This window comes from Phragmites australis, chromosome 7, assembly GCF_958298935.1.
Source record: "Phragmites australis chromosome 7, lpPhrAust1.1, whole genome shotgun sequence".
Taxonomy (NCBI): Eukaryota; Viridiplantae; Streptophyta; class Magnoliopsida; order Poales; family Poaceae; genus Phragmites; species Phragmites australis.
In genome coordinates this window covers 36,746,831-36,867,612 of record NC_084927.1, presented here as the reverse complement: position 1 = coordinate 36,867,612, position 120,782 = coordinate 36,746,831, and the positions used below count along the sequence as shown (strand labels likewise).

Genomic DNA, 120,782 nt, shown 5'->3' with positions numbered 1-120,782 from the left:
TCGGCGGGCCGACCGGGCACTAGTGGGGCCCAGGCTTCTCCGCGGGATGCCTCCAGGGGGGCCGAGCTCTCCGCCGGGCCTTGCGCCGTCATCCACCCCGGGCTCTGCCTCCCCGGGGTAGTCTCCGCCGGAGCCAAGGTCTCGGACGGCGGCCGCATTCCCGCATCGGCCGCCCTGTCCGCCGGCCCCGGCGGAACATCCACCTCCACCATTATCCGCCCCGGGCTCTCCGCGCCCGGGGTAGGTTCCGCCGGCGCCCTTCTCTCGGCCGCCGCCTCCGCCTCTCTCCCAGGGGCCGCCACGTCAATTGGTGCCTCCGCCGTTCCTATGCCGGCCTCCGTCGTCGCAGCGGGCGGGCTCGGCTCTGGCCCCGGTGCCTGCTCTCTCTCCGTCACAGCAGCGCCTGCAGCCGGCCTACGGGAGACAAGTGAAAGTTGTCAAAACTCAGTTCGGGCCGGAAATGCCCATGGAAAAGCAAGAAAGAAGACTCACCGATACCGCCATTTGGCCGCTAGGAGCCTGATGTCCGGATCCGGCGCTGCCGGTCCGGACTCCTCCCGCCGCCTCTTCTGTTGGGGGCTCGGCTGAGCCGCTGCGCGGGGTACGGGCGCCGTCGTGCGGGCCTCGGGTGCCGCCGCACGGGTCTCGGTCTCCGCCGTGCGGGTCGCGGGCGCCGATGCAGGCCCCATCCGCACCAGGCGCGGCTCCAGCACCGGAAATGTCGCCGCTGCCGTCGGCGACGGCGGAGAGTCCGGCACTAGGATCAAGGCCCGGGGACGCTTTCCCCGGTCTCCCGGCGCCAACTCCTCAACGACTTCAGTGGCGCCCTCCTCTCTGGCACGGCGGCTGCTGCTTGCGGCGGCCCCGTCGCCAGCCCGCGCCGAGCTGCCAGCGACCTCCTCGCCAAGTAGTTCCTCCAGCCCGGGGAGTTCGGAGGCCTCGGGACTCCGGCTTCGTGGCCGGTCCACGGGCCCCTGGGCATCGAACTCCGGCAGCCCCGCCATGATGGCCACCCGGTTGGGATTGGCGCAGAGCGCCATCTCCGGCCACGGGAGCTCCGCCCGGCTCATGTCCTCCGTCCCGGTGATCACTCGGGTCATCCCTCGCAGCTCCGCCTACCCCAGATCCCAGCTCGCGCCAATCTGGGTCCTGATGATGTCCTCCGGCCCGGTGTAGAACCAGCTTGGTCGGGCCCGCTCTCGCAAGGGAGCCAACCGACGGCGCAGAAAATCCACGACCACCATGACTGAGGTCAGCCCGCCCTCGCGCAGTTCCAGGATGCGCTCCAGCACCGGCTTCAGTCTCGCATCTTCTGGTGGTGGCGCCTCCCACGTCGATCGCCGAGGTTCCGCCGCCTTCTCTGGCAATTCGAGGCGCTCGTGGGGGTCGATGTCGACGAAGAACCAGTCCCGTCGCCATTCCTCCCACTTGCTGCGCAGCACCTGGGGAATGTAGTGGTCCCCCAGGCCTTCCCGGAGCCGAAGGTTGCAGCACCCCGCGACGTCCGCCGTGGAGTACCCCCTCTTCTTCCCCACCGGCCGAAGGACGAAGAAATGGCGAAGCAGCGTCGCCGACAGCATCACCCCCACGAACATTTCACAGAGATGCGCGAAGACCGCCAACGCCACGACAGAATTGGGGCTTAGGTGCACCAGTTGAATGCCGTACGTCTCCAGCACTTGCAGGAAGAAGGCGGAGAACGGCGGCACCAACCCCGCCGCCACGAAAGAAGTGAACAGGACGGTCCGCCCAGGGACGGTCGTTGCCGGCATCAGAGTCGCCGGCCTCACCACCGCAGCTCCTTCCTGACCCTCCGGTACCAGCAACTTCCTAATCTTATCCGCCGCCTCCTCATTCCTCAGACGAGACTCCGGCAAGATGCTGTCCGAAGTCTTGTCCCGGCGTCCTCCTCCAACCCTCGTCATCTCGGCAAGATGGGGGATGTTTTTTGGTGGTGGAGAGAGAGAGAAGGGAGAATGCTCCGGTCGCCTGGGAGTTTCCTGAGGGCTTCGGAGCACAAAGAAGGCAGGAGCGCAAGTGCGAGAGATCGTAAAAAAGGGGAACGGTCCGATCCATTCCACCTTTTTATAGCTCAAAATTCAAAAACTGCCACCCAAGACGGTTCGCTCGGCGAAGCGTCGCCTCGATCGACGCAACTGCCAGGCGAATCTCCCGCTGATCGCGCGATGTCAGCGGCTGCCAGGCGTATTTTCCTCGATCTGCGCGGCAACCGCGCGTGCCGCCCATATGGTCATCATACCCTTCGGAAGTTGTGAGGACACACGTCCACTCATTTTTTCCGCAAGGGCCATCTCTCAAGAGCTTGCCACATGGCGTCCGCACCAGCCTCGGCCTCGGTCGCGACGAAGGGCCCATTCGTAGTCTCCATCCCGTCGGCTACCAACGGGCCCGGGGGCTACTGTCGGTGTATTCAGAACCAGGGGTCCCTAAGTCCCGAGACCCGGCCGGCCATCCGCCACATGTCACCACCCTGCAAGGTAGGAAGAAGCTAAGTTCCGGGAGAAGGTGTTCAGGGCCGCCGCCTCTGGTTCCCGAGCACCCTAGTTCCCCGATGATCCGCAGATGCTCGGGAGAGAGTGCTCGGGGCTGCACGTGGCAGCCCTCGAGGACTCGGTTCCCCGAAGGTCCCACCGAAGTGCTCGGGAGAGAGTGCTCGGGGCTGTACGTGGCAGCCCCCGAGGACTCGGTTCCCCGAAGGTCCCACCGAAGTGCTCGGGAGAGAGTGCTCGGGGCTGTACGTGACAGCCCCCGAGGACTCGGTTCCCCGAAGGTTCCGCCGAAGTGCTCGGGAGAGAGTGCTCGGGGCTGCACGTGGCGGCCCCCGAGGACTCGGTGCCCCGAAGGTTCGCGCAAGATCATTCGACGACCCGAAGGGTCCCGTCGTCAGGGTGTCATCCAGTCAAAGGCCCAATGCCGCATCTAATAGACACGCGCGGCCTGACATCCTGACATTCTCAGCTGCCCACGCCCCAGTGTCAGACCCTGCCATGCACTGGCAGGGGGGCGTGGGTCCATTAAATGCACGGGTCCCGTCCCGTTTCATCCGGGTGCCTCGGGATAACGTTGCCAGGATCAAAGCGCTCCGTCGGCCACCCTGCCCTGTCAGAAGGACAAGACAGGGTGGGCGCACCGGGCACCTCTGAGGCTGCCCGGTGGGCCCCTTTTATGGCGCCCAAAGGCTTCCGCGGCGGCTGGTGATCGAATGCGCGCCGCATTTCTCCACCGCCCCTGTCACTTCGCCAAGATAAAATGATTACGCCTTTCTCCGTGGCACCTTGGCATTCGCGTCCCCTCTTTCCCATTCATGATATGTTGAGGTCGGCGCGCCTATAAAAGGAAAGGATGGAGAACACTAAAAAAGGGAGAACGACAGCCCCCGACCACAAGACGACCAAGAGACCAGACAACCAACAATCCCCGACGAACCGGACCAAAGATAGATCGACAGACACTCGAACCAGCTCAAGTTAAGCTAGAACATAAGAGCCTCAAGCTCTTTGTAAACAGTTCTCCCCTTAGAACCAGATACCTCCTTGAAGAATTCCCTTCAAGGATAAGTATAGCGCTCATACAGGAGTAGGGTGTTACGCCTCCGTGCGGCCCGAACCTGTCTAAAACCCGGCGTACCTACTTTTTCTTGCATTAGGGTGATCGTCTCCCACCAGCCATCGCATTTATTTCCGTTCCCGCTTATTTACCAAACAAGCTTTTCCAGGATCATCCCCCCGGCCGAATCTCTAAAAAGGGGTCTCTCGGGATCCCTGCGACAGGAGTTCACTCTCCGACAGGGGTGCCCGGGGCTGCGGGCAGTAGCCCCTCGGGCACCCGAGTACCCCGAGGGCCCACTGAAGGGAGTTCCGGGAGAGAGTGCTCAGGGCTGTGAGCCGCAGTCCCCGAGCACTCGGTTCCCCGAGAATCCGTACAAGCATGCCCTGGAGAGAGTGCTCGGGGAGGTGAACAGTAGCCCCTGAGCACTCGGTTCCCCGAGGACCGAGGAAGGGTGTTCTCGGGAGAGAATGCTCGGGGAGGTGAACAGTGACCCCCGAGCACTCGATTCCCCGACAACCCAGGAAGCCCCCTGACAGCGGCCCCCGCAGGGGCCCACTAATGAGGTGTCAGCCAGTCAAAGGCCCGAGGCCGCATTTAAGAGCCCGCGTGGCCTGTCACCTCCAACTGCTCCCGCCACGCTCGGTGTCAGTTCCTGCCATTCTGGCAGAAGGACGTGGGGACATTAAATGCACGGGTCTCATCCCGTGTCATCCGGCATGTCTCGGGATAACGTCGTGAAGGCCGAGGCATTCCGTCTGCCGCGCTGCTGTGGCAGGAGAACAAGACAGGGCGGGCACACTGGGCCGCTCTGTGGCTGCCCGGTGGGCCCTCTCCACGGCGCCTGTTGCCAGTGCATTTATGGTGACGGATGACCGAGCGCGGGGCGCATTTTCAACCACCGGTCACTTCGCACAGAGGCTATGATGACGCCCTTTCCATTTATAGTGCCTTGGGGCTCGTGCCCTCCCATTCGGGGCACGCTACTGCCAGCGAGTATTTAAAGCAGCCAGCAGCACGGACAAAGACAGTGGCTAAAAAAACCAAGCAAGGCTGAATATCAAGACAAGCGAAGCAGTTAAGGAAGTAGAGAAGAGAAGAGAAGCTCAAGAGCGCCCACAAAGCCATCCGATACGCACAGACCGAAGAACAAGGAGCCGCAGGCTCTAGGGTAGACAAACATTCTTGTAACCAGCAACATCCTTGAGGGACATTCTCAGGGCATTTATAGCGTTCATACAGGAGTAGTGTGTTACGCCTTCGTGCGGTCCGAACTTGTCTAAACTCCAGTGCATTTATTTCATTCCGCACTAGATCATTCATTCATTCCACCCCACCAGCCATCGCATTCATATCCATTTATTTCTCCGGCAAACATATTCAGAATTATCCCCCCGGCCAAATCTCTAAAAAGGGGTCCCTCGGGATCCCTGCGAAAGGAGTTAACCCTCCGACAGGCACAGTGGGAAAGATGGGACCGTTTCTCTCATGAAATACCTCTCATGCTATTTCACGTGGCCAGTTCAATTCGTTGAATTGTTTCGCATGTTTCTCTCCGTAATATTTCTCTAGATACACCGTTTGTTATGGATTCTCAAGAATCTTGTGGGAAACTGAAAATGCATCTACCCTCTAAGTATGGTTTGATAATTAATGATAATATCTATTGATTAATAATGTCATTGAGAATTACTAGTAGTTTGTTCCATAGATGATACATGGAGAAGATATATGTATCAAGATAAATGAGCTATATGTGATACTCGGATAAATTAATGACAATACCTATGGACTAACAATATTATTGAAAATTATTAGTAGATTACTACATAGGAGATGTATAAATGACAAGACATAGATTCATTGAGGAATGCCATAAAGATTTAAAATATGCATTAAGATAAATAAGCTCTAGGTGATGCTCATGAGAAGAAGAAGAAGAAGAAAAAGCTTAAGAAGATTGATAATAAGCATGAAGGGCAAGTTACTTATGAAGATCAAGTAACTTAAGGTATAAAGTTGTCAATAAAGTTTTATAGACTAACTAATGTATTTTATGTTTGAGAGTGAGTTAGGGTTAGGATCCATATGGAGACATGAGTTGAATTGAGATATCTAACATGCCAAAAATAAAGAACAAAGATTTGACTCCATATATAATAAAATGAATTTATTGAAGATGTTGGATACAAAGTAGTTTTCTATGGCAAGATGGTGAAGCGTAAGCAATATTCGGCTGCGATGGACCATCCGATGGTGAAGGGCAAGCAAAGAGCTTGACGTCGAATGACCAAGGCAGTGGTGCAGTGCGAGTGAAGTTTTTGCGCCAATGGATCATGCGAGACCATAGGAAACTACGGGTGATTCACATTAATCACATGAATAATCAGGAAAAGATGGAGTGAAGATTATATGAACGTTGATAACCCTTAATGTTAATGTTAGAAAGAAAGATGTGGTACTTAAATATATTCAAAGGCTTAAAGTGGTTCAAGCAAGTTTTTCATTTGAATTTGAGTATATGTATACCGCATTATTAAGATGGATGCAACGTAGAATATTTTGACATACGGCAGAACGGGGCTGGTGCTTCTCCTCCGTTGGTTGAACCTGCCCCAGATCAGATGCTAAGTCCGACTTTGTCGGGGGGGGGGGTCAATCCTAAAAATGATTCCCCTGGTGGATCCAATGCGATTGAAGCACATGTAGCACCCAGGAATGCACCAACAACTTCAACACATCCAAGAACTCGACTACAATATGACATAGTAAAACCAAAGGTATTCACTGATGGCAGGAATGCACCAACAACTTCAACACATCCAAGAACTCGACTACAATATGACATAGTAAAACCAAAGGTATTCACTGATGGCAGAATTTGCTATGGTAATTTTACGTCTACTGGTGAACCTCCGTATATTAGTGAATCCTTACATGATAAGAACCGTAAACATGCTATGGATTTAGAATATGATGCCTTAATGAAAAATAAAATGTGGCACCTAGTTCCACCACAGAAGGACAAGAATGTCATAGATTGCAAATGAGGTTCCACCACAGAAGGACAAGAATGTCATAGATTGCAAATGAGTCTATAAGATCAAACATAAAGTTGATGGGAGCTTAGACAGATATAAAACACGTTTAGTTGCTAAAGGCTTTAAATAGAGATATGATATAGATTATAAAGATACTTTCAGTCCTTTTGTTAAAGCAGCTACAATCAAAATTATTTTGTCTGTTGCTATCTCTAAAGGGTGGAACTTACGTCAATTAGATGTTCAAAATACCTTCTTATATGGTATTTTAGAGGAAGAAGTTTATATGAGGTAGCCTCTAGGGTATGAGGATAAAAACCATGCCAAATTATGTGTGCAAGTTAGATAAAGCTCTATATGGGTTAAAACAAGCACCTCGTGCATGTATTCCTGATTGAGTGCAAAATTGTATAACCTTGGTTTCAAATCGTTAAAGGCGGACACTTCATTATTTTATTTCAGCAACAATGATGTAACTATACTTGTGTTGATTTATGTGCATGATACAATTGTTGTGAGTTCAACTCAAGCTGCGACAGTAGGACTGTTGCGCAAGCTGAAATAAGAATTAGCACTGAAGGACTTAGGAGAACTACACTATTTCCTTGGTATAGAAGTCAATAAGGTACGTAATGGTATTATATTGACACAAGAGAAATATGCATCTGATTTACTGAAGAGTGTTGGTATGTCAGAATGTAAGTCAGTTAATACTCTCTTGTTAGTTAGCGAGAAACTGTCAGCTTTTGAAGGAGTGTCGTTGGGTCCTAATGATGCAAAACAATACAAAAGTATAGTTGGTGCATTACAATATTTGACTCTTACTAAACCTGATATCGTTTTTTCTGTGTATAAGGTGTGTCAGTTTCTTCATGCTCCTACTGAAACACACTGGGCTACTATGAATTTTTTTAAGATATTTGAAAGATTCTACTAAAGTTGGACTGAAGATCGGTAAATTCAATTCTTTGCGTGTCAGTAGATTTTTTGATGCAGATTGGGCAGGATCTCTAGATGACAGAAGGTCTACTGGAGGTTTTTCTGTGTTCTTGCGTTCTAATCTTGTCTCATGGAGTGCACACAAACAACCTACAGTGTCAAGGTCAATTTTGTTCCTTCAGGTGATCAAGGTTCTTGGGTTTACCAATGCGCTACCTGTCAAACAACTGGAGAACTTCAAGCACAATCTTAACCTAACACGTTTATGATTGAGGGGTGGCTATTAGAGATAAGGAATGTAATCACCAAATCTCTTGTAATCATGTGTAATTATTTGGTGATAGATATGACCAGCCTAGGTAAGATATAGTATAGATTAAATTTGGTAGTTTAGATTTGGTTGATCCGTTGTATAGCTATCTTGTAAATCAAGTCATACCTTATTAGTCATACTTATATATATACAAGCCACATGAGTGGCTTTTCCATACAAAAGGATAACATGAAACATCGTCACCGAGCGATTTCCACGCTTTTGCATCTCTGATTCTTCCACATCCGAATTTCGGGACAGGATTCTTTTAAGGGGCGAGGTTTGTCACGTCCAAATCCAGAAGCATGTCATTAAGCATAATTATGCATCATGAGCATCATATTTATTTGTTAATCAATGTTGAATGTTTGTCATTTCTAATGGTGCTTGATAATTGCTATGTATTTTAAAAATACCCGACGTAAAAGTTCTTTAGTTTAACCTCCGCTTATGCGTTGTGGGTGAATCCTTTTAGAAAGGTTTCCTCTCGTTTTGTAATCGCATCACAAAAATTCCTAAAATTTTTATAGCTTAAGTCACTTTGTTTGGACTAATAGAAAGAGGAGAGATGGAATAGAATTTCTGTAGAAGTACTTGCCTCTCTTGTATATAGGACCCACCTAGTTGGCTGGCCCCACCACCTTCACCTCCCTCTCTCAAGTGCTGCAGCAGCCATCCTCCCTCTCTCTCACTCTCACCCACACGCTCACCCTCCCTCTCCTCCCCAAACCGAGCAGCTCAAGAGTGTTGTTGCTCTGCACTCCTCTCCTCTCTCAAGTTATTTCAATCTTTCCACAAAATTCTACCCTAAGAAAGCTAAAGCAAGATATGCATGTATTACCACTACATTCCTCACATCTCTAGCTCTCCATCTATCCAAGAATTTATCGCATGCATGAGGATTTAAAGGATTTACAAAGCAATTTCATCACCACCTTTGTTCTGAAATTTCAGCAGCACTTTGGTTTCCTTTCTCCAAGTTCTTCCCTCTGATTCTTCCCCAAATTGATGGTCACAACCCTTAGCAAAGAACCTGGGGTAAGTCTCTAGTGTTCCTTACTAGCAATGCACGTTTTAGCTCGGTCTTGGATAGATTTGTGGGCTGCAACCGAGGAATGAAGAAGTAACATTGCGTTCTTGAGGTGATAGAGCTAGAATGAAGGTTTAGATGAGTTATAGCTAGTGATTCGGGTTTGTGAAGTGGATAAAATAGGTCTAGAACACTTGGTTTAGTAGCTATATATGTTTAAGTGGTTGGAAATTCGGCATGCAAGTTGAATCGGTTGAAAAAACATCACAAAACTTGTATTCTGTAAGAACCCGAAGATTTTGGGTCACAACTCGGAGCTTCCAGGTGATCCTAACCAAAAATACCCAAGGACCCCCACCCGGAGACTCCGGAACGCGAAGGGTCCAAGTTCAACCTGAAACATCCGGATTATACTGTTCATCAGACATTTTTCTTTTTCGTTTACTTTGCTAATAGCTTGTAAATTTCATAATTTATCCATATGAACTCTAAAAATCATAAAACCAGTTGTGTTAGCTTCGTATGATTATGAACTACATGTTAAAAATGTTAGAACTTAAGAAAATACTTTTTTATAATTAATTAACTAAATGTGTTTCAGCTTAGTTAAATCACAATTAATTAATATCATGTCCTGAAATTATAAAACCACTTGAACAATTCGTGTTTTGATCAGTGATATCTAGGAAAATATACTGTGGTATGAAAGTATTGTTTAAAATTTTGAAGTTTATTTAATCTTGATATCTAGTTTAGTTACGATCCTTTTTGATAGCCCTTAAATAAATCATTTATATCATGAGCTTTCAATTCGATTGTTTCTTGCTGCATTATGTTCATTACCTAGTACCACATCTATATTAAAATTTATAACATTTTCATAGTATCTCTTTTATGCTCATCATTGCATGTATTCTGCTTAGTGAACGATGGACCGGAGGGTAACGCGGGCGTGATCGAGGGTGATCCGGAAGTTGTACGAGCATTGGATAGTATAATCATTGCATGTCCCGTGATCAAGGGCATGATCGGACATCATTGCATGTGTTCTGCTTAGTGAACGAAGAACTGGGGGTAACGTGGGCTTGATCGAGGGCGGGATCAATTTTTTAAAATATTTAACTAACAATAATATTCAAATAGATTAAAAACCTCATGTAGCTGTGATCTTTTGATGTGCTAGTCCAGAGTGTTGTCGGTATAATAGGTTTGGAAGGGGTATTTAGTTTGCTCTGGGAGTAGTTCTAGATGACCTCTGCATACCGAGGCGCATGTTTAAACGATTGGGGCTTATTTGGAAAATGTTGACATGAGTGTCTCTTGTGTGGAACTATGTGGTCACGCAAGTCGTATGGTCCTCAAGTCGTGTGGGTAATTGAGTACCTCCTACAGAGTGTAAAACAATTCGAATTATCGCGCTCTTGGTTATGAGCACGCTTTTGTATATTTGCATCAATCGTAGAGTTACTATTGTGCTTGTGATAGTATGTTGGGAAATGTATGGTGATGTTATTGAAATTTTGATACGGTTCAAGTTATAATTATGTATGATAATGATATCAGAATAGAAGATTATTTATAGTTAGGTGTAGATACTTACACTTGAGTCAAAATTGCTCTTACATATGAAATTCACTTAACCTTATCTAAATTGCATTCTCTTTGGAGTCAGGCTATTTATAAGTGTCTATTATAGATTAAGCCTTATGAGTACCTTCGTACTCACGTGATTCGTTTGCTTTTCAGGTGAGGAAGGTTTAGTCTTTGGCTACTTTATGCCTGCTGATATTGGCGATGTGCAGGAATAGTGCCATTCTACTCAAGTATTGTTATTTTGGGGTGGCGTCTTAGGACAATGGCGCTATCTATTTTTTGTCGTTATGTAACTCTTTTTGCTGCGTAGCTACTTAGCAAATGTTCGAGTTATGTATTTTTTTTTAAAGTTTAATCAATTTAAAGACTTGTAACTTAATTTAATTACTCGCTCCTTATTATGTCTCGTGATGATGTGCTTACTGTAAAGACATGTGTTTCGATCCTGGAAGCAAACACATGACGGGACTACCGGAGTGATATCTAGTTAATCGTGTAGTCATGATTACACAAATAATCAACTTAATGATTATTTAGAATATTATCTGGATGGTTTCTCATATGTACTGCACTCTATGAGAAAGATGACACGAAATGACACACATTCACTCATCAAGTTTCTTTCTTTCTTTATTCATTTTTTTTCCGAATGAAACAAAGTTGTACTACTGTATTCTATTTAGCTCCGAAATAACACACGACAAGACGCGATGTGAGGGACAAAGTAGTGCTGACCTGTATACAGCATCTGAGGTGCCAAATACGGCACTGTTCATCGTATTCGGCATCTCAAGTGCCGAATATAGGGAGTTTTTAGCACCCGAGGTGCCGAATACGGTGAACAGTACCGTATTAGACACCTCAGGTATCGAATATAGGAATTTTCGATGCCTCAGGTACCGGAAATGATTTTTTGGTGTTTGAGGTGCCGAATACATGTGCTAGATTTATAAATACACCAATATATTGTCTATTTGGTAAATACGATGGCGTTTGCTGCCTATTTTTGGATTTTTGCTGACATTGTTCCGGTTAGTACAACCGAATGACGTAATCCATCGGTGCAAGCTTAGAAAGAAGCCTAGAACAAAATTAAAGGTGGCAACAGGGTGGGGCGGGTCAGGCCCCGCTGGTTTTAGATGCGATGGGCGCGAGCTTGGGTGCAGAATTCATCTCGCAGGGCTATTGGGTCGGAGCCCTAATTCGATCGAGATTGGGGGTGGGGCTGTATTTTCCCCTGCGGGTCCCCCACGGGTCTCTCCCGGCCCACTATCCACTCGCCCATCACTGCCGGCCCATGTTTGCTACCTTCTCGCATCCTCTCGTATCTCGCTTCTCCCGACGCCACTCCGCTTTGCCTCCACCTCCCTGTGCTGACGTTGACGTCGTACCTCCCCTTCGCTTGACCTCTCGACGCCATGACCATGCATCCGCTCTACCTCCTCGCGCTGGCGTGTCGCGCCTATGCTCCGCTCCACCTCCAAGCGCCGCGCCTTCGCACCGCCTCGACTCGATCTCGTGCACTCTCTTCGCCTCCAGCTGCCCGAGCCCATGGGCCCGCTCACCTACGGAGGCCGCCGCTTGAGCGTGTGACACTGTCGGGTCTCAGGCCCCCGCTGTGGCTGGGGCCGGGGCTAGACCAGGTTTAGTGTTTTGGGTTTCGAGTCAGGTGCATTCTCACTCTACCTGATCCTAACCCGCATCGTTGCCACTCCTAAACTGAACGAGGAAGACTGCTCGAAGAATGGGCCAAGAAAGAGTGAACAAACCAGAAGAGCTAATGTCCACGTCTCTGGGCCAAAGCGGGCCAAGCCTGTGTAAGTGTGTGTGGCATAAAGAACAGAACTCTGGTTCTAAACGTAACTCTAGGCCTATTTAATTTTGCTGTAGATTAATTATATATAGAAGCTTATTCTTATTGGATTGTGAGATTTTATAGTACAACTTGATCTGTGGATTGTGAGAATAAATTTATGGATCCTGACCATTTATTTTTACTTTTGTTTTTGGAGTTAAAGTCCATAATCAGAATTAAAAAATAAATATGACCTTAAATTCTATCTAATCTTTATTAGTTCTTGCTCGAATCCCCATACTCTACTCCAGTTGCTAACGGTTTGAAGACGAGGCAAAGCACGGTGGAGAGTGGATAGTAATAGGCATGGATAGATCTATAATATTCGCTGATCCACTCTAGTTCAAGTAATCAACTAACTAGATAATATAAATAAAAAATTATCTAGTTACTTAATTAAGTTGAACCAATAGATTCACGCCAATCTTAATTGTGGAAGCTTGATAATCCACGGATGTAGTTTCCCATGCCATCAGATGTGTTCTTTTCCCCGACCATGAAAAAGGATTCGAGATATACATGATGCAGGTGCTAGACAAAAACCTGGTGACATTTCCGTTTGAAAAAGGCATGACAATGGGCCCGGATGACGCACAAAAATCGCGGATGCTCAGTTGATGACAGCTAATTGACAGTCCCTCCCTCAGCCATCCTCGCTGGCTTCCGCCACCTTCAAAAGTGCACGTCCAGTATAAAATGCAGCCATCCCGTTAGTTTCCCACGCCCAGAAAAATATATATCAAAATAAGAACGAAAATAATTACAGAAAAGCCCCTTCTCTCTCTCTCCCCCCGCCTTCGTCTTCCTGCTTCCCCCAACCTCCAATTCCGTTCCAACCCAAACCCTAGAGCAAGCTAAATGGCCCTCGCCGCGAGCTCGAGGGAGCCGCTGCGCCGCTGCCGGTGACTGCTGATCGGCCCGCCCTCGCCCCCGTCGCGGCCCCCGGCGCCTGGGCCCCTGTCTCGGAGGAGGGGACGAAATGGCTTCGAGACAGCATAATGCGCAGTTCCACAAATCCAAGACGCTCGATAACAAATACGTGAGGATTCTCGAGCCCCCCCTGCCTCGGATCCGGGGGGAATTCGTGTTTGGTGCTGCGAATTTGGGGATGCTCATCTCACTCACTGTGCTTGTGTGCGCGTTTGTTCAGATGCTTGGAGATGAGATAGGGAAGGGGGCGTACGGCCGCGTGTACAAGGGGCTTGACCTGGAGAATGGCGATTTCGTGGCCATCAAGCAGGTCTCGCTGGAGAACATTCCGCAGGAGGATCTCAACATAATCATGGTGAGATTTCATTTTTCTGGCTTCTCTTGTGATGCACAGCAAGTGCCGAATAGCAAATGTTTTCAATTGTATGAAATGTGGTTTTTGGGGAGCTGGTAACATAAAGCAGCAGCAGCCTCAACAGCTATAATATGAGACTAGAAGTTTGAGCTATGCAGCTCGCTGTTTGGTAGTATACCAATTTGTTCGGTAGCATGCACTGGAATTAAATCCTAAGGCTAAGTTCTGCTAGCTTACTTATGTGACTCCATAGCAAGCTCCTAGTCTGCTCAGACTTGGAAAAATAGCGGAAGTCAAAGACACATGATATTTGTTTAGGCATGTTGATTGATTATGTAGCAAACTGGTTATAGGTTTGTTGAGTACGATCATATGGAGCTTCTGAGCTATTTATTGTTGCATGTGTGGAAAGATATGATACATATTTCCACAAAACATATATGACGTGATATAGTGAACTGTATGGGACTTCTCGTAAGAAGCATGACTGATAACAGAAACGAACGTTACTCTAAGCTGTTACTGCATTTATTTTGATGCAGTTGGCTCTGTTATCGCGAGCAATGCATGCCATAGGTGCCAAGTTTTTTCCAAATTTGCTACCTACACATGACAAGTATAGACGTTTTGTTTCGTTACATGTTTCATGAGGAGATGATTTTCTGCAATTTCCGTACCATGAAAAATAGTGACCGCCCAGACCATATATGTCCTTGCAAGCAGTAATGAACTTGAACCTTTACAATCTTCCAGCAACGGATGAATTTATCACTTGACTACATAACTGCTTTTAGATGGAATTGGCTGCAATTAACGGCTATGCAGGCTGACATGTAGTCCATCTAATCCAAGCCTGTGTAGGTGTTGGGTTAATCTAAAGTTCTAAACGAAGTTTAATCTTTTGAGTTAATTTTGTGGAATTGGACAGTAACTGAGTGCTCTTTTTCTTCTTTTTTATATTTGGTACTGTGATGCATGTATAATAATTGTTTGAAGTCAAGGTTTCTTTTTGAAATATCAAATATTGATGTATGCACTGTTTAAATTTTGTGAAAGGTTATAGGGATTCAAACTACATCTGTATGTCTTTATTTGTGTTCTGGAACAAATCTGGTGCATCTGTGCTCAAGTTGTGAAATATGAACTTTAATTGTTTGTTTATTTAGCATACCGACATATTTATTGTACAATAATTTCTGTCATCACTTGATTTGTTAAACCCCATAAAGGCTGCTTACTTGGCCGCATACTTCATCAAGTGCCTCAGTGTGGGTTGGTGGGGTGACTGCTTGCTTCTGTTTCGAACACCAAGTTTCAGGAACCTATACCTTCTGCATTCTTCATGTTTGCAGCATGATGCCATATTCATTTACCAGATTATAAGACTTCTACCATGTTCATATAATTCCTCGTTGCTAGAGCTTTTTTCTTTTTGGTGAATATCACCTTTTTCTACAGTTGCTCTTGTATTCCAGAAACCTCGGGTTCTAATTAAATTGTCTTTGTGCATGTTTAACAATTCTGCACAATGTTCTCCATGGTTTGCTGGCGTGATGGATTCAGCAAGAAATTGATCTACTGAAAGTAAGTCTTGATGTTTTGTTTTTTTTCATTATTCAAAGATTATCACATTTAGACTTGATTGGACTGTTAGCTCCATAATTTCCTCGTTAACTCATCAGAGATCCGCTCATCTTTCTAGTTTGTGTCACATCCTTCGTTCAACTATTTTTTGGATTTTTTTACCAGAACTTGAATCTTTCTTGCATGCTCTAATGGTTTTTAGGTAGAAATTCCTGTAGCCGCTGAAAATTACACACAGATGATAATAGATCCTTGCCTTTTCTCTAATATAAGTTGTTCTAAAATTTGGGGTACATTTATCTCATTTCTTTGATTGTTGCTATTATACCCTTAGTCCCTTATTGAGTCAGCCTCATATTCTGGTCAACAAATGGGAGTATGGGACATCTTTCCCAGGCTCTCCTTACACATGTTTAAGAAGAAAGGCAACAAAATCTGGGAATAAATGAGGTGCAAAAGCTAAAATTATTTATATTTGCAATTAGTTTTAATAGCTTCTATTGTATCTAAACTGAAAGCAGGACCTTGATTGTTCTATGTACTTTTGCGGGACTCTTGTGGTTCTTTATGCAGAATCTTAATCACAAAAATATTGTTAAGTATCTTGGATCACTGAAGACAAAGAGCCATCTCCATATTATTCTAGAGTAAGCAATCCTCATTGACAATGTCTTGATATGAGGTAGTGGTATACCATCTAGTGAATTTTAACTTGGAAGTTCTAATACCATTGGGTTGATTGCAGGTACGTGGAGAATGGCTCACTTGCCAATATTATCAAGCCAAACAAATTTGGACCTTTTCCTGAATCGTTGGTGGCCGTCTACATTGCTCAGGTGAGTATGGTGATTACTGCAATACTACTACTTTCCTTTTATGTTGTGTTTGTTTCTGTCTGATTTTAGTTTTTATCTGACCAGGTGTTGGAAGGCCTTGTTTATCTGCATGAGCAAGGTGTCATACATAGAGATATCAAGGGTGCAAATATATTGACTACGAAAGAGGTTAATGGCTGTATAATACAAGTTTTTTCTTTGTTTTGATCATTGATGTTGGTAAAAAAAAATAAAATTTTGGAACACCTAACAATCAAATGTTGTTGAAAGAATATGAAGGTGCAAGGACACTAATATAAAAAAGAAGTTTTGAATAGCATATATGGAAACAATCTATTGCATAAAGCCATGAACAATCTAGAAAGGGCACCCAAGTCTTGAGATGAACTTATTGCTCCTTCCACCTCAAGATAGCTCAAAGCACAAAGTATCATCTATAATTCTATATTTGTCAGAGAACGTGCTGATAGCACAGTGGTAAGTCACCCAGTTGTGGTGCTATCAACCAGAGCTCAAACCGTGGTTCTCACAAAAAAGACGCCTCGTTCTGTGTCGCTTTCAATGTGATCATGAGCGGTCGTGAAGTCGCTTTCAGCGACGCCCCTAGGTGGCTAGCCTTCGGTGCCTTTTCTCGACCTTTAAAAGTAATGCCATGGGCTGTCTTCCCTCATAGGTCGAGGTTTCTTTTTTTAATTCTATATTTGTCTTACCGTTTTATCCAGGAATTATGCGTACAATACCGGGCAGCATTGCATTTTGAAATTCCCTATCACTTGTTTTTGGAAATACAAAAAATGTTATATTCCAACATGACTTAGAATGATTGCAACAGAATCATAGCATTAACACTTTTTCTACATATATTCACTTGTCTACGCCGCTTGTTTAGGGCCTCGTTAAACTTGCTGATTTCGGAGTTGCCACTAAATTAACTGAAGCTGATATCAACACACATTCTGTGGTCGGCACACCATACTGGATGGCCCCCGAGGTTTGCTATTGATTATCTGTGTTTATTGTTGAATATGATGTTCCTGCCGAATTATTGGTGCACTATGCCACTAGCATACAGGTTTAGTTTCTTAACTTATTTTTGTTTTTGTTTACTATTAAATGCCTTAAAGGTTGTCTTATTCCACTGCTGTAAACATAAAATTTGTAGCCTTACAAAAACCATTAATTCATCAAGTTGAACATCTATTTCTTTAGAGAAAATAATAAAATTGCACTGTTTGCCTCTTCGGAGGAAAAGTTGGTTGGGAGGGTGATTATGAGGTCGGTGGAACTTAATTTGTGGATTTGCGAAGAATGTGTGGAAGCATGGTTGGCTAAACAAATCCACTCCAGGCCAAAGTGTTTAACAATATTCAGCCAGGACATTTCAATCGAGTTAAATTGCAAAATTGTACATGGTACTGCTATCATTGACAATGTATCTTACTCCAATAGATAATAAATACTACTAATAGGATAAATTGATTGTCATCGAGGTTCCTATGGACTTTAATCTCTCGCCATCCAAAATTGTATTTGAATAATATGTCAGTGACCTTTTGAGTTTCATTCATCATTTTCTTATCAACACATGACTGCATTAGGTCATCGAAATGTCTGGTGTTTGTGCTGCTTCTGATATATGGAGTGTTGGTTGCACCGTTATTGAGTTGCTCACATGTGTCCCTCCATACTACGACCTCCAGCCCATGCCTGCACTATATCGCATTGTTCAGGTAACTTGCATACAGCTGTTTCGCTTGTCCTTACATTTTTGCAAGTCACTCTTTATTCAGCTATGTGACAATACTATTTGTACTGTATAGGATGTGCAACCACCGATACCAGAAGGATTGTCTCCTGAGATTACTGATTTTCTCCGGCAATGTTTCCAAAAGGTTCTCTGTTGTTTTTCTTGGTATTGTTTGAGGGCTCAATTAGTTTCTCTATTTACTTGTTCTGACTTTGAAAGCAATTGTAGGATGCGATGCAAAGGCCGGATGCAAAGACATTATTGACGCATCCATGGTTGCAAACCTCAAGGAAAGCTTTGCCATCTTCCCTTCTGCAACCTGCTCGATCATTGAGGTATAAGTGAGAGTTAAAAATCTGAGAAACCAATTTATAAGCTCATCCTTTCAACTGGGATTGGTGACATTGAATAGTTTGATGAACCGATGTACAGGACTGCAGGCTAGAAAAGTACATACAGCAATGGACTGCATGATAACTCTATAATTTTACCTTTTCCACCAATTTACACTGCAGTATAGAGTGAACCTGCTCTAGGCAGTTCTTGAAGTATTGTGATTTATGAGAATCTGTATGATGATAGCTTAGAATCTTATTTAACTCTTGCTACATCCTTTGTTCTTTGCTATTGTTTACAATTGGTGATTGGTTAAGCAACATATGACACTTACAACTGTTATTTTGTTTCTATAAACCTGTGTTGCAGAGATTGAACATATGTCTTTTTCCTGTTCATTTAATTGTTATAACTCATGGACTTTTGCTTGTGCTTTATAACATAGCAATATCAGCAAGCGTAGTCATACATATGTATGTTTTTTATATTGTCAAGATTGTTTGTTCACAGATTATTTGAACGTCTTTCCAAAGTGACCTTGATAAGCCACTTAAAAGCTCTTTCTGTTGGTACAATCAGGAATATTGACGGGGACGATGAAGGCTCAAGTGGCGATAATAACTCTGGTTTTTGCGGCCTACCAGAAGATACTCAAAAGCCTATTGCTTCTAGTATTGAACAGGTAACCCTTTCAGGGTTTTTTACACATCATTTTCAACTCATAGTATGATCCTTCCAAATCTTTTGCAGTGGACCCACAAGATCCTTAGGCTTGCAGATTATAAACTATTTTTTTGTTTATATTGCTCTAGGAGAATGGAAGAAAAGAACTGATTCCGGACTCTTGTGCACAAGATAAAGCTGACCAGCTTCATGATGAAAAGTTAAAACCTACTGAGAGAAGTGGTTCAAACAATGTGGAACTGATGAAAGATAGCATGGTTCTTAACAAAGACCCTGCATTAGTTTTTCATGAGAATCTAGCGCTGGAATCTTCATCTGGAGATGCTGATTTAGATGGCAAAGTAATGACACATGAACTATTGCAAGGTGGTCTGCCAAGTAAGATAGAGCTTGAAAGTAAAGAAAGTTCAAGTCTTGAGGATGGTGATGTGTTCTCCTTTCAGGCTGGAAGACAGAATATCGACTTCCAAAAGGTGAGAGAGCTTTCTGCACAGTATTTTGACCTTGCACAAAGAAACAGTCAGTACTTCCTTGGTCAAGAATTTAATGAGTCACTATGATACACGTGTTTGTTTTTTATGCACTTTACATAAACTTTCTTAATCAACTATTTGTTGTACAAGTGGGAGTGGGGAAAGTTGAAAGAAAATATAGGAAGAGACTTGAACTTTCTTGACTTATCTGTGTGAAGGACTGATTGGGATTTTCTGAACCTTCAATCCAATCTGATTCTGATGCATGATCCAGTCAATTTTGATTTAGGTTACAGGTAGGTTGCCACTTTGGTATATAATGATTTTCAAATATGCCATATGCAACAAGTAATCATTCTAACACAAATCTTCCACCCCCCATTCCTTGATCTGCAGGTAAATTCTGATTTACAACTGTGTAGCCGTTTAAATGCAACTAGTAAATCATTGTATCCCACATCTTCAACCTCTCATTCCTCGATCAATCTTGTTGGTTCCTCTTGTTTGTTCTATATTACTTTTCAGTAGTTGTATAGTTCTCAATGTTGCTTCACTATCAAGGTCTTGAACTGTTCACACTATTCTGGTTTTCTTATTAATACGTCTGTTAGAAGTTCTTTAAATGTGAATTGCCCTTAAATGTATCCTCTCTTGATAGGTGGCCGAACCTTCAGTTGTTGAGGGGCCGAATGAGCTAAGTAGATTTAGTGACAAACCTGGTGATGCCTCGTTGGAAGACTTATTTCCACCAATTGACAAACAAGGAGATTATGGGGCTGGGAAGCTTATTCGATTGGCCATGCAATTCAGGGAAGAAGATATCGATGGATCGGTATTGCACTAGTCACTACCATTATCTTTTCTGTACATGTTCCTTTGATAATATAAAAATGGATGAAATTCTGTTTATCGTAGCTCTGATTCAATGTATTACCAACCATTTTACAGGGTTTTAGTGACAATATTGCTGGAGAGAGTCTTTTCCCTATACAGGTAACAGGTGTGCCATTGTTCTAGTTCTACTACTGTGATGCATTCTGCAACTGCTGTTAATGCCAATACTTTGGCGATGCTCTTGGTCAACCCTTACAATCCCTTAAATCTATATTTATATATATGACACCTATTTAAATGTCCATCCACAGTAACATGGCATTATTATGGACCTTGGTACTTGGTAGCGGTTATCTGCTCTGTTGCAGAATGTGTCATTTTTTAAACCTGGAAATGTTGTTGAAGGCATTTTTGAAATTAAAATGTCACATGACCGCTAGTTTGCTTGGTGATTCTTGTGTAAAAGCATGCCCCTGTTTGTTCATGACATGGTTAGTACTATATAGAGCAGTTTATTCTGTTTGAAATATATGATACTTGCTTTTAAGATGACTTATTCACAAATAAGCTCCCCTTGCCAAAAAGGCAAAAACAAACACCCCCCAAAAATTTAATAATTCCTTCTCAGTGTAGTGGCACTTCTGTTGATATTTAGACTGTCCTGTGAAGTGTGCATTGCTTTCATACACTTCTAATTGCCATGGCTTGACCTTGGGTTGCGTTTTTGTTCTATATTTTTGCAGTCTGTGGAATACAACAAAATAGTAGCACAACTGAAACCCACTGAAAGTGAAGAAGTAATATTGTCAGCGTGCCAAAAGCTTTTGTTGTTCTTCAGTCACCGGCCTGAGCAAAAACAGAATTACGTGACACAGAATGGTTTCCTCCCGCTGATGGAACTTCTTGAACTTCCCAGAAACCGTGTATGAAGTTTTACTTTTGGTATCACCAACTTTTGCTGGCTCCTTACACTGAAAAGTTGACTGTTTGTTGTCTGCAGATTATATGCGCTGTTCTGCAGCTCATCAACTGTATTGTAAAAGATAATCCAGGCTTCCTAGAAAATGCTTGCCTTGTTGGCTTTGTGAGACTATTGTTCCAGAGCAATTCATGACCTCTATATTCTGTTGACAATGTGGAATAGATAATTGATATTTAAAATTTATTGCAGATTCCTCTGGTGATGAATTTCTCGGAACCAAATCATCCAAAGGATGTTCGAGTGCAAGCATCCTTGTTTCTCCAGCAGCTTTGTCAGGCCAGGTTTTTTTTCCCTATATAGTTGATGGTGTCCAACATATTTTAGTAACAAGTGGAAGGATAAATACTTTGGTGTACTAATTTTCAGTTTCCATCTCCAGCAACTTGACATTGCAAATGTTCATTGCATGCCAAGGGATCCCTGTTTTGGTGGGTTTTTTGGAGCCTGATTATGCAAAATACAGGTAACTCTACTGGTTGTTGTCATAAATATTCTCTTCAGGTTTTTCCTATGTACTGTTTGGTCTTATTAAATGCTTGTATCTAACTAATAATTCGGAACATATTTGAATTAGCAGGGATATGGTCCATCTTGCAATTGATGGCATATGGCAGGTCTTCAAGCTCCAGCATTCAACTCTGAGAAATGACTTCTGCCGTATAGCGGCAAAAAAGGGGATACTTCTTAGGCTGGTTAATATTCTCCATAGCTTGAACGAAGCAACAAGATTTGCCCCCATCTCAGGGTCAGGTGCTTCGGTAACACAGAATGGCTCAACCCCCCGACGAAGATCTGGCCAACTAGATCCGTCAATACTAGAAATTTCCAAGGCGAGGCTGGATCATCACCATTCATCTGGTTCTATGCAATCACTACAAGCAGATGCAGATAAGCACCATATATTAATGGATCCTTCATCATCTCCTAGGTTCAGCGATAGAACTGGTGCTGGTACCATGGAGAGGCATGAGAATGACTTGGTTAGGCCACAGAGGCTTAGTGTTTCTGCAGGAAGGACATCTACAGACAGATCGCCGAAGCACATAGAACTAGCATCAAATGGTCATAATAGCAGTCAAAATGACCAAATCCGCCCCCTACTGAGTTTGTTGGAGAAAGAACCAGCTTCTCGGCATGTATCTGGACAACTTGATTATGTCCGCCACTTATCTGGATTGGAAAGGCATGAAACAATATTGCCATTATTACATGCTTCGACAAAGAGGAAAACAAATGGCGAACTTGACTTACTAATGACGGAATTTGCTGGTACTTTATTCTGTACCCATTATTTTCAGACTTCAGTTCTTAGCATATTAGTTTATCCACCCACTGTGCACTCTGCATATGTTCGTATCACTTAAGTAGTTTGCTTTATGTTCAACTCATATCTTTTTGAAGAGTTTACTTTTAATCCATTTGTAAAGTTTTTGGTTTCGTTACACATGGGGAAAAAAAAGCTTGAATATTATCATTCTGCACCTCCCCCTTTTTTACATCCCATCATATTCTTAATGTCTCATTTCTTGGTTCTTTCCATTTAGGGGTATGTTAAATACCAGTCGGTTATTGGAGTCCTAAAAATGTATTATTGAGATTTCTTTATGTTATATATCTTGCCACGTTTGCCTCTTTTGATTTACTTCATGGTTCCACTAATCCCAATTTTTCTTCCGAACAAGGAATAGCGCCCCCCCCCCCCCCCAAAAAAAAAAGGAATAGTTCCCTGTTTCCAGTGTTAGGATCAAGCAAACGAGAGTTCATAGTATGACTATCCAACCTATGTTCATGTAATGTGGCACAAGTTCATTTGAAAGCACCTATACTCCAGAGTAACAGACCAAGTAAAAAGGAAAGACTAAAGAGAAAGAACCCTCCTGGGTTATACAGTAGATCTATAGCATTTCAGTCCAAGATGAGAACAGGGGAACAGTCCCGGGCTGTCCTGTTCACATATCCTGTATCACTTGAGAGTATCTTGCTTCAATTATTTGCCTGCAGCTGACTTTTGTAAGCCTACTCAGTATAAATCACCAGTGACATTATCTACAAATAACCGCACTATACTGCAGCACACTAACAGTTTTGTATGCACCATAGGTACATTTTGAGTACAAACGAATAATCCACTTTCTTTTTATGAAGATGTGTAGGAAACGTTTGATGCTATGGTACAACCCCTCTATGTGTTGATACATTGGTCTTTGAATTTCATGCAGAGGTTTCTAGACAAGGAATGGAGAATGGTCATCCTGACTCTAGTATAAAAGCTTCAAATAGAGTTCAAAGTATGAAATATGGACCATCGGCGGGTGCAACAGCTTCTAATGAAGGAGCATCAACATCTGGAGCTGCATCGCAGACAGTATCTGGTGTGTTATCTGGATCAGGAGTGCTCAATTTAAGACCAGGAAGTACAACATCATCTGGTCCATTAGCTCAGATGTTCTCTTCCATGAGCGCAGATGTGGCACGTGCATATCTTGAGAAAGTGTCAGATCTTCTTTTGGAGTTTGCACAGGCAGACACCGTGGTAAAATCTCTTATGTCTAGTCAAAGCCTTCTTGCACGGCTTTTCCAGATGTTCAACAAGATAGAACCTCCTATTCTTCTTAAGGTAAAGCCTAAAGCATTTTAATTATTGTTTCTGCTATCTACTTGGTCAGGTGATTGATTTGTTTTTGTTTTCTGTTTTTTGTTCTGGTACCTTCTATCCTTGTGCAGATTCTTAGGTGCATTAATCATTTGTCAGGTGATCCTAATTGTCTAGAGACACTCCAACGCACAGATGCAATCAAGCATCTGATACCAATTATTGAACTTCATGATGGGCCTCTAATTTATCAAATACATAGCGAGGTGTGCACTTTTTTTTTAAAGATTTGTACTCAAACATGCTTAATAGGGGGAAAAACATGCCTTTTTGAAAGAGTTTCTGAGCACATCATCACTGCCTCTTCCTTCCTGTCTCTAGGTCCTCAATGCTTTGTTCAACCTTTGCAAGATAAATAAAAGAAGGCAGGAACAAGCAGCTGAAAATGGGATCATCCCTCACTTGATGAATTTTGTCATGTCAGACTCACCGCTAAGGCAGTATGCCTTGCCTTTGCTGTGCGATATGGCCCATGCTTCTCGCAACTCGAGAGAGCAGTTGAGGGCTCATGGAGGGCTAGATGTGTACTTAAATCTGTTGGAGGATGATGCATGGGCATGCACTGCATTAGATTCTATTGCTGTTTGCCTGGCTCACGATAATGATCACAGAAAAGTAGAACAAGCATTGTTGAAGAAAGAGGCAATTCAAAAATTAGTGAAATTTTTCCAAGACTGTCCAGAACAATATTTTGTCCATATATTGGATGCTTTCTTGAAGATAATCACGTAAGAATATAGGGCCACATTTCCTCATTATCAACTATCATGCTAAGAGTACTGATTCATACATTGCATGCAATGTCTACTGCAGAAAATCTTCTCGGATAAATACAGCAATGGCCACCAATGGTTTGACAACATTGCTTATTGCCCGGCTTGACCATCGAGAAGCTATTGCCCGCTTAACTCTGCTGAAACTCATAAAGGTTTTCCTTTGTCTTTGGTTTATCTGTTCGTGGTTAATGGTTATATAAATCAAGTGCTAACTGACAATGATCAAATATACATTTTTATAGGTCACTCAATGCCAATGAATGTTTCTTTTTGTTATGTAGAATATGAACTTATGTGATGTTATATCAATCCTATGGAACTTTTCCAGGTTGTCTATGAGCACCATCCTCGACCGAAGCAGCTCATAGTAGAGAACGACCTTCCCCAAAAGCTACAAAACCTCATTGAGGAACGCAGGGATGGGCAACGTGGCGGTCAACAAGTGTTGGTCAAACAAATGGCCACCTCATTGTTGAAAGCATTGCACATCAACACGGTCTTGTGATTTTGGTCGGTCATGTATTTTCCTCTCTTGAGTTGTATATGTTTGCCCTAGAGGAGAAGGTGTCCTTTTCTTTTTGTCTCCTTTTCTGCTTCTGTTGTACCGTGATTTCTTATGAGCACCAGACTTCATGTTGTACCTGATCCCTCTTTTATCGGGAGAAAGGTTCAACGTTCCGGTGCAGGATACAAAGGGGGTTTGTCCCTTCATGGTTGCTTATATTTAGTGTTAGTGAAGTTGTAAATTAGACGTCTCCCAATTACAAAACAAAACTCATGTAAACTCATGTAGACCTACTTTGTTTGCAACGTCTTTCTTCTAGGTGTGGTGATTACAATCGCCTACGGTTTGTTTTTAGGAAATGAGTAAATTTGGTATGTTGCGCATGTTTCAGTCTTAGGATAACTAGGACTGATCGTTTATTGAGGTTTAAGCCCAAATGATATGGGCTCAGAAAAATTGGCTGATATTACTGTGATTAGCATGAAAGAGTATATTTAAATAGAGGCTGCTAAGGGCAGGTACTCCATCACATTCCGCAACAGAAAAGATACGGATGAAATAACCTCTAGAAAAAAGAATGGGTGCAACACAATACTCCTTGCAGATCATAAGTGTTTTACATCGTTGCACGGTTCTTGTGCTGCTGAGCGTGCACAATTGATTGTTTAATTACTCCAAGCCAAATTCCTAGCATACAGGAATGTTGTCTTATTCAGCTTCATACGTTCCACAAGGAAATTTTAAAACTGAAAACAAGTATTCCAAACAATTATAGATACTTTATCAGAAACACCAGAACTCCAAACTAAGCATTCTGAGCGCCATGAGATTCCCAGAGGTTGATCCATTCCACCATGGCGTCGGCTGCTTTGGTGAAGATTGCATTCTGCGGTCCTAATTTCTCCCGGACAATGGTTGCTAGCTCCTTGACACAGTCTTCAACGGTAACAGCAGTGCTCGATAGCTTGAGCGACTGGAAAAATGGAAGAACATCGTCCATGACTTTCACCCCTTCCCATTCTTTCAAGCTCTCCAGAGCTTTACCTGCTTCGGCATCACTTCGCATCACATAAGGCAGTCCAGTCTTCATACCATACCCCAAGCGGTCGCAGACCACTTTAGCACACAAGCCATTCCATACATCCTCAAGGGTATCCCATCTGTGCTTCCCTTCCTTGCGTAGCTGCAGACCTGGGAACATAACAGGCCCCAGCACCTCACGGTTGAATGCAACATTTATACCGCTCACAGGCATCATCGCACCAAGTGGAACTGTCATCACAGCATCCACATAGGTTGTGTTCCGTTGGTTTCTCTTCACAACATGAGTCATTGGGTCGTAGTCTGCGTTATGCAGCCACAGCCCACATGAGAGCATGCATTCAACCCCTTCACGCAAGCTAAATGGGTAACCACGGACAAAATCAGCGCCTTTTCGGAATGGATCATAGAGTGTGTTGAAAAAGAAAGGTGTAGCAGGTGTCTTCAAATTGACCATGTGCTGTGCAACAGCATCGACAGTCATCCCACCAGTGTCCTTCGCTGGGAGGCAATTGTCATCAATTGAAATCACATACTTCTTGCGTGAGACAAGATACCCAAAGTAACGGCACGAGTGGCCGGAGAAGTTGATGGACGTGGCACCAAGCACTCTGTCGATGTCTGACTTCATGTAGACCTTGAGATCGAAACCTGGAGGGATTTGAAGATCCTCTGCCATGTCTGGATCTTTGATAACAATGATGTGGAAACCGGAGAAAAATGGCCGCCATGCCTCAAAGAAGGTGGTCAGGTTGGGCTGGAGTGCTGCGATCACAATGTCAACCTCATTGTCTTGAATTTCCAAAGACATCTTCTCAGGTAATCAAAATGATCTAAGCCCTGCAGGTCTAGAACCTCTCAGAGCACCCTGCAAACAAGCAGGTCTGTCAAAAACAAAAGCTACTGTGGCATAATAATTGAACGTGCAAAGAGTGAAAGGATGACACACTTGTGGGAAGGACTGGGACGAGTGGCTGCTTAATGTTTAGCAATTGAACAGCCAAGATGACTTCCTCGCAGCCGGTTGCCAGAAACAACTTCAGAACTTTTTCTGTCAGCTTACCAGCACTCAGGGTTCTCTGCCGTCAAAATGCAAGAAAAGATTACCAACACATTAATAAAGTGTGCAAATATTGTCATTGCTTCAGCCACAAGGCAGATAGAAGAGAACATCTCACAGCATAAGAAGTCATCGCTCCAACCCCTTTTGGGACATGTTAAATGATGGAAGTCTTAAATGATCCTTAACATAGAAATCATCTCATCTCCCTCATAACGACATAATAAAAACTCCTACCCCCAGTGTGCTGTTTCAAAGAACCGAACTGTGACACTACTGCTTGTGAAGTGCCTCATCATGACCAACATAAGGAATCCACTACTCTTTCCCCCATCTCCACAGTTCATAATTATCAATTCTTTCATGACCAATTGGCTATGAATTCATTTTTTTTGTAACATTAACAAGATAAATGTAGCATCAAACAAGAGAAAAACCATGAAAATGAATTACAAATCACCGCATTTGACAACTTTTAGCACCGTGTGTGATCTCAGAACAACCGATGTGAACATTTCCCCACAATTCGAGAAGTTCTATCAACCGCGCCCACGGCGTAACATGTATCCCGAACAGATCAGGCAGCATAACGGCGAAACGAGGGAACAAACAAGCCCAACCCAACATGATCAAACAAAAACTAGTTTGACACGGTCAAAACGAAACCGTGCACGCAGCAGTAGCAACAGATTTGAGGGGGCGGAGGGCGACGCGGAGTACCTACACGGAAGAGGTCGATGACGAGGTGGTCGGGGAGGTGGGAGAGGTCGGCGATGTGGGCGATGCGGAGGACCGCGGAGTCGAGGGTGAGGGAGAGCAGCGAGGGCGGTCGCATCTGTCCAGATCTGGATCTCGCGCTCCTTTTATAGCCGCCTCCGCGGGAAGCAAAGGCGCCTCCCCTCGCGGGCGTACCACGCCACGTTGCCCTCGATCCTCGCCTCCCGCACCGCACCCCACGCCCGCAGCCCGCTTCGGTGTTGCGTTTGCCGGCAGGGCACGGCAGGCAGGCAAAGCCGAAGCCGAGCGAGCAGGAGCGCGATCCAGCACACCATTCGGCGACTTTTCTCCGGTTTTTTCCGGCTCCACCCCTGCTTTTCCGCGTTTTGTGCATCCCCCCTCCTCTTTTTTATTTTATATTTTTAAATCCGAAAATTATAAATATATACGGTCGTTCTGAAATTTTCTAACTTTATACTCTACCGCCCGTTGAAAGTTTGCAACAAGCGAGAAGCTTAAAAAATAAATAAATAAACAACGTTCTAATGCTCTCAAAATTAAAAAAACTATTGAAATAGCTATGAATAATTTAAATAAAACTTTAGTGTAGAGGATGCTATATCATCTAATCCTTCAAAAAAATTTAAACAAAAATATGACCTGTCAAATGAAAAAAAAGACAAATTTCAAGAATTATTATACAAGTAATTGTTTGCGTTGAAATTTTTTGGAGCGCTAGATTATAGCATCATTCACCCCATAATTCTTTAAAATAAATTATGACTATTTCGATAGTATTTTGAATTTTATAAATTATGACCATTTCGATAGTATTTTGAATTTTAATAGCATTGAAATACTGTATTTTATTTTTTTAAATCTGTCGCTAGTTGGAAGGCATCAATTAGAATTTTCAAATGGGAGGCACATTTTACAATTTTTGGATTTAAGAAATATAAAAAAAAAAATCCTTCCGAACAGCGCGCGTGGTCGGCTCGCTCGCTTTGCCGTCGCGGTGTTGTGGTAGGGTGGGCCGGGCCGGTGTAGGCGTCAACTTCGCGCGCTACCGCCGTTCTGCCGCGCGGCCGGTTTCTGCCCACTCGATCCACGTCCGGCCACCGTCAAGAGCAGTGTCTCGCCGTGATCAGCCCAGAGATAGGCCCGGCCCGCGCAAGACCTCGAGGCACCGCTTACGGCACCTGCACTTCGCCACCGCCCGTTCCGCGCGCCGCCGAACTCGCCTCTTCCGTCCACACCGGAGCACGCCAGCCAGCCACCCCGACTCGGCGGCACCTAAGGAACCCTTCATTGGTGGTCGTCGCCGTCGTGCTCCCCTCCCCGCCTTCCCTTCGGATGTTGGACTGGGGGTGGAGTAGAGATCCGGATTGATTTCAATTGTTGGTAAGGAACCCTAACTTTGCTTGGATGGATTTTTCTGAGAGTGACTTTGATTCTGGGATATCTTCTGACTGTTGTGAGCAATCAAATCAGAATATTTCTTTATCCCCATCAGGTAGCAGCGGATTTTGCTGCTGCATAGTGAGCGCGTATCTAATCCGTACATCATTTGCTTTGGCTCGGTTCGATTAGGCCCTTACTCTTGCGCATGATCGATCTCAGTTGACGCCATAGGACTTGGGACCCCAAGGTACGGTGCAGTTTTATGTTCCAAGAAGTTTAACCTCCATGCCCCTCGCTAAGTCCGTCCCTGCAATCCTGCCGTGACGTGCCAACCGTAGGAGAGCATCATGATGTCGAGGTCAGCTCTGCACCTCTTATTCTCCTATGGAGTTTTACATGCTCTGTTTTTTTGGGTGTGTTTACATGCTTGTTATTGTGTTACCTTCATGCAATTCGTCCAATGCTGAAGTGTGAATTGCTTTCCTGTGATTCCCAGGCTTACCCACATTGGAAAGAGCAGGAAACTTTCTCAAGCCCTGTTGGTTACCTCAAAACCTAACAATGCTGGAGCTCAAAACATTGGTTCGAGCTTCACATTAGGTTTGGCCAGCAGGGCCTTTCTGCATGGGAGGGTTCATAATGGACCCAGCACTTCATACATGCTTGGAAGACCAAGTGAGAGATTACACCGGGGCATTGGGGTGACAAAGTTCTCAGTTCTTTCGTCCTGTAGTCAGAATGCATTTCAGAGCCAACTTGCATGGAAACAACTTGTGGCCCTGGGTTCTCATGTACCGAAAGCATCTCCATTTTTTAGTAGGGTTGCTTGTGCCATCAGCTTGGCTGTGACTAGATCTAATTTAGCTCCTTACCTCTTCGCTTTCATAGCCGGAGAGGTAATGCTAGCTCAGAGGACATCTGCAGATGGCGAGTACTACCCAATACACGAGCGAGCTCAGGATGGCCGCATTTACATTACCTCGTTAATATTTTCGGCTGTGGAGATGGTTGTTATAATCTTCAGATCAATATATTTGGCACTGCTGTTCACCCCGAGTATACTGATGGCACCATTTGCAGATACTTTTGGCAGTAAGTATAGGAAAGCATGGCTTCGACTTGTCCATCGTACTTTGGAGCTGGCAGGTCCTGCGTTTATTAAATGGGGCCAATGGGCTGCAACACGCCCTGATCTCTTTGCAAGTGACTTATGTACTGAATTGTCAAAGCTGCACACAAAAGCACCAGCTCACAGCTTTAAGTATACCAAGAAAACTGTTGAGAAAGCTTTTGGTCGAAAGCTATCAGACATATTTGAGAATTTTGAAGAGAATCCTGTAGCATCTGGAAGTGTTGCTCAAGTGCACCGTGCTGTTTTGAGATTCCGGTATCCCAGTAAGCAGACAAGGCATGTAACAGTTGCAGTAAAAGTAAGACATCCTGGTGTAGGAGAATCAATACGGAGGGATTTCAGTATCATTAATGCAGTAGCAAAAATTTCTAGATATATCCCCACATTAAATTGGTTGCGGTTGGATGAGAGTGTGCAACAGTTTGCTGTCTTCATGATGTCTCAAGTTGACCTTGCAAGGGAAGCTGCTCATTTGAGCCGCTTTATCTACAACTTCCGAAGGTGGAAGGATGTATCATTCCCAAGACCTCTTTATCCACTTGTTCATCCTGCTGTTTTGGTTGAGACTTATGAGCATGGAGAAAGCGTTTCACACTATGTCGATGACCTTGATGGGTATGATCGAATTAAAAGTGCTCTCGCCCATATTGGCACTCATGCACTCTTGAAAATGCTACTGGTAATTTATTTCAGCCATCTCAGTATCCTCATTCTCACCCTATTTCTTTTCCTTGTAACTCGATATGTATGATTTCCTAATTTGAACAACTGAAGGAATTAAAATTATGCAAAACCTGAATGATATATTTTGAAAAGATCAAGGGGACTTCAATATTTTATTTATGTATCAAGGGGACTTCAACTTTTTGCTGCTTTATTCAAGGAAAATAACTGCTATAAGAGGTTACTTCTCCTGGAGTCTAGATTGTGAGCCTTCCAATAAGATTTTCTGTCCTTAGCACAACCTATTGTATTACAGTTATTCATCAGCACTTAACTTTGAGAACTTGTATATACAGCTAACATTCTTCGTCACTTTTTGTCCTCCTTTTCCAGGTTGATAATTTCGTTCACGCAGATATGCACCCTGGAAATATTTTGGTCCGTGTTGGACAACCAAAGAATTCAAATAACGCCCTTTTAAAGTCAAGGCCACATGTAGTCTTCCTTGATGTAGGAATGACTGCTGAACTTTCGAGCAATGACCGCATGAATTTACTTGAATTTTTCAAGGCTGTTGCTCGCCGAGATGGTCGTACAGCTGCAGAAAGCACTCTAAAGTTGTCAAAACAGCAGAATTGCCCAAATCCAAAAGCTTTTATTGAGGTAACTCTTCACTACCTAACAACCAGTCTTTTCATTGGCAATAGAAACTTAGTTTTTTCTTTTTTGTTGAGGATTGGATCACTATCTTTTATTTGATCAAGCAGGCTGTGCTGCTGTAATAGATGGTCTGTAGCAATTGTCTTCATAAGTTGGTTTTGGAAAAATGTATCTGTATAGTATACATTGGCAGCAGACACCGGTGTTTTTTTTGGGGGGGGGGGGGGGGATTCTGTTTAGTTTCTGGCACTCGGTTGTTACCATTTTTTTGCTCTGTTTTGCAATGTATGTTCATTTTCTTGTAAAGTGTCGTTTTTCCTAATGCAAGTCTATTTAGAAGTGTGTAGTAGTTGCATTCTGCTCACTCTCTACTCCTGATTTAATGCTGTGAAATAGGTTCAGTACTTCAGTGGTTACAGTATGCCTTTCAATGGGCATATGTTTGGTGCAATCTTATTATCTATATCATAGATTTGTTGTCTCCTTGATCTGTCCCCATTATGGTATTGGGCTCATTGTGATACAAAGGGAGTATTATATTGAAACTCCCTTGTGTTACAAAACCTGAGGATTGAGGAACAACAGCAACAACAAAGCCTTTGTCCCAAGCAAGTTGGGGTTGGATAGGGATGAAACCCACAAGATCCAACTAAAAAGATGATGGAAAATGGATCGAGGAAGATGGAAAAAAATGATTCATTGATTTCTGATGCTGTGTGGGCATATGGTAATATTTTATGTGAGCACATTTGGTTTGGTTAATGGCCATATGCTGCCACGAAACAATTTTTTCCTTGGAAAGTTTGGCAGTAAAGTTCATATTTAGATGCATACATTTGGTGGTAAAAAGTGCTAGATCCTAGGTCCACTATAATATGTGTCACAACTCAACGTTGGATACTCTTTTGCTGCAATATCATAAAAAAACAAGTTTCCTTTTTCTATTGCTAAAATGGGAATTGCAAATGATAGTTTTTTAATGTATTTTCGTTATTGCAATTGTTGAGAAATCTTAAATTAATTTGCAACAGGAAGTTGAGCGAGCATTCTCTTTTTGGGGCACCCCTGAAGGTGATGCTGTCCACCCAGCTGAGTGTATACACCAGTTGCTCGAGCAAGTTCGACGTCACAAAGTGAACGTTGATGGAAATGTTTGCACTGTCATGGTGACTACATTAGTTCTTGAGGTAACTTTCACTCTCTGATCACTGTTTTTGATTCAGAGAAGTTTAAGCCAACTTAACCAATGTTTGTGTTATGAACTCTGGATTGTTTTTGGCCTTTTGTCTCTAGATGTCTTTCTCCTCCTATAATTCTTTTGTTTGTGCAATATCGAAGTAAGATGAAGTATTCATTTGTAAGCAGATAGGACCCCCTGGTATGCTTATGTAAACAGCTTTCCGTTCATATCTATTTGTGTATTAGTTCCTTTTTAGATGAGATCATAAAATAAGTACAGTATCATGAGCATTAAAGCTTTGTTCCTTTAATCACAAGAGTACCTTCTATAGGCACTCTTTTTTCCATTTGTGATCCTTGAATTCTTGTTCCCCTTTTTTCAGGGCTGGCAGCGCAAGTTGGATCCAGACTACAATGTTATGAAGACACTACAAACTTTACTTTTTAAAGAAGACTGGGCAAAGTCTCTTCAGTACACGATCCAAGGGCTTATGGCACCTTAGGATCAACGCTGCAATCCTCTGAAAAGTTTTTTATCTGGTTTGTTTGCGGTTGATGGAGGATGCTCTGCTTTCACCATCACATTTTATTTTCTTTTCTCTTTATTTGACCTTTAGATTATACAGTTCTTTACCCGTTCTGGCTAGTGCTGCTAAAGCAGCTGTGATAAAGTAATAATTGCAGCACGATTTTGAAGCTACCAGAGTACTATGCTCTGGAGTACATTGCCGCGGTCCTCCTGGATTATCAAACGAAAGGAGTAAAAGACTGGGTCCGTTTTTGCTCCTCCAACACTTTTTTTCAATAGCTCTTAGTTGATGTAGGAAAAGACGTTTATTCTGATGATATTTTTTTTGTAACTGGAGAGAGTATCAGTGAACGAGGTTTTCTTATGTATACACACACAGAGATACAGCTGATTGTTTCGAAAGGAACCTACGTCTTGTATGACGCCTGAACTACTGTCCGTAACAAAGTGCCGGATTTTCTTTCACATGCTAGGAATGCAGAATGCTTGAGACGTGAATGAGTTAGCTGATATGTAGGGTCTTCGAGTTTATTTTCAGACATCTTCACATGTGCATTTTGTCTGCACATGTGCATTTTTTCAGATCATGATTGCTTTGTATTGTATTTGCTAGTTTCAGCTCGCACAGTTGTCCCTTCTGCTTTGCCATACCTCCAAAAATTGAGGAAGCAATGCTTATTGGTTTCGCACGCTCCTTGTTCAGTATTTGATTATATGTCTGTTCGATGTTTCTGCTGTACGGTAACTAAAGATATAGAGGTAAAAAGAAAAATCCAATTATCGTTATCTTCCCTGTGCAGAACTGCACATTCGATTAGGCCATTGCCGTAGAGGCGCTGCTTCATGGCGTTTCAAGCTGCATAAGCCGAGTTATTGGCTTCATATTTTCCAAGAAATGACTCCATATCAAGTAATTCATCAAATGATCATAGGGATAAAAAGGCTGTTCCTAGCCCGCCCCAATTGGTACAAGCATAAAAATGGCACCATGTATACCTTGCTAACTACTAATGCTGCTCTTTTTTTGTTCCTTTTAAAATATCTACTATTGCTATTACTAACATCATTGTAGAAGGTAATTGTTGCATGGTCCAATGGTATGGCACGTCGTCTCTCTATGCCATAGTTCAGTTTCCACCGACCAGCTGAATTTGAATATGTTACCCGAGTGACCGAGTCTACGAATGAGCTGGGGAGGCAGGTGAGAGCACGCAACTCCTCAAACCAGGATTCTGAACCCTGATACGACTGGACAATGTGATGGGAAATAGCCATCTTCGTGGTACACCGAGCGACCGTCCATCCTTCCAAGACTCCTCCGTTGGCCAATTCAGTCCTCCTTCGAAAGCAGGAGCACGTCAAGCCTATCCTCGTCTAAATCATAGTGAGGTAACGGCAGACCACATCATCGTGTGATCCCTACGACTATGAGCATGCCAGAACTTCCAGGTAGCTTTCTAGTTGCCATCAAAGAATTCATGGGATCAGCTTGACCAAGTATATCGGACTACAGACGAGCAATGCCTTTGATTTCCGCTTCTCAAGCTAGAGAATTCAAGAAAATAGCATACGCTTGCGTTGTATTAAGCCGACGCCGCTGTGTCGTGTACGCGTTTGGTGGCTGGGCAGGAAACCAGGGATCGGATGGCTGGCGCTGCAACTGGACTGGAGACTGGGGAGTCAAAAGAAATCAACCGGCGAGGGGGACAGAAATTGGGGCCGTAGGTGGCATGTCACCATATGCACGAGCGAGCCGGGGCCCCACACGCAACGATCAGTTGCCTCGCCTCGCCTCGCCGGCCTCCCGCTTCAGCCGTCGCTCGCCCGCGCACGCACCCGCTCTCGTTATCCGTCGGCAGGTCAGGTCTCGCGCGGCTGCCCCACCACGTGCAGAGTCGGCACCACCCGCGTCGCCAGCTGCCGAGCTGCATGCCCGCGCCGCACGACCGCGCGCGCGGGCGCGGCCACCCATCCATCCCCAGCAGAATATACGTCGCGCGACGCCACCGACTGCGACCGCACGACTTGCATGCTACGAGCCTACGACCATCGTCTTGCGCTGCACCTCAATCTACGTTTGCTGGAGAGAACAGAGCTTGTTTTGAGGCATGAGAGAACAGAGTTTGTTGTTCGGGACAGAACGACGCACGGTTTGCAGTGGTTGCGCTGCAGGCATCTCGATGGGTACGGCATGGAACGACATCCTCTAACTTTGCTTGAGAACGCCAGAAGGCAAAAGTACTTTAATTTTGAGGCATTCCTGGCGTATGCATCTAAATGTACTTTGGTGTACAACAGTTCTCGGCACAGTATTTGCTACAGTGTTCTACAGCATTTTTTCGGCTGAAAATTCCTGTTCATGTACTGTTCCTGTAGAGGATCCAGTTCCGTAAGCATATCGTGCGTGGTTTAAAATGGGGGTTGCAGCCATCAATCACGCGTCATCTCGACCTTGTACTTTTAAAGTCTTGGTTGAAAAGAGGCTTGGCTAGAACGAGGGCACGGCCGACGTCACCAAATCTGCTGGAAAATGTATCACCCGTCCAACCGCTCGCTTCTTGGTTCTCGCGATTGGAGACGGAGGGAGGAGTGCTCCAACAATCACGACGTTTCAACCACCATGAAATGGAGCCCCTGGCCAGGATGATGCATGGTGCCGCCATCAGTAATATCGGATTATTATGACCTATATATGTCTAAGCTCTTTTTAGCCGGAAAGGTTGTTAGATGAGAAGTAAAATTTATAGAATAATTCTACGAAATATCTCTGTGAGATTTCGATCCTATTACATATTCTTGGATCTAATTGTTAGGTAAAAAACCACGTATTATCAAAAAATAGATTTTTTATAAGACTCGATCCTATATAATTTACCTCTAACAAGGTTAAGACGATTTGCTATACAACGTCTTATTATTTGCCCTAGCCTATGTGTGTGTTTGGCTGAGCAAAATATCAGTATCATACGTGTTGCACGCGCAGCCGTATAGTATCTCTTGCACGGCTCCACCACAGGAAGCGAAAGAAACCACACTCGTGGTGCACACAGTGGAGACAGCGAGAAAATATAGGTCGGGGCCGGGCGTGGCCGCATGGGGAGGCACGTACGTATACGACCGGCCGGGGAAAGAGACACAGCAAGGCCGCACCGCACCCACTAATTATTCTGCCTGCGTGAGCCGCGCCGCGCGTATACGTACGCTTTTCGGCGCCTGCACCCGCGCGACACGGAAAGGTATCGTACCAGCACCATCAGTGCAGTGGGAGTAGGCCGGCGTGAGCGGAATGATGATGCTCGCCGTGTAGCGCCGCGCTCGCTCGAGCCGGCGGATGCGGTGGGGTGGTGGTGGTTGGTGCCGTGTCGCGCGGGAGTTGTGTCAGCCACATGCCCCGCGGGGGACGCGCAGCTCCCCGGGCCCGCGCCGGGACGGCCTGCGGTGCCTTGTCGTGCCGTTAGCCGCGTCGCCGTCCGGATAATGACCGCGCGCCTCTCTTGCTCTATCCCGCGCGCCTCGGCGCGTGAGCGTGGGCGTGGAAGCCTCGCCCACCAACAGCGTGTGGCCGCTACGGTAGTACTGATGGGTCACGCGGAACTGCTAGTTAACATTCCGACGAGTTCCTTTCCCAGAATCATGCGAATTTCTTACCGTCAGATGGCCTTCAAGATTCGTGATTCGGGCCACGTCATCATCCTCTCCGGCGAGCTCTGCTCATCTTTGGTGTATCCCCGGCTACAGAGGGATGGCCGGGAGGTGGATAGGCTCGGTGGCGGTGGCAGGAGTTGGGCGGGACGGCAACACTGTAGGGTTGACATCCCGAGAGGTCAGTGAGGGAGTGGGTTGTGAGTGCAAATCTGATGACGAGATCCGCCAGAGATAAGGGAGGAGAGCATGGCAGGGGTGTCTTGCTGAAGACGAAAAAGGCACGGGAAAATGGGTCCATGGTAGAGGGGGAAGGCCGGTGGTGGGGTAGGGAAGTTCGGCAGGCATCGTTGGTGCTGGAGGTGACGCAGACAAGGCGGTGAGCGGAGGTGCGTGGGGTGGGGTGAGGTGAGGAAGGAGACGTTGATGACAGTGCAGTCGGGAAGACGAGATATAATAGAAAAGTGATGACATGGTACAAGAGAGAGATATTAGATCTAATTGTTGGATTGAAACTGCAACGATGAGAAAATCGAATGATTTTAGGAAAAAAAATTATTCGCAAGATAAATTTACCCGACCTAAGCAGGGAAATATAAAGTGAGATGTGGATCACGGAACAGTGTTTCTTCTTTATTTTTTAAACTCTACATATATATAGAGCTGAAACTGTAAATATTAATGTACCAGCAAATTATTAGTCTTGAAGCATAAAACCAAGAAGAGCTAAAGCTCCCTCAATAGAGTGTAGATAAGTCTGATCGATCTCGTAGTTGCACCATGATCTCAAACCTTAACGTCGCGTTTCATGAGTCATGCCGCAGTTGCCCGCTGGCCTCTGCATCAATGTCGCTCTGCCGCTTGTTACTCCGCGCACGCGCCAACGTCCATATCCACGCCCGTGCCGGCCGCTTCTCTCTCATCCCAGGCTCCCAGCCCCAAATGCTCCAGATCAAGGAACCCGTGCTTGCCGCTCCTCCGGTTTAGGTGTGCGCGGGTATCAAAACACCGTAATATTCAGCTGCGCCTCTATACGCCCGCCGCAAGCAAATCTTATCATGTTGACAACTACAGTTAAAAGAAAAATCTATAGAACTTGTTCTTGAAAAATCTTCTCCTCCAACAAACACATGTTATTTTCCTTTTCTCCTATAAACCTAAGACCAAACACATGTTATTTTTTTGGTCTTTCAGCGGAGGATCCCAACCAAAATCCTTCCGCCCCATTGCCCCAACCAAAACCTTGCCTGTCACGACACGTACGCCCTCGCTCGGCCACGCAAGGAAACGGCCGCGGGCGCCTGCTACCGCCTGCACGTGGTCTGCGGCGCTCGCGACCACACCACGCTGCCGCCCTTCAAGTGCTGCTCTCCAATCTCCATACCCGCCTTCTACTATCTTCTCAAGCTAGCCGAATCGGGGACAACGCTCTATCACCGTTTTCATCTAATATTTTCAGGCTAAATTCACGTGATCGACACCAGTAGCAGCGTACTGTCCGTGAACCGGCCGGGAAAGACGTATGGCAACAATTAGGCATTAGCGTGTGTAGCAAAGCTCATGCATGAATCTCGATCATCGATCAATTCGTTTCATTATGTTTATGCCAACTTAATTATTAACAAGTCATAATGACAAGCACTATTGACCTAATTAGAGGACCCTGGGTAGATTGATTTGCACACTATAGCCAAGCTAGTGGATGCAACAGTGGGCACATACTTCAGATCATATCTCTGCACTGCAGCAGAGGCAGTAGCAGACATCATAGGCGGACCGATCAACAGGACAAGGTAGGGTGATCGTACTACCTTCCCAGCGGTTAGACCTTCACGTCGATCACTCTACACTATATTTTTCATTTTTGACGACACTAATTCATAACTAAATAGCTGATTTTACCCTACCTATATTTTTAGATTGAGTCTGATACTAACAGACATCCGGTCCCAGTACTACTGCTAAGACGACGGCCGGCTGGCCGGGTTCGTTCCTCGCTGGCTACAGCTCCATGACCACGACACTCGATGATCCTTTCAAATGCCTAGCTAGCTAATGAGTCCGGAACACAAGAAACAGTTACTTGTTGGTCCCCCCTGATCGATTGATGATTGCTAGCTAGCTAACAGCAGCTAATGAGCCGGCACACAGGGGCCGGGCTACTGCTAACCATGGATGTCAATTAATAAAAACTAAGATGGATGCTGCAAGATTATCCATGACGCTAGCTCGATCCTTTCGTGAAAGAGAGATGAAGTGTCTTGTAAGGCATGCTACATGCATGGAAGCATCGCATGCAGTTTTAATACACGTTGTCAACAAAGTTATTGCTCGGGTGTATGTAATATCCCATGCTTGCTGGGTTGCTTTGCTTAGCTATGGATCAAGGTATATAGCGAACATAGGATCACTTGACTACCCTTATATGTGTATGCATGTGTGGCCTGGAGCCGGGGTCCCTTTTAATTGGGCAAAGAAGTATCAACATATCACATGGTAATGCCTCTCACTACGCAAGAAATCGTAAAGGAGACATCGTATTAGTGATGGATGTTTAGTACGTATCACTATGATTCATTAGTGACGGCTCTAATGATGACGTATCACTAATGTTATTCTAGGCTGGGACCCATATTAGACCCATCACTAATGATAATCATTAGTGATGGGTGAGAAAATCATCTGTCACTAATGACAACCGTGACGGGTCATTTCACAACTCGTCATTAAGGATATAGTCATTAGTGATGGGTTACAGAGGGATCACTCATTAGTGATGTGTGATAACAACATACATCATTAATATAATAGTTATTAGTGACGGGTCTTACAAACACCCATCACTAGTGTGAAGAGGTGGGTGCTACAGACCCGAACTTTCTATCCAATTGATCGAAGAGCAGACTCACATCCGTCCTATCTCTCTTGTGCGCCAACCTTATCTCTTCCGCGCCAGCCTTACCTCTCCTCCTCCTCCCTGTCTCTCATGAGCGCTCCCCCCCCCCCCTCTCAATCTCCTCACTCGTTGGTCCGCGCGTGCGCAGTGGTGGTGGTCAGGCATCCATGGCGAGCCAGTTCGGCCCGACCGAGGCCGACAGGGAAGCGCAACCGCGACGGGCTATCGCGGAGGGGGCAGCGGTGGGCTCTCGCAGCGGCACGTGGTGGCGGTGCCGGCTGGATCTGGAGATCACAGTCTGGATCTGCTCCAGAATGGTGCGGATCACGACGCGGTGCCCACCTTCCACCTCGCTCCCGACCTGTCGCCCGTCTCTCGCCTCTGCTTCAGTCCAGCCTCACCACCCTCTCTCTTGGCTCCTAATGGTGCTCCCTCTGATACGTGCTTCCCAGGGCCATCCTTCACACTGCTTCACGTCAGCTTTTAGGCACTTGAGCAGCCATTGGTGCTTGTGGTGATGGAGGATTGGGAACCTTGAGGTGGGTTTGCAATGGCTTTCGATTGGGGTTTGCTTGGGCAGTGTTAGATCTGGGTAGCTATTAATGGATTTTTTGTTGTTTGGTCGTGATTTTATAGCCTCCTTCTTCCCTTGCTTGCTTCCCCTACCTTGGTGGTGGTTTTGTGCCTAGGATGGTCATTCAGATGAGTGATAACCAGCACAGCTCCACTTACATCAGGGTGTTGTGCAGCAAGAGATGTTAGGGATGGGTTCCAATGATCGAGCAAAGGCGAATCTGACCCCTCTTTATGCTACTTCACCTTCAATGGTTTAACTTTATACACGGATGATCAGTTTTTGATGTGGGAAAACTAGCTGCATGCTGCATCCAGATCGCCACTTAGGGGCTGCCTTGACCATGCACTTGCTACTGGCTGGATGTTCTTCCCAGGCAGAGGTTGTAGTGCCGGCCGTAGGGTGGTGTTGTCTGGTGCATCTCTTGAATTGAGGGTTTGTTCATCTGAGGTGATATGTGAGCTTTTCGCTTTTGTATTAATGGATGGCTGTTTTGGTTGCAATGTTTTGATTGGTTTATTTTGCCATGGGCACTACTTGTCCTCTGGCTACTAATGTTGTGCTGAACTTGTCCCAAACAGGTTCGAAGTGCCAATGTGGGGCAATGATGATCAGCCTTTTCTGATAGCATGCCTTTGATTTTGAGCAATTGAGGTAGGTGTGGGGTATCAAATTTGAGCTGGCATTTTCCACTCTTGGAGCCTATACTACTATTCTTTGTTGGTGGTTCTATGCCTGGGATGGTCACTCATACGAGTGAAAACCAGCGAGCTCTAGTTACATTGGGATGAGTAGTTTGTGGTGCTAGAGATGTTAGGGTTGGGTTTATATGATTGAGTAAAGGCGAAGCTAAGCTCTCTTGATGCTATTTCACTTTTGATGGTGCTGTCATGCATGACGGTATGTTTCACATTGTTTTTTTTTCTTCATTCATCTTTGAAGCCATTGTCAGCTTCATATACAGATGATCAATTTTTGATGTGGGAGAATTAGCTACATGTTGCATCCAGATGACCAGATCTCCACCTTAGGGGCTACCTCAACCACACACTTGCATCTAGCTAGAGGCTCTTCGCAGACAGAGGTTGTAGACATTAGTGATGTGCATGTAAATATCATGATGTGCATCTGCCTGAAATGAGTTTACTTAAATCTCATGATGTACATGTAAATATGTATTTTGTGTTACATGGCACTATCTGTCATGATGTATTTTGATGTTTTTAAACTTAATGTGCATGCAAATATAAATTTACATTTTGGATCTGAACCCGATCTGAATTTTATATATATATTTTTATTTTTTTAAACATATATTAGTAATGGGTTTGGATCGGATCTGTCACTAATGATATATTAGTAACGGATCTAGACCCGATCCATCACTAATGTGCAGTCATTAGTGACGGATCTTATCCAAACCCATCTGATAAATTCACATTAGTGATTGATAAAATAACCATTATTAATAAGGGTCGCTAATATGAATTTCTGAGATAGTGTTTTGCCGTAGTCATCCATGACTTTTGCATGTTTCCCGTCGACTGATCAATCAATCGTCTGTACTAGTTGCATGGTGCGTGCATGTGGGTTAAGGCTTCTTTAGGGGGACCAAATCATTGAGAATATATATAAGATGTGTACAAAGGAGTCCTGTTGTAATCCCGCAAAGCGGGTTCCCATTCCTATTCCTGCTTCTTGGAACCTTCTAATCTACTGCTAATGGCTTCATAAACAAGCTAGGCAATCTGTCCATCAGTGTCCATCGTGCTCAGATAAGGTTGAGACATATCAACACCCCAAGCATATCTGTTTGAACATATCTGTTGCATCTATTGAGTTGGCTAGCAATATTATCCCGTACTGGTTGTAGTTTCTACATTGAGACATTTAGGTTCATGAATCATTTATGTAACAAATAGGGATTAAAATTTTATTGAAATTTTGCAAATTTTAAGTATTTCAAAGGAAAACGAAATATCTAATTTTAAAACTTTTAGTGACATGTGGAACTCACAAGGCAAAGGATAGAAAATGACCGAAATTTAGCGAATTTTGGTCTTTTCACCGGTGTAAAAAAAATTATAAAATGAAATTAAAATCGCTGAGTATATATTCACATTTATTATTTCCCTTTTTCCATTGGTCCTGTCAATCGTAGCTAGCTTGATGTTTTCTGAAGTATATAATTCAAATTCTTTAATAATTGGATTAACTTTGAGATGCATATATGTGTCGATCTGATTCTGAATTTGATCTAGTAGTTGAAAAATTAATGTGACTTTAATACAACCCCTTGAGGCTTCAATTAATTAAACATATTTTGCACTATAGCTATATAGTGTCTATTAGTTTCTTGCATATACAGTGCGATGGGCTGATGGGGTGAAGTTAGCATGTGTGTCTAGCATGCCTATCTTTCTTCTTACAGTTAGCTTAAGTAGCCATATTTTCCTCTTCAGTCACAGTGAAATCAAACAATCCGTGTGTTTCATATCCGCAGCTATATGTAGTGAATTATCAGGTTTATTTTAATGTCAAAGAAAGGCAAAAATGCTACTAGTATTTGTGACTCGCTAACATAATTCTAGCCCCAAATGAAGCTAGACATATATTTCTTAATTTGACTATACATGTGTGCACGTATGCTTCCATGTGAGAAAAGATAAAGGACGCTAACTTTACGGATCCATGCATGAAGATTGTAGCCAACAAGAAGCGGGCTATCAAACAAGTAGCAGTGCGCCAGTACGTGCTTTTAACTCTAATTATTCCAAGCATTCTCTACTTTGTTCAGCAAGAACATTTTCTGCAATTGGAAATATTTTGAGCAGCTATAGAGTAGATAGGTTATCCTGTAGCTACTGGCTAGGCCCACTGTTGCTTGTGAAAAGCCTTGCCCTGACAGATTTGTTCATTAGTCTTTACACACAACTCTAAAGCTGGTGTTGAAACTTATTTGTAACGTAGCTACCATATACTCTGTTATTTTTTCTATTGATATAGCTATCCTATATAGGTGATATAAAAACACACACACATTTTCCGTAGGATTTACGAAATTTCGTTGGGTTCGGATGAACCCGATGTTCCCACCTGGATCTGCCATGTTACCTGGCTCCGATACCTGCAGCAACCAACCAAGCTCCTATACCTGCAGCATTCGCACAGATCGCGCGCACCGGACCGAGCAACCAACCAAGCTCTGACACGTGCGCTGGCTTACTTGATCATTAGCCATTGAGAGGTCAAAGATATATCTTCCGTCAACAGAAAAAGAATAAGTATTCAAATGTCGGCAATTTTTCTATATTCTCTTCCTCCTCGTCCATTAGTTCAGTTCCTTTCCTTAGTGAAATCAGCCCCCCCCCCTCCATCTTTCGAGAACAACAAGTAACCCAACGCGCTCTCACTTACTTATCCCGTGGGCTCACTGGATGACCAAGCATGTTCCCACCTCCTGAGTAGCTATTACAACCAGTTGCAACTATGTGCATAGAGAGGTTACAACTATAAGCATAAAATTATTACAACTATTTATTGCAACTATAGGCATAGAATGGTTACAACTATATGTATAGCGATGATGCAACTTACCTGTACAGGCTGACTGATTGTAACTAATTATGACCATATTACAATCAGCAATGTTGTAACTAGAATGTCTACTATGTTACAACTAGTCCACACTCGACTGCCATGTTTCAACTAGAGTATTTACCAAGTTGTATCTAGAATGTCTACCGTGTTGTAACTAGTACTTACTCGACAATGTGTTGTCGTAACTAGAGTATCTAATATATTGTAACTATATTGTCGTAATCAGAGTGTCTATCATATTATAATTATGTTGTTCAATATGTTGTAACTCGACTATCTCTGAATCACAACTAGAACCCAAGTTGTAATTGCAGTATAACACAAAGCACAACTGGATGCCTACTATATTGTAACTGTATAATGATCCTAAACTTCATCAAAATATAGTTTTCGTGGATCTTATTTTGTTAAGCATATTTTTCCAACAATATGCTTCAAACGGATTGAAAATCGGATCTGTTGTTCTAGAGATATTGTATTTTAACGATTCGAATCAATAAAAGAATCTTGAAAAGAATATGATGTCGGCTAGAGAGGGTGAATAGGCAGAACTTGAAAATTTTACAAACTAAAATGCAGCGGATCAGCAAAATGCGAACTCTCACCAGATTTTTGCGGACTCTCTGCAAATATGCGGAGGTTCCGCAGAAATATGCGGATACTCTAGATATTTCTAGGAGAACTCAAAAATGTGCCTATGCAACAACAACATGAATAAAGTCCATGAGTTACCAAGCACCAGAGGATATGTTCTAACCTTTTTCTCCAAATATCTGCAGCTTAAACCTTACAAAGAGATAGATCGGGTCGAAACCCTAAGAATCAACGGATACAAGTTTATGTAACAAATCACAAGAGATTGATAAGTGAGACATAAGGATTTGTTCACCAAAGTTTGATCACTCCATAAAGAAGTGTCTACGTCTCCGTTGAGAAGCTTACAAAGAGCCGGATTTATTCCAACCCTTTTCTCACCCAGACGATCACAAAGATCAAACTAGGGTTACTTATATCCAACTCCTAAAAGCCGTAGCTAGCCAAAGGGGGGAGTGATGAGTTATTTATATCCAACTCCTAAAAGCCATTACAACTACTAGAATGCGTACTCTCCGTAAAAATGCAGAGACTCCGCAAAAGTGCGGACCTTCCGGACAACCTTAGTAAACCGAAACTCCGCAAAAGTGCGAATTGTTCGTAAAAATGCGGACACTCTGCATTTGCACATCTTTACAACATAAGGGTTAACCTAGATACAAGTGTAGTGTTCGAGATTTCTCGAATAGGTTGTTACATCTTTTGAGCACTGTTTCTATGCAAATACGTAAATTTCATATCCCCTTAATAATACACCATCCTAAACTCAATTTCAAAAAATAAATGAATTTAAAACTATACGATCTATGAGCCGCTTTTCTTTTTTCCTTTTTGAGGATCATCATACGTCAAATTCTCACTTGATTGAATTATACATGTCCATACTTCATAAAACTCATTAGTTTTTTAATTATTTTGTTATTATCATCAAAACTCACTTAGTGTTTAGATGCACTTTCAAATCTCCGCATGCATGCTCTGGTGAATGGGTTAGATATTTACATGGCATCAGCGAATTGGCTATGTTGTTTTGTTGACTCACGGAATGCTCGGCTGGGCACGCGCGAAAAGAAGCTAGCTTGGTCGGTTGTAGTGCTCAGCGCAGGTCTGTTTTATATATATATATAAGTAGTATCTAATACTATGTGACCCATGCATGCATGATCGATGCAATAGCTTGCAACCGGTGTTTAATGTGATCGATCGTACCATCGTCTCCTTGCATGCAAGCTAGCTATATATAGCTTATCCCGTTGATGGGAACAAGTCAACCGTCACAGGGGGGCAAGCGAGAGGCCACGATCCATCCATGGAGTTGCCGGCCGGGATAGTACGTACGCGCGTGCACCACCGATCGATCCGTTTTCCTCCATATACATCAGCCCAAGTTTTCTCTTCTCTGTCTAATAATTCGTGTTGATCACTGATTAGCATGTCTTAACCGTCGCAGGATCGCGAGCTCGTGTGAGGCTGATGGATTTGCTTTAGACATCAGACCAAACCATTAGATCGATTCATTAGCAGCTATTAGCTTACTGCTAGCTGATAATCTCTCTCTCTCTCTCTCTCTCTCGATCGTGACATGTAAAGCTTGAGGTCTAGATAATATTACTCTGTATACGTCGATGCTAATACATTTGAGAATGGTGGTCAGTACATACTGCCTTTCGAAATTATCGATCGTTTTCAAATCGATTGGAACTAACATATATATAAACGGACCGATCGTTTTCTTTTGACCGGCTTACCGTCACCAAATTAAAAATATATAATGCCCAGAGTTTATTAGAGTATGTCCAATGGGATAGATAATTATTATTTATAAGAGTTATACATGTTACTAATAGATAAAATCATAGGCAAATTTTCTAATAGCTTACTTATAGCATTGTCTATTAAATTAACGTAGTGTCATAAGCAAAATATTATTGTATTTAATGGATAGACTATCTACTAATTAGTAGTTAGTATTTCTTTTTTTATTATTCATTCCCTCCTCCGTATAGAAAAAAAAAATCTAAAATGACATCTTTTATAGCTATAGCTCATATAGATTGTTGCAGACGTACACTTACGAGGCACGACTACGAGCCGCAGTAGCATTATCTGCTGTTATAAGTACAAATATTGCTGCCAGCATTCTCTGAGAGAGAAGAAAAAGGGGAGAAATTAAGAGAGAGAAAATGCACGGTATGCGAAGGCGCGTACATATCGGCTGGTGTGGCCGCGTTGGAACCTTTTTTCTCTCTCCTATCTCCCTCTCGGGTCTCGGCTACTACCACCAATCCATCCGTTCCATCCATCGGTGGAGGAGGTGGGCCACCTCGCCCCATGTGCGCTCATGCGGTGGTTTGCAACGCCCGGCCCCACCACCCACCACTTCCCCTCTCCCTCTCTCCCTCTAGTCTCTTTCTCTCTCCTCTCCAATCCGATACGTCCACCGCCATCGCCCTCCTCAACAATTTGATTCCCACGTTTCTCTCTCCTCCCCTCTCTCTCATGACGTCTGTCTGGTTGTCAGGCTGAGCTGCCGCACCCGGCCGCGGCGGCCTAACGGAAACGGAACGAATCGGCGTGCGCGCATGTTGCTCGATCGATCCGCGGGCAAAAGTGCACGCGTCGACATGTGTTCCGCAAGGCAAGGCGCTCGTGGCCGGGTTCCTTCTTCTGCTCGTCGAGCAAAGCGGGTACCCGCCATGTGTAGGAGCTAAGTTTGAGCTGAAATGAGCCACTTCACAATTTTTTTTTATTTTTTTAACAAAGGAGGCGTCACACCCTTTACAGAGGGTGCCTCCGGAGCAAGCGTGGAGGATCCAACGCGGATTGGTTGTCTGGGCTGGCTTCAGGAACCACTCGGGTTTATCGGCTTCTTAGCCATTTCACTATATGTATCACAAGATATACGGATTTATATAATCGATACGAGTAGGTTATTAACAAAAAAATTCTTCACCTTGATAACAGTGCACCACCTATCTACATTAACTTCGTTCCTGCCCGTCCTGCATCATGCCTGCACCATTAGCCCATTACTGATGAACACTATGACTAATCCAGTCACCACTGGATTACTTTGCTCACGCGCAGCTGCTTTACGAGATACTGTTAACGTTCTTGAAGATAAAAGGCAGACGCAGCAACGGCATGCGCGAGGAAATTAACTAATATAAGCTGCAGCGGTGACTGCGATTTGTACAACTATAACCATGCAAAATAAAAAGGCAGTTTTTTGCATGCATCATGCACGGTGAATTTTCTGACTTTTGATCACCAGATCGAGATCGATCTTGATTATTACGAGGTGTGCTTAGAAATCGGGAGGTGCTTGCCTATTTTATTTGGGTTGAGATTTGCACTCGAAAGGTTAGGTGAAAAAATAATGTAAATGAAGGAATCAATCGATAGATAAGAGAAATAAAGAGTTTAGGATGGATACATATTATATTACGGAATTGTATTTCCTATATATATATAATTGTTCATCCGACCAAGGTGCTTTTATATCTTGGCCATCTCTTCTCTAACATGCACGATCCAGTATCCCACATGCAAGAGGAGCTGTTCACCTGTTTTATGTTCTCTCTGCTCTTTCTCTCTCTAGCTATTTAATCTTGCACCAGAAGAAAAACTAACAATCCCACACACAGAGACTTCTCTCTCTCCTCCATTTCTCTGCCTGCCTTGTTTTTTGTCTCTCGTTGTCAACGAGGTATTATAGGACACCGGATCTTGCTCGGGAAATTTGTGTCAGAGCCGTGTTTCTGCTTCCTCTCTTTCTCTCTCTAAGATCACAGTACAAAGGCAGGGCAGTACCCTCTCCTGATGCCTTTGTGTCAGAGCCCAGATCTCGCTTCGCCTTCCCTCTCCTCCCCCACCCTATCTTCCCACCCTTTACTACTACTACTACTCGTCCTCCTCTCTCTATCTATCTCTCTAACCTCCCTCTCTTCTCCCACAACTTCTGCCTTTTAAGCAACGCGCCCGTCTCCCCACTTCTCTTCCTTGATCCTCGCCTTCTCTCTTTGTCTGTGCCGGCCGTTTCATGGCCGCGAAGAGAACGGCGCCCCCACCTCCACCTCCGACGCCAAACCCTATCCCTAACCGCCGCGCCCTCGCCAGCGGCGCCGGCTCGGCCTCGCCGTCGAAGCGCATGCTGGCGTTCCACTTCCTCCGCGCGCTGTCCCGGATCAGCAGCGCCACCCCCGTGGCGTGCCGCACGCGCACCATCCGCCGCGCGGCCTACTTCTCCATGGCGCGCGCCGCGAGCCCGCGCCGCTCGTGGAGCCGGGCGCTGCTCCGCCAGGTGCGCGTTCGCAGGGCGGTGAGGTCGAGGCGCGCGGTGCTAATGCGGAGGCGCGTTGTCTCCGCTGCGCCAGCGCCACCGCTCGGCGTGAGGAGCATCTCTGCCGGACAGATCACGTCTGCGCCTCTGGCCGGGGCGCCGCCTCCGCGGCAGGCGGGGGAGCCGGCGAGGGCCGACGCGCTCCGGCGGCTGGTCCCCGGTGGCGGCGAGATGGAGTACTGCAGCCTTCTTGAGGAGACCGCCGACTACGTGCGCTGCCTCCGCGCGCAGGTGCAGCTCATGCAGGGCCTTGTCGACCTCTTCTCCGGCCAATGATTGAACCAGTAATTAATTAATACCGCATGGTTAATTAATTCTTGCCCTTGCAAAATCGATCATATGCCACCGCCGCTGTTTGTACCTAGATCATCGCATATCTCTTGCTTATGTCACATGAGATGCATGATTGAGATAGGAGATAATTGAGGAGGAGATTGTTGGTACATATGTTTAGTTGGTAAGATTATTAGTAGGTGTATAGGTTCGGAACACATGCAAGGAAGATGGAACCACACCAAGAGATGGAGGGAGATTATTGAGGTAGTTAATTGTAACATATATAGAGAGAGAAGCATGGAGTTACATATAAGCTAGTGCAGTGTTGTTGGATCAGATGATTGATCTGCGTATATGTTTGTGAATTGTGGAACCATGTCATGTATCTTGTAGCTAGCTACACAAGTAGGCAGCTTTTATACACACACACACACTTTTCTGTCTGTCAATTTTTCTCTTGTAGCTAGGTCTATCTGAAAGGCTGAATGGGGAATAAGAAGGCAATTAATCATAATCATGGCATGCATGAACCTTTACCGCGAGTGGTTGCATGAACGCATGATGCATATGACGGATTATATATTTTTTTCTCCCCTTGCCGGATGTCTGATTGAGTTAGCCATACTAGTTCTTATTTTTTGGTGTACTATATAGTTCCTGCACATGTATCTCTCTCTCTATCTTCCGGCCGGCCACTACTCGGAGAGACAACTAGATGATGCTATAAGCTGTAGCTAGTTGTTGCCTTTTGTAATTGGAGTGCTAAGATGGTGGTTATGTTCAATTGGTTTGGTAGAGTGTTTCTTTTCTCCTCTCAAATTTGGGAAAGTGGGATCCACAGTCTATGAGGGATATAGCTGCTGAACTTTGAGCCTGAGAAGACATGCATATGACTTATAGCCAAAGGAACCAAAAGACATTCTCTCCACAAGCAGTTAGCATCTTTTGATTAAAGGGCCTCCCTTTTGTTTGTTTTTTTTTCCTTTGGAAACAATTTTTTTTCCTCCTCGCCTCCCATCAACTACACCAACTAATTATCCCATGTTTCTTTTTAGGTGCCACCGTCTCTAAAAGGGTATTCTGTGTACTAATTATCCCCTGTTTTTTGTTGTTGCCTTTGACACATGCGTTTGTTACTTTCTTTATGGGGTAAGCATCTAAAAGGCTTAATACTGGCTTCTTCTACTTGTTTCAATTCATGAAAAGATCACTAAGTTATGCAAATAGCATGCCGCCATAGGGTAGTTCGTCAAGCATATCCATGCAAATCTTATCAAAACTGTACATAATTCAGGCATTGCATTCATAATTAAGGTTCCTTATAGATTTCCAATTTGTTTGCTTTAACTTTCTCGTTTGATAATTTGTGAAGCGATAATGGATTTATTTGTCTCTTCCTCTTTTTGATATATAGTCTGGTTTGCTGTTTTGCTTTGGCTTAGTTTTAATTAAGTCTGCTCACTGCTCTCAATCAAATGCATGCATGTTCTCCATAGGACAAGAAGACACGAAGCGCCTATATATAGACATGGTATGCTGTATGCATTACACTTAATTAGGAGGATTAATTAGTTGAGATGGCCGTCCAATTCGAACAGCTACAAATCAGTACCAATCACTGAAATGGTACTCAAATCAACAGCTAATGAGCATTTTGCAGTCGGCCAATTCATAATTGGCCCACAAGGTAGCTGTACTAATAATTTGCTAGCTATACATCTTCCATATACATAACACCCCTATATATTGCCCACTAATAATGTTGGCAGATCTACATTGTGCACCGATTACTTAATTTGGAGGAGTTTTTGTACCAATGACATGTATACTTGTTTTTTTTTTCCTCATCGATCTTCTGTCAACATATGCGTTCATGCATGTTCTAGTTATGTTATTTTGATCTCTTGCTTTACAGAGACGCGGCCAGTACTCTATTATAACAGAACGTCTGAAAGCATTATTCCAGCATGGTGTCAATTAGATGAATTTTCCCTAGCTAGGTGCACAGTTTAGTTTTCCTGAGCACACTGTGTTTCTTTTTAGCGAAATGCGAATTGAGTTGAGAAAGAACAAAAGAATACATTAATATAATTAAGTAAACTTTGCTGAAAATTTTATAATACGTTGATTTCTTAACTACATGGAATAAATATCGTCACACATGATTAATTTTGCAACTGCCAGCTTTTGACAAAACCTGGAGGCCGGGACAGGAAGATTAAATTGTGTTGATCCTCGCAAAGAAAAAAAATGAGACCCGCTTGTTTGCGTTGAAAAAAACGCCGTGTACGTATACAGTCAATTCTGTTTTTTTGCGGAGTTTCTCCACAGTTCGACCCATTTTTTTTCTCCATGTCACGGGACTATAAGAACACATCGTGATTGTGAAACAAATCTGTTGTGATATCATATATATGCCTAAACACACAGGCCGGTTTGCTTATTGTTTATCCAATTGAATAGTTGTACTACTTGAAGACTCCTGTGTATATTATCCTTGTTGCTAATTGCAGCTTTAATGTTTTAGTTATATTTTGATATATGCAACCATAAAAAACTGCATATTTAGTTTAGAGATTTTTCACAAGATCCGTTTCTTTATTTATGCACGAGAGCGTGTAGCATACCAATTAATATCGAGTTAGCATTACTATATTTCTAGCATTTTCTGTGGTTATTAGTGTATTACCAGCGGTAGTATCCCATTTATAAAAAATGTTTTGCTGTTAGGTCATCATCATAGTTCTCGGCAATATTTTCTTGCTGATCAATGTATTCTAATTGGTGCGATTTTTTTTTTTTACACCAGAAACATCGTCAGCTATATGATAAAAGTGCTAGAGTATAAACAGACGCTTATTCACAAGATTTTTTTTTTTACAACTGATAGTGTATATAGATAGTGAATTAATTTGACATTGTTTCCTATGTCCACATTAGCTTCATATGGTATTACTGGCTGTTTTGTCGAGTCTAGAAAAATAATATGATCACGATTTCTACATAGATGTAATCTTGAGAAGGAGAATAAAGAGCTTTCGAACCCATGAAGCAACCTTTACTGTCACTAATTAAGCTGTACATGGGTCTCAAAAAAACTAGCTGCCCCCAGTTGAGCTAGAGTCTGGATGTTCCTACACTGACAACGCACCTCTATATAACCAGTAGACTACTCGTAAAACATTTTCCACAATGTGCAAAATCTATATGTAGATCATTATAATCCTTTCTAATTAGTTCAAGAAAAACTAGATTCCCCCTTAGGCCAGCCCCAACGGATTCCCTTCGAGAAACAAAATCCCGTCGTGAAGAGATTTTTTTCCCTTCAGCACTCCAACGGTTTCCCTTCACGGTCCCCTTCACGATGGGATTATCAAAATCATTCCCTTCAGAAGGTATTCTCTCTCCTTTCTCTTCGTCATTCTCCTCGAAAGGAAGCTGTTAGAAATAAGAGAAAATAAAGGAATGAGAACGGGGAAAGGAATCGAGAAAAGAAAAAAATAAAGGGAATACGGTGGTTGTAGAAATCTGCAGTACGCTCGTCCCGGTTGTCGCCAGCTACAAGGACAGACAAGTTCCATCAATTGTAGATCATTAACATCACAAACTAATTTATTTAATTTGGACCGTGATATACATTGCCCTATCGTAAATTAATTTGCAAGGGCCTTTGCATGTTCCAAATGAGGTCCAAAAGTTTCAGAAGAACAAATGAATATCTAAAACCTTCAGTATATATAGTATGTACTGTTATACTCCTATGTAACTTAAAATACTAGTAAAGTATGGGTACAACTTTATCTGTATCGTATTGTATAGTCTATAAAAACGTGATCAAGTATATAGATTATCCGACAAAAGCATGTAACCACTACTACAGAAAAAGTAATCACTGTCGATTCAAAATTAACATCACCGTTGATTTAGGAACTGACAGTAAATAAGCAGCAGTGATACAATCTATCACTGTCAATTCTTGATCTCATTCCACTCGATTTGCATATTTATTACTGCCGGTTCCAACTATGAATTGACAATGATACTCAATCGAGTAAAAAAAATAAATATTCATGCATTAATTCAAACAAGATTAGCATTACTAATGATCATATTATTATAGTTTATACTAATTACACTAAAAGCTACCGTCATGCAGACAACAGCGTAAAAACCCTAACGCGCGCGTCGACTAACATAGCTAACTAGTCGTGCATGAGTTGAAACTAGACCCACGAACGGAAGTATGCGGTCTCGTCATCGTCATCGTCGCCACCGCCGTTGCCATTGTCATCGTTATTGTTGTTGTCCTCGACATCGTCTTCCTCTAGTCCTAGTCCTCCTCTTCCGACGAGCTCATTCGTGCCTTCTTGGCCCTTGACATCTCATCGATGAACACGTCCCAAACTTCATCGTCCGATGAGGAGGATCTCGACGAAATGCTGGAATCGATGGTGGGGGCGCCTCGTCCGGTAGGGCCTCCTCCTCCCTGGATGAGGATGCGGGTGTGGGAGGTGTCCTCGGAGGTAGGAAAGGATCCATGTGCATCGCGCGTGAGCTAGGTGGAGGTGAGCGGCGGTGGGCGGGAGAGAAAGAGAGAAAACGAGAGTGCGAGAGAGAGAAAGCGAGCAAAATGATTGACCAAGCGAAAGTGAGGAAATATTTAAAGTTGCTGGGAAGACAATCAAGCAGCTGGGCGTGTCAAGTCTGGTAGTCATGCGTGTGCGAAGACGTCCGAAATTTTGAGTATTACTACCGGTTCATAAACACAGTCAGTAGTGATAGCTATTATCATTAGCACGTCTTTTAATAAACTAATATCACTGCCGATTCGTATTACTAACCGGCCAAGTTAATCACTATCATTGTCGGTTCTTACTGGCTCGATTTTTTTATATACGACTGAAGCTTACAATTGGCAGTGATATGTTATTATTATCGGTTATTTTTAAATTGATAGTGAAAAGAGGGTACGAATAATTTTTTCTATGGTAGTGAACTGTGTCTGTATATAGTATCATATGTATGATGTTTAAGAATACATATATTAATTAAGATGTCTCTCTTCGTAAGTAGAAAAATTAACTAAAAAGCTTCCCATGCTAATTAATATACCTTTCGATTAAATCATGAGCCCTTGATTGCAGATGTTTACTAGGTTCTCAATTTTGTCCTTGAATTAGTGTTCATGCATGCAATTTCAATGTTTGCCATGCTAGTGGGAAATTCTTATCACCATCACAAGTACTAGCTAGCTATATGTCTATCATGCTCATGCACGGATTACGGACACATCCGACCTACAGCGTACTACTTAACTGGTCAGATCGATCCTGTCCTTGACCTTGTGCAGTCTTTCTTCCTGTTGGACTTGAATTGTTTCTAGTGGAATTCCTACAAATTCTCGGGAAATTTCTGCATTCCCATCCGAACGGGCCCTAAGTATTAACCTACTCTTAATTAATTAATGTGTAAAGTAATTCTTCAATATTTGTCGGTAGCTGTTCGGCTTTTAAGTCATACAAATTTTTTTTAATAGTGTTATTAGTCATTAATAATTCAGTATTCAATAGTTCTAATTTATAGTAAAATTGTTCAGCAGTTTTTCAATAGTGTCAGTAGTTTTTGTCAGTAATGTTAGTAGCTGTTCAAGAGTTACATGTTATAGTAAAATTATTTAGTAGTTGCCAGCAGTATAAGTATTTTATTTAATAGTATCAGTAGTTTTTGTCAGTAGTGTTCAGTAGTGTTCAGTAGTTTGTTCAGTAGTTATCAGTAGTTTCAAATTATTCAATAGCTTCGATAGCTTTTTAGTAGCTGATGCGAGCAGAGGAGGGGCTGGGCGCGGCGTTGGTGCACGAGCGCTGAGGCTAGGGCGACATGTGGCGGGCGGTGCTAGCGGGCGCAGAGGCACGCGTGGGGTGGGGCCCACACGTCGCGGGGGTGCGTGGCGCGGGAGGGAGTGTGGGGTGGGGCCCAAGCGGCGCGGGTGCACAGGGCAAGGACGCGGGGCGAGGCCTACAAGACATATGTCCGGCGCAAAGGGGTAGTGTGGGGGCATCTATAGAATAGTGTCTACGTATATGTCTTTGTATACCTATCTATTTATATCTATATACGTATCTGTGTAGATAGATGGATAGATATATTAACATTACATGAAGAAAAGAAAGTCAGCTGTTAACTTGATCGACCCTCTGACGTCGGCACCGCGTAGATCACAGATTAGTTAGTGGTAGACTGGTAGGAGAGGGGACACTAAGCACCAAGCCATACTTACAAGAAAAAACAAACGAAACAAAAGGCAAAATCATCACATGATCAGCTGTCGCGCCCTTGCGAGTTTCAAGCGACGGCCGGGAGCGTGAGCGTGCCGACGAAGGGGAAGTTAAGCGGCGGCAGTGACACCAGCTGCCGCCGTCCGGGCCCGGTCGCCATGCCCGCGGCCATCTCCATCAGCGCCTTCCTGATCGGCCGCAGCAGTTCCGCCACGAGCCGCCACCGCACCAGCCGCGACACGGCCAGCCGGCAGCTCCTTCGCCGCCCCAGCCACACCGTACCGCCGCTGTACTGCCGCCGCCGCGCCCTCCGCTCCCTCCTCCCACCGCACCACCGCACCACCGATGCCAGCCTACCCATGGTCTCCGCCTCGATCTTGCGCGCAGCTCAAACTGCGCTGGCTGCTCTCTGATAGACAGCTCTTGATTCGCTGCTTCGCTGTGCCACTCCAGTGAAGATCAGGCTCAATTTATAGTGAGAGTGAGAGCGGTACCTAGTGAGGCAATTAGCTAGTTAATTAGTAGGTGAGATATTAGTAAGTTATTAGAGGTAGCCTGCTGGTGATGATGATGATGGCGTGATGATTGCCGTCACTGAAAGCTAGCTAGCTAGGAAAGCCCTCATCTCATCACACTCATAGCATAATACTAATCATTTGCATGGCAGGCTAACTGTGTGAGTGTCCCATAGGAAAAGGATCGGTTAATAAGGTTAATACGGTTCGGTTTGTTTGGTTTTTAGAAATTTCGGTTTCTCATCAATAGCAACGGAAATAATCAGAGTATATAAAAAACCGAACCTAATTAACCATAATATTTCGGTTCGGTTTTCGGTAAAAATCGATTTAGCATATAATCACCATGAAGGGATTAACTAACAGTAGTCTGGTCTGCGCGGGGCTTCAAGGCAGCAATGCATAAAAATTCCAAGTTCTGTGCTCAAATAAGTATTCCGCCCTCGGTGTGGAATAAACCAAGTGCTAGTTTGCAATAAAGCAAGAAACAAGGATATTAATCTTAAAAAAAATACAATCTGCTGCTGCTCCTCTGTTCTCTATTGCACAGTGCTCAAGCAGTACCACACAAAGGATCATCTGTGTTCTTTTATCACTATTAGTTCAAAAATAACTGATAGTGATAACATAACACATCAATTTAAAGCTTTAGTTGTATATAAAAAGTCAAAAACTAATAGTGATAGTAATTAAATCTGTTAATTAGTAACACGAACTAGTAGTGGTGTATCACTGTCGGTTCTTGTTACTAACCGGTAGTGATATATCACTGCATGTTAATAAAACAAAAATGCAGTGATATTAGTTTATCAAAAGATGTGTATTTTATAATCGGAAGTGATATTGGCTATCACTGCCGGTTATATTTACGAACTGACCATGATACTAAAAAATCCGTACGTCTTCACGCGCCCGGCTGCTTGGCTTTCCAACGACTTGAAAAATCGACGTTGCTCTCTCTCTCTCTCTCTCTCTCTCTCTCTCCCACCGTCGGCCACCTCCACATCCATGGATCCACTTCCGCCTCCATCGCCTTCTTTGAGGATGCCTCTCACACCCGTGACCTCATCCGGGGAGGACGAGGCCCCGCCGAGCAAGTTATCAGACAAGGCGCTCAACTCTGGTATTTCGCCAAGATCCCCCTCGTCAGACGACGAAGTGTGGGATTATTCCATCGATGAGTCGAGAGCCAAAAAGGCCCGAACAAGCTCGGAGGAGGAGGAGGAGGACGATGATGACATCGGTGACAATGGTGACTATGGCGATGGTGACAACGACGACGACAACTTCCATTCGTGGGTCAGGTTTCATCTCAGACGTGGGTAGTCGACCACGCACGCGTTAGGGTTTTTCGCACGATTAGGGTTTTGTGTGCTGTCGTAAGCATGACGGCTTGATGTAATTAATTTATTATGAATTCTACTAATATGGTAATTATTAATACTAATCTAGTTTTAGTATCATTATTAATGTTTTATTTTTATTATTATTTTTGTCCTGGATTAAGTATCACTGTCAGCTCCTGATAGTGATAAGTATACAAATCGAGCGGAGTAAGATGAAGAATCGGCAATAATAACTTGTATCACTGCTGATTCGTGTTACGAAGCGACAATGATATGCACAATCATTACTGGTTCTAGAACCGGTAATGATCATCACTACCACTTATTCACTGCCGGTTAAAAACCGATAGCAATGACCTTTTCCATAGTAGTGAAGACTTGTGAAATCGTGAGCTTGCGAGTCTTATTCGCTGCACCACGAAGCTGAATTGATCGGTTATTTCAGTTGGATTGGTTTACTGAAGATGAAAACCGAATTAGTAATGGTTAAGCAAACAACTGACATATGAAAACTAAACAAACCAACAAAATTGGTTATTTTGGCTTCCATCTTCAGTTGTGGGCTTTTTTCCCTACTACACATAAATATAGGAAGTCTTTTCTGTACCTTTATGTGTACATACTCCCCTTTAATGGGTGTTTAGAAAGGTACATGTATATATGTACATGTTAAAAAATAGTATATACATATAAGAAAAAATCACTTATAAAAAAGTATAATACATCTCAAAAAATAATATATACATATTAGAGAGTAGTTATATATCTCATAAAATAGTATATACCTAAGTTATAACGGGATCAACTATAAATCGAGTCGGAAGTATAGACTAGTTTTCCTATATACATATATATATACATACATACATACACACACAAACATATATATATATATATATTAAATAATTTGTACTAAGTGGTACAAGTATATTGTTATACTTAGTAATCTACAACATGGCCAACTCGGAGTGTGGCTAAAAGCATGCCAAAAACTTTAATTATCCACCTCACCACCTATCTATATTGTGGAACATGGGCTAGCTAATGCTTTATTTTGTGCTCGACAAATGTATCATGGATGCATAGTACAGCCGCGTGAAGTTCTGTTGGCTCTCTCTCTCTCTCTCTCTCTCTCTCTCTCGATCAAGTTGTGCTGGTTCTTGGTGAGACGAAGGGATGCCTGCACATTTTGGGACCATCTTGGAAAGGAATAATTATAAATGAGAGCGCATTTAGAGCTTTCAATAAGGTTATTAGAAGCCTAAAGTAGAAGGATTTCGCTCTTGTTTACGAGCCTAGTTGGTCCTTTCAGGTACGTAGGACTATTAATGTGGCACCATGGTGGTTTTTTTAATTTTATTAGCTATGGATCATATTGTGCCTAGCGAGCAAGTTGGATAATTTACAGTTAATGTGATGATTGGAGTCATATGTATATAGCCATTGCTATCTCATCAGCCATCACCCTGATGTGTCAGGAAAGCACAGCCTATATACTCCAGTTGCTTGTAGTAAATTAAGGAGAGAAGATTGGATGCTGGTGTGAAAACTGAGAGCAGATTGGACGCTAGTGTGCCAAGATCATGGATAGGCTAACTAACTAGCTAGGAGCTTTGACGATGGCTACCGGTTTGTAGTTTTCGACATGGAACGGAGGGGTTGGATCAGATCATCAGAGAACATGCTTGATCAGCTCAAGTTTAAGCAAAAACTCTGCCGGAGTTCGCGTACCTGCTGAGCTCAAAATCCGGATTCGAGGCAAAGCAATCTCTCCAGGATGTGAGATCACCATAAAGTTTCAGTGAATTCCCTGCTGTTATATATGGTCCGTGCACTACTTGATTGTGAACCAAAAAACAGAGAAAGAGAGGATTGAAGCAGGAGTAAATAGTTAAGCGCACAATGCGCTACTTAACCAGGTGCTGAGATCAGGTATATACTAGCCTAATCACTAGGATTTGACATGGCTAATCGTCCCAATGGGATAAACATTTCAGCAGTGCCCGGCATATGCCCACTTCAAAGTGGCATGGCATCGCCGCCCCAACTTGAGCTGCTTAGAATGACCCAAAATAACAAGTAGCTTAGCCAGTTACATCAACAAGCTAGTCCCCCCCTGCTTTGTCCAAGTGCTTTCTGAGTTCTTATAAGACAGATTATTATATAGTGACACAACGAGCAATCAGTCTGTTCATCTGATGAATTTTCTAGCATTTTCAAATGGAAAATGCAAAGAATTTCTCGCAGTTTTCTTTCAAAGGACAAATCAATCGTCACCACCGCAGTGGGCCCTGCGATGTGGATTTGCCTCCTTCCAAAAAATACAAGCCGTCGCCGTTTGGCTTTGGCGCTCGTATCACTCGGCTGCTCGTAGGAAAGCGTACGGCGTTTGACCCTTCCGTGTTTGTCTCCTTGTAGAGAGCATGACGAAAGAAAGAGACAGAATGTTGGTTCACTGGTCATAGGTTTCAGAGGATAACGATAGAATAATATAGGTGTGTGTTCCACTAGTTTGGATCGGTTTGTGGTCATCGTCTCTCTTTGTTTACCTTACGAGCTGACTCGTGGCATATGCTAAGCAAGCGATTGGGAAGCAAACAAGTTGAGGTACCGTAATGTCCAATGTGCAATCATGTCAAGAAAATCCAAAAAAAAATTCATTTGTCACCGGACATGTCGAACAACACGCCAAATCGATAAAGAATCAAACAACTAAACACGCATATCTTGTAGTGGTTTGGCAAATGATACAGTTGAACTCCAGCTACTAAACCACAGGATTCCGCGTTGTTGCCTTGCATTGAATAAACATAAAAAATATCTAGAATTTTTGTGCCATAAGAGCAAGAAATTCAGCGGTCCAAGGTGATGTTGGTGCATTCGCCTTGCACAACTCCTCTCCGAGCTCGTCTGGTCAAGGATATATGGTGCTATGCGTGCACCCCGAAAGAAAAAGAAAAAAGAAAGAAGGGAAGAATATAATCGAACAATAATGCATGACAGAAAGCCACAGGTTGGCCATCAAAGCACTAGATTCCAGGAGAAGTTCCAGCAGAGAAATAGAGCATAGCCACATAAAGGTGATTCCATCTAAAGTCATAAAATGATGACCCTTACCCCCAAAAAAAATCACAACCAAACAACGGCAATGCTACCCTATTAACAAACACCCCACGAAAATTGGGAGCACGTCTGATGTATGAATTTATAACCCCTCTGATGACTTGTAAAATCTGAGTATGTCATTACCATGTACAAACACCTTGTTAAGTCAACTTTGGCTGTGAAAGACGAGGCTAACCCGGATTGCCAGGCTTTAATGAGTGATTGCCTTGTCAATTCTGAGAACCAAGGGGCCTTTATTAAGAAAAGAACCAACAAATATGGCACAAGAAACCATTTACAACTAGGATATCTTAAAAGTGGCTCAATTTCTTTCCAGAGTAACCTATATTAAATCAGCTGTATAAGGTTACAAATGGTATCGGTTCTATGTTAACATATTGACACCGAAAAAATATTACACAGCTGCGAGGGGTTGCTGTCGTCACATCTCGATGTCCTCCAGATCAGGCAGGGGAAAACGAAGTATAGCTGCTATTCCTGTCAACTGCGTCAACTCTGTTCAAACAAATGGCAAATGTAATTTAAATACAGGGAACACTGTGCCAAACAGTAAAATTAATATAAAATTTCCATCTTTGCATTGAAAATGAAATAAAAGGAAGCTTAATGTGTAAATTTCCACCAATTGTAGTGGAAAATTAGTAATCATGGTTAAAACACATTGTAAAAGCATGGTAGCACTCACGATCGCCGGAGACATGCATTGAAGAAAATATGTGCACTGTGCCACCGTATTTCTTGACTGATTCAACCAAGTTCACATACTTTTTCCTGGTAGCAATGTCAGCATTCCTGCAAGTGAAAACAAAAATTCAACAGTTATTTCTCATTAGCAACCACGGAAATTCTATGTACAAAACCAACTATTTAGTATAATTGTTAGTATACCTCTGAGAAGTATGATATAACTGTGAGTACTGGCCGTAGGGATAATATTTCAAAATTGCAAGTTCAATGACTCAGCAGGACATAGGTAAATTAGTTGCAATGCAATGCACAAATTCTTTTTCACATACTTTTGCCTGGTAGATGTGTGCAGTATTACACAACTATACAGCCTGAAACTACTCCAGAAATATCAGGGTACCCAGCTCACAAAGCATACGTGTGGACTATGGGACATGACTTGTTAAGGCCAGAATAACAGTAAAGAACAGATGAGTGTTGAAAGAGGACCACATATTAATTGCTTGTGTGGGAAAGATTGAAAATGCTGTTAATACCATTTACTGAGTAAGCTGCTGCCACGATATGATTAAAAAAAGCAGGCTACATCCACGAATGGCTGACTTCCTTTACCCAAGTTTGTACTCATTAATTTGTTAATTGCTACTGGTGATCATCTTGGTATCAAGTGCCCACCCATATAAGGAAACTTAAGGAGAAAACCAACCAAAAATTATTTCAGTAATAAAAAAGGCAAAAATTATTTCAGAAAGTCCAGATATATAATTCATTAATACATTTGTAACATATTTGTTTCCTCATGACTTGTAAGGCAATACTGCTCATCTATAGCAAATTAGGCCAGCAAGCTTATATAGCATACACAATGCCCTGCATAGTTCTGTTGCACCAAGACTGATTTTTCTTCGGATTTTATAGTTGTAATTTTCATGTTGTTTTAATTGACAGTCACAACATATAATCGGTTTCATGAACACAACTTACCGAAACAAAGTATCAGTTATTAAAAGAGTCTGGATGGCAAGACGATCATGTGCAATTTCAACATGCTTTGGCCCATAACAGGCACGGGCTGAGTCCTGCAATTAATCAGCAAACAGATAAATTCAATCAGATATGCTTCAATTAAGCAGCATTAGCAGCTATCACCATAATGCATACACAGATAAAATCATTATTTAAAGCTCGCTTTTATAAGAAGATACAAGTATACTATAAAGGGTCTAACTCCAATCAGTAGCACCAGAATAGAAAAAGTTCCATATAGTTACTGCATGTTTTGAAACACAACTGTTAAAAAATTGGTTTCACTTGAAAACGCTTACATTAGTAAGCATGTTGAAGAACTCCTGCAGAGCTCGGACCTGCAAATAAGAAAAGAAATATAAAGATGAAACAGGTAAGGGAAGTGGATACTATCTGTTTAGACTGAGCGTAAATATGCTTTAATGATCAAAGTAAGTGATTGGTTAAGAATCTCCATATGTAAATTAGCATATTTAGTGACAGGTATTATTCTGAGTCAGACTCACCTCCTGTGCTGCTTTTGTGTCTTTTATCAGAGACATCACACTTGGGGTATCCAAAACTTCCTTCAAACTATGCCTAATAAACAATGAACAAATAGACATAAAATTAGGAAAATTGAAAAGGTGCAAAGAGTTAATCAAATTAATACAAAAAATGATCACTTAAAAGTCGTTTAGCAAATACAGAATTAGCTTATAGGATTAGGGTATTCCAAAATGATCATGCAGCTTATCATATATAAATTAACCACTTCTATCAAACAATACACGCATTTCTGAGAAGAACACAGAAAAAAGTTTCGAACAGGTCATATCCAGCCTTAATTTGCACACATTACACTGTTAAGAATCAATGCTAGCATACTATCTCCCACAGACAATCTAACTATCCAGATATTAAGATGGAAGGACTCACTTGTAACCTGAAGTTGCATGTGCAAGAACAAGACGTGCTTTGTTCTCAATTATTACTCTTAAATCCCGCCGTGCAGCTTCAAGAAACAAATAATCACGGAACTGATCCTGTAAATATATAAAAAAAGGACAACAAAAAATGACATGAGTTGAGATTGTTTCTGTGAAGACAGGGCCATTTTACTTGTGCAAGTAACCTGAAGACACATCTGGTAAGAGGTAACGCAGTTTTTTCTTTTCATTTCTTTTTGACGTGGAAGCACTTGTAAATGCGAGTATAATATCATGTGCACAGTGCAGACAACACAGTTATCATTTGTATCATATAATTCAACTTTAGTGGTGTCAATAGGACCGGAAGTTAGTGACAATAACCAGTAAACTAACCACTGATTATCCATTCATCCCTAGAAAGATCAATTTAAACACTTCTAACATCAGATAACTGGTTCGGTTAACAATTGAGAATTTGTCAAAATAGTAGTTCTCAATTTTGCTTTGGTTTTGGTTTTACAAACTTATGCCCCTTATAAAAACTATTGTATAGTAGATTGTTTTTTCCTTTAAGTACGTGAGAATTACCTTCGTAAAACCTGGGCTTGCAATCACAACACATTGGACTACTTCAAAATCAATATGCTTTAGCAAAGCCTACAGCCAAGTAACGTAATGCATCAGCCAAGCATTGCCTGTATGCATGTTCACATTTACTTGTGAAATTTGTGTGCATAACTTACTTGCAAAATGTTCTCAAAGAACTTCTTGAGGGCCTACATAAGAACAAAAGAAAGTGGAAATCAGTAGAAAATAAACACAATATTTCCGTCCCTAGTTAACAGAACCAGTTCTCATACCGACTCGTAACCAGCAATTGCAGGACCGTGCTTCCTAGGAATTGATGTTTCAATACGTGCCCTGGTTGCTGTTATGCTGTTTAGAAGAACTCAAGCCATTAAAAAGACTACAAGAGAATGATAGATGCCATGATAAGACAGGATGTCATCTATATGACGAGTTGACGACATGTGTTCTTCTTTAGTTAACATCAGAAAATATTATTTCGATTGGGTAACCATTTAGGGAGAGGGAACTTTTAGATGAAAATATTCTCGAGATCTCTTTTTCATGTTCATGGAATTACTATTCCCCTGAAAGAATCAACTACGAATAAATGGACACTTACAGAACAGGATGTTCACATAAAAGGGGTGCAGCAAGCAAAGGAATCTAGGAAGTGATACACAACCATGCTTAAAATGATGATACCAGAGGAGCTAATTGTTGAGAGAGCCTTTTTTTACCATCCTTGGAAGGTACCAAGAGATACTGTTAAATTATAACTTGGAAGGTACCAAATTCTGGTACCTCCAAAGGTATAATTTAATGGTAACTCCTAGTACCTTTTAAGGACCGTAAAAACACACTTGAAATCAAATATTTTTTGTTTAGCTATGGCGCAACTATTCTACTCACCTTCTGCCGATGAGGAATAGATGGGCAAGTCCTTCTTGCATAAGAATAACTGCTAGATCAGCACTTGCAGCAGGATCTACAATAGGTTCATATGGACTCGGTTAAAACAGTAAAAGAGGAGATTTGGAGAAGCTGATTTTAGAAAATGGAATCAGAGGGTCGTTCGTTTATGTTTTGGTAAAATTCGCAAGATGGTCATGGCTGAGTCACACCTGATACCAGTCACCAGGTACCATGCACACACCATATTAACACCAACTTATTTAAAAAAATGGAAGATGTGTTGAATATTTGATTGAGCAGATAGTCCATATTTACTAATGTTGGGTTAAACTCACATACCACATGCTTGCTGGATGGTATCAAGTGCTAGCCAATCCCAAGTTTCCTACACAAGATGCACATATTTCATTGAAGAAACAGTAACAACAAAAAAGATTGAAATGCATCATCACAAGAAACATCAATTGGCACTCCAAAATTCTACTGCAACACACCATAATAAGCATAGTCGCGAGGAAAATACTCTGACCTCACCCGGAGGGAAAAACTAAAAAGCCAAAACATCATGATTTCTTTCTTAAGTACAAAGTTCTTATACAAACTAAAAGGGACAATGACTGAAAAGAACATAAGGTTCATGGCATCAAGCTCATAAGCAATATTCAATAAGGCAAATAGGGAGAAATGGATATGCACCATGATGCCATCAAACTGCAAAATCAAGTCTGGTAGTAAAATAAGTAGAAGGATACTTAGCACAGCAAATATTGCATAGCTAGACAGAAGTCTCATGTCAAGTGCAATTCAAAAATGTAGATAACTTTTATCTGCTTAGTATGTACAAGCAATGTAGCAGCTGGAGGTGCTTAGTTTCTCCTATTACATCGACAAGTTTGTCTTACCACAAAAGAGGGGTTAAGCTTACAAAGAAAAAATAAATCCGCAGCACCCCGTTTGGGGCATTCTAAGAATATGGCAGTCATTTCAGCTTAGTCTTAACAACTCTTACAGGACTTAAATTGATATTGTAGAGTGTACACAAACAGCTATTTATTAGTAACTTAAAAGCGATCAAAAGGCACTAAATCTTTTTTTTTCTTTTCGAGATAAACTTGCTAGATATTTAAACCATACCTTTCGTAGAACAAAAGGCCTCTTCAGCTCAAGCTCTAACGTGTGGAACTGGCCAATCTTCATTCGGGAAGAAAGAACTTAGTTTAACTAGGTTATCAACACAGTTTTATTATTAAATAAAAAATCACTAACCTTCACATGATCATTCTCAGAGATATTTTTTCCGCGTGCACGTAAAACAGATCCCTCCTTGTCATATTCTACAGACTTCATTCCAAAACAAAGGACCACCTCAGTTATCAAGTAGATAAATGGGTAAGATCTGATAGCATTGGAAAAAACAGGAAACAAAGCAAAGAGGAGCAATGTAAATAATATCAGTACTAAAAAAGCTCTCTTTAGGTTTGATAGAATTATTTGGTTAAGTAGCATTTATTGAGGCCTTTTCATACATATTTGGCACAGAGATGAGTTGAAGTCAGTAACAATTTCAAGCTTTCTCATCCTGTTACTTTCTTTCCAGTTTCCACACGTGATGTGGATAAAGTGGGACTCTTGACAAACAATGATGATGGCCCTCAATTCACATCTCAAATGCTAATGGATGGAATCATCACTGGAGAAAGACAGCTAATATAGATTGATAGATGATATATCACCTCAACTACAATTTCCAACTTAAGCTTCACACGCTCGGCATCACGCCCTCCAGATGCCCCCTCTCTCAGCACTTTCCTGGAAACCAGCAGAAGAACAATAATCGCTTTTAAGGAAACTCACAATTTCCATAATATACTTGAAGGCTGTAAAAGTGATTTAAACACGTGCACACGCAAGAGAGAGCAATGGATGGAGACTTCAACTACTATACCCAAGGAGGAGGATTTGTGATCAAAGACTTGAAATTAATTTGGCAGATCAGATGTTTCTTCGCAACAAATGTTTGTAATCCTGCATCCTACGATACATAAGTATGACTGTGCAATATCAGTAGGGGACAGCAGCAAAGCATCCTTTGAGAAAGGCATATTGGTGAATACAAGTCAACCACATCCCACTTCCCAAATCCCAGTCAGGAGCTGAAAATTGTCCATTTATCTCCATTTTCATTCTCATGTAACAAATATGCTAACCATGCCTTCCTACTATATCTATCTCCCCTGATTTTACTCCCAGTTTGAATCTTTAATCTAGAACCATATGAGTTCCAAATTAACAAACCGAAAAGCTATGCAAATAGTAACCTGCCTAATTTGCGGCGGTTTCTGCGTCAGCAGAACTTGCTAAGAGGAGTGCCTTACAGTTACAGCTGAATGGCACACGAGTTGAACTATGCTAGAAGCACGAAACAAAAATAAATAAACTCACCGAACGGTGACGGCTTGGAGATTGTCACCAGCAGCAATGAGGTTGTAGGCATGCCACATGTCGTCGTCCTCCTCCGGCAACAACTGCGAACCACAACCGCGAGTTAAGCAACAATCAACCCGCAGAATCCCAACGGTGGGGTTAGCCCTAACCCCCAAAACGAAGGCGACCCCAACAAGCGAATCCGTGATGGAATAGAGAGCACCGAGACCGAGAGAGAGACAGAGGGGAAGGTAAGGGGGACCTTGACGGTGCCGGGGCCGTTGCGGACGAGGTCGCGGTGGACGAGCTTCATCGCCGAGAACGCAGGAGCGAGGTCTCGCGCGCGATCTTGCGTCGACGGCAGCGGGCGATTGGGGGAGTGGCGACGGACGGCGAGGGGTGGTGAAGTGTCGAGCACGAGAACGAGCACCTGTTGTGAGGCCCGAGACCCGATCGGACGGGTCAGGACACGTCATCACGGGAGGTAAAGTTCGGTCCAACTGGGCGTGGCCCAAGACTGACATGCGTGGCTGTGTGCTGTGGCCCGTTGAGCGTGGGCCAAGAATAATTTTTTCAGCTAAGCCTGGCCCGGCCTCCCCTCGAAAAGAAAAAAACTAATCTTGGCCCGGTAGACCTAGATGCAACTTCTTTATCACAGTTTTGAAACTAAGCTATAGATTTACGTCATTATAAATATTATAGTTTTGAAAAATATCAAAACGATTTTAATATTTTGAAAAATATTATTATAATTTTTATAAAATTGGATACATGACATTACAAATCTCCTGAAATTAGATCAATACCATTATGAATCTTTTAAAATTGGATAATGCCATTACAAATCTCTTGAAATTAGATTCATGCCTTAGATCCAATTTTAGAAGATTTATAATGACATCTTTCTAAATATTAGAAGTGTATTGGTATATTTCAAAACAGTAATATTTTCATTGTGGGGAAGTTCACAATATCCACTTTGGTAAAGGAGAGGATCACTTGACACGAACAGTATGGGATGGATGATGATCTTGCCGACGGATAACCAAAAACTAGCTGATCTTAATCCTGACAAAAAACGAACTGAAATCTTATCTTTAGACACCAAAAACATATCTAGCCCTCGCGTCGTCTCCTGAGGTAACTTAGGGGCGACTCCCACCCTCCACCCCCTCACCCCAGCGGCGTCCTCGACGTAGCCGCCGCCGCCATTGCGACGATTGTCACGGCTTCCTCCTCCTCCTCTCTCACTCCCTTCTTATCCTTCGTGAGGCCAGGGCTCCAGTTTCTAAGCCCGCTAAGTTCATGGCGCATGCGGCGTTCAGATCCTGGCACGGCGCTGTGACTGACATGGCGCTACGGCCAGATCTAGGCCTCGATGGCACGATATGGTGGCTTGGCGGCCGGATCCGCGCCCCCAGTGGCGCAGCGCGGCGGCCCAGAAGCATGAGGGCCAGATCCACGCACTCGATGACTGATCTACTCGACTACATCCGGATTTGGCGAGCGGCACGCGTGGGTGGCTGGAGTGCGCGCGTGCGACGCCACCCCCGATAGTCGGTGATTGCAAAGGTCGTGGCGGCGTTGCCGAAGTGTGCGTCAAGGTGCTCGATGGGCTGGGGTGTGGACGGTGTAGTGCGGCGGGCGCGGTGCGCGGCCGTGGAGGCTTGCCATGCCATGTTTTACGGGTGGGCCGGTGGCACTCACCGTCATGCAGCCCAAGAGTGATCGGCATGGTGCGACGCGCGGTTGTGGAGGCTCCATTGCGGGGGCACTATGATGGGGGTTGGTGGCCCCTTCAACTTGCGCACCGTTTGATATCGCTCGCAAGGAGCTATGCTATGTGTAGATGCTAATGATACAGTGGTGTGTTAGAGTGTGCTTGTCCGGTCGCATGCTGTGCTTGGAGTGGTACTCCCGGCTTGGCTGCATCCCTCTGCATCTTTGGTTGTCCTCAACCCCTCAGTGCCATGGTGGCTCCTCCCCTTGCCGGATTCACTTCCTTTGGTCCGGCCCGCGGGGAGTGTCGTGGCGTGAGGGGGCTTCGAGGCGACATGTGCTCGTAGTGGCTAGGTCTTCGATTGGGGGTTAGGTGCCTCGGGCGAAAGCCTTGCGCATCTTTTGGCTTGGGCTGACGGCGGTGGCGCCCTCGGGTGTTGCTTCCTTCTTAGTGGCGCTTGTCCAAGGTGCTCCCCCTCGCCTTTTTTGTCGTGGGATCTCTCAGGTGAAAACCATGTCCGTGTTGTGACGGGCGATGACGATGCGTGATGCATCGTGACCTCTCTAGAGGCGTCGCTATGAAGGATCTCATAACGCATATGTGGTGACCGATGGCTTGGTTATGGCGGGAGCCTGCTTTAGCGACGATTGTGACCACATCGATCCTTTAAAGGGGCAAGTTGTTCACAGGGTCTCTGTTTTGTTGGTGTTGCGCCTTTTTACCCACGGGGCAACCTATGGTGGAGTCAGAGCTGTTGCGTCAGGGCGTCCGACAAGCTTGACAACGATGACATGCGGTTGCCGTAGATGGGGGCATAGGGTCATCTACATAGAGGTTTCGTGTGTTGTCTTACGGTGTGTTGGGGTGTTTGGTTTTGGTTGTCGATGCGCGCAAGGTATTTAGTATTTAGTTGGTTAGCTCTAAATTAACCGTGCAATTGTTAAAAAATTTAGATCCGGTTTTTCTCATAAACTGAGTCAACTCTTTTTTTCTATAATAATATCTGTATCTCAGATTTTACCCTTTTGGAAAAAAAACGAACTGAAATCTTAATACAACATCAACAGTTATCACAGTATATTGTACTTCTACACTTCATCTCCCGTGGCAGAAAACCATTAACCATGCATCACAAATATTGGCATTCTTGGTGGGCTGCCCTAGCCCAACCTCTTCCTGACGACGCCTTCCACGGACCCGACGAACGCGAACGTGCCGACGACGAAGCAGACGGCGCTGAACGCTTGGAGCGCGACCCACTTCCCCGTCCACGGCAGGATCTGCCGCTCTATGCAGTACATCTCCACGGGGAGATAGATGACCAGGGGCCAGAAGATGAGCGCGCCGAGCACGCCCAGCACCTCGTTGAAGTACGGGAACAGCAGGGCCAGCCCCGTCGTGCTCGCCACGTACGCCGTCCTGAAGCAGAGCCGCTGGAGGTTCAGCTTGTAGCTGACCGGCAGGCCGGGCACCTTGACGGCGTAGAACTTGTTCACGAACGCGCTGTTTGGGAAGTTGGCGGCGAAGCATCGGTCCGCGAAGGAGAAGATTTGTTGGCTAAACATCTGAAAATTCAAAAGTAAGATGTCTTGCTAACCAAGTTTCTGAACCATTTTGTCAGGGGAAAAATTCAGAATAATCTGATCGTTGTTGTTGTAGTTCACCTGGTAGCCACCTAGCAGGTGGAGCACAATGCAGGCGTTCGCGAAGTCTATGAGCCAGTACGGCTCGTAGAAGCCAAAACCGGTGAGCAGGTTACCCGGTGCGGCGTTGCCGAAGGCGGCGTACCCGAAGCACCCGACGCAGAGGTAGAAGAAGGTGGTTGCCAGAACCGAGATGACGTTTCCTTTCTGCATGGTCTCACTCTCAGGTGGCGGTGATTTCAGCGTGTCCTGTTTGGATGTTTTCATCAGAAAGATCCCAATACATTTCTTTTTCAGTGAAACGGCAGGATAAAGCTCTGTGTTCCCATTGAACACCGACAGTCTGACACTGCTTGAAGTAGTAGTTCTCGCTCTGAAGAAATGGCCGTACCTGTATTTCCAGCAGGACTATGGTGTACGGATAGGCGAATGCGATGTCGCCAATTGCTTGAGCCACTCGCCAGACTTTCTGCATAGGTGTGCTCATTGGAACGCCGGCGATGTTTCCTTTGATCGTCTCATTTTCTGGTGCAAGAGTCGCATCCATGCATCCAGAGCAAATGCATCAATGTTTGTAGCTCTCGTGCAAAAGGAAACCGTGTCATCAAGTCAACTAGATCAAGCACGCTACCTATAGTCTTGGCGAGTCCGAGCCCGAGGCCGATGGAGGCGTATGTGAAGGACATGATCGCCGCGACAACGGACAGCCACGCCATGCTGTGGAAATTGGGTATGAAGGACAGCAGCAGCTGAGCTGCCCCAAAGAGCAGCATGTAGAAGCGCTCTCCGTGTGAACCACAGGGAGCATCGTGCCCTTCGTCGTGGTAGCAGTTCGCCTTCTTGATTGCCCTGTCACGAGTTGCACTTGCTCCTCTCAGTAACGAGACTTAATTTACCATGACTAACCAGGAACTGAAAATTCGAGTGAAGATCAGAAGCACCTGAGACAAGTCGCGGTAGTGATGGTGTAAGCAACTGCAGTCCCGTACAAGTTCAGGTACTGGAGCAAACCGCAGAGCCAAGTGTGCTTCTTCCCTGAACGTTTTGCTGATCAGTTGCCACAGAAAATGGTAACAAGCTACCAGTAACCAAAGACTATTAGTGATGTAATCTTATTCTTAAATATTTACCAAAAGAATGTTTTTGAAAAGTACTAATGATATTAACAAAAAATGGTCGTACGTAGAGAACAAGTAGTACTACTGATGAACAAGACTTGAGAAAGGCACCTACCTAAATGCGTCCTGACGGCGTCCATGTAGGTGTAGTTCCTCTGCCTTTTCTCCAAATCAGGGGACCTGTAACAGTGGGACAGCAGGAAGGCTGAGATGTACGTGACCAAGGCGAAGCAGACCATCGCGACGGGGCCGCCGACCCAGCCGAGCTGCGCCACGCTCCACGAGAGCGCGAGCACGCCGCAGCCGATCACGGCGGTGATGATGTGCGCGACGCAAGTCCATAAATTACCTGACGATCAACACGAACAGGAAAAAGAAACGAAACCAGTGGGGGAAAGCGAGGCCATACCCGTGGTTAGCACGACAAACCAACCAGCGTGAACGCGTGGAAGCAGGCAAGAGAAATTGTGCTTGGCGTGTCGGTACCGGTGCGAGGGGCGTGGCCGTCGTCGTCGAGCTCGGGAGCAGCGGCGAGCTCCAGGGGTTGGTTGCGGTGGTGCGCCATTGGGAGGTGGGTTCTGAACTTCAGAGTTGACTCATGGGAGTACTACTGAGGAGTGAGGATGGGCTGCTGAGCTAGCTTGTCTTGTCACCTAAGTGGTGTGTGGTTTGGATAGACCTGTGAGCTTTGAGAGACTTTTGTCTCATCGACAGCGCTGGAATCGCGCCCTGGTTTAAACACCAAACGGGACGAGCTGCCGGCCTTGCTCTTTCAAGTCTTACCGACGAGTCCAAACCGTGTGCAAATAGCAGTTTCTAGAGATCTTGCCATGGCCGGATCACAAAACAGGCTAGCAATGGGGACGTGGTGGGGGCACATGTTATCAGAATTGTCTGTTTCTAGGACAGCCAGTAGCTTGCACGAAATTGAAGCTTTTTTTTTCTGACACAGTGGTGTGGACTGTGGATTGCTTTCGAAGATGTTTCGTGGATGAACGTTGCCTCTTGCCTGCCTGATTAAGCGTGCTATCATGATCTCTTTCTGAGGATGTGGGGGCTGAAATAAATCATCGATGTAGAATTACAGAGGATCATCGTTTCTATTTCTGACTCTTCGTTCTCAATCCTTTCAGTGTCACCTACCAGAAAATAGGAGAAGGGTTAGCAAATCGCCTTTCCGATGAGGTGGTTGTTAGTTTTTAGCTTTTCAGAACGGCCTACATGATCTGCATTTTCTCGACCATGGACAAAGACTAGGCCTAGGCATTCGGCGTTTTTGGTTGTTTCGGTTCGGTTTATTCTGTTAACGAACAATTCAGTTTTTAAATATACAAACCGAATATTATGAAAAGTATTATAAATTCATCCAGTTCGGCATTGATTCTTACGGTTTGGTTTTAGGTGTTCACCAATTTTCTGATCCCGTCATTCGTTTCGGTTGGAGTAAAACAGGACGGGGCACCAGTTAGGACGGGATAAGACAAGGCAGGGCGAGGGTGGGTTAAATTCTGTCTCGCTTCGGAGTATATATTACATGCATATTTAGTAGATTTATTAAGAAGTTTATTATTCTTTTGTAATGAAATTTCTAGTAGACTAATGCATGTATGCAACTATTGTTATGTTATATTAGTTCTTGTAAATCTTAAATACAATTTTTTATTGATTTGTATATTATGCTAGCTATTAATCTTATAATTAAACAAATGCATGTATATTGTGCTAGATGAGATGGGTCGAGTAAAAGTCGGAGCTCTATGAGACGGGACGGGGGACATGCAGGTGGGAGCGGGTGGAGGCAAAATCTGCCCCTGCCATGCTCCATCCAGATCTCTAGGGAGGGCGGTCCAAGGCTATGACGTGTGGATGTCCTTCTATGATTGTTCAGTGCTTCGATTTTTGATATCTCAAAACCGAACCAATCACCATACACTGAATAGCATAGAAGAGAAACCGAACCGATCACCAAACATAAAAAGATCAATAATTTTGGTGCTTTGGTATCGGTTGGGTTCTTCGGTTTCAGTGTATTTTTGGCCAGCCCTAACAAAGACAAATGAATCCTGCGTTATTGGATCCTTCCACCGATCCGTCAAAAACCAATGGACCGGCAACGAACACACATGACACTGAGCAGTGAACACCACAGCCAGGATGGTGGTGCTCACCACGACGCACACCGTCCTGAAGCAAAGCAGAGCAGGCTCTGATGGCTCAAGCTCCCGATCTTGACGGTGCAGAAGTAGAACTTGTTCATGAATCCACAGTTCAGCGATTTAAAGCAAACATTTGTCCAACACTGGCTGACAAAAACACCTGCATGCGTGTTCAAAGGTGCAAGCAAGCAGCCTAACTGGTGGTTGACTAGATAGGCATCAACTAGAATGCAGCCAAGAGCGGAAAAGGGGAAGAAAGAAAATTAAGCATCTCTTGCGTGCATCCGCAAGCTGCCATTCACGGCTTGGTGTGATGTTATTCTTGTCTTGCGGAGGGAGAAGACCCATGGCGACGCAGAGGAACTCTTGTTCGATACTCCTGCACCTGTCATCTCTTGACCATTCCATTTTCGTTGCTAGTTCAGCAGCCAGCCACTTAAACTGAATTTGAACCAGTCGATGTGTCTCGATTGGATTGATTCAACATGGCCTGGTGTACTACAAGAAACCTTTTAGTTTCACAAGTTGAATGAAGAATGTTGCAAGAAAATTCAGAGAAAGAACTGCATAATAGTTCTTTCTATAGTCCTATGTATCATGGTTGCACAGTATTCAGTAATCAGTACTATCCGGTACAACAAAAACTGATGATTACTTTTGTCAGGCGTGCAAGCAACAACAAAAATCACGGAGCCGATTGTTCGACGCAGGATTGTGCCCAAAATTTTGTCGGTGGCTGTGCACCGAATGGTCGAAGTGCTAACAGCAGCAAGTAAGCAGCATGCATGTGAAAGCTCTGCAATTGCAAGCACAAGTTGCTAATCTCAATTTCTCTTTTCTATTTCTTCCTCCACATATCGTAATAGAACCTGAAACTTTGCACAATGCTTAGGAGCACTATACCCATATCCATGATTTTGTACGTAATTTCGACGTGCTTGTGTCAACAGGAAACAGGGGCGAGTCGGGTTTGTTGGTGGTTGGTATTTGAAATACTGTCCACCCGTTATAGCGATTTGTCTTTTCTTTTATTTCTTCCTATGTAGAGCGTATTAAAGTCTAATTTTTTGCGCGTTTCCTGCATCTCAGCGTCTGAAATCTCTCAGTCATCCGTGTGAATACGCCAGCGCCGAATCAGGGGAGGGGGTTTCGGGCTGGGTGGTTCGGGATGCTAGATTTAGAGGGAGATTGGGGCAGCGGCTGAAGCGTTTCTGATCATCTTCAGTGCTTAAAATTTTATTATACTAATTTTTAAATCAGTCATTGATAAATATAAATCTTACAACGTGTGATACCATAGTTATACAATAAGAAAAGAGGTGAAATAGATCTACCATCCTAGTAATACATAGAGGATTATGGTAATGCCTGCGAGAAACACAGTTCACAACATCAGAGTTATGAGAAACGATGACATACTAAGAGAGAAGATGGATTAGGATACTTAGAAACCTAAACCAAATTGACTCAAAAAATTCACAAGATAAATATATCTTGATTTCTATCTAAATATACTCTAAGTTTATCTAGTGTGTCTACTCTATCACTCAAGAGTATTGCAAATTACTCTAGCAAGGTAAATTGTAAGTATGTAAATACGGAAACGTAAATAAGATAAAGAGATAAACTCGACACAAGAGATCTTTATCTCATGGTATCGATGACATGTATATCACCCCTAATTCACGTTGGAGCTTCACCAAGAATATACTCTCAATCGACATCCGGTCATGACTCTTGAGCCACCAAGCTAGCAAGACAATACCTCAAGCTGGATGAGCTACCAAACTACCAAGGAAATGTCAAACCACTAGCCTCTCTTCCGATCACTTATCACCGTGATCACTTTGTAGCTTGAGCCACCAAGACAAAGGTCTCTGTGTCACCGTACATGTGTCTTGCTGCCGCTCCACACCAAGTCGAAGGGTCAACAAGCCTGAACCATCAAGGTCCAAGATGTCGACGAGTAACCAAGACTCCAAGGTGCTGACGTACCTCTCGGTACAAGCTAGGATCACTCTTTGATCCCCTCTTCAAGCTGTAGCATATAGGTACAACTCACTCTAGGCCTATAAGCACTAAACACAATCTAATCTTATACTTAATCGCCTTGGATGATCACTTTAAGCACTTTGGTGGTTTAGATGTTTTCTCAAGTGTGTATGAGCTTACTTTAGACTCCAGCAGAATGCCAAACCTTCAAATGATTGAGTGAAGGAGTATTTATAGTGACATGTTAAGGGTCTACTTGTTTTAGTTTTAGATTGTGAGAATCCAGTTCAATCTGTAGAATCTGAAGAATCTCATTCTTACCAGATTGTGGATTGTGAGATTTTGTAGTATAAATTAGGTTGTGGATTGTAAGAATCAATATTTATATTATGATCATTTGTTTTTGCGTTTGCTTTTAGGGCTAGAATCCACAATCAGAATCTAAAACAAACAAGGTTATAATTAACTATAAATAGTAAATATTAGTACTAATTAGAATAGTTTATTGATAATTATAATTATAAACTATCATATTATAAAGAAATTAAGTTATAGATAGATACAATATTTATCTTTTTAGCAACTAAACACATTCATATGTGCATCTCATACATGCAACAAAACACTCTCATATACGTTCCGTACATCAAACCAAACATGCTACATATACCATCTCATCTAGTACCATCTCATCCATTCAGGACGATCATATCTCATCCATTCAGGACGATCATATCTCATTCAACTTCTTACAACCAACCAAATACTACCGTCGAGGGTTAGTCTCTGACAATGATTTCAAGGTATGCTGGATAACGGGTGTGTGAACTGTGTTTCAAGAATTGATTTGTGCGCGTACAATGGACTCAGAGACATAGAGAGTTATACAGGTTCAGGCCTCCCAGAGGATAATAGCCTTATGTCCTATGTTATATTATAGAGGATCTCAATTGGTTACAGAGGTAGTTCTAGTTGACTGTCAGACTTTGATCTTTTTCTTTCTTACAAACGAGATCCTCATCCTTTTATATAGTACGGAGAAGGATAACTTACGTATGGGTCCAAACAGAAAGCCCTGCTCATCCTAATATCTAACATAAGCCATCATTACTGAGGACCGCCTCTGACCACTTACTTGATCGGCCTGCTGACAACGTCCTGTCCATCGTGCGGCGCCGCATCGACTTGCAAAAGTCCCATTTCCGTAGCATTTAATGCTACGAGACGGGACAAGGCCCCTCTGTGTCGTCCATGACTTCGTCCACTGGAGTTGGTGCCTGGGGAAGAAAAACACTTGAGTGGATATTAATAAATGCGATTGGATAGGTTGTGTCAGATCCGACCCTGCGACCAGTGAGGCCGGTCGCGAGTTTATGTGATGATGCGGGAAGACTGGCCGCGTATGCCTTGTACTGGTCGTGGGAACCATACCCTGATCGCGCAACCGACCAGTTTTAGGAAAACGCCTCTGGCCGTTATATCCCTCGCGAGGCCCATTTGCCAGGGTACCCCTTTACTCAATACACTGACAGTAGCCTCCGAGCTTCCTCGTGACCATGGCCCAGTCTGGTCACACCACTTGGGCCTTGGGCGGACATAGTTTACCTAGAGAGTGGTCATTGATGGTGCTAGTCCTCAGAGTGCAACTCTGAACTTCGCGTCACGTAGGGAGGTTTAAATGTCCCGAGAGGGAAAAATGAGGGTACGAGAGAGATATAGATTACCGCAGGACCTGAAGGACTCTTAGTTCCTTATGTGTGCCTCCTCGGGTTTCGAGCGGTCTTGAAGGCCGCGCTGGTTGGGGTGTCACTGTAGTTTAAAAAGGAGGAGTGCTTGATGGCCTTTTGAACCACCCCCTCATCTTCCTTCTCACCCTCAAGCTTTTAGTGCCTAGAGTCCATTCATCTCCATCTTGTCTTGCATTCTGCCCTGTTGTGTCTGTAGGCCCTGAGGCCATGGCATATTCCCCTCCCTCATCGCCGAAGAGGTTGATGACCTCAGACGGCTCGGTGGGGGCAGAGTCAGCTCTGACTCTGGATCCGCTCGTCGTGGTGCTTCTGGAGGCGACGGTTGCCGCGGGTATGCTGATGAGGTTCAAGCCAACAACCATCGATCTCATGCCCTTCCAAAGAAGGCCACCCCTCCGGCTCGTCTCGATCTCCCTCCCAGGCAGATTCCTCGGCCGAGTTCATCAATATCTCCGATGACGAGGAGGGAGTCGATTGGGACCTTCTAGAGAAGGAGGTCGATGAAGAGAAAGAGTCAGAGATGAAGCGAAAGGGAGGTCTATAGGGTGCGTCGGTGCTGGTCAACAGCCCCAGCAGGGTCTTTGCATCAGTCACCCTCCCTGGACCTTATGTCGGTCGTCGTCCTATCCCAGGAGTGGTGAGATGTCGCTCTAAGGAGGAGTGCAAGAGGTTCCTTGACTCATTCAAGGGCAAATAGAGACGAGAGTTCGACAGACCCTTTCTGTCAACTTAGCACTAGCCGCTTGAGCCAGGGAGGATAGGGCAGGTATGTAATAGGATAGTTAGTCTGATCGGATGCAACTAGTCGACCTGTAAGCTAACCTTTCCATGAATGAAAAAGCATGGAGGTTGAACGCATGTTCTTATTATATCTGCATGCTAGTCATGTTCTTGGTGTACGGAATAAGACATGGCTCGGCAAGTACGTCAGGTGCGAGTAGCACTCGGCCCTACGAGGACTTGTGGCTTGGTGATCGTTGTCTCCGGCCTCCTGGTCATTTGGCATCTTGGTCACTAAGTTCCGTAGTGACCGTCGAGTGTGATCGCGTGCTATGGTCAGAGAATCAATATGTCGGGAGCTCGTGGCTTGGTTATGAAGTCCTGCAAAACATAGAGTCTATTTTTTTTAATTTAAGAACTTACAAATTGTATTCCATACTCGTCCGGAAGTTCCTACAAAATAGAAAGACAAGCTCGTCTTTGAGCGACCCTACACATAAAACTCACGCAACAAGACGATGTTTCAGGAGTTATGTAATTCACGGTCGTCCTCCATAGTTAGCTTGACCACGCCAGATCAGGTGATGACGACCACTTTGTAGGGTCCCTTCTATTTGGGGGAGAGTTTATTCCGACCGGCCTTATTCTGGACTTGCCTAAGGACGAGATCGACTACGACCAGTGTTCGCTTTCACACCTTTCGGTCGTGGTGGCCTCTGAGGCTCTACTGATCGTGCCACCTGGTCATTATCTGAGTAATTGTTGACTCGGGGTGACTGAAGGGCGATTTCAGAGGGGAGCATTGCTTCGATGCCAAAAAACCAGGAAGAAAGGGGTTTCGGCTATGACCTAGCTTGGGGTAGTTTGCAACGACAAGAGTATTGTGGGGAGTTCATCCACCCAGTGTCTTGAATAGCTTTTAAGCCAGTCGAAGACCCAAGTTTTGATCTCTTGCAGTATCATCTCATTCGCCCTTTTGACCTGTCCGTTGCTTTGGGGGTGAGCCACAGACGCATAGCAAACCTTAGTCCTGATCTCTTCGTAGTAGTCTCGGAAAGCACTACTGGTGAACTGAGTTCCGTTGTCCATGATTATACGGTTCGGACCGCCAAACTGCACTATCTGCCCTCGTATGAACTTAATAGTGGTTGTGACGGTGATCTTCCTAACGGGCTCGGTCTCGATCCACTTAGTGAATTTGTCGATTTCCACGAATAGGAACTCAAAACAGCCTAGGGATTTAGGGAATGGTTCAACGATATCGAGCCTCCAGACAGCAAAAGGCCAAGAGAATGGTATGGTTTGTAGTGCCTGAGCTGGTAGGTTGGTATTTCGACCGTGGTACTGACACGACTCGCACCGTTTCAATAACTCACAGGCATCTTGGAGGGCAATCGGCCAATAGAATCCTTATCGGAACGCTTTTCGAACTAGGTCGACGGCACCGAAGGAGGTGTTGCCTCCAAAGGTGTTGCCTCGGGTGCTCCATTTCCGAGCGGAGTATCCCCTTCACCTTGGCCCGAGGCCGTGGTGGATGGTAATGAGAATCTTTCTCCAAAGACTCTGACCGGAACAAGTTCACGGGAAGAAGCTAGATGGGCCAGCTCATCGACTAGGAAGTTGTCCTTGTGAGGAACGTGCTTGACCTCAAAGCCCATGAAGCATCGCTCTAGTCTTCTCACTTCGGTGAGGTATGCCGCCATTGTCGGGTCAGAGCACTAAAACTCCTTTGACACCTGGTTCCCGACTAGTAGCGAGTCCCTTATCGCATATAGTCGTTTAATCCCAAGTGTGGAGGCTGATCGCATTCCGAACAAGAGACCCTCATATTCAGTAGTGTTATTAGTGGCTGGAAAATATAATTGAACTACGTACCTGAGAATGTCGCTGGCAGGTGAGTTTAGAACCAATCTAGCCTTGGCTCCCTTTAGTGTGAACGATCCGTCAAAGTGCATGGTCCAATGTTCATATGCCTCTGGGCACTGCACCTACTCAGGCTTGAAGGATGACCACTCGGCTATAAAATCGGCCAGCACCTAGGACTTGATAGACGTTTGGGGGATGAACTGGAAATCGAATCTCCCACGCTGTACTGCCCACTTTGCTATTCTTCCTGTCGCATCTCTATTATGGAGAATTTCCCTAATTGGGAACGAGAAAATCACCTTAATTCTATGAGCCTGAAAGTAGTGTCTGAGCTTGTAAGAGACCATTTGTATGACGTATAATAATTTCTGAGCCTGTGGGTACCGAGCCTTCGCGTCATTCAAGACCTCACTGATGTAATACACTGGTCGCTGAAGACCTTCCCGCTCGATGACCAGGATCGCGCTCGCGATCTGTGGTGTTATGGCAATATAGAGCAAAAGCTCTTAGTCGGGTCAAGGCGTGGTTAGTTCGGGAGGGGATGATAGGTATATTTTGAGCTCTTGGAATGCCGCCTCTGCCTCTAGCGCCCACTGGAAGTGGTTGTTTTTCTTTAGGAGTTTGAAGAGTGGCAATCCCTTCTCCCCTAGCCTTGAGATGAACCAGCTCAATGCAGCAATGCATCATGTTAGTTTCTGAACCTCCTTTAACCTAGTCGGGGATCTCATCTGGTGATGGCCCTGATCTTGTTAGGATTTGTCTCTATCCCTTGATGAGACATGAGGAATCCGAACAACTTCCCTGACGGAACCCCGAACATACACTTCTCTGGGTTCAGCTTTATGCGGTACTTCTAGAGATTGTCGAATGTTTCTTGAAGGTCTGCAACCAGGTTTGTCTTGGTCTTGCTTTTGATGACCACATCGTCCACGTATGCCTCGACGTTTCTTCCAAGCTGTGTTCGGAGAATGAGTTGAATACACCATTGGTAAGTGGCACTCGTGCTTTTTAAGCTAAAAGGCATTTTTACATAGCAAAAGACCCTAAAGGGTGTAACAAAAGCCGTCTTTTCCTCATCTTCCCTAAACATACTAATCTGACGGTACCCCGATCGAGCATCTAAGAAACATAACAAATCACTACCGGCCGTTGAGTCAACTAGCTAGTCAATTCGGGGAAGAGGGAAAATATCCTTTGGGCACGCCTTTTTAAGGTCGGTGAAGTTGACACACATTCACCACTTGCCATTGTGCTTTCGGACCATAACTGGGTTAGCCAGCCATTCTAGGTATTGCACCTCCCGGATGAAGCTTGCCTCCAGGTGCTTATCGATCTCCTGACAAAGCGCTTCCTTTCGGTTGGCTACGAATCGACGCGCTTTTTGCTTTACTGGCCACGCGTCTGATCGTACAAAAAACTTGTGCTCGATCATATCCCTGGGAACTCCGGGCATATCAGACAGACTCCATCAAAAGACGTTTGCGTTTGCCCGGAGGAAGGTGATAAGTGCGAGTCCCTATTTAGGGTCTAGTGCGGCCCCTATATGGACCAACTTGGTCGAGTCGATGTCGTCCAGGCTCACTGCCTTGAGTTGATCATCTGGGCTGGCGACAACATGGACCTTTACTGGTCGCCCGCTAGGTTCAGCGATCACAGGTTGCGATCCAGGAGTCAGCTCGACTATGTCGAGGCTCCTCTTGTCACAGTGTAGGACTGTTTTGGCATTGCAAACAATGGTGATGGCCCCTGTTAACTCAAAGATTTTGATCACTTGGTATGCATAGTGGGCAATGGCCATAAAATGGGCCATCGCTGGTTGTCTGAGGATCACGTTATACACGGTCTCAAAGTCAGCCACATCAAACAAGACCCTTTTTCAGTTCTAAAGTTGTCCAACGAGCCGAAGGTAACAGGCAGCTCGATTTGCCCTAGAGGCTTAGCCGAGGAGCCCGGGGTGATCCTGAAGAAGGGTAGAGATGGCCTCAACGAGCTCCTCAAAATCTATAGGGCATCCAGCGCATCGGCAAAGAGGAGGTTGATCGAGCTCCCCCTGTCGATGAGTACTCGGCCCAGCCGGATATTCTGCACCGTGGGTCCGACCACGATAGGGTAGCGACCAGGGCATCTAACGCACGTAGGGTGGTCGGCCTAGCTAAAAGTGAGCAGGACCTCTCCACTTCAGGCGCGACCTCGGGTCTGATGCGGTCGCCCACACCTCTCGGACCATCGACTTGTATTCCCTGTTAGAGAAATATATCATGACGCATTCGAATATGTGGTGGACCATGTGATCGGTTTGTTGGTATCTTAGTGCCGACTGGTCGGGGGTGGCCCTGTCCTCATCATCCTTGCCGTGCTTGTTCTTGCACTCCCCGAGCTTCTGGTCGATGATGCCTCGAACGACCTTGCACTCAGTCATATCATGGACGTCTGTATGGTGGATCGGGCAGTAGCCCTGACCCTTTTTCCTGTCTTTCTTCTCAAAGCATCGACGTGTTAGGCCGGTTTGTTCGACCGCCAAGACCTCGGGAGGTTCGGCCTTGCGCTTGCTCTTCTTGTCCTTCCGACTGACCCCTTTGGAAGAGGCGAGCTGGTCGAAAGCAAGTCGCGGCCTGGCGTTGATCTGCAGCTCTCGAGTCTCGACGGCCTACGCGCACTTGTCCGTGAGCTCAAAGAGCTCGGTTGTGCTTCAGATTACCAAGTGGCCAACTTCTCGACCATTTTTTGGTCTTTGACTCCCCACTTGAATGTTATGATCACATATTCCCCCGTGATCCTTGGAATGGTATTTCAGCATTCGGTGAAACACCGTATGCGGTCTTGTAGCGACTCTCCTTGTCACTACTGGACCTGATATAGGTCATCCTCGACCCCTGATCAGGCGTAGGTCCCTGAAAGTTGACGGCGAACTGGTCGCACAGGTCCTCCTAGGAGTGAACTGACCCGTGAGGGAGGTTCATCAGTCAGGACCGGGCGGAACCGATCAAGACGGTAGGGAAGTAGTTGATCATAACCTTCCCATGGCCTCCTGCAGCCTGCACCATGGTGGTGTAGATTTGCAAGAACTCCTCCGAGTTGGTCGAGCCGTCATACTTCTTGGCTAGGACCGACCAGAACTTGTCCGGCTAGCGCACCTCCCGTAACCGGGCAGATAGTGCATTAGACCCTGCCCCATAACGGGAGCCACTCGTTATTGGGCAATGATGAATATAATAAGACCTATCAATTCATATGCTTCACACACAATGGCGAATATTACCTTTGGAAGTCTGAATGCGCCTCAATAGTGCTATCATCTTCATCCATCTAGGTGAGGTTATGGACTTCATCAAGAAGAAAACCGTACTATAAAATAGATGGTTGATTAATTTATGTCATATACATACCGAACTAAATGCCCTCTCACTGTGCCGAGAATAAAACAAGCATAGGAAGGCTGATGCAAGAAATTATTTTCAGGTTACAGAAAAATAGTATGACTCCTATAGAGACAGACATTCTGCCATATTTCACCACCTCAATGTGACCCTACAAGAGAGCTAGTAAAAACATCCCCAATGTAAAAAAAAGGTTCCAATATTCAGGTTGGAAACAAAACTCCAATATTAGATCAATAACAGTTAGGCCCATGGAATAAGAAAATGGCAATGCTTAAAATTAAGTAAAGATGCTAAAGACAACTGCATACACCTAGAATTTTATGCCTCAATAATGTTTTCCATATGTATCAACTATCAGCCACAGGAAAAGAAATCTAACCACAAGGAACCATCAACTATCAGCTATCGAGATGACTTCTTTTCACATTTATGATGAAAATTGAGGGAATCGAAAAGTGTCATGACCAAATTTTCAGATCTACTGATGTAATTACCAACTCCTTAATTTGTACTCAAACATATGCATAGATATTGCTTACATCAATATTACATCAACACATATTATAGCATGTAGTTTCCATTTTAGTATGTGAGATGGATGCCATGCATATTAGAACTTCAGAGGTATTATAGCTACCTTGCTAACATCTTCTATGTGTCATTCTCAGTATATGTTTGAGTACAGTGATTTTCACATGATAACATCCAGATAAGTCAAGTGCTGAAAAAATTTAGCGCTACAATTCAGCGTCTTACATAATTATCCAGATTGCTCATTGAAACACATAAATCCATAACCAGTGCAATTTAAATGGTTTTGTTTTAGGTGTAGATGTAATCCAACTCGAATAGGAGAAATACTTGTCACCTAATGGTTCCTAGGTATGGCCATGCCAACGTAGGTAGAGGTTCCAGTAGTGTTTGTTCGATGCTTACGAAAAGTTCTTTAAAATCAAAAGACAACAACAAGAACCCAAGAGAGCAAACATCATCAGCTACATCTCTTGTTGTTCAGCAATTTCCATCAACCTCAATATTATGCTTGCTCACACCTTAATGTTGTGTTTGTGCATTAAACTAAGGAAAGGGAAACAGGGATGAAAATATTGATTACCTTCCTTGCTTCAGGTGAAATCCTCTGAATGACTGACGAACTGAAAGGCACCCATCCTCTGAAAACGGTACCTCCGCCTAGCATCTTCAGATAGAGCAAAACACTTGCTAATGTCAGAGCACCTGCAGAATCACATTCCACTACTTAGCTCACATCACAAATTATTCCTTCTCCACAAAACGGTCCATCTAAACACATCAATGATACTCTTACCTCCTTGGCTAAACCCACAAACAAATATATTCTCAGGGTGGATACCATTTGCTACTTCCCTATCTATCATGGCATGCACATTTCCCACAGCCTTGAGAACCCCACTCTCATCTTGCAGAGAACCCTACCCATCAAGGTTTCAGCTCAATTAACATCCGATGTCACATTTACCTATCAATTTACAAGCGGTAGTGGGTGAACTCACAGCACTTCAGAGGTATGTTCAGAGTAGGGAATCCGAGGTTGGCAGCGATGGCGAGCGCATCCGCCATGCCACCCAGCTGCTTGCCTGGCTTCTACTGCGCCGCCACCATGGCCTCTCCCTCGTCAGTCGTCATTGAAGCTCGAGGGGAACGGACGGACGGATAGGAGCTGAGTCGAGTCTTGGGCATCTGCGATGACAGGGAGCTCCCTATGCGGTTCTACTGGAGGCACTTGAGAGTCTCTGATGGACGATGCACATGCCTTGAGGGTGGGGTCGGGCATGGCGTTGAACTCGACGCTGAGGATGACGACGGTGAGATAGTGGTGACATAGCAGGGCAGCTCTGAGTCCTTGAACTACAATTCTACCCAACGAGCTGCAGCTCGTGCATCGTTGGCGGTGGTCGACGTGAAGCACGTCGGGGTGGAGGGGCCTCCCAGGTTTCTTCAAGGGAGGTTTGATTGGGGCGAGGTCTCCATCTTGGCCAAGCTCCTTCATCGGATTGGAGGATAAATGGTCAACGCCGGCGAAGTCTTCATGATAGGCGACATCCACACCCAAGGTGGAAGGCGAGCTGTGTGTTGACCGGCGGCGACAGCATCGATAATGAAGAACATCCTGACCTGGAGCATCCTGTTTGTCCGATCGGGGAGAAAGGATGGTGGTCGCGCACCAATACACCCACCGGCGAAGCAGCAGGGGAGGCGGTGGCGTGACGTCGTGGGAGGCCGGATCTGGGGCGGCGGAGTACAGATCCAGACCTAGGGTAGCCCTCCCCATGTCCCGTAGAATACGGCGCGCTACAACCGCACGAGGGACAGAGAGAGACCACTGGCACCGGCCCACTGGTAAGCGGCAGAGGACTACCCACTGGAGACGGTGGCGGCCGATCAAGTGGAGGCACCGGGGTGGGCGGCTGGCGGAGTGAGCGAGGAGGAGGAATAGGGGGAGGGGGAGGGGAGAGGGCGCAAGGGATGGCCAGGGGATGGGGGAGGCAGGCAAGAAGGCGTCGGTGGGGAAAAAATCATGGGGGAGGCGGGTAGGACGGCGCCGGGGAGGAAGTCGCGTGGGGCGGGTTGGGTAGGTCGCGCGGGGAGGGAGAGGGGGTGTTTTTTTGGTTTTGACGTGAGGGGATCAGGGGAATGGATGGACGGAGGATGGGGCGGACGAAGATGCGTTCGTGGGGGCACAGACGGACGATGCGGGGTGAGCGGGCGAAGGATGGGACAATCGAACCAATTTATTAGATACTTTTTAAGTTGAAGTGATATTGTAATTTAGATTTATTTTGGATTTAGTCTTACATATCTATTGTAATCATTTGCTCCCTGTGAGGAAAATATGAACATTGGTCTATAGATACATGAGGCGCATACGCTGATACGCACGTATAGTCACATGCCAATTTTTGCGCCCTCAATTTTGCATCAGACGGCCATTGGAGCGAACACAGGAGAGACTCAGCGAGGGTACACTCCTCCGCTTAAATTCTTATTTTTTAACAGATTTTAAGGAACCTACTACTTTTTCGCTAAGTTATAAAAACACCATCATACCCCGTTCAATTTATAGGCCGGGTCCGCCGGCCGGGCTGCACAAACGTTCGTGCTGTTCCTGATGGACGGTGGGGATATGGAAGCAGAAACCAGCTGGGGCACGGGCACGAATCCTCCTGCGACACGCGGTGACCCGTCCTCGATCTTCTCGAAGGATCATGCTGCAGAGCAGACGCGCGAAAGCCATGGTCGCTCACGTGGAAAGAGCATCTCGGCTTCGCGGCTCGCACGGCACCTAATCCAAACCCACGAGGGAATAATGCGCAAACAGGAGGGGCTGGACGCAAAAACACTGGCGAGCGAGCGCAAGTTTCTATCTAGTATAGAAATGTGCCAAGCTCGTCTCCTCGTGCTCCCCCTCCGCCCCCGCTCCTCCCAAATCCCCTAAATTTGACACGTTTGCGGACCGATTCGGGGCTCCCCGTTGCTTGGTTCGAGCAAGCTCGTCATCCCCGCTGGTGATCTGGTGGGGATGGGGTACTTGAGCACCGTGATCGGCCACCCCACTGACGGATCGCCCGTCAGCGGCGGCGGCCTCAGGTGGAAGCGATTATCGGAACTGCTCTCTCGTTCGCCTCATGTTTTTTGTTTGATTTGTGTTTTCTCTACTTGAATTTTGATATAAGCGCTTCAATTTGCAAATCCCGTTGGTGTGTGATTAGTTTGATAAATGTAATACTTCTATGCTACAAACTGGGCTAATACCTTGCTCTTAGAAGAATAAGGAAAAAACTAGGCTAAGCTCGTATGGTTGAGCTCGAATAATCAGAGAAAAATTATTTATTGCAAATGACACGAAAATCTATGAATTTGGACTTGTGTCATCGTGCCTATAGACTTATACTAGCTTGCCATGTCAGTTCTTAGTGGTATAAGACATTAGCTCATTTGTCATTTCTGTTGTACCTGTACAAACTAAACACTACATGGCAAGAAGTCAGCCAGTTATATCTTTTCAAATTAGCCTAACTGTAATTATTGTAGTGGCATCACAATCCAGATCCATGTACTGGTATATTTGTGTCTACACCATTTGTGGTAGGCTGCGATCTCTAGGGTATTGATATAGTAGTTTGGCTTTTAGGGTATTGTCATTAGAAAAACATCGAATCAATGGACTATCACTTTATAGTTGTATTACTTGCTCAGTATTTCTCATTCATTTTTCTGCCAGCCAGAATGGTAAATTTAGCTATGGCTATGCAAGCTGCCCTGGTAAAAGGGCTTCCATGGAAGACTTCTATGAGACAAAAATTGACTGTGTTGATGGTCAGATTGTTGGTCTATTTGGAGTTTTTGATGGTATGGATTTCTTTCACTTGCATAATTTTGTTTATAGATATCTTGAGCATAATTTTCATCCATAGCTTGTTCTTTCTGATCCCATAACTAATGGTTTATTTGTGTAGGTCATGGTGGTGCTAAAGTAGCAGAGTATGTTAAAGAAAACCTCTTCAGCCATCTTCTTAGGCATCCAAAGTTCATCAGTGATACCAAAGTGGCTATAGGTATTGTTTTGTCCCCTTTTCCACTAATTCTCTCTAATGCTAAATTGTGTGAACACAATTAGCAGAGTTTGCGTGGTGGTATTATCTACAGATGATGCTTATAAAAGCACCGATAGTGAATTCTTGGAATCTGACAGTACTCAAAATCAATGTGGGTCGACTGCATCAACTGCTGTCCTTGTTGGTGATCGTCTCTTTGTCGCAAATGTTGGTGACTCTAGGACTATCATCTGTAGGGGAGGAAATGGTAATAAAGAGTTTACTGTGCTTGTTCTTCGATTCCCGTGTTGCTTTTACTTAATACTTTTTGAGACAATTTGCTTTCATCTAAACTTCTTTAATGAAAATAGCAGAATCGATTCCCATGTTGCTTTTACTTAATACTTTTGGGGACAATTTGCTTTCATCTAAACTTCTCTAGTGAAAATAGCAGAATATGAAAATAAGGTAAAATCTCCTTTGATTTCCTTCAATTTACTACAAGTACAACAGTGTTTTAATTATGTGATACTCAATATTGGTTATTAGTAACTGGTCTTGTTAAGACTTTTCGTGGATTTTGGAATAGGGATTTATCGTCGAATACATTCTCTATATTTTTTCATTCATGCTTGTAAACTTTAGGTGATATTATCAATATGATACTTTTTGAGATATTTCCTAAGGTCTGAATTTTGGCCTTGTTTTGCTAAAAAAATCTACTAATAGTAAGACAGCATAATTATTTCAGTCTCAGCTAGGCATTTTATGGCCGAGATTCAACATATGTTGACCATAAAAGAGTGTTATTGGAAGTAATCTGTGTCAGTGCCTCAGTGGTGATACCATTTAATCACTTCTTAACTTACTATGGTCTGCTGGTTTTTGCAGCTATTGCTGTTTCAAAAGATCACAAGCCTGACCAGACAGATGAGCGGCAGCGTATTGAAGATGCTGGAGGTTTTGTGATGTGGGCAGGTAGACCAGTCACTGCATTTTCTTCATATTTTCTGGGTGTAATATGATACTCTTCCTAATGACCATGCTTTGTTCCATAGGAACATGGCGTGTTGGTGGTGTACTTGCTGTTTCTCGTGCTTTTGGTGACAAACTCTTAAAGCAATACGTAGTTGTGGATCCAGAGATCCAAGTACGTAACTTTGGACATTTAAGTATTTGTTATATCACTTACTTTTCCAAATTGCATATGTATGTGTGTAGGTATTCACCTTCATGCTATGCTCATGACTCTCCTTGCGGTAGGAGACAGTAGTAGTAATCTTACTGGGATGGTTTCTTGTTTACGTTTAGTCATGTAAGATGCATACATCTATTGTCGGTATTATATCATCTCGGTGTTCGGTGATAAATGTCTAGCATGAATGCTTTCCATCAGTTCTGAGATCACAAAAACCTAAAGTGGAAGTCACCCTCTATCCCGAAGAACTCCTGTTTTCTTTTAGTAATTTTTTTTTCTTGAACAAATGATGATTGTGTTTTGTAATGATTTGGTGGGTTATAGGAGGAAGTTGTCGATGACACACTTGAGTTTCTCATCCTTGCAAGTGATGGACTGTGGGATGTGGTCTCTAACGAGGTAAAATCAAGGAAGTGCAAAGAATCAGACGATCTGACCTTCTCTTACTGTTTTCCTTGCGCTTGGTACCGCCGGTTTACAATGTTGTCATGCAGGAAGCTGTCGCCATGACCAGATCCATTCAGGACCCAGAAGAAGCTGCAACGAAGCTCTTGCAAGAGGCCTACAAGAGGGAGAGCCATGACAACATAACCTGTGTTGTCGTACGCTTCTTGCATGGGCAAGGGAGTAGCGGATCTGCTTAAAGCAAGTAATAGTGAAATTACTCTATGCAGTGTTGTGCTGTGATATACATGCCTTAATTGATATTTCATGGTTAAATGGAGAAACGCTGAAAGTAGGATACATGTATTCTGATGGGAGAAGGAACTGGGAAATGTGTGTACCTTAGGTTAAACAATAAATTATCTGGCCATCGTCCACCGTAGTTTCGTGTTGAAGTTTGGCGCGACGATAGTGTTGTATTGCTGTGGAAAACAGGATAATTGTTCCTAGGTTCAATGTATGTGGAGATAACTTTTTTCCCTAGTGTTCTTTTAATCACCCTCCATCAGCTCCTTTTGGCAGTGAGTCCGTACCATATAGACTCTTAGATAAGTTGTAAGTATTTCGGTGATTAATGATAGTAATACCATTGTGATTAATAAGTTTGTGTTGAAGAGTATTAAAATTTTAGTTTACAATGATGATTGGATAAGCTTGGTCCTTAAATTTGATTTTATAGATGATCAAAGGATATGAACATGAAAAGTATGAATCTTCTAATTCTAAGTGTCATAATGGAATAAATAATACTTAAAATATTATATGTTCTATTGTCTAGTTTTTTGACTATACTATAAAAAAGGACTAAGAGTAGTAGCTTATTATAATTGAGTCTAGACTTGTTTACATGTATACTTGTGAAATTTTACTGCTAGATAGCTCAGAGAAGCTCAATGGATAAGTTTGAATTGTATAAGTTTAGAAAAGATTGTACACGTCGAATGGTTCGGCAACTCCATTATTATACACGTCTGGGTGTTTTTGACTTATAACAGAAAATTTAAGAACACGTCGGATGGTCCGACGTTGAGATAATGAACACACCATGGTGAAAAGGATTTGATGTTGCATAGAGGGGGGAGTTGAATAGGCGGAACCTGAAAATTTTTACAAACTAAAAGTAGCAGATTAGCAATATACGAACTGCCCACATATTTTTTTAACCTTTGCAAATATATGAAGGTTCCACAGCAATCTGCAGATGCTCTGGAGATTTTTGAGAAAACTCAAGTAGATGCCTATGCAACTTATTTCACCAAGTGCCTGCAGCTCAAACCTCACAAAGAGATAGATTGGGTCAAAACCCTAAAAATGAATGGGAACAAAAATATACAATAAATCACAAGAAATTGACAACTATGAAGGATTTGTTCATCGAAGTTTGGTCACTCCATAAAGAAGGGTCTACGTCTCTGTTGAGGAGATCACAAAAAGCCGAGTCTCTTTCAACCCTTTTCTCACCTAAGAGACCACAAAGATCGAGTTAGTGTTGCTTACTCAAATTGCATAGGTAATACAAACATTCTAGGGTTCACCACAAGATTAGGAGCTCGATGGTCGATACCTAGCAATCTAGGTGGACAAACAACTAAGAGTAACAAACACGAAAATCACCAGCTTGACGGAGAAAACGAGTGCTCAAAGGATAGATTTGAATCTTACTAGCACTATTCCTTGCTCTCACTCAATCACATTCAAGATTTCACCTAGAATTACAATGGGGAGTAAGAAGAGGGGCTTTGAATGTCTTTGAGCTGTTTGTCTCAAGTTTGGTCGAGTAAAAAAGAGATGCTACCTCTTAGAGAGAGAGTGTGTGGGGTATAAATACTTCACACACAAAAAACTAGCCGTTACACCTGTGAAAATGCAGACACTTCACAAAAGTGCGGATATTCCGTAAATTCTCCAAGCGGTGAAGCCTTGTACGAGATTAGGCTCTGATACCAATTGAAAAGGATCTGATGTCGCCTAGAGGGGGGTGAATAGGCAGAACCTGAAAATGTTTACAAACTAAAAGCAGCGGATCATCAATATACAGACTGTCTGCATATTTTTTCCAGAACCAGTTCCGCAGGAATCTACGGATACTCCAAAGATTTCTGGGAGAACTCAAGTAGATGCCTATGCAACTTCAACGTAGATCAAATCTATGAATTATGAAGCACCAGATGATGTGTTCCAACCTATTTCATCAAGTATCTGTAGCTCAAACCTCACAAAGAAATAGATCGGGTCAAAACCCTAAAAATAAATGAGAACAAGATTATACAACAAACCTCAATAAATTGACAAATACGACACAAAGATTTGTTCACCAAAGTTTGGCCATTCCATAAAGAAGTGCATATGTCTCTGTTGAGGAGGTCACAAAGAGTCGGATCTCTTTTAACCCTTTCCTCACCCAAACAACCATAAAGATCGAGTTAGGATTACTTACTCAAATTTCAAGGGTAATACAAACATCCCGGGACTCACCACAAGGTTGGGAGCTTGATGGATGACGCCTAGCTGTCTAGGTAGACAAACCACCAAGAGTAACAAACATGAAAATCACTGGCTTGACAAAGAAAACAAGTACTCAAATGATGGATTTGAATCTTAATAGCACTATTCCTTGCTCTCACTCAATCTCACTCAAGATTTCATCTAGAATTACAAAGGGGAATATGGAGAGGGGCTTTGAATGTCTTTGAGCTGTTTGTCTCAAGTTTGGTCGAGTAAAAAAGAGTTGTTGCCCCTTGGAAAGAGAGAGTGTGGAGTATAAATACTTCACATAAAAAATTAGCCGTTACACCTATGAAAATGCAAACACTCTGCAAAAATACGGACATTCCGCAAAAGTGCGGACCTTCCGCACAATCCTAGTTAACCCAAACTCTGCTTAAGTGCAGACTATCAGCAAAAATACGGACCCTCTACATTTGCAAATATCTAAAATATTAGGGCTAATTTAGGTGCAAGTGTTGTGTTCGATGTGTCTCTTATAGGTTTGTTAGATCTTTTGAGCATTATTTCTTTGCAAACAAGTAAATTTTATATCCCTTTATAGTATGACATTCTAAACATAAATTCAAAAGATAAATGAATTTAAATCTATAAGATCCATATGCTACTTTTCTTTTTTTTCTTTTTAGGATCACCATGCGTCAAATTCTCACATGATTGAATTACAAATGTCCATACTTTACAAAACTCATTATTTCTTTAATTATTTTGTCATCATCACCAAAACCCACTTAAGGGGCCTAGAAGCACTTTCACGGAGCATTTTACAAGAGATGTTCAATTTTCAAAAGATGAAGTTTATAACACGTTGGATGGTCCGACGTCCACTTAGTGACTTCAGCAGATCAATTTTTAGAAGATTTTCTCAATGTGTCATGGAAATAGGAATTCTACTCGCCGGATGATCCGACGTGTTGGCCAAAAGCTTCATCGGAGTATATTTGAAACTGCAATGACTAGTGACAGATGGCAACGACTAGTTAACAACTATTTTTTTGGATGGTCCGGTGTATGGAGACAATGCATACTGAATCTTTCAGTGTTCATAAAAAAATAGGTGGTTAAGCAATGGCTAGATTTGGATATCTAGCCTATAAATATCCCCTTTCATCTCACTGTTATCTCTTGCCATTCCAAAAGAGCAGAAACACTAAGTGTGTGATCAAGAAGTAAGAAAGTACACTAGAGTAATTTGTAAAGTTCTTGATTGAAGATTAAAGATATTATTAGTGCATAGATAGAAGCAAGTATATATGCATCTAGCTATAGTCTAGGCTTTATTTAGGTCAAGTGAAGCTATTGACTTATTACTCTTGGTGGTTGGAAATACCTAGCCGCTCTTGGTGATTGGATATATCTTAGTGAGTTTTTGGAGTTTTTGTGGGAGCCTCAAGAGAAACTTTGTGCTTGATTTGATACCCACTAATCTGGAGATGGAGAAGTGGCAATCATGAGAGAGCACTTGAGTCTCAGTGGCTTAAGGGGGAGCGATATCCTTAGTGTATGCTCTGACGAGGACTAGGGGAGTGCCAACTCCTCGATATCGCAGGAAAAAAATTTGATGTCTTTTTATTCATCTCTTTACTTTCTCGTATTTACTTTAAGCATTTACATTCTTGCAAGCTTTCAATTTCATAATTTACTTTGTGTTATAGTTTGCTTATTTACTTTCTTTCATCTAATTTGATCATGTAGTTGCATTACTATTAATCTAGGCTAAGATAGCTTACTTGATCTAGAGTTTGGTAGAAGTAATTTTAATTGGAGCCTAATTCACCTCCTCTTAGGCCATTTGAAGAGTCAGTGACTCAAATCTCCCTAGGTGTGTGTCTGCACGCTTACGAGGATGAGAAATTAATGATTTATTAAAAATACGTTATATCCTGAAGATAAATCGTCATCGTACATGTGTCGTTTATTCGATAGGGTAGGTTTTATAATCGTCATGAGGTAAATAAGTTATGCCTATATTCTAGACAGGTTATCGTGTTTCATATGAAAACTATTATTAAATTAGGAATGAGTTATTCAGATATTCGAAAGTAATAGGTTATACTAAAAAACCTCGAGCATGATACGCCTGTCCGACCTGACTATATAAAGAGAGGAGGGGAAAAGAAGAGAGAAAGAGAAGCGAGTTTGGAAGCCAGAAGTCAAACAAATAATATAAAGCAAGCCTAGTTGGATAAAAGCAAAAAACAATCTATTGATATCCACAGCAGATTTAAGTCACGATAAGATTAATCCGATAATAGTTTTAGGATTTAGAAACTCGCTGAGATCCTTAGATTAGTTTAGACACACCTTCATTGTAATTGCCTTCTCCGAGATTAATCATGACCTGAACATGATGTATAACTATTATCTCATGGAAGATATGAACTTGTATAAAATCTTATATCCTATTCTTCGATACACATATTTGATGATCATGTATTTTGTTTAGAGGTGGGACTTGGGCCGGGTCGGGCCGGCCTGACCCGGCCCCTTCGGGCCTCGAGCCTTCCGGGCCGTGCTAGGATGGTCCGAGAAACTGTTCGGGCCGGGCTGGCCCAAGCCATCTTCAGCTAGGTCCAGACCCGGCACAAATGCACGATGGGCCTCGTCGGGCCGGGCTGGCACGGGCCCAGCATCGCCACACTCCACCGCACTGGCGGGCGCGCCGGTGTGGGCGCACGCGCGACGCCGCGTGTCGGTCGGCATGGGTGGGAGCTGGCGCGGGACGGCCCGGGAGGGCGCGGGAACTAGCGCCGCGTGTCGACGCGGGCGCGGGCGTGGCGCGGGACGGAGCAAAGGCGTTGGAGCGGGCGCCGTGTGTCAGCGCGGACGCAGGCGTGGAGCGGGACGGCGCGGGCGCGGGATGGAGCGGGAGGCTTTGGCGCGGGTGCCGCGTGCTGGCGCGGGAAATGGTGCAACGGCGCGACGAGCGATGCGAAATTTTCTTACACCGGTGCGAAATGGTGGAATACGACGCGAAAATATAATACATAAAATAGATGCATCAAATATTTTTGGAGGAAAAAAGAGAAATTTTCTTATAAAATAATGTGTTACAATGTGATTGCCTCGTTAAAAACCTTACACTCCAGTATGGAGTTCCCCCGGTAAGGAAAAGAGTACAATACATCGTTACACACATAATTTACTCATTATCATCTAGATCAAGGTTCTCGAGGTCCGCTAATGCCCCTGCGATCTCTAGATCCTCAAGCTGATGTTGTGTGCCAGCGTTCGCCCTCTCCCAGTCTTTGAGGCAGGTGATTGCCTCTACCATTTCAGGAGTGAGCGATGATCTTCGCTCTTCAATAATTCTCCCCACCATGCTGAACGTCACTTCCGACGAGACGGTCGACACTGGAACTAGGAGAACGTCCCGTGCAAAGTGTGACAACACGGGGAAGAATCGCTCTTTATCTTTCCACCATGCAAGAAGGTTGACAGTGTTGTTGTCCGTAAGCATTGGATCATGGGTGTAAAGATCTTGCTCAAGGTAGTGGTTAAGCTCTGCTATGGGATTCCAAGATAACCTAGTTGTCTGCTGAGATGATGATGCGGATCCCTTTCCTTTGATCTTGTTCCACAAATTGGCCGCACTCGACTTGCTTGCTTTGTGTTGCTGTGTAGACTTCGGGACCAAGGGGCTACATCCAAATTTGCCCTGGTATAACTGAAAAACCCGAAATACTTCTTCTTTAACATGATTGTAGGCATCCGAGAAATCAAGGTTGAGCAAGTCACCTATTTCCTGCAAAGCAAGTTCCAAACCACCCAACTTTTTGCGCGGGTCAAATATAATAGCAAAACAATAGAAATGTGGGATAGCAGAGAAATATTTTTTTAATATTTATCTTTCATTTGTTCAACAATAGGATTTAAAATATTGTCATCCTTATTTTCATTAAATGTGTATGCAATTCTCCAGAGCCACTCTAGCACTAAGCAAGATGTAGGATAATAAACACCGAACAACTGCACTGTTGCCTTGTAAAAAGGTTTTAGAAAAAGTCATAAACGTGTAGCAATATACCAATCAGTTTCTGTAAGTAGTAAACCAGCATTCTGAGCATTTACGAAAACAGTAATAATTCCCTCGTAACCTTTCACTTGCTTCAACATAGTATATGTTGAATTCCAGCGCACTTTCATGTCAAGTCTGAATTTTCTTGGCTTCTTACCTTGAGCCTTGCAGTAGTCCTTGAAACTACTAAACATTGTAGGCGAATTAGAGATGAGATGGATGGCACCACGAATATTGTTCAAATATCTACTTACCATTGTCATACCTGCCTGCACCATGATATTGATGATATGACACATACATCTTTGGTGGAGAACATACCCACCAATGTAGCTCTGTATGTGAGGTTCTAGGTCCTCCATTGCTTTTGAGTTGGCTGATGTATTGTCCAAAGTTATAGAAATAATCCTATTTTCTATTTTAAATTCCTTAACAACCTCTAGCACACGTGCGGCAATGGCTTCTCCTGTATGTGACTCATTGATGATTCTAAACCCTATTATTCTTTTATTTAGGTTATAGTTGTTGTCTACATAATGTGCGACAACGCTAAGATATGATGTTCTTTGATGTGATGAAGTCTAAATATCAGATGTTAAAGCAAATGAGTATGTCACATTATGGAAGTTTTGTTTCAAAGCATCTAATTGACTATGAAATAATTTTAAAATATCATTCTTAGTAGTTTTTCTAGAGACATGTTGATATTGTGGACAAAAACCATGTTGGATCATTCTCTCAAAACTAAGGCTTTTTCCATTCTAATTGGTAGATCCTTAGAAACTATATATTTAGCAATTTTTTGACGAGCTACTGAAGGATCAAATATCCATGTGCTTACCGAACCGTCAGGTGCGAAGGTAAGTTGTGTCTGTATAGGTTGTCCAGCTATCCGCGCAGCTGCAGCAATCTTTTCCCGACACCGTTTCCAATGTCGATTCAAATGTGCGGTACCTGCTGTTGTAGACGCAGATAATTCACGACTACAATAATTGCAAATTGCGATATATACCTTCTCACCACCTCGTATTTCCTCAACCAACTTCATGTGCTTCCACGCTTCTGATCGCCGTCTAGTCAAGGTGGACGTGTTACCAACAGAGGTATGATTCACATCATTAGGCTCCATCGGATTTGCATCGGTATGGTCATCCTCATAGCCCTCGAGACCGTCCATGTGACGGTCGTCTATGCCATAATCTCACATGCTCGGGGACAACTGGCGAGGGTCAAGAGCTGGAGGGGGGCTAATGGAGCGTTGGACGGCTCTAGCACGTTTGCTCCGAACAACATGTGACTTTGAACGAGGCAGCATGGTTATTCTGTGTTTGGTGACTCGGTGTGATAGAAAAATATAGATTAGATTGGAAGATTAAATAGAAGCAAATAAGTAGCCGTTTACTCTGCTCTTGCCCGTTACTTTGTTTTGGCACTTTGTGTCACTCTACAAGTCACATGCTCACAGTATAGAGTTAAAGTCGATGAGTCACTTTATTGTGTCACTTTATGCCCACTAGCTCACCTGGTTGTATGCTCGTATTACTAATCTCACGTTTGCTTGTAGCTTCGTAGTACTGGTTGCTTGTGAAGTTTGGTTGAGAGATTCTTGTGCTCGTGTTGTAAATCACCATAATTCTTGATCCTGCAAGGATGTGTATAATCATAAACTGTTTAGCTTCTTAACTTACAGCCTCTAATTCAAATCCATGGTACTAAACCTTGCATATTCTCATTTACCTCAATGTTCAGTACATTATGAGTCCATGACCATTTTCTTCTGACATGAAGGAAAATGGCCTAAGAGATGTGACCGAGCAGAGCCAATTTTCTTTCTTTTATTTGACATCACCATATCACAACTCAGCTTACAGATTGTATATGACGAACTGGGCCACCGTGCCTCGAACTTTTTTCGTACTGGGTCGGCCCAGGTCCGGCCTATTTTTTTACCAGGCCGAACCGCCCATTAGACCTCGTATCAAGGCCCAGCCCAGCCCATAAATCGGGCCAGATCAGCCCGACCCATTAGTGCTCGTGCCAGGTCGGGCTTAGACTGCATCAGGCCCTTCCGAGCTTGGGCCGGCCAAAAAGCACGTTCTAAAGTCCCAGCTCTAATTTTGTTAGGGGTTGATCCCTGATAGTATATCCGAGGTATGTCAGATCAAAGTCGCGTGATCGATGCTTCCAACGATAATATTGTGTAGGTTTGAAACTAGAAACACAAAGATTTATTTAGGTCCAAATCTTCCGCAGAATAATAGTTCTACGGTGTTTAAATATCTGCCTTCCCTTGCAACCGGAGGAGGAAGAACGCGGTGATGAAGCGGCCGCCGATGACGCCTTGCCCTCTTCCCCATCCTCCTCGCCGCCGCCGCACTAACCACCCGCCAAACCAACAGCTCCAACTCCTCCTCCCCGGCTGCCCTAGCGGTCCGCCTCCTGCGCCGCGTGTTATCCCGCTCGCCGCCGCCGCTCTCCCATCTTCCGGACTCCCTCGTCGCGCTCCTCCCCCTCCACCTCTCCTCCAGGTAGGCGTGAACGCAGGCTCCCTCCCTCAATTTGCAGAAACGCCCTCCCGGCGCTTGTTTTTCTTACAACCATACCCTACTGATTCGTTCGCCTGTAACATTCGCATCATGCAATGCAATGCAATGTGCGTCGCAGCTGCTGCTCTGTCGCCGCGCTGCTGCGAGTTGCTGGGCGCGGCGGTCCATGGAGGCCAGCGAGACGCTGGCATCCGACGGCGGCATCGCCAATGGCTTGCCGCGTGCGCTGGGGAGCAGTAGCCAGCGAGTAGCCGAGGCTGCCTGCAATGCAATAATGGATCTCTCGGCGACGTCGGCTGGTAGGGAGGGTCTTGCAGGCTCCCCTGTTCTGCTGAGGATATTGTAAGCATATGTATGGTAGTTTAAAACACGTTTTGCAGGCTCCCCTGTGCTACTAGATTAGGTTAAGAAAATCCTTTATATTAATCATAGCGACGTAAGCCGTATTTTATATCTTAAACTACCGACAAGAAATATATCTCAAGAGCATGCTATGGTAGCCTTTTAATCTATAACTGGAAGGCAGGCATCACAGTCTGTTTTAATTGATGAACGAGACGCTCTCTGTTTGCGCTTTCTGAATCTCTTCAGCAAGTGAAAATGTGAAACTGACTTCCTGTAGGCATCTATTTTCGCAGGTGGAATATATTTATGGATGTGTCGATAGCAGAAGCACCGAGTGCCCAGAAAGAGCTACAAAAGCAAATAAAACTCTGTACTTGATTATTGACACAGTGGCGCTCATGGTGAATTCCTGTAAAGTTGATAGTGTGCAGAGTTTGCAGCAGGAGCTAGTAAGGAACGTTCTCTTTATTGTACAAAATCTGGAAGAAAGTTCAACTCCTGAGATCATCAACTGACTGCAACAACTGGAAGAATCAACTTCAAAGTAGAGAATATGATATATCGGAAGCTATTTTTAGGCTTTCAATGGATCTTGCTCATCCAGCCACACTGGAGCTGGATGCAGTCAGGCAAAGCATTTTTGGACAAACGGTTTTTGTCCTGGCCTACTGGGAAACTTCACCTCGTTTTGGGATCCTGTGTTTGCTGTATTGCATAATGATTATAATCTTGGAACAACACCTGATGCTATTATCGAGTCATTTATAAAGGGGCTTCTTTCTTGCCCTGCTATTGCTTCTGATGAACTCACATAAATTCATTTCTCCAGGAGGTTCATGATTCCTTGGGTGATGCTGTAAAGCATAGGCAAGATGTAAGAGTTGTGAGAACACGAGACCCAAGTGACCGAATTGGACTCCGACATCCGCACCCGTGTCCATGTAACACATTTGAGTAAGTAAGTATTCTTCATATTTATGTAAGATTCTTGCCTTACATGCCTCGTGTTTCTGCATCTTAACATTATCTTCGGTGTAGGTGGGAAGGATTTGCACATATTGCCATTCATTATTGGGCGGAGAAGCAGAAGCTTGGAAGCTCTCGATTTGTCAGGTCCAAGGCAAAAGATGAAACTTCATTATTTGCTCTTGTGCTGCATGTGGCAATCAAGTTGCTCTCGGACACTAATCCTACTTTCAGGAAGGCGTGCATGGTTGCGGCGAAGCTTCCATCGTCCAGTTCCTGTACAACAACCCACTTGAAGACTCTTAGAAGCAGCCAGCAATCAACTTTTGATGAGATACTTAAGAAGATCAACAAGAACTGCTGTTTGAAGGAAGCATTGAGGTGCATTGAGTTGGTGGTGAAAGAAAGGAATGATGAACCCTTTCAATGGATGAGCTGGCTTCGACATTTGCCACAGCAAGGAGATGCAGACGACAGAATCGATTTCTGCAATATTTTGGAAGCCCTTGAAGAGCTTCTTGACGCATTCAGCTCTAACCCTGAGGAATCCTTAGCTGACTTCACAGGTTTCAAGTCAAGGTTTTGTAGGTGCGCTGTGTACGAGGACGCGTGCGAGACCTTTGAAACGTTGCTTCAGATGTATAGAACAACTAGGAATCAGTACATGAGAGGAATGCCGGTGTTGCACGGTGCACATGGGAGTTGAGCAGTGGAGAATTCCCTGTCAGATATGTATTTGGTAGTGGTTAGCTAGTCATTTTTCCTTATTGGATTGCTGTACAACATCTGAATCATCCATAGCGCTGAACTGTGGGGCAGATCAACTCTGTTCTTGGCATGCAGTGTATGAGTTCAGCACATTATCATGTCCTCTCCAGCCCTGGATGTTTCCTCAGGTCTTACTTGAATGCACTATTCTCTGTTGGAGCTATCGAATCTATATAGGGTAGGCCCGAGAGACTACAAGCTTATCAATTGAATCAAAGACCTACTGAGAGACAGAGAGACAGAGAGGAGAGGTAGAGGGACGAACCTGACAGCTCCGGAGTAGATGATCCAGATGCCTCCATCACGTTCGTTGATGGAGTCTGCGCACGGGCAGCGACGGTCGGGGACGGTGTCGGTGTAGCCGTCGACGTGGTGGAGCAGGGCGGCGCGGCTGGTGGCTTCCCGTCACTGGCTACGCCCCTCTTAGATCGGATTAGGGTTAGGGTTTCGGTGGGGTGTACGGCTCAGTCGAACCTCGTGAAAAGAGCCGCCGGCCCCCACCTCTTTATATAGCGCAGGGTGACAGGGGCCCTCCAGCCATAGTGGGCTGGGCGCCCCCGATCAGGGCGCTGATCAAGGGCCCAACTGGGCCGTTGGGTCCAGTTAGGGTTAGAGATCAATCTAACAATCTCCCCCGTGATCTCATTCCATCTTTCATTTTCATATCATTTACTTTTGTTCATTCCATTACAGATTAGCGCATAGAGCATGTCTCATCGTCACGGTCAATTGCCGATAGATTTAACAACTAAAACACACCACTCTGTTCTGAAATAGATACTTAACTTTTGGGCCTTCTTTTGTCCAGGAATTATAGGCTTTCCCTTAAACCCATGCCGGCTACATGTTCTCTGAACACGTTGGGTGGTAAGCCTTTTGTAAGCGGATCCGCGAGCATTTTTTTGGTACTTATATGCTCAAGACTTATGACATGATCCCGGACTTTATCTTTCACAACATAATACTTTATGTCAATGTGTTTGGCAGCACCACTTGACTTATTGTTGTGAGCATACTGTACTGCTGGATTATTATCGCAGTATAACTTAAGTGGTCTATAGATGTCGTCAACCACCTTCAAACCGGGTATGAACTTCTTTAGCCAGTTCACCTGCCCCGTTGCCTCATAACACGCTACAAACTCGGCATACATTGTGGACGATGTAGTGAAGGTTTGTTTTGAGCTTTTCCATGAAATAGCTCCCCCTGCGAGAGTGAATACATATCCAGACGTGGATTTTCTATCATCTCCCGTATAATCAGAATCAGAATATCCCACTATATGGAGTGAATCTGATCTTCTATACGTCATCATGAGGCCTTTCGTTCCTTGCAAATAACGCAAGACTTTCTTTACTAATTTCCAGTGTTCTGTTCCAGGATTGCTCTGAAATCTGCCAAGTAACCGGGTAACAAATGCCAAGTCAGGGCGCGTACATACTTGAGCATATTGTAAGCTTCCGACAGCTGAAGCATATGGAACCGTTTTCATTTGATCGATCTCATACTGGTTCCTGGGGCATTGAAAATCCCCATATCTGTCGCCCTTGACTATAGGAGCAGGTGAGGGACTACATTTGTGCATACTAAATTTCTTTAAGATCTTCTCTATGTATGCCTTTTGTGATAGTCCTAATACCCCTTTACTTCTATCTCGGTGAATCTAGATCCCTAGAACGAACGAAGCTTCACCAAGATCTTTCATATCAAATTTCGAGGACAAAAACTTCTTTGTCTCCAGTAGTAGACTGACATCACTACTAGCAAGTAAGATATCGTCTACATACAGGACAAGGAAGATGAACTTCCCATTCTTAAACTTTGCATAGATACAATTGTCCTCTACATTCTCTTTAAACCCAAAATTCCTTATTGTCTGATCAAACTTCAAGTACCACTGTCTTGAAGCTTGTTTCAATCCATAAATGGATTTCTTTAGGCGGCATCCCATTCGTTCTTTTCCTTCCATGACAAAACCTTTCGGTTGTGCCATGTAAACATTTTCCTCCAAGTCCCCGTTGAGAAATACCGTCTTTACATCCATCTGATGTAATTCTAAATCGTAATGTGCCACTAACGCCACTATGATTCTGAAGAAATCCTTACATGAGACTGGAGAAAAGGTCTCATTGTAATCAATCCCTTCTCTTTGCGTAAAGCCTTTTGCCACAAGTCGCGCTTTATATCTCTCTATATTCCCTTGGGAGTCAAGTTTGGTTTTGTAGACCCATTTACAGCCTACTGTTTTGGCTCCTTTAGGAATTATTTTCAAGTCCCAAACTTTATTGGCATTCATAGATTTCATTTTATCTTCCATGGCCTCAAGCCACTTTGATGAATGATCACTTCTCATGGCTTCTTCAAATGAGGTGGGATCATCCTCCATTTGAAATTCTTCAGTGTTGTACACTTCATAATCAGCAGGAATAGCTGATCTTCTAACTCTTTGAGACCTTCTAGGGGCCTCCATATTTGGCACATCTTCTGTTTGAGGCTGTTGTTGCTCCCCCTCATGTGTGGCAATAGGTTCTACAGGATCCTGAAGAACAGGTTCCTCATCGTCATTCATTATTGCCACAGGTGGAATAACAACAGGTGCTGGCACCACAGTATCTTGCACTGTCGGTGCAGTGACAGCAGGTAGTGAGAAAAATGGCTCATGAATCATCGGAGTGGGTGCATACACCCGCTTCTCTTCAAGGTCAATTTCTCGAGCTACCATGCTCCCCCTCATCATTTCATCCTCTAGGAAGACAGCGTGTCTCGTTTCTACAAACTTTGTATGTCTGTCTGGACAGTAGAAACGAAAACCTTTTGACTTTTCTGGGTAGCCAATGAAATGGCAACTTACTGTTTTGGGATCTAGTTTCCCAATGTTTGGGTTAAATACTTTAGCCTCAGCAGGACTCCCCCACACACGTAAGTGGTTTAGTGAGGGTACTCTTCCTGTCCACAACTCATACGGTGTTTTGGGCACCGACTTACTTGGTACTCTATTGAGAATATGAATGGCGGTTTTTAACGCCTCCATCCACAGGCTCAACGGTAAGGTGGAGTAACTTATCATACTACGCACCATATCCATCAGGGTACGATTGCGACTTTCAGCTACTCCATTCTGCTGAGGTTCGCCCGGTGTAGAATACTGGGCAACTATGCCATTCTCCTGTAAGAACCTTGCAAAAGGTCCAGGAACTTGGCCATATGGGGTATGCCGACCATAGTACTCCCCCCCACGGTCGGACCTGACTATCTTAATCTTTAAATTGTGTTGGTTTTCAACTTCTGCCTTAAATATCTTAAATTTATCCAATGCTTCTGTTCTTTCTTTGATTGGATAAATGTAGCCATAACGGGAGTAATCATCTGTGAATGTTATGAACGAATCATAACCATCCACACTCTTTACAGGAAATGGACCACAGATGTCTGTATGAATAATCTGTAGAATTCCCGTGCTTCGTTTGGCATCTTTCTTAATTTTCTTTACATATTTTCCTTTTATACATTCTCTGCATTGTTCTAAATCTGAGAACTCTAATGAAGGAAGAATATCATTCTTAACTAGTCTTTCTATTCTCCCCCTCGAAATATGGCCTAAACGACAGTGCCATAATTTCGACGACGCATCGTGAGTTCTCTTTCGTTTTCTGTTTACATCCGCAGACGAGGATACATTCTCATTGTCGCACGCAACGTTCCCATCATCGCATACAACATTCACATCATCACGTAGTGATAATAAATAAAGCTCATTTTGTAAGATAGCAAGACCAACACATGCATTATTAAATGTTATCTTACATTTGCCATTTCCAAAATGGCAATCATATCCATCATTGTCCAAGCATGAAACACTAATCAAGTTTCTCTGTAAAGAGGGAACATAAAGTACATCTCTAAGTAAAAGTGTGAAGCCATCAGCAAGCTCTAGAGAAAGATCGCCAATAGCTTCAACATCTGCTCGGAGTCTATTTGCAACTTTAATGTGTCTTTCTCTTCTTTGCGTAGTCCTCGTCGAACGGAATCCCTGTAAAGAATTAGCAACATGAACAGTTGCACCTGAGTCAATCCACCAAGTAGATTTCGAATACTGTATATACAGGGATTCATTTATGAACGTAATAATGTTCTCACCTTTCTTTGCCATGACCATCTTTAAGAAATCAGGACAATCTTTCTTATAATGCCCCGTCTTCTTGCAATGGAGACACTGGTTTTTCTCCACTGTGAACTTATTCTGCTGAGGCTGATGTAGACATTTTCCCTTTGACTTTGAGGAGGAGTTAGCATTATAATTCTTTTTCTTGTTGTCTTTTACATAATTGATAGTGCCACCATTGGCAGCTTTTATTCTCTCCTCCTCTTGCACATACATAGCCATGAGCCTCTCTAAGTCCCACTTCTCGGGCTGTATGTTGTAGTTGACAACAAAGGTGTCAAACTCTTTTGGCAAAGAAGCAAAAATCAGATGGATAAGGAACTCTTCCTTGAGAGTCAGATCCATTGGTTTCAGCTTGGATGCCAAATTGCTCATCCTTAGTATGTGCTCTCTTATGCCACCATTTCCAGAGTACCTCTCTGTCACCAGCTGCTTTATTAGCTGGGTAGCATATGTCTTTGAAGAGCCAGTGAACTGACTCTTTATTCTATCGAGGTACTCGGTGACCGTGTGATACTCTGGGATTGAGCCCAAAATTGCAGGCTCAATCGTGTTCTTTATCACAGCCAAACATTTCTTGTTGGCAGTGAACCACTTCCTATGCTCAAGGTGATAGGACATCTTTTGGTATTCAAAATCCCTTTCTTTAGTTGCCCAAGCGGCATCAGCCTCGTTTGTCTCCCTCACCGGTACCACAGGCTCAGTGGGACACGGTGAGGTGACTACCCAGTCCACCTCAGCCAAGATGAAGGCCAGGTCTATCTTTTTCTTCCACTCCGTGTAGTTGTCACCTTTGAGAGTGGGGATCTCTTTGATACAACTCATCAAATTGTATCCGCCTGAAAACACAATTCATATACAGTGAGAACATAAATAATAACAACAATTGCATGCCTTGATTCCAACGTTGGTCAAAATTAAAACATACAGCTGTTTATACATTAAATCTACATCACCGTTGGGCAGAAATAGAATTAATGCATGATTAATCTCATTATAATATTGCCATTAATCAACGTTGGTCAGAATAATAACAACATTATAATAAACATATCCATTTTTCAAAATTAAATTCTCCCGTTGGTTCGAATTTAATAATGAAAATAAAATCTTTAAATACGTAGCGGAAAAAATGAACTGTTTTCATGAATTTTACCCCAGGCCGCAGCGTGGGCCTGGGCCGGCAAAGTGCCGCTGCCGCGCGCCCCGCCTGGGCCGCGAAGCGGCCCTTTCAATCTCGGCCGTCCGCGCCGATCCGACGGTCGTCTGTCCGTATCGCGCGAACAAAACGACGCTCGGCCGGCGACGGCCGAAACCCTAGCTCACTCGCCCCTCTCTCTTCTCTCTCTCTCAGCCGCAGCGGAGCACGAGCGAGCGAGCGAAGTCCGAGGACTCGGCGCCGTCACCGGCCCTCTCGCCGGCGAGCGCGCTCCCCAGCGGGTGAGCGCGCCGCCGTCGAGCGGCCTGGCTGCGGCGCCCCTTTTGGCCAGAGCCCGGCGGGCAGCGCCCCGGCTCGGCCTTCTTCTCCCCGCGCGCCGGCGAGCCGCGCTACGGCGGTGTCAGCAACGGCGAGGTAGGCCTCTGTTTCGATTCTAGCCCCTGTCGTGATCTGACTAGCAACTGAGGCTCTGATACCATTGTTGGGGCTATCGAATCTATCTAGGGTAGGCCCGAGAGACTACAAGCTTATCAATTGAATCAAAGACCTACTGAGAGACAGAGAGACAGAGAGGAGAGGTAGAGGGACGAACCTGACAGCTCCGGAGTAGATGATCCAGATGCCTCCATCACGTTCGTTGATGGAGTCTGCGCACGGGCAGCGACGGTCGGGGATGGTGTCGGTGTAGCCGTCGACGTGGTGGAGCAGGGCGGCGCGGCTGGTGGCTTCCCGTCACTGGCTGCGCCCCTCTTAGATCGGATTAGGGTTAGGGTTTCGGTGGGAGTGTACGGCTCAGTCGAACCTTGTGAAAAGAGCCGCCGGCCCCCACCTCTTTATATAGCGCAGGGTGACAGGGGCCCTCCAGCCATAGTGGGCTGGGCGCCCCCAATCAGAGCACTGATAAGGGCCCAACTGGATCGTTGGATCCAGTTAGGATTAGAGATCAATCTAACATTCTCATGTCGTAAGCAAAGAATTGCTGGTAGGACCATCTGCTCAAATCGCCACTTGTCTACAAAAAGTAAAGTAAACGACGACTCCTACCATGGAATGGATTGCAATTTTCAATTGGCCGTCTCCGACACCGGGTTGCTCGGGTCGAATCATGGGGCCCCAAGCTACCCTTGTTCGCTAGCTGCGTGCTCCACTCCCAAGCAAGCAAGCAAGCAGATGACGATTCGTAAACAAGGCGCTCGCCTGGCGGATCCGCAGGTCGCTGCGCGCGCGGCAGGAGGCGGACGTGACAGGGAGAGCCGCGCCTATAGCATCCGCGAAAACCCCGTGGATTTTATCCGGATTTGTGTGCGCGCGGGCGCGGGCGGGGGCGGTGCTCGGCTCGGCTCGGCTGGTGTCATCGTGTTGTGTGTGTTTCGCTTGCGCTGCCTCCGATGCGCCTAAGGGCCAGGAATCTCGTCCACCCAAAGCCGCCGGAGCCCTATCCCCTCAGCGAAAGCCAGATGCTGCTGCCGCCGCGGCCACTGGATACTAAATATTTATACCACCCGCCCCCTTGATTCCGAGACGGCCTCTTCCCCTTCCCCCTCTCGCGCCGTCTGGTTCTAGGCAAGCACAGGTGGGTTGATGCGATGCTCTTCTCTGCTGCATTTGGATCGATTGGTTCGTTTGTTGCTGATGGTGGTGCGTTGGTTGCTCTGTCGCAGGTTTCGAGTGGAAGGGAGGGAGGGCGGTCGGTTCATTGGGAAATGGCGCAGGCGGTGGTGCCGGCGATGCAGTGTCAGGTCGGGGCGCGGGGCAAGGCGGCCGTCCGGGCGAGGCCGGCGGGTGCGGGAGGAAGGGTGTGGGGCGTGAAGAGGAGCGGGCGCGGCACGTCCGGGTTCAAGGTGATGGCCGTGAGCACGGAGAGCACCGGGGTGGTGCCGCGCCTCGAGCAGCTGCTCAACATGGACACCAAGCCCTTCACCGACAAGATCATCGCCGAGTACATCTGGTACGTACGCGCGCCACATCTCAGAGGAATTTCAATTTTTCACCTGAGGAACTGTTACTGTAGCGTGAGAATAGGCCAAAGAAACACTTTCTGGAGGTCCGTGAGCCCTCCGATTGGGAGTTGGATGGTTGAGATGCCACTAGCACGTGGACAGATTTGCCTTTACTAGTTAAAATATCTAGTATTTCTGTAAAATCAGGAAGCTTTGTGTGTGGTGGTTCATGTTTGATCTCCAGTTCCCACACTGGAATACTAAGAGTACCGCTACCACATACTACCTTTTGCGAGTAAAAGAAGATCGCGCAATTGGCACTAAGCTAGTGTTCACAAATCTGCATTTCTTCCTTTTTTTTGCATTGTGTAGGGTTGGAGGATCTGGAATTGACCTCAGAAGCAAATCAAGGGTACACATTCGACACCACCGCCATTGTTTGCATCTCCTTTTGTATAGAGATTCTGAAGTGTTCTTTGGGGAATGAGCCAATGAGCACAGAGCACTCCTTTTGTTATTTACATCTCTCTTTTGCTTTATGAGTTTCACAATTAAGTTAATGCCCGCATTTCAGACATTATCAAAACCAGTGGAGGATCCCTCTGAGCTACCGAAATGGAACTACGACGGATCAAGCACAGGGCAAGCTCCAGGAGAAGACAGTGAAGTCATCCTATAGTAAGGGGGAAATTACAGTATATGTGCCTTTTATATGCAAACCATTTTGCTGTTACATCATTTATGTTTCTCCTCCTGTTTTCAGCCCCCAGGCTATCTTCAAGGACCCATTTCGAGGTGGCAACAACATATTGGTACGTTCCATTCCAACTGAACCATCCCTTTCTAGATGTGCTTTTAGCCTCTTTTTTTTTTGCTATTCCAGTATTCCACATAAACGTCAGTATGAATCATAAGTGAATGATTAACAGAAGAGTGGTTACTAGTTAGAATGATGCAACTTTTTACTTGGCCCATCAATTTCAACATTTGATCCAACTGTGATTATTTTAAAGCCACATTTATTTCTTCTAGAATGGGCCACATATTTTCCCATGAACCACACGGATGAGGATGTCGACCTTTAATTAGCGTATGCAAAACAGCATGCTGGTTAATATAAAATCTGGCCTTTCAGGTTATCTGTGATACTTACACACCAGCTGGGGAACCCATTCCTACTAACAAACGCCACAGGGCTGCACAAATATTCAGTGACCCGAAGGTCGTGGACCAAGTGCCATGGTAATTATGACTTATCAGTTATCACCTGTATTCTGTAGATTATAATACAAATCCCACTATTCTTTTATAGTTTTCTTTAGGGGAATGAGTTGAAACATTGCTATATGCTTTTCCTTCCAGGTTTGGCATTGAACAGGAGTACACTTTGCTCCAGACAGATGTGAATTGGCCTCTTGGCTGGCCTGTTGGAGGCTACCCTGGTCCCCAGGTATTGTATTAAACAAGAAAAAAACTTGGTTTATCAAACAATAATGAACCAAGGCTTGTTGAAATATCTCTTGCACTAGCTTAATTAAACAATATTTTGAATACAAATATTGTGTCAAAATATCGTAGGGTCCATACTACTGCGCTGTAGGAGCAGACAAATCATTTGGCCGTGACATATCAGATGCTCACTACAAGGCATGTCTTTACGCTGGAATTAACATTAGTGGAACAAATGGGGAGGTCATGCCTGGTCAGGTATGTTTATGGTACTTCTCTTCGTATGCATAATCTTAGTTTTTTTTGGCTGAATTAATGTGGTATATTTTCCCCTTCTTTCAAAGGAATAATCGAAGTGTTTAATAGGCGGAACTTCCATAAACTTTATTTGTGCAGTGGGAGTATCAGGTTGGACCTAGCGTTGGTATTGAAGCAGGAGATCACATATGGATTTCAAGATACATTCTCGAGGTACTTCAAATTATAATTCTGGATTCCCTGGGATCATGTAAAATTTGGTTCTTCTCTTTTACTAATTATTAGAGCATGGTTAAAGGGTCCAGCAGTTTATTATATTAAGAGGTGCTGTGCACAAGGCTACATATTATGTTCGAATCTGGCATTTTTAAATAATTTCTCTTGTTGAAAATCACCAAATTCATCATATCTGTTTTCTTCAAAACATGAAGGCTCCAGCCCATGATTCCATGCTTTGGTGGATATCAATTTTCACATCACTACAAGCACTTCTAAATATCATCCTTCTCACTTTTAACAGAGGATCACGGAGCAAGCTGGCATAGTGCTTACTCTTGATCCGAAACCAATTCAGGTATATTCACCACTAAGTTTTTTAAGCTATTAATACATTAGAACTAAAGGTAACTTAATATATATTCATATTATATGATGATAGGGTGACTGGAACGGAGCTGGTTGCCACACAAATTACAGGTTCGAATCTTTTTACGCTGATGTTTAATTATGCTTCATAATTTTTACAGAATATATCATGTCGTATATGGACAAAACATCAGAATGCTTAGTGTAGGTTAGTATATGCTGACTGCTGAAAAAGTTTGCTCTTGTATTCCAAAAAGGGGCTAAATGTGAAGTGTTAGTATGTCGTTAGCGTGAACAAATCCAGATGAGTGCCCATTCACTTCAATTAATTACTAACTTTATTTTGGAGTTTTTCTCTTTATATTTGGCACACTTTGTCCTTTTTTGGGACTGACAAACAATCTTAATTCTTGCGAATGTAGCACAAAGAGCATGCGTGAGGATGGAGGTTTTGAAGTGATCAAGAAAGCAATCCTGAACCTTTCTCTTCGCCATGATCTGCATATTAGTGCATATGGAGAAGGAAATGAAAGGAGGTTGACAGGATTACATGAGACAGCTAGCATAGACAACTTCTCATGGGTATGGCTGAGCTACCTACCTTTATCTTTTCCTATTCCACTTAAACATGTTTATATATAAGTTGTACTGACAACACACTTTTGTTTATCAGGGTGTGGCAAACCGTGGCTGCTCTATCCGGGTGGGGCGAGATACTGAGGCAAAAGGAAAAGGTATATGTTCTTCCAGTGTTCCCTGAACTTACATTGTTTGGGAACTCATAAATAAATTCTCCAAATAATAATATCCACTAGGACGTTGGGCAAAGTGTGTAGGTCATGCAGAGTATACCTTACCTTTGGGTCATATTGCCATAGCTCTTAACTGGGGTCTTAGGATCTCAAATGCACTCTATCCAAATGACTCTATCCACTAGGACGTTGGGCAAAGAGTGTAGGTCATGCAGAGTATACCTTTCCTTGCAGTGGTTTCGAATAAATTTGGCCAAATGGTCCCTCATCCAAGCAGGGCGTCAATAGCTTGCTATTTTGCATCCTGTCAAATGGTTCTGACGTTGTCCCAACGTTTAAAGTGAGCATTGTACATCACTACCGATTTTAGGGAAAAACAACAACCTTTTTTATTTGTCAGTTACATATTTCATAATCTATTTTAAGCACAATAACGCAGAAACCATTTTTAGTGAATAGGTGCATCATGCAATAATAAGGGTTGAGTATTTCTTTGCCATTTCCTAATTCAACATTTTAACATTGCATTCTGTCCTTTGAATAGTATCAACTTTTTTGTGTGAAGTTGAGAATACAAATATGTCTATTGTTAACTCATGTATAAATCCAGTCATTTTATGGGTGCATCATTATTGAAAGAAAAAAGAAAAATACAGTGCTACTAAATCCATACCTTCAGCATCCATGCATCTGAACTTAGTGATTTAAATTTCAATCCAAAACTATTTCCTGTTTTCACCTGGTCCGTTAACAGGCTACCTGGAAGACCGTCGCCCGGCATCAAACATGGACCCATATGTTGTGACATCGCTACTGGCTGAAACCACAATTCTTTGGGAGCCAACCCTTGAGGCGGAAGCTCTTGCCGCTAAGAAGTTAGCGCTGAAGGTATGAAAAACTTGAAAGCTGGTTGAGGCGAATAAATCAGTCCGCAACAAAATTGATTGTTGTCCATCGGTCTGGATCTTGCGATTCTGTTCGGCGCCATTCTGTACAAATTTACAGATTCTAAACCCACATTGTCTTAGATTCGTCGGTTACCTTTTGCTTGAACTTTGCATTTGATGTTGGTCTGTACTTGACTCCATTTGGTACTGACAGTGATGGACAGCGAAATACATTCGGTTACTGTGGTTCATCAGTTATTCGTCAGTCTGAATGTGTATGTCGTGTTCTTTTCCGGGCTAGAAGCCTGAAAGGAAACCAAATTCTGTTGCCATTTGGCACATCGCCGTTCGCACTCCCCGAAACATCACTTCTGAATCTTGATTACTAGAAGGAAGCGCGGCATATTCTGGGAAGACAATGCGATGCCAGGACGCGAGGCAAGGGGGCGGAGACGAATACCCCGTGCCGCGCCCGGCACGCACGGCCACGGGTGAGAGCGATCTGATTCTTCCCTGCCATGATGCGATCGGCATGCGGTCTGCCGCTACCGGGTGCATTGCGAACGGAAATTTTATAAGATTTTTCATCAAGAGATCTTGATTTATACCGTTTTTTTCTGATCTAACGGTTGATACGTGTAACTAAAAGTAAAGAGAAAGACATACAACATACATAAAATATCTTTTTTTAAACTAGATTCTATAAAAATTTCCTTCTGTGTAACCCTTTGTAGTCCAGGCGCAAGCGCGCAGCAAATGAGGGGCCATGGCCCAAGAAGCCCGACCTCGGAGGCCTGACATGATGTTCGGACGCAAGCCTAGATGATCGACGCCACCGTACCGCTTGCATAGCGTTGCCACTGATAAAGCGATAACTATGATACATTGCTGCTCCGATCTGGCGTACGACCAATTGTCGTTACTATACGTGCAGTGCAGAGCAGTTCTACTGTGGCCTTTTTGACAGCTCTGTTCGTGCTCGGCACCTACCAATGAGATGCAATCATGCAAGGGCAGAGCCAGAGCAATAGAAGTAGCAGAGCCTATTTTAGAAAGACGGGAAGCAGAGGTACAATTCATTGATAAAAGACACAAAATTAAGAACAGATAACTAGATAAGGGTTATACGTGAACAGAATTCCTATGGTTTGGAGTTCTTGTGCCTCGGCGAAGAGCCCGCATGCATGGCCACCCCGCTGTAGTCCGCGCTGTAGATCAGTCCTTCCTTGGCGTCCTCGCCCTGATCCGTCCAGCCAGCCTTCGTCTCCGCAGGTTTCTTCACTTCCATAGCCACACCCTGAACAAGAAAAAGATCATGAACTGTTAAGTTTTCTTCCTGTAAATTGCTGAAGATGTTAACTGAGCCAAAAATGTTGTGTAGAGACAGGCAGACAGGAACACGAAAGTTCGAGTAGGGCCGTATGACTTATCAAGAGTGTTAATTTATTTTAAGATTCGTGTTAAAGGGATTGATGAAAAAATTATAAGTAGATAAGATAATCAAAATATGAATAATTATCAAATAGAAGAGATGGACGGTTGAGATAGGCTGTGCGTATGTAAGAGTATGCGGGGTTGCATTTCCCCGGCAGACAAACAGCTACAAGATTCAGACTTCAGGAACTGAGTTTTTCTTCGCAGATACCCAATATAACTTCAGCAAATTCCTGGGGGCGTGTGAACTAACCTCAGTCTGCTGCATGTGCTTGCCTTCATGCTGGTAATGGTATCCTAACTGGTCAAGTTCTCTGCCTTTGCGACCTAGAACTTTTTCTTGCGGCCTGCTGAGGGAGGAAGTAAGGGAAGACGAAGCACCTGCAAAAGTGACTAGAAGAAGGCTTGAGACAAGTGCTACACAGAATATCTTCTTCATGGTGGTGTATTGGCAATGGTGGCGATGGTTGGTGATGGAGATGAGGGGACTCGATAACAAGAGAAGAGCAGGCTCCCTCCATATGGTTTTCCCGGGTATAAAGCGCTGACGGTTGCAGGGACAAATGCACAATGGTGTCTGGAGTTTCACATATTTGCAACTTAGGTCCTTATAGAAACTTAAAAAGGAGGTTAGTTCACAAAAATAAAGTTAGACATAAGCACGATTAATATCTAAGAACTACTTTGCAAACATGGCAAAACTGGAGCACCGTTAGCTTAATGAACTTTAGTTTGTGGACCATAACGTCACATGTGAATGAGCAAGTGTGTTAGGTTAGGAATGTACAATTATTAGGTAGGGGCACGGGCAACCCGAAAGTTTGGCTATTTGCTGTAGGCCTTTCTTTTTCTCCTCTCTCTCGTGAGATGCCTACTAAATCTGATAAACTGAAGAGGACCCATGACCCAAGCATACTGCATACTGCACACACAAAATGCTGCTCGATCAGCCGACTGAACCGATCATTGTTGTCTGTTGTCTGCACTACCGTTTACCGGCCTGATGGGATGGGCATGGCCTCGCCTGACCACCCCGTGCCTCAGGGTTTTCTCATGCTGTTGTTGTGGGTGGATGCATCATGTCTGTTGGATGGATTGTCTTCTGTAACACCATGCTTCATGCATCTTATGATATCTGATGGTAGGAGACCTTGTACCAATAGAAGAGATACAATGTCTCGTTGCAAAAGAGGCTTGCACAATCTGAAAGGCCTGTTCTGGTACCGTGTGTTGGGAGTTGGTGTTAGAGCTAGCACTGAACATACAGTGATCACTAACGGCATCACTTCCTATGATCAGTGAACAAGCCAAGATAAATATTCAGACGAAGAAATGACCCTCAAGACTGAAGTTTGAATTAGCCAGAACAAGGCTCATAACCAACCACTAACCACTCTTGTTTTTGGTTTGAAATTTCCCTTTGTACTTTCTTTCGTTTTTATTAATATATAACCAGTAAAAGGTGATCCTACTGTTTCGTCAAAAAAAAACCACTAACCACTCTGATTTGGTCCATGTCGGAGACTTGGAAGGCAATTCCAAAACTGTATCTTTCTGTGGGCTAATGCAGATTCGTTGTATACTTGGCAGTATGTGTTTCCAGGTTTGATTGTATTCCAAAGTTGAGGCATCCCATTAATATTTGCTTTCTGATTATAGTCTGCTACTGTAAGTCAGTACTACGGGTGGCTCGAGACAACGAGGTCAAGCTCATGAAGGCTTCTTTTATCAGACATGTCTTGTCTCTTGCTATGTTGTTGGTCACGGAGATGTCAAGTTTTATGGGTTCGGTATTGGAGCATCGACATGTGAACTAAAATAACATGCCAGCAAGCAATAGCATTATTGTTTCTTGTGAATTTGGACCAGTAGCAGAATAGCAGCCTAATTCATTTCCCATTTCTTTTCCCTTAATTTGTGCTCAGTAGAGTTTATAGCACCAACGGACTAAACACAATCTTTGTCAACAGAAAACGCAGGCAACTGCCAATCTATACCAGTCGTGCTTAATTTTGGAGATTCGCTATGGTCATTTTCTTATCCATCGTGCATGTGTGTATCTGAATACAAATAGTCGTGTTATTGAGAGCATCTGAGCATGAGAGTTTACTCGAACGGTAGTCGTGTAGTACATTTTTTAGATAAACGTGTATTTTCCACCGGAGATGCATTAGGCACCTCTGCCGGTGCCTGTTTCTGAGCCCAGACCACCGGCTTGGGAGTCCGGTGACTAGCCATCCGGACTAGGCACCCCTCCCTCAGTCGTGTAGTAGATGGAGCGTTCGTCTGAACAGACGAGGCCACAACTGACAATCTGGCATGGACGCGTCACATTTTATCAGTGGAAACCCTATCCGGCGAGCAGATTCGCGTGTCTCATCCTTTGGACATACTGCCTTGAACATGAAAATTCTACTAGCACGCGGAGGTTGTATTGAAGGAGTATGTGAAAAAAATCATAAGATAGTTGAAAAAATCAATATATAAATAAGTATCATGTGAGAGTAAGATAAATCATACGTACAGAAAGGTATGTGGAGTTGCATTTTCTGCATTGCGATTTGCTTCGAGCGACTTGTTTTTGACTGGTAAAGCTTGATCCTAGCCAAGGGGCCGATAGTTGCCGCCCGGCCGAATTGTGTATGACTTGGGCCCTTGGCTCATACCACGCTCGCTCGCACCGCGCGGTCCGGACCCGTCGGAATCATGCCGCGTTCCCCGCGTGTCGCGCTCTGTCCGTCCCCGCCCGGCCCACGACGGTGTCGTTGCTCGCCGCGCGCAACGTGTCCGCTCGCCCCGTCGCACCTCTCGGCACGGAAGCGGTTCATGTAACGTAACTCGTTGCACGAGGTGATTTCGTCGCTGGTACATGAGACTCACTTAGCGGTGTAGTTACGTCACCTCCGCTGGTCCTGCTGCTTGGGGCGGCTCCACCGGATTGATCACGCGTCGTCAGCGCGCTTGTCGCGCGCGCTGGCAGTTGGCACTCACGCGCTGCGTCGTGCCGCCGGACGCTCGCTACTGAAGGGCACCCAGGCCTGCATGCGCACGGTGGGGCGACCAACACCGCTGTTTCGGAACGAAAATCGCGTGCACACGGACGGGCGGGCGGGCGGACGGACGGAAGGTAAAGGGGAGACGACCGTGGGCCTGGCAATGAGTGGAAGAGAGCGTCCATATCTCGGAAGCAAATTCTATAAGTCCATATCTAAAAAATTCTCATGAAACTTCATCAACATCATCTATCATGTAATTCAATAATTAGTCTGAAAAGTAGATAGATGAAGTGAACACGTGTTATTATAGAAAGTGAGTCTTTTATAACATAAGATTTTATAAAATTTACTACTCCTATCTCAGTGCGTTTTTGACCGAGGCATACGTGGGATCGCCGAAAGGGACAGACGTGCCAACTAGCAGCACCGTATTCGTAGCCAGTTGACACCATGATTGTAAAACGCACCGGAGAAGTACACGGTAGAGCTGGCACCAACTTTTTCACCACCACGTTGATTTCACGGGCACTTTTCACTGCCATATATCATCGCCCTGGCCACACAGAGAAATCAACTGGTACAGAAAAATTAAAGAAGAAATGTAAGGTTTTTTTTGGGTGGGTGGGTTGGGGGCGCTTCTAGAGCATGCCCGATCTTGGACCGACAAGCTTAATTATATGCCTAGATGATCTCTTATATTTGACGATGTATAGATGAATTCTAATTCTAATAGACATGCTGCCTACATGAACCGACATATAAAAGCCTCATTAGCCTCCTCCCTGTAGTCATTGGTTAACAGTGCGTGAAATAGCGGCTAGTGGAACCCAATGGGGCAGCGGACCGACATTAGTCCAAATAGTGAGCCTCTAAAGATCATGTCGGTTCCAGCCCATGAACGGCGAACACTGAAAGTTAGTATCAAAAACTAGCAAACAATTCCAGACGACACCACACTCGTACATGAAATATTGAAATTTCCATCGGACTATACTTCTCCGTGGAAGCAATCCCGCACCATTCGGACTTCACTGTTCCTGCCGTTACGTGGATGGCGGGCTACATGTGTTCCCTTCCAGGCTTTCCCCAATGGCACGACAGCGGCGGTCGGTGCGTGGCCTTTCTGCAGTGGTCTCGATCCCCATCATTCGCGCGCGATCGATCACAGTGGAGTTACGATCTGCAGTGCAGCTGCAGCTGCTGAGAGAGACAACGCCGGCCTTGACTTCTCCCGATCGAGTTAGTGGCGTGCTGGCGGCGCATGGCTGCGTGTTGCTTCCGGTCCCTGACCAGTGGCCAGCCAACCTCTTCGCGATACGCGTCGAAAGGGATGACTCGGTCCTGCAATATCGCTACTTTTTTTTCCCCTTGAAGGACGAGTCGACACACTCTGTCGCACAAAAAGAAGTCGGACGACACACTCACGCGTCGGTCACGTCCACACGCATTTTTGAAATACTATTTCTCTTAGAATTTAATATAAAAAATACAAACACTCATATGGAGTCTAGAACTTGAACCTGATGAACATATCTAACCAATTGAGGCAGCTCGATGGCAAGGTATAGTGGACCTCTATCTGTGACGCTATAAACAACGCCAGACTGCTCACCTGAATGTATTATATTTTGTACTTCGCGTCCCTTTATTTGCGTATCCATGCGTTCTGGATTTCTGATCACACAAACAATGCTGGACAACCGGGTAAAAGACAAGCAAATAGATAGCTATAGATCTTCATGTTAAATATACTCGGATGAAAAGAAAAGGCAGATTAAATTCTGATCATTCGAGCTAAGGAGAACATGCAGTGCCATTAAAGGAGCCTTTAACCAAAAGGCTTGCTAGGCCCCAAAGCAGCCAGAATGAGTAGTACTACCATAATTTGACAACCAACGGCAGAATTATCATACTTCTGCTGCTAGTAATATTCATTGATCATGGCTAAACCCTAAATTATCACATAGTAATATCATGCCCTGTAAAAAAAATACTAGCAGCCTGTAACTGGGCCATGGCCAAAGATTGCTTATTTTCAAAGCCCTGATTAGAATTTAGAATTCCATATAGTGGATTAGCTGAGGACAATGCGTTGCTACAGCTTAACAGTGTAGCAGCACGTAGGCATAAGTGATTTTGTTGAACCACTTGGAGCCAACGAATTGAAGCCACAAAACTCCACTGACATGCATGGGCAGAGCTACCTATAGCAAGCAAGTTGACAGAAAAGACGCCCTACATTTTTTTTTCACGTGTATAATTGCCAAATACAGGAGCCTCATCTGCACCAAAGAGTAGGGCCATCAGATCGAGCTCGCGTCCATGTTTAGGGCTCCTTTGAAACAAATGATTTTTGAAGGAATTTTATAGAATTTGAATTCTATAGGATTTTTTCCTATGTGGCCCTTTTAAATAAAAGATTAAGTATAGTAGAATCCTATGAAATTTCTATAAAATGCCTCAATTCATAGGAATTATAAGGGAAATCTAACATAAGTTTCAGCCTCTTGAAAAATTCCTCAATTCCTATGATTTTCCTACGCTCCATCCAAATAGTCATTTCTATATTTTTACTATGCTTTTCATTTCTAAGAATTCAAGAAGCTACATAATTTTAACCTTGTATTTTTTCTATTCCTATATTTTTTGACAATCTTTGTTCCAAAAGGCCTTAGCCTGCGTATAGTAGGGCCAGATACGTGCAAGTCTGTAAGTACAATCTGCATGGAACTACTTGGGGATCGATGAATGTCCTTCTTCTCATCTAGCGAGTGTGGCACATACAACCTGCAGAAACAAACCCAGAGAATGAGGAGAGAAAGATGGTTTCCTCCAGCTCCATCTCTTCCTCTCGCCTATCCTGTCTCTCTCGGTCTGTGCAATCTGTGTCCCGGCTCCTGTCCTTCGCCGACCCTTTTTTAGTCCCCTCCTGTTTTGTTACTTTTTTTGACGCCTCGTAACTACACAGCTGCAATATCGATTTATGTGCGCAAACGCAAATTCATACCATGCAAACACTCTTAAACTTATAACTATACATAACTATAGAAGATTGTGTTCTTAAAGATTACCAAAACAATCGTAGGTGATAGGCATGTCACTTTCGCCTTGTGGTTCCACATGTACGAGTCTTGGAATTTTTATTCAGGGCCCGAATGCCCCTGTGAAACATCAACGCCGAGCGGACTCGAACATTGATGGGCATCGAGGAACCACGCGCTCTTATTTTCTCTTCTGCTTTGTTATTTAGTAATACTCCTTGCAGTTCATCTCCGATCATATTTATTTCCTTCATGATTTTCCTCTTTATTTTCTCTTATCTCTAATAATTTTTATTCGAAAAGATTCGTTAAGAGAACAAGAATTCCGTTATAAGAAATGGGAGAGATAATCGCTTCGTAAAATAAATCGTAAAAAAAAATCGTTAGAACATTAAAAAAATAAAAATTCCTTTTACAAAAGGAACATAAATCGCGAAGATTAACTCGAGCTCTTTGTTTCGAGTTCTTGCTCTACCTCTACATGTACTGTGTACTCTACATGTGTTTCTCTCTCCTCATCAACCCTACAAACTTGTAGCATAAGCAAAATAAAATCCCAGACCTTGTCTCTCTCTCCATTTATTATTGGCGTACGTCTGAAAGAGTGAGATGTGCCACGGGGCACGTGGCAACACGGGCAGGCCCTCTCGAAAGGAGTTTTGACCGTGCATCCCCTTTCTACGCAAAAGATGTTAGAGCATTTTTTTATGAAGAAAATTATGTTCACTCTATCAAAAAAATTTTACGATTTTTGATATAAAAAGATTTTTAAATCTATTTTTGGGACGGAATTATTTCTTTTTTTCTTTTACGAATCTCTTCGAAAGAAAGTTATCGAAGATAAGAGAAAATAAAGAAAATAAGAACGAAGAGAAAAATTAGGAGAAAAACAAAATAAAGAGAATACAGTTAGGATACTCTTATGATAACAGTTATTTAAGGTCTATTTAGTAGAGCTCTCAAAGCAGCTTCTCGATTGGAATTAAGAGTAGCTCTGCCAAACAGCAGCTTTCAGCTTTTGGCTCCCTGAGTAGAATCCGTAGTAGTGATTCTCTGAAATAAATTAGAAGCTGTGGAGTTAAAAAAAAATAACTTCTCCTGATTCACTTCTAGCACAGAATCATTTTCTCCATATAGTTTATTCTAGAGAATCACTCTCAATCACAGAATTACTTTCTCCAAAAAATTATTCTGCAAAAAAAATTGAATTAAAGAGAGCTCTATTAAACAAGTGCTTAATCTTGCCTGCTTGACCATATGAAAGAACAGTTATATTCGCTC

At 43.9% G+C, this 120,782-nt stretch overlaps 9 protein-coding genes and 1 pseudogene across 13 annotated transcripts; 6 read left to right on the top strand and 4 right to left on the bottom strand.

Moving 5' to 3' along the window:
* Positions 1–13,048: 13,048 nt before the first annotated feature.
* Positions 13,049–25,316, top strand: LOC133925166 (MAP3K epsilon protein kinase 1-like). 3 transcript variants are annotated; one of them, XM_062371020.1, is made up of 24 exons: positions 13,049–13,377; positions 13,489–13,623; positions 15,187–15,207; positions 15,781–15,854; positions 15,953–16,043; positions 16,128–16,211; positions 16,933–17,034; positions 17,642–17,773; positions 17,864–17,935; positions 18,019–18,125; positions 18,706–18,808; positions 18,939–19,283; positions 19,942–20,115; positions 20,232–20,276; positions 20,861–21,040; positions 21,118–21,201; positions 21,289–21,380; positions 21,479–21,562; positions 21,677–22,368; positions 23,319–23,716; positions 23,824–23,958; positions 24,074–24,480; positions 24,566–24,680; positions 24,857–25,316. In XM_062371020.1, the coding sequence occupies exons 1-24, from the start codon at positions 13,318–13,320 to the stop codon at positions 25,031–25,033; spliced, it is 3,909 nt and encodes a 1,302-aa protein (XP_062227004.1). In that variant the 5' UTR covers positions 13,049–13,317; the 3' UTR covers positions 25,034–25,316. The 3 variants fall into 3 exon arrangements, 2 of the variants coding, with proteins under 2 accessions (XP_062227004.1, XP_062227003.1); XM_062371019.1 differs by having other exon boundaries at positions 13,049–13,623; XR_009910908.1 differs by lacking the exons at positions 24,566–24,680; positions 24,857–25,316 and having other exon boundaries at positions 13,049–13,623; positions 23,852–23,958; positions 24,074–24,130.
* A 295-nt stretch (positions 25,317–25,611) lies between these two features.
* On the bottom strand, positions 25,612–28,195 carry LOC133925167 (probable inactive UDP-arabinopyranose mutase 2). 2 transcript variants are annotated; one of them, XM_062371023.1, is made up of 3 exons: positions 27,859–28,195; positions 27,022–27,153; positions 25,612–26,885 (listed from the first exon to the last, which is right to left on the bottom strand). In XM_062371023.1, exons 1-3 carry the CDS (start codon positions 27,967–27,969, stop codon positions 25,839–25,841), a joined length of 1,290 nt encoding a protein of 429 aa, XP_062227007.1. In that variant the 5' UTR covers positions 27,970–28,195; the 3' UTR covers positions 25,612–25,838. The 2 variants fall into 2 exon arrangements, with proteins under 2 accessions (XP_062227007.1, XP_062227006.1); XM_062371022.1 differs by having other exon boundaries at positions 25,612–26,942; positions 27,024–27,153; positions 27,855–28,193.
* Positions 28,196–28,884: 689 nt separating this feature from the next.
* Positions 28,885–33,834, top strand: LOC133925165 (uncharacterized). Its single transcript, XM_062371018.1, has 6 exons — positions 28,885–29,252; positions 29,442–29,610; positions 29,749–31,063; positions 31,441–31,710; positions 32,739–32,894; positions 33,270–33,834. Exons 2-6 carry the CDS (start codon positions 29,600–29,602, stop codon positions 33,387–33,389), a joined length of 1,872 nt encoding a protein of 623 aa, XP_062227002.1. The 5' UTR covers positions 28,885–29,252; positions 29,442–29,599; the 3' UTR covers positions 33,390–33,834.
* A 14,472-nt stretch (positions 33,835–48,306) lies between these two features.
* On the top strand, positions 48,307–49,881 carry LOC133925164 (transcription factor IBH1-like). The gene has a single exon (XM_062371017.1). It carries the CDS (start codon positions 48,764–48,766, stop codon positions 49,337–49,339), a length of 576 nt encoding a protein of 191 aa, XP_062227001.1. The 5' UTR covers positions 48,307–48,763; the 3' UTR covers positions 49,340–49,881.
* Positions 49,882–60,814: 10,933 nt separating this feature from the next.
* On the bottom strand, positions 60,815–67,575 carry LOC133925162 (protein PELOTA 1). Its single transcript, XM_062371016.1, has 16 exons — positions 67,394–67,575; positions 67,150–67,232; positions 66,441–66,516; positions 65,974–66,048; positions 65,842–65,898; positions 65,047–65,092; positions 64,705–64,780; positions 64,086–64,161; positions 63,969–64,001; positions 63,814–63,882; positions 63,233–63,339; positions 62,821–62,893; positions 62,614–62,652; positions 62,273–62,367; positions 61,287–61,393; positions 60,815–61,096 (listed from the first exon to the last, which is right to left on the bottom strand). Exons 1-16 carry the CDS (start codon positions 67,442–67,444, stop codon positions 61,023–61,025), a joined length of 1,137 nt encoding a protein of 378 aa, XP_062227000.1. The 5' UTR covers positions 67,445–67,575; the 3' UTR covers positions 60,815–61,022.
* Positions 67,576–69,874: 2,299 nt separating this feature from the next.
* LOC133925161 (probable amino acid permease 7) lies at positions 69,875–72,397 on the bottom strand. Its single transcript, XM_062371015.1, has 7 exons — positions 72,099–72,397; positions 71,728–71,961; positions 71,436–71,529; positions 71,126–71,343; positions 70,886–71,019; positions 70,516–70,743; positions 69,875–70,416 (listed from the first exon to the last, which is right to left on the bottom strand). The coding sequence occupies exons 1-7, from the start codon at positions 72,175–72,177 to the stop codon at positions 70,012–70,014; spliced, it is 1,392 nt and encodes a 463-aa protein (XP_062226999.1). The 5' UTR covers positions 72,178–72,397; the 3' UTR covers positions 69,875–70,011.
* A 14,438-nt stretch (positions 72,398–86,835) lies between these two features.
* LOC133925159 (probable protein phosphatase 2C 45) lies at positions 86,836–90,173 on the top strand. The gene is made up of 8 exons (XM_062371013.1): positions 86,836–87,101; positions 87,736–87,863; positions 87,971–88,069; positions 88,161–88,316; positions 88,940–89,026; positions 89,107–89,198; positions 89,571–89,645; positions 89,741–90,173. The coding sequence occupies exons 1-8, from the start codon at positions 87,034–87,036 to the stop codon at positions 89,888–89,890; spliced, it is 855 nt and encodes a 284-aa protein (XP_062226997.1). The 5' UTR covers positions 86,836–87,033; the 3' UTR covers positions 89,891–90,173.
* An 8,377-nt stretch (positions 90,174–98,550) lies between these two features.
* LOC133925639 (uncharacterized) lies at positions 98,551–100,933 on the top strand (annotated as a pseudogene).
* Positions 100,934–107,572: 6,639 nt separating this feature from the next.
* LOC133925158 (glutamine synthetase, chloroplastic) lies at positions 107,573–112,281 on the top strand. 2 transcript variants are annotated; one of them, XM_062371011.1, is made up of 14 exons: positions 107,574–107,732; positions 107,821–108,107; positions 108,472–108,511; positions 108,674–108,777; positions 108,863–108,911; positions 109,235–109,341; positions 109,462–109,549; positions 109,678–109,806; positions 109,945–110,019; positions 110,327–110,380; positions 110,465–110,502; positions 110,814–110,973; positions 111,065–111,125; positions 111,898–112,281. In XM_062371011.1, exons 2-14 carry the CDS (start codon positions 107,863–107,865, stop codon positions 112,035–112,037), a joined length of 1,290 nt encoding a protein of 429 aa, XP_062226995.1. In that variant the 5' UTR covers positions 107,574–107,732; positions 107,821–107,862; the 3' UTR covers positions 112,038–112,281. The 2 variants fall into 2 exon arrangements, with proteins under 2 accessions (XP_062226996.1, XP_062226995.1); XM_062371012.1 differs by lacking the exons at positions 111,065–111,125; positions 111,898–112,281 and having other exon boundaries at positions 107,573–107,732; positions 110,649–110,834.
* Positions 112,282–113,056: 775 nt separating this feature from the next.
* LOC133925160 (uncharacterized) lies at positions 113,057–113,994 on the bottom strand. The gene is made up of 2 exons (XM_062371014.1): positions 113,718–113,994; positions 113,057–113,327 (listed from the first exon to the last, which is right to left on the bottom strand). The coding sequence occupies exons 1-2, from the start codon at positions 113,901–113,903 to the stop codon at positions 113,172–113,174; spliced, it is 342 nt and encodes a 113-aa protein (XP_062226998.1). The 5' UTR covers positions 113,904–113,994; the 3' UTR covers positions 113,057–113,171.
* Between the last annotated feature and the right edge of the window lie 6,788 nt (positions 113,995–120,782).

Coding starts and splice junctions, on each gene's coding strand:
- LOC133925165 (XM_062371018.1), top strand. Junction 31,064..31,440: donor CACTCTTGAAAATGCTACTG/GTAATTTATTTC, acceptor CTCCTTTTCCAG/GTTGATAATTTCGTTCACGC. Junction 31,711..32,738: donor ATCCAAAAGCTTTTATTGAG/GTAACTCTTCAC, acceptor AATTTGCAACAG/GAAGTTGAGCGAGCATTCTC.
- LOC133925159 (XM_062371013.1), top strand. CDS start 87,034: ATGGGGTACTTGAGCACCGTGATCGGCCACCCCACTGACGGATCGCCC. Junction 87,102..87,735: donor GTCAGCGGCGGCGGCCTCAG/GTGGAAGCGATT, acceptor TTTTTCTGCCAG/CCAGAATGGTAAATTTAGCT. Junction 88,317..88,939: donor CATCTGTAGGGGAGGAAATG/GTAATAAAGAGT, acceptor TGGTTTTTGCAG/CTATTGCTGTTTCAAAAGAT.
- LOC133925158 (XM_062371011.1), top strand. CDS start 107,863: ATGGCGCAGGCGGTGGTGCCGGCGATGCAGTGTCAGGTCGGGGCGCGG. Junction 108,778..108,862: donor GACAGTGAAGTCATCCTATA/GTAAGGGGGAAA, acceptor TCCTGTTTTCAG/CCCCCAGGCTATCTTCAAGG. Junction 110,974..111,064: donor GCATAGACAACTTCTCATGG/GTATGGCTGAGC, acceptor TTTGTTTATCAG/GGTGTGGCAAACCGTGGCTG.
- LOC133925164 (XM_062371017.1), top strand. CDS start 48,764: ATGGCCGCGAAGAGAACGGCGCCCCCACCTCCACCTCCGACGCCAAAC.
- LOC133925167 (XM_062371023.1), bottom strand. CDS start 27,969: ATGCGACCGCCCTCGCTGCTCTCCCTCACCCTCGACTCCGCGGTCCTC. Junction 27,154..27,858: donor TCGTCATCGACCTCTTCCGT/GTAGGTACTCCG, acceptor TTTTGACGGCAG/AGAACCCTGAGTGCTGGTAA. Junction 26,886..27,021: donor TCCCAGTCCTTCCCACAAGT/GTGTCATCCTTT, acceptor TTACCTGAGAAG/ATGTCTTTGGAAATTCAAGA.
- LOC133925162 (XM_062371016.1), bottom strand. CDS start 67,444: ATGAAGCTCGTCCACCGCGACCTCGTCCGCAACGGCCCCGGCACCGTC. Junction 62,368..62,613: donor TCTTCAACATGCTTACTAAT/GTAAGCGTTTTC, acceptor GATTAATTGCAG/GACTCAGCCCGTGCCTGTTA. Junction 61,394..62,272: donor ATAACTGATACTTTGTTTCG/GTAAGTTGTGTT, acceptor TTTCACTTGCAG/GAATGCTGACATTGCTACCA.
- LOC133925161 (XM_062371015.1), bottom strand. CDS start 72,177: ATGGCGCACCACCGCAACCAACCCCTGGAGCTCGCCGCTGCTCCCGAG. Junction 71,962..72,098: donor CGGCCACGCCCCTCGCACCG/GTACCGACACGC, acceptor GTTGATCGTCAG/GTAATTTATGGACTTGCGTC. Junction 70,417..70,515: donor ACCTGCTAGGTGGCTACCAG/GTGAACTACAAC, acceptor TTGAATTTTCAG/ATGTTTAGCCAACAAATCTT.
- LOC133925160 (XM_062371014.1), bottom strand. CDS start 113,903: ATGAAGAAGATATTCTGTGTAGCACTTGTCTCAAGCCTTCTTCTAGTC. Junction 113,328..113,717: donor AGCACATGCAGCAGACTGAG/GTTAGTTCACAC, acceptor TTTCTTGTTCAG/GGTGTGGCTATGGAAGTGAA.
- LOC133925166 (XM_062371019.1), top strand. CDS start 13,318: ATGGCTTCGAGACAGCATAATGCGCAGTTCCACAAATCCAAGACGCTC. Junction 18,126..18,705: donor CAACCTGCTCGATCATTGAG/GTATAAGTGAGA, acceptor TGGTACAATCAG/GAATATTGACGGGGACGATG. Junction 21,381..21,478: donor CAGCAGCTTTGTCAGGCCAG/GTTTTTTTTCCC, acceptor TTCCATCTCCAG/CAACTTGACATTGCAAATGT.